The 119,055-nt window shown below is 34.2% G+C and overlaps 1 protein-coding gene across 2 annotated transcripts; it reads left to right on the top strand.

Annotated features, from left to right (window-relative positions):
* The first annotated feature begins 7,193 nt into the window (after positions 1–7,193).
* LOC123566437 (growth hormone secretagogue receptor type 1-like) lies at positions 7,194–115,806 on the top strand. 2 transcript variants are annotated; one of them, XM_045360539.2, is made up of 3 exons: positions 7,194–7,386; positions 44,849–45,001; positions 108,067–115,806. In XM_045360539.2, exons 2-3 carry the CDS (start codon positions 44,940–44,942, stop codon positions 109,235–109,237), a joined length of 1,233 nt encoding a protein of 410 aa, XP_045216474.2. In that variant the 5' UTR covers positions 7,194–7,386; positions 44,849–44,939; the 3' UTR covers positions 109,238–115,806. The 2 variants fall into 2 exon arrangements, with proteins under 2 accessions (XP_045216474.2, XP_045216473.2); XM_045360538.2 differs by lacking the exons at positions 7,194–7,386; positions 44,849–45,001 and adding an exon at positions 55,119–55,413 and having other exon boundaries at positions 108,067–115,805.
* The last annotated feature ends 3,249 nt before the right edge of the window (positions 115,807–119,055 follow it).

Raw genomic sequence — 119,055 nt, forward strand, 5'->3', positions numbered from 1 at the left:
TGCTGCTACTGTAACTGCCACTAACACTGCCACTACTACTACTACTACTACTACTACTTTCTATTGTTGCCGCTACCGTACTTTACTGCCACTGCTAAGTATTGCAACTTCTATTAATACTACGTTCTATGCTTGCAGTTTCTTGTGCAGTTTTCTTCTGAAGAATTACATCATACCGAAGTTTGCAAGGATTATTGACATGGTGTGTTTTTGTGAACGTATTGTGAATTGTTATTTACCTGAAAAAAAATGTATACCCCAAGATACGCGTCTAGAAATAGAATTCCTTTCCCGTTGCGGAATGCTCTGATTTCTGTGTCAAGTGATGGTAATCTGAGGCTAATGGTCAACGGACGGACGGACGGACAAGGGCAAATTATATGCCCCTCCCCCGAGTGGGGGCATAAAATGCAGCAATTAGGCCTTAGATACATAAAGTTATCACTAAATTTGACCAAATGACCGGGGTCGTTTTTTTATGGGAGTCAATATTCTTCGTGAGGTTCAGTTTTCTTTCACGGGGGGGAGTCATAGTACTATGATCTGGAGGTCATAATACTATGACCGGGGGGTCACTTTTTCTATAGAATAATGACCGGGGGGTCAATATTCTATGGGGGTCGAAATACTTCATTACACCGGCTCAAGTTATTTTGTTTGTTTGCAGACAGTAGTCCTTAAAGATATTCAATATCCATCTTCCACTAAAATATCTAATCTCTAGATAGTTTCTTCAATTTGTTGAAAATTCTCACCAAATGAATTTATTTTACTAAGTTTACAAGTTAGTTGTTTATAGAGGTACGTACATAATTAAATTCCAAGCACTAACAGTCGGCTATTAAAGATGACTTCCAGTTTTTAGCGGTTGCACACATTTATACATTGTTTACCTGTAAATGTATTGAGTATGTACTGTTTTAAACCTAATGCATAGTGCTGTTAATGCACATAACATGTTAATTTAATGTTTAGTAAAAGTGTATGTAGTAATTGTTCACATTTTCAAATAGGAAAGTTGGCTCTACTATGAACAAAATAGAGTAGCAATTTTGTAATGAGTTTTTTTTAAAAAAAGAACATAGTTACATACATGCATCTTGCACGTGTCAGCGCAACGAAACAACTTTGCCATTTTATGTCTTTATCGGTAGAGAAAGTGAGCTGATGACGACAATGGCACTTACTGACTGATATTAGACTTCACCGGATATAAGCACCTTGCAGTCTTTATCCTTTATTTTGTCGTTTTTGCCATTTTCGTTTTTTTGTTACTGTTTATATGTTGTTGTTGTCAGATGTCCTTAAAGGGCCTTGACTTTATCAATAAACTTGAAACTTGTAGCTCTACTATATGCAAATATTTGCCCACTTTCAGAAAATACAATGCCACTGACTGATTACAAAGATAGATCTATTAGAAGGTAGTGATCGGCAGATATTTCATTTATAAAATAACTATTGATAGTCAAATTTTCAAGTCAAGTCGTATTATTCTGAGCAAAATATCTCTTCAGTGATGAATTTCAGATAGAAAACTTATAGACTGAGCTTCAGTTTTAAATTAGTTTTTTTAGTAACAATGTCAGTTTAAAATTGAAAATTTTGATATGACTTTGAAGTGTGCAGACGAGAAAGTATGATCTACCTCAGAGCATTGTCTGACTACTACTAAATTCTTTCGCTGTATGTCATAGTCAGGTCCTGATTTCCTGGCAACGAAATCAGCAATAAACTCCTTTATTGCTTCTTCGTTGTCTAAACTGCTTGCAATATCTATTTTCTACATAATTATGCTTTTAAAACAGTTTTACATTGATGTGTTTTAAAGTGTATATATTAATTTCGAGTGAGAATTTTTTTAAAAAAAAAAGCATGCTTATCCATAAAACAGTCTACATGTACCGGTAATCTTTCGTTTGACTGTCCGAGTCACCTTACGATGTAAGTTCAGGGTCGCATGTACAAGATCATTTGCATAAACATATATTCCCCTTTGTGGACATCGAATATATTATTGTTTAATTATGGATAAAATATTAAATTTCATGAACTTACTGTTTACTTTTTATTCACAATTCAAATTAAAAATTTTGCCTTACACGATATTCTTTAAAGTTAGATATTTACTAAAATAAATGCAAATTTTATTGAAAATGTTAACCACACTATTTATAAAACATTGCATTATAAATCGTTTGTTTATACAACACCCGTGCACTCCCTCCAATAAACAAAAATAAATAAGAAAAGAAAAAAAAAGAATTATCAAATTTTGTTGATTGTCATGAAATTTAGCGATAATTTTATAACGTTTAGCGGATGACTTTTATTAAACCGTTTGTCGATCCATCCGCCCTTTCAGACACAGCGTAACATAAATGGTACGGTCCGTGAACATGTCCCATATCATGTTCTTAAATTGTCTGTTTTTGTTGTTGCCAAAATAACTTTAAGTACAGTGGACGAATAAGAGATTCTCTTTTATTAAGGTTGTCTTAATTTATTTCACGGATCAGAGATTCTGTTCTCCGAGTGATCCCAAAATCTATTTCACGGATCAATTATTCTGTACCTAATAATGGATCAGAAATTCTGTTCATCTCCAAATACTGTCACATATCAGATGCTGTTCTTTGAGGTTATCCCTTAATATATTTTACCTATCAGAGGGTCTGTTCTCTGGGTGATCCCCAAATCTATTTTGCATATAAGTGACTCTATACCCGAGGTGCTCCCTAAATGTAGTTCACGGACTGTGTGGTTGTATCTAAATATATCTCATAGATCAGAGATTCTGTTGACGACAGCATAAAAATCAATGATGATAAGGTTCAATAAGTTAAGCAGATATTCACATTTGATTTTAGAGCTGTACACGATACTTCAAATTAAAGATAATTCAGACGCTGCATTTATTTTTGGTTTGTCACGTTGAAAAGAATTTTTGATCTTTTTTCTTCCTCTCGGGTTTCTAAATATAGTCTTGTTGCGAAAGAAATGCAGTAAAATATTTACCCTATTTTTCATGCTACACATGAAATTTTAATAATAAGTATGCCTATAATAGAACAAAAACATGACACAAGACAAAATATCATTGTCTAAATTGTTAAAGAAAATAAATCTTAAATCGGTTTCAAGTGTTGTTGAAATAACCTTTATACATAAAAAGAAAACATTATGCTCTAGAATTTTTCTTCAGCGCTAAATCTGTCACACAATGTCACACGGCTCTTATTCATAATATATGTGCAACTTCCCGTCAATAATTAAGTGGTCCCCTATAGTGAAATTAACTAGACTGCTAACAAGTTATTACATTTTATCGGTCATTTTGGCCTACTTGACCTATGGTCAAATTTATCTTACGGCGTTTTGAAAGTATGCCATCTTTGACCTTCATGTAATATTAAGATTTATTAAGGATGATTTTGTCTTCTACATTATAATTAGGAAGCTTTAAGCCGTTTGGTATAATAAACGTTTTGGACTGATTTCAGTGTATTAAGAAGATACAAGATTAATGGAAGATGTAGGATGCATTACTAAATAGGCCTACTTATATTATTCTGTTTAACTTAAAATAAATGAAATAATAATATTTCATATAAAGAGTCATATTCCAATAAAAGGTCAACTTAAACTGACATTGAAAATTACATTAATGTACAGATAATATTGAATACTAGAGAGAGTTATGAATATTAACTGACAGGAATTTTCAAATTGATCAATTTTAATATGTTTGCGTGTGGGGGTGGGGGGAGTCAATGTGGGCTATTTCAAATCACTTACCACTTACGGATTCGATACCCCGCTTGGGACGTACAATTCTTCCGTGTGTGGAAGCCATCCAGATGGCCGCAAGGTTAGTGGCTTTACACAGTTGCCCGATCGTGCTCTCCACCATCAAAAGCATCCGCCATTATGACCTATATTTGTGTCGATTAAACCTAACAAAAGAAACAATACGCGGTATGACAGAACTTTATTTGCTATATTTTTATTTTGACTTCAGAAGCGGATACAAACCACTTATTCAACAATTTTTCAGACCCCCGCAATTCATGGGGGTGGGTGGTAACTTTACGTCTAACTAATTGTCAGTAAAGTGTCATATTGGATATTGTATAAAATACCTGTCAAACTTTACAGAAAAAAACAACAACCGGGAACTGAATATTTCCAAGTTCTGTTAAAGTGAAGTTGTTGGGAAAGAGACTTACTGACTTCTAATCAAAATTGACCTGAACATACCCCAAAACACCCTTTTCCTATCTACTGAAACCATGAGTACGTTTCCGCTCTACTGAAAAACTTCTAGGCGAGAGAACTTAATATATTTTACTTACCATGCCTTTTTCACCATATACAATCTGCATCATTGTCTCGTGCACAGCTCTCAAGAACCAATGTTGACAATTTTGCACTCCTTAAACTTTAACCAGTGCCGACCATCTTACACTCCCAGAACTGTAACCAATGTCGACCGTCTTACATTCCGTGACATGTTACTAATGTCGACCATCTCACTCTCTCCGTACTGTAACCAATGTCGACCATCTTACACTCCCCGAACTGTAACCAGTGTCGACCGTCATACACCCCGCGAACTGTAACAAATGTCGACCGTCTTACACTCCGCGAACTATAACCAATGTCGACCGTCTTACACTCCGCGAACTGTAACCAATGTCCACCGTCTTACTCTCCCCGAACTGTAACCAGTGTCGACCGTCTTACACTCCGCGAACTGTAACCAATGTCGACCGTCTTACTCTCCCCGAACTGTAACCAATGTCGACCATCTTACACTCCCCGAAATGTAACCTAGGTCGACCATCTTACATACTTACATAAGCAATGTCGACCATCTTACACTCCCCGAACTGTAACCAATGTCGACCATCTTACATAAGCAATGTCGACCTTCTTACTCTCCCCGAACTCTAACCACTGTCAACAATCTTACACTCTCCGAACTGTAACTAGTGTCGACAGTTTTGCACTCCGCGAACTGTAACCAATGGCGAGCATCTTACTGTCCCCGAACTGTAACCAGTGTCGACCATCTTATACTCACCGAACTTTAACAGTGTCGACCATTTTACACTCCACGAATTGTAACCAATGTCGACAATCCTACACTCCCCGAACTGTAACCAATGTCGACCGTCTTAAACTCCCAGAACTTTAATCAATGCCGACCATCTTACTCTCCCCGAACCAATGTCTACCATCTTACACTCCCCAAACTGTAACTAATGTCGACCATCTTATACTCCCTGAACTGTAACCAATGTCGACCATCTTACTGTCCCCGAACTGTAATCAATGTCGACCATTTTACACTCTCCGAACTGAAACCAATATCGACCATCTTACACTCCCCGAACTGTAACCAATGTTGACCATCTTACACTCCCCGAACTGTAACCAATGTCGACACTCTTTCAACCGCGAACTGTAACCATTGTTGATCATCTTACACTCACCGAACTGTTACCAATATCGACCATCTTACTGTCCCCGAACTGTAACCAATGTCGACAATGTTAAACTCCCCGAACTGTAACCAATATCGACTATCTTACTGTCCCCGAACTGAAACCAATGTTGACCATCTTACACTCTCCGAAGTGTAACCAATGTCGACCGTTTTACACTCCGTGAACTGTAACCAATGCCGACCGTCTTACACTCCGCGAACTATAGCCAATGTCGACCGTCTTACACTCCGAGAACTGTAAAAAATGTCGACCGTCTTACTCTTCCCGAACTGTAACCAATGTCGACCATCTTACACTCCCCGAACTGTAACCAATGTCGACTATCTTACATAAGCAATGTCGACCGTTTTACTCTCCCCGAACTGTAACTTATGTCGTCCATCTTACACTCCCCGAACTGTAACCAATATCGACCATTTTACTGTCCCCAAACTTTAACCAATGTCGACCATCTTACACTCCCCGAACTGTAACTAATGTCGACCGTCTAACACTCCCGAACTGTAACCAATATCGACCCTCTTAAACTCACCGAATTGTAACCAATATCGACCATCTTTCACTACCAGAACTTTAACCAGTGTCGCGCATCTTACACCCGCCGAACTGTAACCAATGCCGACCATTTTACACTCCAGAACTGTAACCAATGTCGACTATCTTACACTCTCCGAACTGTATCCAATGTCGACAATCTTACACTCCCGGAATTGTAACCAGTGCTGACCGTCTTACTCTACCCGAACGTTTACTAATGTCGACAATCTTATACTCTCGGAACTGTAACCGATGTCGGCAATCTTACACTTCCCGAACTGTAACCAATGTCGACCGTCTAACTCTCCCCAGAGAGAGTTTCTAAAAAAGCTTATAGCTTACTGCTCAGTCCTCTGTGTTTGTATATTTGTAAAACTGTAACAGTTGTAACTATATCAATAAATACTGTTTAAACCAACTGTAACCAATGTCGACCGTCTTACACTCCCCGAACTGTAACCTAGGTCGACAATCTTACACTCCCCGAACTTTAACCGATGTCGGCAATCTTACACTTACCGAACTGTAACCAATGTCGACCGTCTTACTCTCCCCGAACTTTTACCAATGTCGACCAACTTACACTCCCAGAACTTTGACCAGTGTCGCCCATCTTACACTCACCGAACAGTAACCAATGTCGACCATCTTACACTCACCGAACTTTTACCAATGTCGACAATCTTAACTCCCCGAACTGAAACCCCAGTGTGACCATTTACCTCCCGAACTGTAACATGTCGACAACATCCGAATTAACCGCTGTCGACTTCTTAATCCCCGAATTACCGATGCGACAAGCTTACACTCCCGAACTTTAACCAGTGTCGATCTTTACACCCCCCGAACTGAAACCCGTGTCGACCGTCTTACACTCCGCGAACTGAAACCAATGTCGACAATTTTACACTTCCCGAACTGTAACCAGTGTTTTCCAGCTGTCGATGTTCTCTTTGTCAATAGTCGCTCTCCAACGAGTACGAACATTTGATTTAATACTATAACTCTGACATCTTTAATGGGTTATCATTAAGAAATTATATCCGGAGGCATAGAGTAGCTCATTATCAGAAATTAATTTCATTTGTACTCTAATATGGTATTATTTCATTCAAAAGTTACACATTACATTCTCTGTTTAATCAGTCGATGAAAGTCGACATCACAATATTTGCACAGGAGTTTATATTCGTAAAAACATTATAGAACAACAAGACAAGCGGTTTAACACAGTGATTGTGGTTAATTAAAGGACACTTTCATGTTTTTACCGATGATTTTGAAAATAACAACACGGATATTGTACCGGTCGACGCCGAAGATATTTTAAAACAAGGTAATAAAGTTCTCTTCCTTCGTTTTATTTCTTTTGTCCGTGGTTCAGTAACTAAAATATTCGTTTGGTGTCATTTTATGCATCGTTAGAAAGTTAGTGTAATTATTCAAACAGCGAGTGAAAAAAAATGTCAGTCTGAACTTAAGTTTGTGTATGCGACCATGACTTGTTTTTTTTTTTACTTCGTTTATTTGTTCGTTTCATTCTCACTGACCACGTTGCATTGACTATGTATGTCTGTGTATTGGCTTGAAGAAGGCTAATGTATCCGAAACGTTGGTTAAAAATACAGTGAAGAAGGCTAATGTAGCCGAAACGTTGGTTAAAAATAAAGTGACTTGTTTTAAAAAGTTTTTGTAGTTTTGACTACTTTTAATACTTATATGTCTGTGTATAAAAGATTAATTAATGTTAATCATGTATACATCCATACATAATCTCTTATGGGTTTGTGGTTTGAAAAGGCTGGCGTTTTTGGATGAGATTTTTTCTCGTGTTTTTCATGAATCCTTGTATGGTAATTTTGCTACTTGGCATAATTTAGCTCCTCTGGGACATTCTTATAAAACATAATTCCAGGAGAGACAGTACAAGACGTACATATTGTGCAGTGCATGCATATCATATAGATCACACGAGGCTGTTGCGGGGTTATATCTAAGTTTTGTACCACGTTTCATTTTTCACTGACAAAACAAACTGCTTACTTTCATGAAAAATTATTCACTTTTGATTTAGATTTCAGTCTTTCTTATTATTTATAAATGCACTGAGAATTAATGTGTTACTTTATCTTTGAGATCTGTAGATCTGTAAAATTGGATACCAGGAGCGCTTCCTTTTAATGTGTCTTAAAATTGTATTCCTTCTCCACATAAATGTCACGAAAAGGAGATTATATTCAAACATGTGATCCACTCTCTTCTAAGTGGCAGAATTATTTGCATTAAAACTCTTTCCTCTTTAATATTAATTTATTATTTCTTTAAGAAAATGTGTTTTTTCCCTGTAAATTGGCGACTGACCTTTAAACCTGATTCTGGGTAAGGGGTTTTCGTATGATGAGTTGTTAAGATTGAAGACCTGTAGTAGTACTAAAACATTGTTGACTCGGAAACTGAAGACATCCGTCAAAGAAGATTATTCCCTTTTACCAAGAAGTGTGAGAATAACTTTGTAATTCTTCATGGCAATACCACTTGTTTCTTGGGAGCTTAGTTCTATTAAATTTGAGAAAATACTGTCTATTAGCCAATATTATGACTTGAGAGGTTTTAGTAATGGTGTAATTGACCTATACCATTTGAAAATATTTGAATTAAATATTTTTCTTCAACGCTTAACTTGTTAAAAGATTGTATCATGACAACCTGTGTGTAACTTTCCGTGAATAATCTAGAAGTCCACTATAATGTGATATAAATTGGGGCCGCGCCATGGGAAAACCAACATAGTGCTTTGCGACCAGCATGGATCCAGACCAGCCTGGCATCCGCGCAGTCTGGTCAGGATCCATGCTGTTCGCTAACGTTTCTCAAATTTCCCAAAAGGCTTTAAAAGCGAACAGCATGGAGCCTGACCGAGTGCGCGGATGCGCAGGCTGGTCTGGATCCATGCTGGTCGCAAACCGACTATGTTGGTTTTCCCATGGCACGGCTCAATTATATTAATAACAAACTGTTATCTTTTATCGTTCACTGTGACATTCTTGACCCCTGGTTAAATGGTTCATAAATTTACGTGTTTGAAACTATGTCATACTTAATCTACAATAAATATTAGATAAACGGTAACAGGTTTTTCATCTTTGTCTGAAAACCTCGTATCTTTTGTATTATGTATATGGTATAAAAACTTTGATGGTAACTTTGACTGCCGCTTCATTACGGTTTGATTAACAGAAATGTTGGGCTATTTGGCAAATTTCTAAAATCAGCAAGATTTCGTAATCCAGTTACATATAAAAATAAGATCATTGAAAGGCTAATTAAACAAAATGTGGAACAGAGAATGCGTTTTTAAGACTGATCTTCACAACTTCATTTTATTTTCTCGCAAAATGAAAGTATTTGCACACAGTGCAGTCGGTAGCAGGATGTTTTAAAATTGATATTATCAATGGGTCGCAATTTAGTGTAGCATAAGAGGGTTTGCCTTTTACAAAATTCACACAATTTTTACTACATTTTGTTCTTTAAGAAGCCGTGTTTCAATCATTTTTTAAATACAAAAGAACATTCTATTTGACATTATTAAATCGATATTAAATTAAGATAACTGCCACATTGAGATGAATAATTATACAATAATTATTATTCACATAGAATACCAGCGGGTGGTATGAATATTAAGTAGAAGTAATTTAATACAGTCAATTTCACAGTATGCAGTATCACGTTTATCATCTATATTGACTTCTGAGCAGTATGCAGTATCACGTTTATCATCTATATTGACTTCTGAACAGTATGCAGTATCACGTTTATTATCTATATTGACTTCTGAACAGTATGCAGTATCACGTTTATTATCTATATTGACTTCTGAGGCAACTCTATATTTACACACAGCCCGTGGTCTCTAACACAACTGAGAGGGGAAGAGGAAATTCAGTTACATTTAAATACTGTCACCAATAAACCATGGTTACCATGATTTGGACCTTCTATTAGCTTTTGGCTTGGAGATATGGCTCCAAGTTCGATGAGTTTGTCTCCCCGAATATAGTTTAGTATCACAGGAGAAGCCGGGAAACAGAATGCAAAAAAGGAGGAAAATAGGTTGGTTAACGGTACCTGTTTCGGTCCAATGGACGGTTCGCTTTCAACCAGGCATTTTATGAGGACACCTTTGGTGGCTGATTTCTGCCAACTTTGGTTTTGGCGCGTTGTTGCCTTTTTGCTTTGTCGCGGACGCCAAAGCGAAAAGGCGAGATTTAGAACACGACAAGCGAAAAATCACAATTTAAAAATCTCGCTGTTTTGCCTTGTCGCTTTGTCGCCCGGGACAAAGAGTAAAGGCGACAACCCGCCAATACTAGAAATCTCGCCTTTTCGCTGTGTCGCCTTTCTGTAGCGCATTCGTTATATAAAATATACATTTGTTTGGATAATCCTAACTGGAGTATCCGGTTATAAACACCGGGCACATTCCCCGTCCAAGATGGAGCTAAAGGTGACAACGCGCCACAAGTAAAATCTCGCCTTTAAGCTTTGCGGCCTTCCTGAAGCGCACGCGCACACCATTGTTATGAGATGTGACAGTTCCTGGAAGGCTACAGATCGAAAAGGGGAGATTTTTCTTTTCGCATGTTTTTTGCCTTTTCGCTTTTTCTCGGGTAAGATTCTAGTTCACACATGAATTGCATGACCAATCACCGATCTATGTTAAAGACTTGCTAGAACTCTATCAGCCAGCAAGAAATTTGAGATCCAAGAACAACTCAAAACAACAAAAAGCAAAACTGTGGGGTATGGTGACCGTAGTTTTCATCAGCTGCACCAAAGTTATGGAATACTCCTCCGGCTACCATTAGAATGCTAAAAGTTTGGATGCTTTCAAAAGATCATTAAAACACACTTTTTCTTCAAGGTCTATTGAAATTAACTTTGTACTGGAAAACAAACTGTTGTATGACTGTGCAATAGAAGTTATTTACTGTTGTTTATTGTTCTTTAAAATATCTGCTAAGATGAGAACCACGACAAAATCACGGACCTAAGAAAACACTTATGCACTCTATTCTAAACAAACTCAAATAGACAATATAACACTTGCATTTATTTTATATCAACTTTATTTCCATGATATATACAATTGCACATAACTTTCTACTTTATTTAAGAAAAACACCGGATTCTATTTTTAGCAAATGGTCACGTGACTAAAACACCGGATTTTTGTACTTTAGAAATATTTTATATGATATCTGTACCCTGAAGAAGGCTCTGTAGAAGCCGAAACGTCGGTCTTTTAATAAAAATAGTCAAACTTAACCTGCTTTGGTTGTGTGATTACACTACACTTCGGTGTTTTTTATATTTAAAATATCTAGTATAATTGATATGTGGAGTCAAACCTGATTCTATAGCTAGCTACCTTTTAATGTTGAACTATTTTTGAATATATTTTTGTGTTGTATTGTGTGTACATATCATTCTGTGATATGTAGTTTGTACAGCGCTTTTGAACGTTTATTTTATAGACGAAAAGAGCGCTATAAAAATCTGGTAAATAATGATAATAATATACAACATTTTTAAGTATCGAACACTAACAAACCTTAAACAAACGAAATCTTTGTATTTTATTTACTCAACTAGCCAAGCCATTCCTTTTTAGAAGGATGTTTTTAATATATAAACTTCCCCCTGTGCTCGGAACCATGGTGATGAAAAAGTCGAATCCGTGATTATTAAAACACGAGACCACGATAATATTCAATTCAATTTTCACCTTCGTGGTTTCAATTTTTGTAGCGGTAAAGTGGCGAGTAAAGAGTGACGGTCAAAATCGATTTTGAATCGGTAATTGTGGGGGCAAGGGACAGTAAATTTGAAAATTCCACAACTCTGCGCTGATACCAGTGCGAAAAAAATCATTAAAAAAAACCAATTTTTACAAATTCAAGGGAATTTTTAAGAGAATGTCTTGCATATACATAGCACTTCATTATAAGACATTTTCAGTTGCCAATCTTGATTCGTGATAGAAACGAGAAAAACGCAGGTTTCAGGGGCACTAAATTTTGAGGGCAAAAATGGCCAAAAAGCACACCTAGCGCGGCCTGTACCGTATTATCTGCAAATGACTGACCTAAAACGACATATTTTAAAGCATGTGGCCAGACGAAAATAATGGTGGGAAGAAAATGATCTCATAACCGTTTACTTTTTCCGCAAATTTGAGCTGAAGCTGGATGGATGGATGACCGTTTCCAATTCGTCTGACAGTTATCGCCTAACTTCAAGTTGTCGCGCGTCTTATCCCTTACAAGTTAATTCTTCCCGTATTTTAACAACGAGATTGGACTGTTATATTTTCTGGTTCTTTCTCAAATTTCTAACTAATGCACTGAAATGATATGTAAAATCTTTAAAATTTGATATCAACGACGCTTACATTTAAAATGACTTAGATTTTATCCATTTTCTCTGAGCTCATTTAAGGAAAAATAACTCTTATGAGAGGTTACGTTCAAACATTTGATCGCGGCATTTTAAGTGAAAAAAAAACCCCCAAAAACATTCGCTTTGAATCGCTTTGCTCCTCAACAATGATTTTAACTTTCTTTAAGATAGTATTTTCCTGTCTACACTGCCTTGCTCATCTGAATTTGGCGACGGACTGCAGGGCCTGGTGCTAATTGAGTTGTTTTTTTTCTAAATCCAGAGAAGATACAAGGCCCGAAGTGGTTGATAAAGTATTGCTGGCAGGTGAATTTAAGACTCTCATGGCAGACATATCCTCTTTTACGAAAATTGATTGGTATTACAGTAAGTGCTTTATAGCAGTACTACGTCAATGGGATAAATGTATTTCTTGCGACAATTCTGTATTTTTTTTTATTGATGGTTCAAGTGACTTTTATCCAAACGAACACGAGTTTGCAGATAATGAACAATGAATATGAATCATGATTATATTCTATTACCACTCTTGTATTAATCTTTTTGTGTATGCATCCGTTCCCATGTAATTACAATATGTAAACTGTGACTCTGAATAGAAGTATTGACTTGACTTGACTTCAGTAACTAAGAAGATGTTTTTAAACGGTTTTTATTTTTACAAAAAAAATGTATTTAATTGTTATTGAATTCCCAGATGCAATTTATAATTATGGATATCAAAAACGCATGCTGCTTTCAAGCATGCACAATCAGTATGGACCTATCATCAAGCATTCGTTACTTTTATGACAATGCATATTTATAAACTTATAGCGAACATACAAAGAGAATTGACTTTATAACAATCAGTATATTAACGATATTTTGTATTTGATTTGTATGCATTTTGTCAAATTTGTCCTCTAAAAAGTTTTCGTTGGGCCCTTTATGTTTTGTCTTTGTTGATTTGCATTGGCTGTATTTGTATATAGTTCTTATTTTTTTCTTTATGTATATTTTTACAAGAAGCGATTAGAACTGCATCATTGACTGATTTAAGTCATGCATCTTATGATAGTATCATTAAAAATCTAGTGTGATTAACCTCTTACGCTGAAAATTGGACTTTTATTATCACTATATGTGGAAGTTGGGTAATTTATATGTATTTTGAAATGCAAGAATAATAAATTATTACATTTGTAATCATCATAGTTTCCTATTTGATTATTACAGTAATAAAAGAATTCAGAAAAATGGTCAACAATAAATGACATATGAAACAGTATTGGTGCTCAGTTTATAAATATATAGAATACTAGCGGAGATAGAATATTAATTGGAAACAATAAAATCAATTCCGTAAGATATAATCTGTTTTGCATCGGTTTCAAATACCTGAGTAAACGCCACATGCGACACTTTGCTTTAAGCTCTTATCTCTTAGAGTAATGTGTTTGTCAAGAAACCATAATATAAGGTATTTCTAAGTCTTTAAAAGAGCCGTGCCATGAGAAAACCAACATAGTGGCTTTGCGACCAGCATGGATCAAGACCAGCCTGCGCATCCATGCTGTTCGCTTTTAAAGCCTATTGGAATTGGAGAAACTGTTAGCGAACAGCATGGATCCTGACCAGACTGCGCGGATGCGCAGGCTGGTCTGGATCCATGCTGGTCGCAAAGCCACTATGTTGGTTTTCTCATGGCACGGCTCAAAAGATCTCGAGATACCTCGTCATTGTAATATTTTCACCACCAGTCTGGTACTATTTATTTAGATCATTCCACCCTGTTGCCAAACATGAGTCGGCTCCTTACAAAGGTATATATATATATAAATAGCTTTCTATGAATTGTGGGGCCTTACCAAAACAAAAGTATCCTCACGCAAACCATTTTCTCATCAATCGCTGATTCTGCTTTGCCGCAATATGCTGATGCAAGAGCTTATTTGAATAAACTGCATGGTGATCGCCAAACATAATCTGCACCATCCTCTCAGAGATTTCTTCAAATGTTCTACTCTAATGGTCAAAGGGATCCACACAGAGAATAAATAGATTAAACACAAACCACTTTTAACATTACTCTCAAGCCTTTACTGCCTGTATTGTATAATATATTATATATGACCTGAAATATTTGATGATGGACAATGTTTGTGTTTAAAGGCTAGACGGTTTTATTGTCGAACTTTCCGTTCCCGTGATAGACTACCCTAGGTCCTCAAGTTGTAACAAGTTTCCTCCTACTGGTATGGGCCCGGGGTAACTGACAAAGTTGTCAGTGGTCATCTGTCGGTTAAGGGTTTTGATTTAGTGGGGACTAATAACCACATAAGTAATCAACTCAGATAATTGTATTATGAAGTCGTTATATTTAGAGGCTTTAAAAGATGTAATAATGAGAAAAGAAATTGGGCATATAATGTTAAATCATTGTTATACAGACATGGTTACGGAAATTTTGTGGGATAATCCTCAGCAATAGATCAAAAGCTATTCTTGCTATATTTAAACAAAGATTAATTGATATGTTCAGCAAGAGTGGGATGAGAACTACAAAAAAATAGAACATTATCGTATAACAAACACTTGAAGAAAGATTTTATGTATGAAAGTTATTTAAATTCAATGACAGTAAATATTACAGAAGTTTACTAACAAGACTTAGAAAATCGACACATACGCTTAGAATAGAAACTGGCAGATATGGTAGAAACAGGATAGAGAGAAATGAAAGACTATGTTTGATATGTGATAACAGAAGCTCTGACATAGAAGATGAATACCACTTTGTTTTAATATGTACAAAATACAGCGCATTAAGAAAACGTTATATTGCAAAGAGATATAGAAGAAATCCTAGTATGTGGAAATTTATTGAACTATTGAACTCAACAGATAGAAAAAACTTTAAACAACTTAGCAGCCTTTATCAAAAATGTCTTAAATATACGATCTGCCACTATTAATAATATTTTGTGATTATGAGATAGAAATATGTTTTCTATGTTTTATTTTAATATGTATTATATGTTTTGGTACTTCTACAAAACATGTTTTATGAAAATATATTATGCTATGTGCATTGATGTAGCCAACAATATTATTTTGATATTGTTTTTGTTCATCCTCAATACAATACTTTATAACACTATACCTTTAGAACGTTATATGATATTATGTATAAATATGTTTTTTTTTTGGACCTTGTATTAGATTGTAACAGGTTTGTGGACGAGGAACCATAATGGCTCAAGTCCTTAATTAGTGAAATAAACTATTCTTCTTCTTCTTCTTCTTCCTATATTCATAAATAGTCTATCGATTTTTCATTAATGTGAATTTACCAAGAAGTTTTGCTTCAAGGCAGAACGTACCTAATAATAAGAAATTAATTTCAAAATTGTTTTGAAAGTTATTTTACTATAATAGGTACATAGCACATTACTATAAAAAGGTGTCCACTGGAGTTTATATTGTATCCGGGAAGAAGATAGAAATTTATATCATTGCTCCAGATTGTATTAACATTATTCAAAGTGCGGTGCCCACTTTTTTTCATTTAGTTGTGTATATGTTTTGCTTTGTCTATATATTTTTGTGTACATGTTAATCATTTTCATAATCATAATTACATTGCTAGAATTGAGAGGACTGCGTTCTTGTACTAGATATTTATCCATATGCTCTCGTATTTTTGAGAGTAGGGGAGCGTTTAGTATAACTTATTTATAACTAAAATATCTTGCACCGTTAGGGGAAGAAATTATTTCTAAAAGAAATTACTGCTCGTAATTTATAAAGAGTACTTAAATGCTGACATTAGGCTTGATATAGATTCTCGAAATGAAACTTTTTTCTCTCATTCCCCTCATAAATATATTTTGTTCAAGCTCGATTTCAAATTAAAGGTTTTATCGGACAGTCTTGGCATCAAAGTATGAGGAGAAGACAGTGAACTATAGAAATTGCACGAGCTCTTTTCCAGTAGTATTGAAAATATCCAGTGTTTGGTTTGAAATTTTCATGACTGATCATTTTGGATAACTAGTATCTATTGTGTGAGTATTATTTTTATTATTATTATATGTGTGGATGAAGATTTAAGTATATTACATATAATAAGGTGTAATTATATAAATTATGCGAATTTTGGAAGGGTTTAATCTATTGTCTTTGCTTGTTGTCCGACACATTTGCTTTGTAATATTGTGACTATAATATATTGATGTGCATGTTCATAAATACACAGAGTTTATACATGCCAGCTATGATAGTTTATCGGAACAATTAGTGTAGTCTTCCTATTTTATTTATTTAGGTTAGTTGCTTTTATTCTCTTCTTCATTTTTTGTTTTAATCGAGAGCGTTTTACCAATCGAAAATAATTTGCATATTAACTAAACGTATTTCACAATAAATCGACCGATTTCGTCAAAATATAAGACTTATGGCAGTTAATAATATATAACTTGACTGGTTTATGGTCATTTAAATGATCAGCGCAGCTATGGAGTGCCGCTTAAAACTATCCCCTGTAGTGAAATGAACTATATGAATAACGAGTTGCAAATTTTTATCGGTCACTTCTGTCTACTTAGTTTCCAGTTTTTGTATAATTTGAATAATGTAATATTAGATTTATAGCTCCTTGTTTAGTACATTACAATCAAGATTTGTTGTACTTACATGGTTTGTACTTATCAATATACAAACAAGTATCATCCATTGTAGCATATTTCTGCCAACCGCATATCCACTTATTTCATCTCATTTGTTTTCTCAAAAATGTCACTCATTTACGGAAGCCTATTAGGAACATTCTGTCTTAATTTTTATGCATAACCTCTTATGTATGACATATAATGTGTTACGTGTTATCAGTTACCTCTTACATGTTACGTATTACCTCTAAGGTGTAATATCTTGTATGTTACTTATCAAAAGTTAGATTTGCCTAGTTCTCAGTAGGGAAACCAAATTTACCCCTTTTGGTGACCACTAGAGCTAAAACTAGAAAAAAGCTTGAAACGACTTATGATATGAACAGCATGATGGATCTTGATCAAACCTGGTCTGTACCACCATTATAAGGTCATTTCCTAATTTGTTTCAAAACGCGCAATGGTGCCCTTTTAGGGTCCTCTAGAGCTAAACACAGAAATATCTTTAAAAATTTCTTTTTCATGAATGTTTTTGCTGAATTTTCATTAAACTTTGTCTGTAGTTTAAACACAGGGCATTTGATACCTTTCCGAAGCCATTAGAGACAGAAATAGAAGTACCTTTATTTAAACAACTTTTTCTGATGATCACTTGTTTACCATCATAGTATACATATGTAGGCAAGACTACATAACTGGTCTTTAGCTCAGTTATGGCGTTTTCTTTTGGCATAGAAATTAGTTACGTTTCGCATACAATTCCATATTTTGTTTAAAATGTTTGATATATAACTTCGAAACTTTGAACACTTGCTTACTTACCATCATGGCCACACAATGCCATATCGTGCAAGATATATCCAGATCCGCAAATACAGGTAGATTGTTTGTCTTATCTATTTTTTATCTTTTGTTAGAAAATCTCTGTTAATATTTTGAACCCATACTTCCATCAATTCTTCGAATAGTCGAGTGCGCTGTCAACCGACAGCTTTTGTTTCTTGTTGTTTTATGGGAGACCTAAAATTGTTTTTGTCAGTACGTCTGTCCTGATATATATGTCAAGTATATCTCATAAAGTATTTAACCTAGCGTCACCAGACCTAGGATTGTTATTAAACATGTTACGTAGTACTTCTGGTGTTGTGATTTGAGTTTACACAGCCAGACCATGGCCATGACTTAGTTAAAATATACTTAATGTAACAGGAAGCCGGGGTTTGACTGTTCCTAAAAATAGAAAATGGCTTAAACTGGCGCAAATGGGCATATGCTGTATTATGCATTTCATTACTGCCCATAAACAGACTCGATAAAACCCATTTCTTATTTCCTAGTGATTCATTTCAGTTTGCTGTCTTGCAGGATTATATATTTCATTACTGCCCATAAACAGACTAAATAAATTCATTTCTTATTTTCTGTTGTTTTTTTTTTTCTTTATTTTTCTCGGTTTGTTGTCTTGCTGCATTACATATTTCATTACAGATCTTGTGCGTTGTCTTTTGTTAACTGCGCAGTTAGTAATCTCTGAACTGACTTATGTCTAAACACTATATTTATACAAACTATATACTTTATTTATTATAAAGTACGATAGCCACAATAGAGAGTATATAAGTCCTTAGACATAAGATGAAATACCTAATTCCTAATACCTTTGACATAAGATAAAATACCTAATGCCTAATAACTTAGATATAAGATGAAATACCTAATGCAAAATTATGTACATTTTATATATTTAAGAGCTATTAATAATGACTTTAGTAGGAATTCGCATTTCGAGCCGCACTAAGACTGAAGTATTCTTCCAGCGTATTTATAACTTCACCAGTATTAAAAGCTATTTAACACCTTACATCAACGTTTGAAAACAAAACATATATCACTTCGGCAGTTTAGTGTCCCTTTTTCAGCTAAGAATTTCGATGAAAATGTCCTTAAAGTGTACGTGCGAGTTTTGCTACAAATCAATGTTCTGCGTAAACCCAAGTTAAATTTACATAAAACTTCCCTGAGGAAAAGGAATTGGTTCAAACGTCATAGAAGTGTCCCCTAACCAAATCTGTATCATATCCAATAGTACCGTTATTTTCACAGATGCAATGAAAACTGATATGATGAAATGAAAGATATTTTCATTATGTTAATAAGTGATTAAATCAAACTTTAGTTCAACTAGTGTTCATAGCTCTCTATATAGCATCTATAGTACATGTATGGAAATTTGAACACTATAGACAAGAGCAGTCTTACTAGACATTCTGAGTCTTGGCTATATATCTTCCTATGGGAACCACACATTTCACAGCATATATTGACATCTTCATAGCGTACTTTCTTGCCAAAATCATACCGATCACATACTTTGGTAACAAAGTACATTAGATCAGGCTTTCCATGCGGAATGTAGATTCCAGTTAACAGAGCTATTCGGTCGAGCTTTGTGAAAGAAAACTTTATATATCCACATATAAATGATTCAGTTCATGTTTCCCGCTTCACCTCTACCTTACGTGTATAATCTAAGAGGTAATAAATAATACGTAACGCATAATACATCACACATAAGAGGTAATGCATAAAAACTAAGACAAAATGTCCCTAATAGGCTTCCGTACTCATTTCACTTATTATCTGACAAGTAGAGAAGTTTCGTGTTACCAACTTAAATCATTACAGGACATAACTGATTGTTAGTGTCAATACTGTCATCAGAATATTCGGTTAGGTTAACTAGATACCTTATTGTTTTTTTGTGTCATTTAGTCAGATATGAAATTATAACCTAAATCAGCTTGAACGAAATTTATATAGTCCATATGAATTATTTGGTGAGGAGATATACGAGTGAGAAATAGTTATTTATTAAAAATACGTAATGTTTGACTACACAACAGTGTTAGCAAAAATTCCTAAGTCTCCTTTAGTAAGTGTTCACTTAAAGGGACTAATCCACACATTTTAGGGGACTTACTCACACATTTTAGGGGACTAACCCACACATTTAGTCCCACACATTTTAGGGGACTAACCCACACATTTTAGGGGACTAACCCACACATTTTAGGCAAAAGGCAAAAAAATCATTTTTCTCAGAATCCATAAAAAGTGAATACTCTGAAAGTGGCTGGTGGTATAAGCTTACTGACATACGATTTTTGCAAGATATATTTATAAATAAACAGAAATGTTGTGCAAGAGGTAGTAAAGCGTTGCAACGCTTTTGAATTATAGTGCAGAAAATTTACATTCTTCTTACATATTTACCAATATCTAACTTTTATTTTCACCCACGTTATCATTTTTCAGTGTCATATATACATTATATGCCAAACTTGATAGAAATGAACATGTTGAAAATTTTTCCCAAAACTGTGGGCGGGTGGCATAATCATCGTAATAGGTTACCGTCTTGCATGCATCTATTGTCATTAGATAAATTCATAAACAGGCATGACATTGTGTCTAGATGTAACCACGATAATTCGTAATTAAACTGAATGCCTCTCAGAATAAAGCTTTGGCAAATCTACAAACATGATTGGTCTGGGCGAAGCGATTACAATTAAAGGCCATAGATTTTTGCCCAGCAGAATTTATGATTTGTATGAAACATACAGTTTTAAGCACAGTCGAAACAATTTATAACGCAGAAACAGTAATACTGAAATGGCGGTGATAGAATACTAGCGGGAGTTATGAATATTAACTGGAAACAAAACAAATAATAACACATTTTGCGCTGTTACATTTATTATCAGGCTGTGTCTTAGAGAAGTTGTCTGAACCAGGAAAGATCGAATTTTCTAACAAAAAATGATTATCAAAATGGTTAGAATACTGAACTAAAGACCTAACTTTATTTAAATTCTTAACATTATATTGACATCAAGTAGACTCCTGCCGGGTTTACTTCTTTCAAAAGGATAATATGTTTTACAATAGTGTATATCAGATAATTTTTCATGAATTGTCTGGCACGGTGTTATCTAAACAGGCTAGAAACATAACAAAACACTTTTTTTAGCTACTTGCGTATTTCGGCTTTGCTATATTGACAAAGTCTATATGTATGAGCTTAAATAGAATATAGTGTAAACAACTGTTTGCATAAACCGCTCGATGTTTGCTAGACACAATCTTTGTCATGGTCTCATGGACCTATTTGAAGATTGTCCATAGCTCAAATGCACACAAGCAGAGTTAAGACAAACTCAAACCTGAAACCTAATCAGCATCTTCTTATGGATTGCAACACATTTTTTCTTCTCCTCACTTTGTCGCCTCGCAATGCTACATATATTTAATATGACCTGAAATGTTTGCTGTTTCCGTCCTCTTGACAACCTTGAAATGCCCCAATGTGTACATTTATTTCGACAATTATTTACTTCTCAAGTTTTCACCTATTTTCTCCTGCTGTGTGTTAGTGCATGTCTGTGACAGTTGTCGCCGTTGATGGTTTATTTCTATTAATAACTACACAAATATTTGAGATATGGTTTATCGTACCTTTCTGCGACATGAACTTTATCTTAACAACCTCAGAAAACGTAGACCTCTGATTATTTACTTTTAAATCTAGGATTATATTTGGGATAGAAGAGTCCAGTCAATGTATCGGTTTAATTGAATTCCGGTTAAGTCGGGGCGTAAAAGGATTTTACACATTTCAATAACTCCAATAACATGATCAAGCCAAGTCTGGTATTGTTTTTCATTGCTAGGTCAATGCATCCAAAGAATCTTCCCGGAGATTTAAAAGCATTTTATTGAAAAACATAATTGAGTTACCCGATTAAAGGCCCGAGAATTTAAATTCAAGTGATATTCTTTACTGAGTCTTATTTCAGCCTTATACGCAAAATAGTTCGTTTTCTTGAATTTCATACTAACTAATCATCTAGTGCAAGTTGTAGGCATTACCAATATATATGTTTTTCAAGAAATGACGAGAAATTTTAACAAAAAGGCAAACATGGTGACGCTAATTCATAATAAAATCAATGCTTGTTTCGCATATCTTCAACTGGAATGATTGATGTTCCTCAATGAATATGCTGCATTTTGTTCTGTTAAAGATTTACAGCTACTATGAAAGCATGATAAAATATATTGTATATGATTGCCAATTTTCAAATCTTGTAGGCAAGAATCGACTGCCTTACTCCATGTACTTTTACCTACAGTAATCCAGCTGGCTTGCGGAAGGTCTGTGGTTCTACCCAGGTGCTCATCAATGCTTCGTATAAAGCTCGGAGAGGCAATTATTACCTTGCTTAACCATCAAAAGCTGGAAAGTCGCCGCATGACCAATAATTGTATCGGTATGACATTAAACAAACAAAACCAAACAAAAACGCAACAAAAGACGTTTACCTACTGTGACTACATATTTCTCCTTTTATAAGAAAATCTCAGCCTAATTTGTACCACAGCTATATTCATATATTTGTATGGCATCACGTATAAACACATGATGTCTCTACCAGTTTCGCAACGCTTCCGATAAAGAGTAAGCTACTACATTAATTATGAAGTAAGAAAGTTGCCTGCAAAATTTGACGATGTTATTCACCTGATTTACCTTTGAAAATAAGTCGCATCTGATGACGCGCAAGTTATCATAAAAGCACTGTACTGATGTGCGTGTTTATCGTGCAATATCTTCCCAAATGATTTCAGAGGGGTAATCTTCAGATAAGAAGTTCCCTTTGAAGTACTTTCCTTGCTTTTCCCCAATGAGAACTTTGTGACTTTGATGACGTAGATTTTGATCATAACTACTTATTCATAATAAGATTGTGTATTTCTCTCTGAAAGACTAATGGCATATAGAAGTTATCAATGTCAGTCATGAAGTCTCTTAGCTATAATCAATACGATTTTGAATGTCTTTTGCACACTCACCTCTCGCTTTCAGTTTGTTATCTTTATAGTAAGTTTTGTATTTAAGGAAAACAAAACATTTCTATATCAATACAGCAAAATTTCAAAAAGAATTATACATATAATAATATATTATATCAAGTGTCTTGGACTTTAACTTTTAACTTGAAAACTTCATAGACAACGAGAAGTGGTTTATATGTAAAATAAATAGTCACCAACCATGAAAGCATTAGTAATGTAAAAAGTCAGTTTCTCCTAAAATGGATATGTGATTCTATCGATATAATCTTCCTTTGTTTAATAGATTATGTAATTTGTCAACTTAGCTCTTTTTTTCCACAGTTGTAGCGAAAAATGGAATTCATATTGTAATGGAGGATTTGTTAGCCAGTGCGTTTTGTTCCACATTGTTAATAGTACTGTTAAAAATGACAATCAGTGTAGTTTGGCCTCGAACAAAGTAGCAAGAACTTGTTATGATACAGTTCTCTGATTGAACTTTGGTCATGCTGTGCTTGGTCAATACTGATCAGATTCTAGTGATAGTAATTGCAATGTCATTCCCAGTTGACATTACTGCATTCAGATACACGCTATTTGTAAAGACTGCGTCACATTTTGATCAGTACTTAGTTTGTCTTATTTCCTAGATATGAGGATGTAGAACAGAATTTTAATTAGTTTGCAGTCCCGCATGGACCAGACTTTATGTAGCCTTGTGTGCTATAAACGCCTTCTAACTGAAACATATTATAAACCAGTTTATTATACCTCACTTTTGTCTACAATGGTAAAATCCCATTACCCGAAAAGGAGATATTTTGACTATCAGAAACATTTTCAGCCTTTTTGACACGTGACCAAGCGAAAGTGACTGTCAGGTCATGTGACCGCGCTGATATTTTGAATGTCATATAAGGGCAAATAACTGCTTCTGGTTTTTAGCCATATGATTGCCTCCCTTGTACACAATGTCATATTGTAATGACGTCGCTATTCAGTGTGTACACAACTGATTACCGCGCTAAAGATGAAACTGTTGAATTAAATGAATCAAAAACATTTTTAAAACATTTTTATGTGTTTAGTTTCGGTATAATAAAATAAATACCATATGGCAGCGTGTGTGACATTGATATTGTCAACCCTCGGAACAGAATGTCACCACTCGACTATCGCCTCGGGTGACATTCTGTCCACGGGTTGACAATATCAATGTCACACACGCTGCCATATGGAATTTATATAATATAATTCTTGTTTTGATTTTTTTTCAGACATCCCTCTATAGATATTACCAATATTTGTCTATACATTACAGAAAATAATCTTGTGAATGGTTATTATTATGTTTTTGATTAAATCGATGTTTACGCATACTATTACCTCTCATGAGCAAACACAGACATTGTTTTCTTTGGTTGCATATTTTACACTCCTCTGGTGAAACTATATCCCCTGGTTCCGAAGTGTGTGCTTTATATATGCGCAAAAATGGAGGAATATAGTTGTTAAGGGATTATTGAAGTTATGACACAATTACTGCAAAACATTTTTATCTTATTCCTGTCATATTAAACATAGATATACAAGTATTTATTTTTGATTACATTGGGTACCCTAAAAAAAACTTGTTTATTATTTTTTATTGCATATACCCTGTTTTATAGGTTCTTTTTATATATACTATTACTTCCCTTTAGATATACATAATGTAAGAGATACTGTTTTCTAGTAAGCCAAAGATATTAAAATGAACCTTACTGGAAAAATTAATTTCAAAAGATTGCATTATGTTTTTCTTACATTTTCTCTCCATGGTTCTGAATTAACCATACAAGTAGAATGTTTAATTCCATCTAAGAAAAGAATTTTGATAATTCAAAGATTACGCTGACTGCATATAATTATGAAAATGTCACAATGGTCCTGGTGTTTCATCAGTGTCAATCAATCAATGGGTATTTCCTTACTGTTTTAAAGGTAATACATTGAATTATTACTAAGATATAAATCTTGCCATTATAATTTTAAGATTATTAATACAATGTATTAATACATAAAAGATGTAATTTATCCGATAAAAAGTGCTTATATGTGCATTTTTGTTATTGTGACATTGGAAAATACTTAAATGTTTGACGTGATAATTAAATATTGTTGTATAAAACATAGCTTAGATGCTGAAAGCAACTCAAAGTGTCTGTAACTACATAAAAAAACCCTGACGTTGTGGCATGAAAATATGTGTTTCTGCATAATGTTAAAGATAACCTTCGCATTACATCATGCTTATCTCTATAATGTTTGGCGTTTGTGATGTTTAAGCGTGAATAATTTGCAATTATTTTAACACACACCGTCATCTAGAAAACAAAACATGGTGCTTACTGTCATGGAAATTATGTTCAATTTAATTGATAGTTCGGCCTGTCAGAAAAAAAATACAAATACAATCGAGCCGGGGAACATGTCTTAAAAACGGATTTTCATTTGCAGGCACTATGCTATTGCATTTTTCACTTGAAATATTAATGAATGCTAAAACATTTGAAATCAGCGCGCAATGCATGCTGTTTTATGACATGCAAAATTAGAGTTTGCCAAATAGCAAGTTTTTTTTTTTCATATTTGTTTTATATGCATGCAGTCGATGGACAGAGACGAGGTTTGAATATTAGGCTTCGTTCGTTAAAATAAGTTGACGTGAAACTTCGTTAGAATTTCATTATATTTATTTTTGGATATAACTGCATGCATTCCGCTCAATTAAAATTACTGATTCCACTGTCTTTCGATAACTTTTCTTGTCTTGCGAGTTTTTACTAAAGCTGGTAAAAGGCACCCTTACACAAAGCTTTTTTGTGATACACTCGAACTCATATGTAAAGGAACGTTGTAAAAGAGCTGTATGGAATATTTCTTAATTAATAGCTTGTTTTTTTACCAAAATAATCCGTACGCATCATCCTTTCACAGTTGGCTCTCTAGTTTGTTCAAATGTTCATATTCAAGAGGTCAAAGGCACCCATTCAGATCTCTTACCTAGTATGACTTACTCCTCTGCACTTTGTCGGCAAACTCCTCCTCGCAGAGTACTTTGCATTTTATATAACCAAAACAACATTATTTTCATGTAAAAATATTTCGTATAGGAAGATAAATGCAAACAAAAACGTTTAAAATATTAAATGAGATCCTTTGTGTAAAGGAGCCAGATTATTATAGTACTTCGCTTGATTACTATGCAACTTGTACGCACTGGAACCAACTTCTGACGCTTAAAATTCTCCTATTACCGTGCACACAGGTAAACTTATTTCATGTTTTGAAAAAAAAAAAAAAAAACAAAAAAAACAAAAAAAAACAAGGCTGCATTCATAATTAATTCTTTAACTTTTATAACTTTTTGGTGGGTTTACCGTCGAACCATTTTAGTGGGTTTACCGTCGAACCGACAAAATTATAGGTCATACTGCAATTTTCCAGCTTTGATGGTGGAGGAAGACCCCAGGTGTCCCTCCGTGCATTATTTCATCACGAGCGGGTACCTGGATACAACCACCGACCTTCCGTAAGCCAGCTGGATGGCTTCCTCACATAAAGAATTCAACGCTCTGAGTGAGGCTCGTACCCACATCGATGAAAGACAAGTGATTTGATTTGAAGTCAGCGACCTTAACCACTCGGCCTCGGAAGCCCCTATTTGAATTTAAGTAAGTACAAATACCTACACCTAGTTTAACAATTTTACAACTAAAATGTCAACCCAAGAAGACCTAGGAAACAGAATTTATTGTAGGACACTAACGGGGAAGATGAATTTATTCACAAGTTAATGTAGAACACTAACGGGGAAGATGAATATTAATTGGAAACAATACAATCAGTTTCAGAATACCATAATGCAGTATCACAGTTATTATCTATCTGAAACTGGTGAAAACTCCGCATTCGACTCCTTGTCTAAACTAGTAGCGTCTAGGGGAATAAATGATTGTCAGGAAACTGATATATTATACATTGTATTAAATCTTTAGAGATTAAGGTACCTTGGCATTTGTGAAGAAACAGTTCCATATTACCACTTTCTTCAACATACATTATCCGGGCTATAGATGAGATGCAAAATGCAATATTATTAAAACTCATATTTCTGTTATCGTTTATTTCAACTTCATTCTGTCATAGACCTCAGATGCTCCACTTCAGTTGTAAAAGGCACCGAGACAGAGTTAAACTAACATAAACTATTAGAAAACTTTACTTTTTATATAAAAAAGAAACAACACGTACCTTCATTGCATGTACTGCTTTTGCTTCTTCTGTGTGTCATAAACGGTTTTTTCCGAAAGATATTTTCTCCTTTTTTAAATGCTAAATTTATCGTACCTTCCGTCTCCATGACAGCCGCGAAAATCCTTACAGAGGATGTCTATAAGATAAACATACACTACTCAGGTTGTATTCAATTTTCTTTTTCTCAGTATAATAGTGTGTCAGTGACACTTATCAGTGGTCACCGTAAGGTATAAACTTTTGATATAATGGTACATGCACTAATATCTGCCGCATGAACAGTTAATCTATTGTCCTCTGTAATGAGAGTTCATTAAGAAATAGGACTCGAAGGCATATCATAGCTGAATATGAGAAATTAATTTGTAATTGAGCACGTTCCCTCAAGAAATAATACTATTTTATTCAAAAGGTACACAGTACATTATGTCATCAAAAGCTGTCATCAAATGTTTTGCACTGGAGTTTGTATTGTTAAGACATCTGTGAAAGTTGATTAAAGGATATTTTCATGTTTTTCTTTATGCTTTTGAACGTAACAACTCGGATATTGTACTGGTTAACTCCAAAGCTACTTTAAAACAAGGTAATCAAGTTTTTCCGTTTTTTTTATTTCATGACATTTGTTTTGTTTCATTTTAAGTGTTATTGATAAGGTCTAGCATTCTAAAGGAAGAAGCGCGGTAGCCAACCGGTCTATTGCGTAATGGCGGATCTATATATAGGTTGTTGCCCACTATTTTTTCAAGTGGGATGGCTGCAGAATGAGAATGTCTCAATTAAAGCTAGTTATGTTGGGATTATTTTGACATTTTTGTGTAAAAATTGGGAAAAATATTTTATTTGGTGAAATAAAATTTTAATTTTACTATGAGTAGTAATGTCAGGTCAGTGTGATTTTGATGCAATTTTGCATTAAAATATCTTTGTAAACAGGTTCATGGCCCTATTTTTCTCTTCGTTTTATATCAGTTTTAGGATTATGCGTTAAAAAAGTTAGTATATACCTTACTATGAAAAGTAACAAAAATCGTTGGAAACGGTCATTACAGCCGCCGTTGTCGGATCCCTATTGGCACAGTGTGCCCATAATGGCCCCATGTAACCGAAGCGTTCGCGCGTTCCGAGATTGACGTCATGTAGCAATGTCATCACGGGGAATGAAAGGGTGCTGAATTGTTTTTTTTTTTAGATCGATAATCAAATAATGATAAAAAGGTTGATGAATAAAGCAATACAAATGATACTTATAACGCATGGAAAATGAAACTACCAAAATAAATATGAAGACAGGGTATGTAATAAAAAGGTCCATAATGGCACACCTAGTTTCGCAATGGCCCTCGGGCAGACATGACACAGGTGTACCAATGAAACTAGCAAAATAAATATAAAGACAAGGAATATAATACAAAGGTCTTTAAACGGTTGGCAGGTGCCTTCCAGTCTAGTAAGACAGACATGACCCAGGTGTACCATTACGGCAAGGAAGCACAGACAAGCAGTATATAAACCTCTTATTAATAAGGCTTTGTACTTTCAAATGGGTCTAGCTATGTGTGACAACTCTGTGAAATTTGTCCATTTCATACAGAATATAGAGATTAATAATAATAATAATAATAATAATAATAACAAATAATAATAATAATAATAATAATAGTAATATATTTCATTTTTAATAACTATAATCAAAGAGGATGATATAGTCGGATTTATGGTCCTAAAATCAAATTTACAGTACAAAGATTATGAAATTCAACCAGCGATAGGTTGTAAAATGAAAAGCATGTATTTTTGAAAAAATTATTTCTTAGCGGCATGAACATGTTGTTTAAACCGTACGTGTTTTTGATATGCTTTTGTATAATGGACAGTTTGTTGATATATAATTGCCCCGAACACACGAAACTAAATAAATATAACAACAACCTAAAACTAGAATATCAGACCTACCGGTTTTCGTTAAAGAAAACAAATTCAGGTCTATGCTTGAAACTGAGAATCGTCTGTTAAATCGACATTTTCGACATGCTGATATGTCCTGTAATATATATTTTATCATATCACACTTTCAACTAAGGGGTACTTTTACAATGCAACACCATGTCTCTGCTTCTTAAGGCGACCCGCAACTTAGATTTACTATTTTAGTTGCGCTGGATTTCAACAAACAATTAAATATATACATGTATTTAACATTACTCAAATGGTGTTTCGAATACGGTAGGTGCATGCCTTGTCATAAATTAAATAGCATCTTAGCAATTGCCACTAAACTGTACAGTAAGACTGTTAAAATGAGGCTAGACTTTCCTGACAGGAATGTGTTCATTCTTCTTCCAGTGAGGCAAATTACTTCGATCTTAATGAAACTGTCACTGTTTCTCCGGACATATATTAAATGCATTTATTTCATGCAAAGATAAATCGCATTCAACGTTAAAGGTGGTCAATCACGTTTGAGCAACATTTTCTGACATTTTTCAGTTTTCATATATTTTGTTAGAGATTTATTTAAGGGACAAAATACCCATTACATAGAGTTAGATCCCTATTGGAAATGTATGATTTATTACTTTTTATGAAATTTTATAATCATCTCCCTTTAATACAAAAGTGTTTAAAAAGTGGATTATTTCTTTTAATTTCAATATAATTTCTAGTTTTACATTTGCATTTGATATATATTGGAATATTCCAAGTAACTGAAACAAAAAATAAGTTTTGGAACAACTTGTAGCTTCGGAATTAATTTATTTTAAATCTATTTCGGTTGCATAACCAAGATAGACAAGGGAGGTAATAATAATTTTATAAACTTGCATTTCTAATGAATTGTGGCAAAATATGTTCTTGTCAATGCAAATATTTTACAACTCTAATACCGTAGTGTTTATATTCATAACATTCCTTAAGCAAAGTATGTTTATTAAATTTATACTTATGCTAAAATAACGCTATCTTGGTTTGGCAACTAAGATAGGAAAATCAAAGTTTAATACTTCCAGTGAAAATCTGATGTGTATCAATAACATGATGAACACAAATAAGTGTAAATGATCAGCTGGTAAAGTTTTTTTAAAAAATCGGTAAATTTACCGAAATCTGATTAACCATCTTTGAAAGAAATCATAAATGTCCATATAAATGTGAAAGATGTTAAGGCTTTTCAGATATTTTTTTCTTTTTCAATTCGAGAAGATTAATGTTTAAAAACCACTTTAAAATGTGCATTTTCAAATGTTTTGTTTTTATTCCATTTTGAACGACACGCTATAATGTAACGTAAACTTCTAGCTTTAAGTGGGGAAAGGGAATCACGTTTCTAATAGAAGAGTCAATACTAGATATTGTTTTCTAGGCACTTCGTTCACAGTTTCACCTAATACATATCATTTGCATAATATATATCTTGCATTGGCATCGAAGTATAAATGGAATACAGACACGATAAGAAATGCATGGCAACATCATTAATTGTTTAGGCAATAACCGTTTATTTTCTAGAATTTTGTTAAATGTGTTTTTGTTTGATCATTGTGGATACATTTTATATTTTGTGAGTATGATTATAATTATTGTATGCTTTGTGGAAGCCCATTATCATAAGTATTTAAAAACACGCTATAAATTTACACAAAATATGTCACATTACTCATATTTCAATAATTTGCTCAAATTTCATCTTTGATAAAAAAAAATACATTTACGAGTATTTAAACATAAAATAAAAATTTTAGGCTAAAATATCAAACAATAAATATATTATTTGTACTGCCGCTTAAAAACTGGCTTTAAAACAAATACTATTACTACATGGTAATCATACGATGTCAATTGCCTTTTATTTATCACTTAGTAGAAACTTTTCCCATAGTATTCTACTTGTTATCCGCAAAATTTAAGTCTTGCCGTCTGTCAAAGGCAAAAAACTGTTATTGGGCTGTTTAATAAAACCAATAGATACATTTAACCACACATCTGTATTGTACCCAGCATGTAGGGACTTTAACATTATAATACAGTACATCAGTTTATGACTTACTCTAGCCTATAAAGATACTCCAGATTTCAAACTGTAAGATTTATACATACATTTATTTACAGGTATAGTAAAATATGGTGGTGCACGCACCAGGTCAAAACCTTTAGATATGGTTAAAGTAGTGAAATATCGAAGTTTATTTAAGTTCTTGCAGTAACTGCCTACCTCTTATGGCCTCTCTTTGATATCTAGGGACACACTGTATCCAGAATCCTGACTGTACATGTGTGTGCTCTTGTTTACACATTCATGTAGTGTATGTCTATATTTCATTGTCATATGAACTTAAACTGAGACAAAAAACTTCTAGACTTAAACATTTTCTGAGCGAACGCTGTCCAGTCACTTTACACGTGTGTACACTATGGAAGTTAGTAACTCGAAACTTGAAAATTCAAGCTTACTAATTCGACATATAGAAACTACACTTGTACGTATCTTAAAATTCCTACCTAGTAACTCGAAATGTGTACGAAATAACTCGAAATTTCAAGTCAATGTGTCGAACTATTGAGACAATGAATAATATGCACCTGGCAAAAATGCCCTGCCGAACATGCAGTTTTACATACAGTTCGTTTCACTAAATACATAAGATGAGCATCTTCTGCATTGGTGGCGAACTTCGAATGATAAATACATATGGGGAGAAAATCCTACATTGATAGCTTATATCTGATGTACTTTTTTAAATGTATATAAAAGAATCCAATATGCATAAACTTAAAAACAAAGATGTGTTAAATCCTGGATTCTGTTACGTATTATTTGACGAATGAAGTTATTTATGTTCCTATTATATAGGATGGTGGGCAAATTTGAGAAAGTTTTTATTTCCCTTGGTAATAAGTATTGGCTTATCAACCAATGTTGGCAATATGGCCCTGCTGCCACTTTACCTTTAGGCTAAATTACTCGTCTTGCCATCCCATCATAAAATGATTGATTTAATAGCCAGCTTTTCGCTGAAAGATTATTAACATGAATTTTCTGATAGATGTTTCTATAGTTTTCCTTAAATCACATAAGATCTTATAATTTGTCAGCTTAAGCATTTGTTTTAACAGTCGTAAGTAAACACTGAATTACAGTGCCGTGACAATAAAATGTCTCCCCATCATCCCCCACCCCACCCTCTCACTTCGTAAGTATTATATTTTCAGACTGAGTCTCCTATTATTCAGCTTGGTTGAGTGCTGTGCTTCTAAAGGATCTTCTTGTAGAATTTATACATATTGCAGTAATAAACTTGTGATACGTTATAAGTGTATAATTGGTCATAAACGAAGTGTCAAGGGATTGTTTGGTTACAATACTCTGTTTGACCCGTAGTCATGCTCCGTAGTCGTGTTGTGCTCGGTCAATACAGGAGACACAGGCTGATTTAGATTCCGGTGATAGTAATTAACGGCATGTCATTCACAGATGACAATACTGCGTTCAGATACACGCTATTGCTCAGACTGTGTCTTATTTCCTATAATGCGGAACCAGATTAAAATTATTTTGGATTCCCGACTGAGTCAGCCCTTTGTTCGATTTATTAAGGAGTCGCAGTTTACGCCGCTGTTGAAATGTATTTTATCTAAGACGTACATTTATATTTTTGTTTTTGTTTTAGAAGACATTTTTCACATCCTTTTGTAAATATCACACACTTTTGTACATAACAGTCTTCTTATTTGTAAATTATATAAAATTTAATATTGATGATACTATTTGCAAAATGGATACTGGTTATTAATCTCGCAGATCAATGCTTTAGCAAGCACTCTGTAATACTTATTAATTGGTCTATATCATGTTTATCTAATGTACAGATTATTTCTTCTCTTTAACAAAGTCTTAATTATATTATTTATACATAAATATTTCCCTTACCTGTCTTATCCCTATATTTCAACACGATTCGTTTGATAGGGCTTGTGGTCATTGTCAGTCTGGAAGTATGGCAAGGATACTGTTTGGTGTATTTATCATTATTCTGGTTAGGAACTGTACAAGAAAATATAATAGTATCAGAAGTTAACAACTTGTAAAAATTCAGTATTCACTTCATAGTATTGCTGTCATTTTTCAATCTGGTTACTGCATAATTATGTTTATATTTAAACCTCTTTTACTGAGTCGGTGTATTAGAGGTAATAAAATGTTCTACATCTCTAAGCCACCTAGCGTCGGAGTACAAGTGTGCGTGCGTACATGCGTGAACATAGGTATTTACCAAATGGACTTCATTCTAAAAAGATAACCAGAAAATCTCACAACATTGAATCCAAGTACAGGGACATTTACAGACGCCACATGGCAGTTCAGTAATATTCTTGAGGCTTGCTAGGTTGAGCATTAGTACTCTGATCTCAACATTGTCGGTAATCGAAACGAAGATAAGGTTGAAATTATACGTGATGCCTCAAACAACTAGATACTGTTTTAATTTTCAAATGTCTACCACTGTAACATTCTTGGAAAATTTTATCAATAATCCGACGGTTCTTAATTAAGACAATGTCAAAATTAATTGGTAGAACAGGAAGCTGGTGTTTCGCTAGCATCTGTAGGTTCAAAACCAGTTTTTCAATCAAACACTGTGAACATATAATTGTTATAATTACTGTTCTAACAGAAAATTTAGAGCCAAAATGTTTTTAACCATAAGAAATAGACAGATTGTTGGAAAGTTTCTGTAACAATGAACAATATGAGCCGTGCCATGGGAAAACCAACATAGAGACTTTGCGACCAGCATGGATCCAGACCAGCCTGCGCATCCGAGCAGTCTGGTCAGGGTCCATGCTGTTCGCTGACGGTTTCTCTAATTACAACGGGCTTTAAAGCGACATCATGGATACTGACTAGACTGCGCGGATGCGAAGCTGGTCTGGATCCATGCTGGTCGCAAAGCCACTATGTTAGTTTTCTCATGGTGCGGCTCATATATTGTCGGCATTTTGTAACGGATGGGAATTTCAAGATAACATGTGCAGGCTGTCATATTGATCACAAAAGACGTATATATATATGTTATTGCATTTTTCACTTAAAGTATAAATGGATGCTAAAACATTTGAAATCAGCGTGCAATACATGTTGTTTTATGACATGCGTTGCCAAACAGCAAGAATTTCCTCTTTTTATGCCCCCGAAGGGAGGCATATAGTTTTTGAACCGTCTGTCAGTCTGTCCGCAATTTTCGTGTCCGGTCCATATCTTTGTCATCGATGGATGGATTTTCAAATAACTTGGCATGAATGTGTAACACAGTAAGACGACATGTCGCGCACAAGACCCAGGTCCGTAGCTCAAAGGTCAAGGTCACACTTAGACGTTAAAGGTCATTTTTCATGATAGTGCATTCGTGTCCGGTCCATATCTTTGTCATCCATGGATGGATTTTCAAATAACTTGGCATGAATGTGTACCACAGTAAGACGACGTGTCGCGCGCAAGATCCAGGTCCGTAGCTCAAAGGTCAAGGTCACACTTAGACGTTAAAGGTCATTTTTCATGATAGTGCATTCGTGTCCGGTCCATATCTTTGTCATCCATGGATGGATTTTCAAATAACTTGGCATGAATGTGTACCGAGTAAGACGTCGTGTCACGCGCAAGACCCAGGTCCGTAGCTCAAAAGTCAAGGTCACACTTAGACGTTAAAGGTCATATTTCATGATAGTGCAATGATGGGCGTGTCCGGTCCATATCTTTGTCATTCATGCATGGATTTTAAAATTATTGGGCATGAATGTGTACCACAGTAAGACGACGTGTCGCGCGCAAGACCCAGGTCCATAGGTCAAAGGTCCTAAACTCTAACATCGGCCATAACTATTCATTCAAAGTACCATCGGGGCATGTGTCATTCTATGGAGACAGCTCTTGTTTCATATTTGTTTAGATGCATGGAGTCGATGGACAGAAACGAGATTTGAATATTGATAGATAAATATAGTTTAATATTTTCAAATTTGAAAATGGCAAAATTCAGCCACCAGAGTAACAAATTTTACAAAAAAAACTAGGGGACTTGATTGTTTTCATTATTGTTTCATGCATTACGAATCCAGAAACAATTACGATAGGGAGACTACTCGAGAATTTTTATAATCCTCTAAGGTTTCGTCATGTGAACAGAGTACAACGCTATATTGGGTACATGTAGTTAAATAAACTGTATTGCGTTTTATTCAGGTCAGACAAAGCAAGAGCATGTAAGGTTTTAAAACAAAAAGCTAACCTTCGTGAAAAAATGTTACATTGTTTATAGTATATATATATAGTATAGGTGGATATATTTTTTCCCGTCACCTTTTTAAAATTTCCATTTCATTTCATGTGAGTTGCCTTTTCATTACTTCTTTAGTGTGGGTTTTAACCACTTTTGAGTTAAAACTTACGCCTGCAGTAATTGTCTGTCACCTTCCTATGTTTTAATTAAGGAATTAAAATGAAAACAGTTGTTTTAGGCCACATGACCCAAAGTAGGGAAGGCGGAGATTTACTCAGGCTTCGTTCGTTAAAAAAAAGTTGACATGAAACTTCGTTAGAATTTACTTTATATATATTTTTGGATATAACTGCATGCATTACATTTATTAAATAATTAAGTTACTAGTTCCATTGCCTTTCAATAACTTTTCATGCATTGTCTTGCGAGATTTTACTAAAGCTAGTCCGAAGCATCCTTATATCATAAAAAGGTCAATAAACATTAACAGTTGCCTCTAAATTGTGTAGTAAGACTGTTAAAATGAGGCTGAAATTTCCTAACGGGACTTTGTTCATTCTTCTTTTAATGAGGCAAATTACTTTCGAAAAGGTCGAATATACACTGTTATTGTTTACCCAAACATAATTTCATACAGAGATAAATAGCATGTTACATTAAAAGAAATGTCCATAGAAATGTGAAAACTTTAAAGGCTTTTCATTTCACGATTTTGTAATTCGAGAATATTTAAAATATGTGTAAAACCACTTTAAAATTTGCATTTTCAAATGTTTTGTTTTGAGTCCATTTTTAACGTAACGTAAACTTCCAGCTTTAAAAGGGAAAAAGAATCATGTTTCGAATAGAAGAGCCAATACTAGATATTGTTTTTAGGCACTTCTTTCAAAGTTACACCAAATACACATCAGTCGCATAATATATAACGGATTTATCTTGCATTGTCATCGAAGTATAAATGGAATACAGACACGATAAGAATTGCATGGCAACATTATTAATTGTTTAGCAAAAAGCGTTTATTTTCTAGTATTTTGTTAAATGTGTTATATTTTGATAATTGTGGATACAGTTTATGTTTTGTGAGTATAGTTATAACTATTTTTTGCTTTGATAATGCTCCATTTTCATAAGTATTTAAAACACGCTATAAATTTACACATAGTATGTCACATTAATCAAATTTAAATATTTTGCTCAAATTTCATAAACCTTCACGAGTATTTAAACATGAAATAAACATTTTAGGTTAAAATATTAAACAATAAATATATCATTTGTACTGCCTGCAAAACAGGCAATTTTTAATAAATTACTATTAATCAATGGCATGCATACGATTTCAGTTGCCTTTTAGTTATCAGTTCGAAATATCGAGATACGTAAGTCGAAAGTTTGACTCGCGTATCTCGAAATTATGAGTTTTTAACTCTAAATTTTCGTTTGTTTTTCGGCTTTTTATCCACACAATTTGAAAGTCTTACTGTCTATCAAAGACCAAAAAATGTTATTGGGCTGTTTTCATTGATTCTGGAAGTACAAATGTGGATTCATTCAACTACACTTTATACACAGCTTGTAAGGACTTGAACATATACTACAGTACACCAATCTATGATTTACTCTAGCCTTTAAAGATACTTCAGATTTCAAACTGTATCAAGATTTATACTTACATTTATTTACACGTATAGTAAACTTCGGTGGTAAAGTGCTCGCATGAGGTCAAAAACCTTCTAGATATGGTGAAAGTAGTGACACATTGAAGTATATATAAGTTCTGGCAGTAACTGCTCAAATTTTATGGCCTTTCCTTGATATCTAGAGACACAGTGTTTTCATGTACCTGATCCTGATTGTACGTGTGCGCTTGATTACACATCATATTCATGTAGGGTATGTCTATATTTCCTTGCCATATGAACTCAAACTGAGTCGAAAAACTTCTAGACTTAAACGTGATTATTTCTGAGCGAACGTTGTCCGGTCACTTTACACTTGTGTACACTATGGAAGTTAGTAACTCGAAACTTGAAAATTCAAGCTTACTAATTCGAAATATTGAAGTACGTATCTTGAAATTCCTACCTAGTAACTCGAAATGTGTACGAAATAACTCGAAATTTCAAGTCAATGTGTCGAACTATTGAGACAATGAATAATATGCACCTGGCAATAATGCTCTGCCGAACATGCAGCCTCACATACAGTTCGTTTTATATTTAGCCAAACTAAATGAGCATTTTCTGCATTGATGGCGAACTTCGAATGATAAATACATATAAATAGAAAATCCTACACTGATAGCTTATATCTGATGTATATAAAAGAATCAAATATGCATAAACTTAAAAACAAGTATGTGTTAAATTCTGGATTCTGTTACGTATTGTTTGACGAATGAAGTTATTTATGTTCCAATTATATAGGATGGTTGGCAGATTTGAGAAAGTTTTTATTTCCCTTGGTAATAAAGTATTGGCTTATCAACCAATGTTGGCAATATGGCCCTGCTGCCACTTTACCTTTAGGCTAAATTACTCGTCTTGCCATCATAAAATGAGTGATTTAAATAGCCTGCTTTTCGCTGAAAGATTATTAACGTGAATTTTCTGAAAGATGTTACTATAGTATCCCTTAAATTACTTTAGATCTTATAATTTTTCAGCTGAAGCATTTGTTTTAATAGTAGTAAGTTAACATAGGCTTACTGTGTGGTGACCGTAAAAATGCCGTACTTCACTTGAACTCGTATGTATTATATATTCAGACAAAAGTCTGCTATTATTTTGCTTGGTTGAGTGCTGTGCTTCTAACGGATCTTCTTTTAAAATTTATACATATTGCAGTAATAAACTTGTGATTACGTCATAATTGTATTACTGGTCAGGAACAAAGCAGCAAGGGTTTGTTCGGTTACAGTAGTCATGCTGTGCTCGGTCAATACAGGAGACACAGGCTGATTTAGATTCCGGTAATAATAATTTACGGCAAGTCATTCACAGATGACAATACTGCGTTCAAATACACGCTATTGCTCAGACTGTGACACATTGCTTTGCCTCATGTCCTGTCATTTAGATAGCAGACAGCTAACTCAGATTTAAATTATTTTGGATTCCCCACTGGATTAGCGCTGGTGTATCTTTGCTCAATTAAGGTGTCACCATAAATGCTGTTGTTAGTAAGAATGGAAATATCTTTTATCTAAGACATTCATTTATACTTTTTTTGTTTTTTAGAAGACATTTTTTATATCCTTCTTTAAATATCGCACACTTTAACAAGTACATAAGTATTCTTATTTGTAAATAATATAAATATTGATGATACTATTTGCAAAATGGATACTGGTTATTAAACAGACAGAAAACTATGATCTTTGTTACTCCTAACAGCATAAATTTATTCAGTTACTTTTATACTTCGAAATGAAGTATTAAATGGTCATCTTCCTTTTATAATTAGAATATGATCAAACGAGTTTTAACAAGTGTCGTTCCTAATGTAGAGATGCTGTTCATGATACCTCACAGGCAAAATTTGAGATAATACACTGCCTCGTACCTAGGTTTCTTTGTATTAGTCTGGTTAGTTAAATCGAAACATAATTACTTTTATTTGATGAAGCCCGTCTCACAGATCAATACTTTAGCAAACCCTCTATAATACTTATTAATTGGTGTTTCTCATCGACCTTAATCATTGTCTTGGATATTATCATGTTTATCTAATGTACAGAATATTTCTTCTCTTTAACAAAGTCTTCGGTTATGTTACTTATACATAAATAATTCCCTTACCCATCTTATCCTTATATTACCACACAATGCCTTTGTTTTGATAGGGCTTGTGGTCATTGTCAATCTGGAAGTATGGAAGAGCATACTGTTTGGTGTATGCTATTTATTATTATTATGGTAAAGAATTGTACAAGAAAATATAAAAGTATCAGCAGTTTTTCAGGATGAACTTCATAGTATTGCTGTCATTTTTCAAACTGGTTACTGCATATGGTCAGGAAGTTGTGATATAGCTCCATGATATGATTATAATCAAACCTCTTTTACTGAGTGGGTTTATGAGAGGTAATGAAATGTTCTACACCTATCGTCGAAGTGAAAGCGTGCGTGCGTACATGCATGGAAATAAAAATAACCAGACAATCTTACAACACTGAATCCAAGTACCGGGAGATATTTACAGACGACACACACGGCAGTTCAGTAATATTCTGAGACTTGGGGAATGCCAACTTTATTTTAAAAAATGACTGTAACATATATAATTGCTTGTTTGAGCATTAGTACTATGATCTCAACATTGTCGGTAATACGTGATGCCCCAAACAACTGGATACTGTTTTAATTTGCAAATGTCTAGTACTGTAACATTCTTGGATAATTTAATCAATAAACCGACGGTTCTTAATCAAGAATATGTCAAAAATTAATTGGTAGAACAAGAAGCTAGTGTTTCGCTAGTATCTGTAGGTTCAAAACCAGTTTTTCAATCAAACACTGCGAACATATTGCTATAATTACTGTTGTAGTAGTTAATTTAGAGCCAAAATGTCTTTAACCGTAAGAAATAGACGGATTGTTGGAAAGTTTCTGTAACAGTGAACAATATATTGTTGGCATTTTGTAACGGATTGGATTTTGAAGATAAAATATGCAGGCTGCCATAAAACGTATGAAGTTCCTGGGCAGTTTTTATATCACATTTATCATTAAACAAAACATACTGCTTACTGTTATGAAAAGCGTATTCTCTTTGACTTTATAGAATTGCACAGAACACACTTTTTCTCATTTCTTATAAATGCACCGAAAATGAATGCGATGCATTATCGTATCACTTACATTTAAAGATGTACGAGCGCTTTTAATGCAAGATGTACAATGGGGTAAGGGTCGGTAATTTTAAATCTCTATGACAGTAGATCAGGTTTGGTTCTGATATTTTTCTGACTGATATATATAATGATAAGCTACAACTGAAAGTTTTCAACATAGCACTTCATATTTTCAGGAAATATAAATTAAAAAAGAACTAAAAATTTAAAAAAATCATCAGTTTTTAAACACTTTTTTTTTCTAAATAAATCTCTTAGATGCACGGTTACCCCAACGTTTTTTTTTTCATTTCCATTTTGAAGCATTTTTGCTGCAAGATATTTTTAAAATCTTAAAGGGGACTATGCAACATTTGGCAACAGTTCTTATTAGAAAGAACTAGGTGAAACATTAACACTAACGAAGAAAGTATCAAAATCGGACTGAACACAAAACAAAAAAAATGGCCATTGGAATACCATCTATGTACTTAAATGGAAGTCATTTTGGACACAGTGATATCATAATGTTTTCCTTATATGGGCATTGCCATATATGGAAATTAGTGAATAACAACTAAGAGAAACATATTGTGTTGGACATAGTATAATATGAACCTTAGTTTATATGTAAAAGTGTATACATTCACTTTAAGCTCCATGTGTAAAGTGTATACCTTCACTTTAAGCTCCATGTTCAATAGTATTTTACATAATATTGCCATAAATACAATATTTGGTTATGTCATATAAGGAAAGGGCAATAAGGTAACTGTGCCTAAAATGGCTGCCATTTTATTAATTGATAATATTCAAATTGCCATATCTTTTTTGTCTGTAGTCCTATTCTCGTATATATTTTCGCCAGTTTATAGTATTTATTAAAATCTTTCTAAATATTTACATTGTCAAATGTTGAATATTCCCCTTTAACGAACTGTTTTTGTAGATCTAAATACGTTTATTCCATTGAAAATAAAGTGGGTGGAGTAATTATGTCAGCATGTAAAAATAAAAGATATTTGTTAGTGACATTTATGGATATACAGCACTGATATCACATTGTATTCAATGTAACCGGTAAGACCTGAAATCCCTATTATAAGAAATGTTTCTTATCAAATATCACACAATTTTCATTTCTATTTTCAAGAAAGATGTAATACCAAACAAATGCCAAGTTTCATTGTGAAATTTCGAGATTTTAGAGAAATATAGAAATTTAATAGAAGCCACCCCCTACCAATTTACTGGGCTAAATTTTGGCCCTATGGTCCTTTTATTGTATATTTTGGTAAAAGTTTCACTCGTTTGCATTATGTTTCACTTGGATTCTGAAATATCATTCATTCCGTCAGGAATAAGACCCAGAAGGATGCATTTTGTGCATTTTCTGACATTCTGGAGACAAAATATTAGCTTTTTAATCCCAGAAATCGCTGCTGAATAGGCGCATCTACTCAAAATATAGTCAAAATTCAAAAATTTTCAAATTTCACTATTATTTTGCATTGGAAACGCCCTTTTATATCATATACAACCGATCTATGACTATTAAGACTAATTGCGATGTGTTTCCAGAAAGTCTTATTTCAGCTCTTATAGGTTAAAGGTCAGTAATTCAAATCCTTCTTTGTTTCATATAAAAAACGGCAACTTCAGGTCGTCTTTACGTATCTTTAGAGAACATCACTTTTTCCTACACCTATTTTTCATGGAAGTTCTATCACAAATTAACGAAAAAAAATGAAAAGAAAATAGGGGGTTATGCAGTTCATAGTGAAATGCCAGTCAGCTGTGGCCTGCTACCCTAAAAATGGCGCATATTTGCTCTCGTCCGCGCAATAAACACCTACTCCCGGTTTCGATCTGCAAAACTTGACATGTGGGGTGTATGAACATGAAAACCATCTCATTTTATGCAGAATGTATTCTAGTAGTGAAAAATAGTGATTAAAGCACTCGTTCTACACGAATTTGCGCAAAAAAAATGGGAAAATTAGGATCTATTTATTATGGACTTCTTTCGACTACACCACGGAAGCACATTTTCGACCGAATAACTGACCTTATTCCTATAACATTTAGTTGGATATCATAATATATAATATTATGTTTTATACGGTACCAGCATTTTTTTCAATTTTACAAATTTTCAGAAATGCCTAAACAGTAAGTGAAGATAATGCCCTATAAAAGTAAAACGAGTTCTGTAACTTGTGCTTTTTCTTATCTTATTTGTCTTAGAAACTAATGTTCCTCAAGCTCTCAGAGCATGAAAAAATAACGTCAGAAAAACAACCCCGATCCTACATCCTTAAAGAAATTATAACTTCAGTAAAACTTTCAAAGGGAAGGGATATGCATGATTTTAATCAAAATCGTCCTTAAAATTTCAAAAAAAAAAAAAAAAAAAATCAAAGAATATGCCAAAAGTAGTTACAGAACATCAGTTTAAATCGTTAGCTGTTTGAAAGTAGTAAGACATACACCCTAAAAATGTCGACATTAAGAGAAAATTTGGAAGAAATAATACCGTTATAAGAAACGACTTTCTTATAAAACGAAACATTTACTCGTAAAAACGAACTAGTAAGTCATCATAACGAGAAAATCTCCTGGCTACATGATACGGGTAATTGATTTCCATCACATTGCTTTGTTCCGCAAAATAGTCTAGATAGAGTATTCCTTACAATTTCGTCTTGAAATTGGCTCATGAAATATAATCTTTAAGTAATTTGAAAATGCACATTTTTGCCTGATGCCGTTTTCGTTTATTTTGTACATGGCTCGGAAACATTTTTTTCTTTTAGAAATTCAACATAATTTTATGTTTTTTATGCCTGATAACTTTTTAGAATTTTCAACCAATACCACGTAAGTGAGGATTTTGTTCAAACACCCGACTTCCTATTTGATCTACCGAAGCCTTTTTCATCACATCGCTATGTTCCTCAAAACTGTCTGTGTTTAGTCTAGATAGAGAATTCCTTACAAATCCGTCTGGCAATTGGCACGAGAAATCTAAAGATGTTTATCTAATAATATATTCGTGTTCCTCATGCCAGCTTTAGGTTTCAAAAGTTTAAATGTTTCACATACATGGCAAAAAAAATCTGGTAATTTGAAAATGAACATTTCTGTCGTTTTATAACGAACGAGGTATCTCCGTACATGGCTCGGAAACATTTTTCTTGTCTTTTAGAAATTTTATAAATGAATCTTTATGCCTGATAATTTTTTTAGATTTTCATACACAGCGTTTCTACGTACATGGCGTGAAAATATTTGATGACGGGTCCATACGTGGGATACCATTTCAGGTTTTTCGTAGAAAAGTTCTTTACGTAAATGGGCGGGAAAAAATTAATTCAGAAATTTGGCAATGAACACATCTGTGCCAAATTGGAATTTAAGAATTTTCATAGACGGCGTACGTAGTCGGGAAAATCTATTTCTTATGGAAGTTGAAAAAAAATTCTTCTGGAAGTAATGCCGGAAATGGTTATTTAACATTGTTAGAATAATAAAAAAAAACTTTTGACTGTCAAAGGAGGCAATTATTACTTTATGATAATTGACTTCTTAAAGAGGTGTAAGAATAACTGTGTAATTTGTGATGGGAAGATCTTTTTAGACGATAAATATACTAAGAAAAAAATGAACAAGACCACACTGCACTGGAAAATTGTTATTAAAGAGCATTAGTTTTAAAAGCTTTGTAGTTTACAGTCGGCTCCAGTCGGCTTGCAAAAATGTTTAAATTCAGGTTTTTATCTATGTGCTCTGTTTTATTGCATGTTTCATTATGGATAGAGAAAACACTTGCAGAAAACGTGCAAAGCACGCTGTTCTGACGCGTGCAAAATCATCAAAAAGTTGTGCCAAAACGGCATTCTCTATCAGTTTATGTTAATTGCTACGCATATTTCATATATACAGTATAAAAAAACCCACACAACTTTTACGTACGTATGGTTAAATAGTTCATTAGTTGCAAGATTAACCAAACAGGATGAGAATTGAACCAACCAAAGTCCGACAAAACATATTGTCTGTTGATCCTTTTGCATGACTTGCACTATATTGAAAAACAAATCCCACTCATTAGATACAAAGTAGGGCATACTAACATATATAAAGAGAATGTGGAGTTAAGACATAATCAGACTTGCATCGAGCATTGCGAAAAATTTAATTATTGAGTATTCTAGTTGCAGATACACGCATCGCCGAAGTCATCTAAAACGAAATATCTTATGGTCACTGCACTGTTAGTTCGGGTCGTTTTCGGCAAGTAAAGAGCTCTCTTTTACATTTATTTCCGTCTGGAATAAAAAATAAAGCCTATTTTTTGTGTATTTCCAGAGATGATCAGAAGACGAAATAGCGCACAGTTTTTGACGCGGAACAAGTAAGAGTATTCGAAAGGTGAAAGCTGCGTCTTGTGAGCCACGTCATGTCGGACACTAACGATATCGAACAGGATGCCGAGTTGGCAAGACTTCTATTCCTACTCAGGTACTTCAGTTTAAATGATTTTATATTGTGGTTTAATTGTGGATAAGCTTCAAGCAAATAGAAATCAAAATTGGAAAATTCTGGCATCTTTGACTGAAAACTTGATTTGACGGGTATTTTATTGACTTCAATATTGCCTTCTGTACTTAAATGTTTTGACATTGGTAATGAGTCACATATTTCTCAATTTAACAACAACAACAACAACAACAACAACAAAAATAACACCAAACAGCAGCAGCAGAAGCAGCAGCAGCAGCAGCAGCAGCAACAACAACAATACTAATCAAAACTGGCAAAGTTACTAAGCACACATGACTGAAACCTTTGCGTCACAAATCCCCATGGCAGTTTTCTGATCTATGAATTTAGGACATACACGCAAGTTTGTAATTGATTTGTGCCAGTTTTCGTCGTCCTCATAACTTATCCAGGTTCATACAAACTAACTACTCAGAATCATGCTGTTTGTTGAGGTTAAATTTGTTTTCTAATTGCATAATATTGTTCTGTTGAGTATCTAATGATGTCGCCATTTTTCAAAATTTATACTACATTAAGAACTATAAAAGCGTCTAAACTCACATTTTAAATGGTCCTTTTCCCGACCCGCTTTGAGTAGGATTTTTGTTTGAGTACAACGAAAAAGACCGAGAATTTCAATATCTGTTATTAGTTGATTTTCTTGTTTTCTGTGCAAGTTTGGTAAAACATAAATCGAGCACAAGTTAAAACCGTTACTGAACCTATATCACCCTACATCTTTTTGTGAACTTAAATCGAAAGGTCCGTCGTTTATATGACTGAAAAATTGTTGAAAAAGACGTTAAACCCGAACACTCACTAAATCGAAAGGTAAATGTTATTGCGGTTTCCATATGATAGAGTTCCGCCTTTGCTAGTGGACGTGAGTGGTATTGTACGTTGCAATGCCGACAGATTCAATCAAACTGATTCAGCTATTGTTTTGCTTACTTCCCTTCTTTGCTTTCAAAGTATCGTCTTTTATTCTACAACATCAGAAACAGATATGACTTTTGCTTTTACCTGAACAATCATGACAGTACCTTCCTTGACTGCCTCGTGAATCGTGAAGTCTCGTGTCTGGTGAATCAGGATAGTCTCTTTCCTGATGAATCATGACAGTATCTTCTCTGATGAACAGTGAAGTTACTTTGCTCGTGAATCGTGAACTATCTTCTCTGGTGAATCGTGGCAGTCTCTTTTCTGGTGAATCGTATCAGTGTCATCTCTGGTGATTCATGACAATCTTTCCTCTTGTGAATCACGACAGCCTTTTCTCTGATGAATCATATTCTTACACTCACACGATGGCAATAAATTCCGTGTTATATGACCTCTGTAAATGTTAAACGACCAAGATAAACTTTAATGTCTTAACATATGTTAATAAACACAAAGGCGCTGATAGGCCTCGTAAAATTGTTGTAAGTTATTAATCTTACGTTTGTTGTAATGATACTCCATATTTTCAAACCATGTCCAAGTGAAGACTCCTAGAGAACGTTAAAACTCATAGAGAATGAAGGGTTCTCGCTAATGGCATATTTTATCTCTCCATGAATTAGATTCAGACAGTTTGAAGAGATTTTAACATCCTCTTAATAACATTTTCTGTTATAACCTTGCAGCATGTTTCTTTGATTGTGTAAAGCGGACTTTTTATAAAATGAGCCGTGCCATGAAAAACCCAACATAGTGGGTTTGCGACCAGCATGGATCCAGACCAGCCTGCGCAGATCCATGCTGTTCGCTTTCAAAGCCTATTGCAATTACAGAAACTGTTAGCGAACAGCATGGATCCTGACCAGACTGCGCGGATGCGCAGGCTGGTCTGGATCCATGCTGGTCGCAAACCCACTATGTTGATTTTCTCATGGCGCGGCTCAAATGTTGTTTTAGAATATCAGCATGACAGGATGTAGTCATGTAACTTTTAACATTATTCTGGTCCATTTCGACGGGGTCACTTTATGAAATGTAGGATATTGATATGAAACAGAAAACACACGAAAAATCGTGCATGGAAGACTTTGTTTATCTTGATTTTGCAAGCCCAAGAACTGACTAACCAAAGAAGATTTTTTTCCAAATGAAAGTAGATGAAGATGGGGTCAATGGTGTATCGGTATATATGCCATAGTGTATTTCAGTTATTCGTTTCAAAACCAGGCTAATTTTCTCAAAAGTACTTTTCTTTTCGGGTGTTATAGGTTGTGTGTATCTCTCGACCTGTTGAAGTCCGTCACTTATTTAGCAGATTATGATAGTTGTGAAAAACAAAGGATAGGAAAGACACATGTCGAATAACATTATCTAAATCAAAACTTAGATTCAAGTAAGAACTGTGTGTGGCTAATATTTCCAGGAGAGTGTGTGCTCTTAGCCATTAGCCTCGGGGCAAAGGTGACCATTCGCGTAACAAATTTGATCAGTTTGGTCTTTAATTAAATAGAGATATATAAAGTTTTCAAAAGTTTCAAAGTTTTTATTTTCATTAAACCAGAAGGTCATAGACCCATGTGGTACATGGTACGCTATATATACATGGCAACAGTGAACATTTAATTCATAACACAATAAACAAATGATTCGTATAACAATTGGCAACATCTTCAACAATTCATGTATATGTATGCTTCAATCTGACAAGACAAAGAGATTCATCAAAGATTTAAATGTTTCCGTATTAACGTAAACGCCTATTAGGTGTCAAAAGAAGTACACAAAATGATTTTATTTATGGTGAATTAGGTCGGATGCCTCTACAAAATATGAGATATTATAATATTATTAAATTTTGGATTAAAATATTACATACGGATTGTAAAAAATATATAAGAAAAGTGTACACTATGTTATATCAAGATACTTTAAATTATCCTTATAGAAAAAACTGGTGTTCTTTGATAAAAAATTTACTGTGTTTGTTGGGTTTATAAGTAAATCAATTTTGTGAAAGCGAGTTATCTTTTTAAATAAATCTTGTTTTCATACTTTTTGCTCCCAACACATGCTGAAAATGTACATCCTTTTTTTCGGATAATCTCACTTCAATTTCAACATTGCGTGCTGTGTGAGAAGAGCTGTCAAAACCTGCTGTAAAACAATCGGTCAAAGGCAAACAAACTTAATTGAACAATTTTGTACACGTTTATCACATTTTAAGCAAAAGTATTCTTTTTAATTCAGAACTTGTCTTTTACGAATTCAAAATCATTGACTTTCTTAAAGCTAAATTTGATTATAGATGTTTAAAATGGTTAGTTTACATACAATTCTCTAATTAATAGCCTTTGTTTACCCGGTGTAACAAAGTTTGCAATCTGCCAAACGTGAGTTTGTACGAAGTAAATATATTTTATCTCGGCTATTAATTGGAAATCGAGATCTATTTTCAGGACGTAGTTAGTTTTACTTACTAGATTTGCAAGTGTATGCAACTAATTGGGATAAAATAGTTTTCGAATCAGTGTGCTATATCAACGTAGTTATGACGTAATTCTGTTTTATATTCATATTAAGAAGTGAACTAAATAATAAATTATGTCATAAGAAAGCAATAAAAAACGCTTAAAGCAACCACGGATATGCATGAAACAGGACCCAAGGACAAAATGTCGGATTTAGAAAATAATATGTCGGATGCTAAAATTGCAAAGCTTCTTGCAATAATAAGGTTAGTCAAAGAGGAAGTACGTTTTTCTTTAAATGTTTATAAAAATTTTAGTAAGGGTTATATTATATACATGCATAGTCTATTTTACGTGCAGAGCTGTACGTACGATGAATGTCAAAATGAATCATTGTAATAAACAAGACTTGAAACCAGGTAAAATATATTGCGCCATAAAGTGCTTAATTAATCGTATATTCATATTAAGGAAGTTATTTTATGTCCTTAATTTGTGTCATTCAAATTTAAATTAAAGAAACCAGATTACATGTTCAGCGCTTAGTAGATGTTTAAATACGATCGGCCTTCTATTCCTCAATGCTCTTTTAGTACTTTGTATGAGTGCAAAACTATTTGATACTACATATTCTCCAAAGCGGCTATCGAAAAATCCAGGAGGGGAGGTCTGGTCGTGAACAGTAGTCAGTACAACTGAAAATAAACATGTACGCGTATGTGAAACAACATTACAAATCACTTACCGGAAAATGTTCTGACAGTGGTAGACTGGTAGCTAGTATTTTGTAAACAATGTCAAGTTCCATAAATGATGCACACTAACAGAGCTAGAATTCGGACTCTATATGAGTTTTAAAAGTATATGTAAGAGATCCAGTTTGAAATTGAAGTTGATTAGGAATGTGTACTTTACATAATATAATGAAAATATGGTTTTAGAATATCTTTGCTGGAAATAAGGGCAAGAGTATTTATTATCCCTTACGCGGATGAACATAGTTTTCGCATAGTCCACGTGTTCGTCCGTCCGTCAGTCTTTAGCTTGGTAACGCAACTGTAGGTCACGGGTGTGAGTGTTTGTATAAGTCTTAAGTTGACAAGAGTGTTGGTTCTAAATTTTATTAAACACATTAGTTTTGGTGATATCTATATTAAAGAAAATTTACTTAAATAAATGTAAATTGTCTATGTTGAGAGGAGGAGGATTCCTATAAATGTGGATAAATATTTACATTACACCAGAGTCATTGCCCTTTCGTTTTTGTTTTTGTTTGTCCATCCAATGTCATTTCTTTGTAAGTTTTAGTTACACTTAATTACCTGCAGCCTGGAATATTGGAAAGCAACAAGTAGTGTAGCACATGTGTGTTTTCACGTGACTTTTTACCGATATGTGATTTGCTTATCAAATTCATAGAACGTCGTTTTTGCAATATAGCTGGCATAGATAATTTTCAGGCAAACATTTATTAATAATATTAAAAAAAATCAGGTTTGGGTACTGTTTTAGATATTGTTTATAAACACTTGCAAAACATATTTCCTACATTAAAGCGTAATGGTATAATAAAAAAACCAAGCACGCTATTCACCCATACGTTACTTTTGAGGCTGAGTGGTCACACATTCATCAATAACAGTTTCTGGTCTGTATAACTTCTGGCCGCAGGAAATCTTTTGACTTGTAGATAATTGGTATGGGAGTTTTTATATCCTGAAAGGTTTGTCCCTTTGAACGTTGTTAGAGAAATTTAATACGACCAGAGTTATTGTCCGTGATTTTTTTAAATTTCGGAATAACTGAAGAAAAAATTGAAGAAATATTTCCATTACGTTTATTTAATAATGATTAACATTTAATTGATTGATACATAAAAAATTAATTAATGGTTTCCAATCTGTAATAATTTTGGTACATTATATGAGGTTAATAATGATGAGAACCGGAAAACATCTGCCCAAACGACTACCAGAAACCAAATAAAACTATATTTCAATGATTAAAAAGATATTGACTTAGGGATTTTTGATTTTTTTTTCACGACATATGTTGGTATTTTACAACCCTAGCATCACTTGCGAAGAAAGCGGTCATTGACAATTAATTCAAGCGTCACTTTCAAAAACGTATATAAAGGAATTTTGCGGGGATTTTATTATCCAACATACCCGGTATGAGGCAGTAAGCGCGAAGCCGGACCAGTAAGAGTATCATACATCCTCATTAGACATTTACATAGGTACCAAATAGTTTTGTAGGACCAGTTTAGAGGGAATAAAATGGTCTCATGAACAGCTGTTCACTTTAGGAAATATCAGCCATATTGATGATGTCCATCAAATCAAACATTAGTTTTGGGGATAAAATAATAAAGATGGTACCACAATAGAGCTGAGCCTCTGACCTTTTATTCCCAGTGGTATATAACTTAATAAGCTAATTGCATACTTATGGATTTAAATGACAATATTATAAGAACAAAATTTTGTTAAAAATAACATTTTGTAATTTTAAACCAATTTTGATGTACCAAACAATTTGAATCTGGTTTAATGTCACCCAGTATTTTCTAAGTATTTTTATACTAAAATATAAAGAGTGTAATCTACATTGAAAATGTTAAAGTTTATTTGCATAATTAGTAGCAGTTTACTTAAATAAAATTGAAAGAAGTGTGTAATGGAAATCAAATTTATTTTGTTTTGGGTTTCTAAAAAATGTTCAGGAAAACTGTAGATATGGTTGCCTGTTCAACTCTCCTTGTCCCCCGCCCCCTCAGCATATAAAACGCATTTTTTGCGAATGTATCAAACTGATCGAATGTCCAACGGCGTGTATTGTGGAGAAGCCGAGGAATAGTTATGAAATTAGTTTCATAACTTGATAAACTTTACGAAAAGCAGATGTATATAGTCTTATCACTGGAAAAACTTTACGAAATGCATATTTAGTCTACATTATCTAATTTAATACATGAACAGTGAATGTTTAAACGTCTAGTTGTTAGTATAAAGCATAATATTTCCCTGTAAATTGCAATATCGTACATACATACATACATTATTGATTTCACCGCCATAACGAGATGGAATATATTACGAAAAGGAAATAGTAATTGTTAACATTAGTAGGAAAACTATATTTTAAACAGCAATGGATGTAAATTAAACAGATCCGAATGATTTAGAAGGTAAAATGTCGGATGCGAAAATGATTAAACTTCTTGCCATACTACGGTAAGTCAACATGGAAGTTTACTTCCATTTATAATTATAAGATAGTAGCCATGCTAACATGATATTATATATGCAAAGTTGAAAATGCAATGAACTAAGATAATTAACCAACATAGTGCACTTGCGACCAGCATGGACCCAGACCAGCCTGCGTATCCGCGCAGTCTGGTCAGGATCCATGCTGTTCGCTAACGGTTTCTCTAATCGCAAAATACTTTGACAGCAAACAGCATGGGCAGATGCGCAGGCTGGTCTGGATCCATGCTGGTAGCAAATGCACTATGTTGGTTTTCTCATTGTGCGGCTGATGATAACGAACGTAATAATCGTTTTTGTAGCTAACTACGGTTTTACTTCACATCTGTTGCAACCGTCTGTATAATCAGAGAGGAGGATATAAAAATGCTGTCTGCCTGCCCAGAGCATGAAATAAATATCGATAGCTAAAAATGTGAGAAAGTGCAGTAGGCATAAACAATAACTCTGTTTTGAAGAGTGTTCAAATAAACTTTCTTGTATTTTTATAAAGAAATTTTTCATTTACTGAAAGGAGTAATTATCATAGGCTACAATGCGAGGACTTGCAGATCTCAGGAACCATAACTCTGTCTGTAATATCCAGTGTCTGAATTATTTCCAATTTGTTCTAAATTTTCCCACTGTGTTTTTGAACATTTTTTATAAAATATCTCCTTTTCATTTAAGTTGTGTTTGAATTAATTAGTTGCATTTTAACTACTGGCGGAAATAGATACGAAATTACCACGATAAAAGATGGTAAAGAGAAGAAGTGGCTAGTACAAGAACAATAGTGTGTTAACTTTTGCCCTTTTTATATTGAATTTTCATTTTCTGTCTGCAATCAGTTTTCATTTATTAAAACTTCGTATTGAAGGAAGTGCGAAGCGCAAGAACCATTACACCGTCTTGAATAGTCTTTACTTGTTCTCAACGTTAACGCTACTTAAAATTTAATGTGATATTTCTGAATAACATATATCGGAAGTGAAAACCATAAGTTCAGATTCAACAACTATTGATATATTCGCACTTTCATAATAAAAGCGGCGTCGGGGGTTTTGGGATGTGACTGGTCCTCAAATTGCATTGTTGTTAAAATACATGTATCCTGCAACAGCTTTTAGAAAGTTCAAAATATTCTTCTCAAAAGACAGTTACATCATCGCATCAACAAGTGGCAGACTTTTCTAACAATATTCATATTAATGTTTCCTCCAGAGTATCTGCTTTCGTGTCGGTTGATCGGTTAATAAAGTACCCCTGTATCTATGGGCATATAATAAATCCAAAGAATTGGTACTTCTTCTTTTATTCTCGTAATTTGAAACCTCAGCACAAGCACTTTTGACTTGGGTCAAAAATACCCATAACTGTATTTCTAAATGTTGTTGTAATCTTGCGTTTTGATATTAACGTATAAAAACACTTAAGCTAGAAGTACTTTGACAGAACCGATTTATAAAATAAAAGACATTACTGCAAATCTGTACTCTGGTTAGTTATAAACAGTCATTTTTCTTGGCTGTTTGAAGAATGTCTGTCTGAGCAGACTGTTCTATACACTTCTTCGAAAACTATGCCGTCAGTACTCACAGAAGTAACTTAATACCTAACTATTAAAGTTTTTTTATTCATTTTTACACACTAATGTGGTCCTACCCGTTCATATAATGATAACAGTATTAAGTACATGTAGTTCTGACCGACTTTCAACACGTCTGTTGCTGGCAATATATTCACTTGTCGTGGCTATTTCTTAGATACTAAGGTCAGCGAAGGTGTAAGTCATAAATGAATATTTTTTACCATCAGTTCTTATATACTTATATACTTTCAGTATGCCGTCATTAACAAATTATTATGGTCATTGTGGACTATTTTTGACTTACGGATTTGAATTGTAGTAGTGCTCAGTATTTATGGGCTTATTTGTTTCTTATCGTTATGAGGTATAAAACACACAATCTCAGTATTGATCACAGTAAATATTCAAAAGAATAGCTTTGTAATAGCTTACAAAAAGAAATATGACTAAACAGCCTTTCATAAAATAAAGTATTTTCGGTTAATGACAGCACCGTCCGGTATGAACACAATTCCTTTAGCTTATCTTCAATCTATCAGACATTCTGCATGAAATATCACAAATTCAGTAAAATGTCAAAGGAATATGTTGGTTTCTCATCGTAAATCAGTAGCTACAGCGTATTAGTATTGAGTAATCACTACGTTTGTCTTCCCGTCTGTGATCAGTTGAAAGGTATACATTGGGAAGATATAATTGCAATTTTTAATGGCGGTGCAGGACTTTTAAGAGATCATTCATGTAATTTTGATTTAGAATTTAGAGCTTGGGTTACAAAATAAGGTTGATAACAAAACACCTAAATCCTATCACAGGGTGGCTAACCCACTTTACTTTTTAGTATCGTACATACGGGGAACATCGCTTGATTCATATAGTATTTTGTTTGTAATTTCCTTGTTATTTGATGAATTTTAATAATATAAAAAGCGTCGAAGTCAGAAAAAAGAGTGATTTCTTTGGCGCAAAACGTCTGCCAGACTTTGTCAGTAGTGTCCTAAACACTTCACCCAAATTCCAGTGTGTACATTTGTTACACATTTGGTACGTGAGAAAAACATTAGGGTGAATTAAAAAATATCAAGAATGTCTAGCAGACGCTTTGCGGTGAGGGGAGTATCCATTTTCCTTTCTTCGTCCGAATTCAGTGTGTACATTTGCTGCTAATTTTGTCCGTGAGAAAAACATTTGGGCGAATTTTTAGAAAAGTAAATGTATCAAGAATGTTTGGCAGACACTTTGTGATGAGGAAAGTACCCATTTTCCTTTCTTCGACGCTTTTTTTCTCTTCTTATTAACCTTTGTCAAGGAATGGGGAAATTATAAGAAAAATATAACCTGAATCGAGCGTTTCCCCCGTGTGTACGATACCGAAAGGTCACGTTGGCTGGCCGCCCTGTATCATATCTAGAAATTTTTGTAATAGAACATGGTAACGTTAATTAGATATTGCATATCTACTTTCTATATCGACTGTCCAGGTCATAGACAAATTATTAATGTCTTCGATTAGTGCAATATAAGTAGACCTGAGGGTTCTCCCTCTTTCCTCATCTGCCATTCTTGTGGCGTCATTCATAGCCTTAGAATCAGTATTTTCACTAATCTCTTATAGAGGCTATATCATTAATGTCTGTAGATAGGATAAGTCTTGTAAATGGCATTTATAGTATGTTCCTTATTTATACCAAATGAAAAGTATGGTATTGTCTAAACGCTTGTATTATAAACATTAAAGTTAGTGCACCAGCTTATATTCGTTGTTTACCAAGTATAATCATTATTGCAATCAGCTGTACGTGAGTATGTAAAAGTAAATACACTTAATCTAGGTTAAAAGATCTATTTTCACGACGCAGTCAATTTACTTAATAGATTTACGAAACGCTTTTTAGTGTTAGTTACTAATTGTGAGAAACAAGCTGCCGTACCAGTGTGCTCTATCATAGTATTAATTGGTGGCCAGTTGTGACGCAATTCTATTCTAGTGGATGCATTACCTAATAACAAAGCAATAAGGAAAATGCTTAAAGCAACCACGGATATAAATGAAACAGATCCAAGGGACAAAATGTCGGATTTAGAAGATAATATGTCAGATGCGAAAATTGCAAAACTTTTGGCTATTTTACGGTAAGTCGAAGAGAATGTATTTTATATTCAAACATTTATAAGCACTTTGATAAAAGTTATTTCATATACAAGCACAGTCTATTTTATATGTAAAGATAGATATGATTAAATCATTTTAGTCTACAGCGCTTTAAACTAGGTTCATTGATATCAGTTACAGCGTAAGATTTATATGAGGAAGTTTAAATCGCTAACTCTTGTCATTTGCTTTCAATAATTTTCAGCACGTCTATCACAAAAAATATCTGATATGGCAACAAACGCTAAATAGATAATTAGATACGGTCCGTTGCTCTTTGAGTCTTTATTAAAACAATGTCATTGGTGTTTATAAGCTCTCTTATATCATAATGATACCTTCTGCAAAGGAAACATTAAAGTCAGTTTTATATATAAAAACAAATTATACTCGTATACAAATACAATTATACAACTATGCATAAAGCCATATGAAACAACAGACTACATACTTCAACTGCCGGTAAAAATTCTGAAAATGATTAAGAATTAATTACATTGTAGACTAAGGGCGTCAAATGACCCAAATTAACTAAAACAAAAAAGAGCTACTAGTATAGTACTGCAAGCAAAACTCTTGGAAGAAAATGTAAAAATGAAGCTAAATTTTAGTAATATTTTCTTTGAATCTGAAGTTGATATGGAAAGTGTAAATCAAAATCCGGTCAATATTCTGAAAATGACTGAGAACTAATTACATTGTAGACTTCTAATTAAACGTAAGGCCACAAATGGCACACATTATCTGAAAAAGAACGATAATACTGCAAGCAAAACTCCTTGGAAAAAAGTGAAACATCATTGGTTAAAATGAAGCTATATATGTTGTAGTAATATTTTCCTTTATTCTGAAGTTGATATGGAATGTGTAAGTTATGTAAAATAGTAAATCAAATTCCGGTAAATATTTTGAAAATGGTTAAGAATTATTACATTGTAGACTTCTAATTTATCATAAGGGCAACAAATGACCCACACTATCTAAAAAGAACTTATATACTGCAAGCAAATTTCTTGAAAGAAACTGTAAAATATCACTGGTTAAAAATGAAGCTATGTTATAATAATATTTTCTTTGGGTCTGAAGTTGATATGGAATGTGTACGTTATATAAAATAATGGTGCTGGAATTAACGTCGTTCGACGCGACGTTCGAAATTTGGAAACTATTAGTCACATTGAGTTGATATTTGGCGTGAGTGCATCTTGGTGCTCCGTCTTCAGACAGCTGTTGAGTACATTGGTGTAATTATGCCTTAGATTGACCGTAATTTTATGTCTACTTTTAACTAATGTTAGAGCCTTTCTACACGGGAAGTGATTTTATTTACATTGTGTTGTCTAACTTGTTGAAAATAGGGTAAGTGCGAGGTTGGCATGCCCTTAACGCGTTTAAACCCCCAAGTTTCCTTTATATAGGTTACTGGCCGTTCCAAGGCGGTGCTCCTATTTTCAACTTGTTTTCTGTCGGTCTTGTATCTTTTGTTGCGTATGTTGTCTTGTTTATTGTAAGCGTTTCTTTCCTCTTTCTCCTCATTACTCCCATCGACCCTTCTTTCCCCTTGCATTAGCGCTCCGTTGCTTTTGCACCCCCTCTCGTTCTGTTATGAGTAAGTTATCATGCCTACCTTAATTTTGGCTGCTGGCCATCCTTAGGCAGTGCCCGACTGTTGTTTTTTTTCCTGCTTATGAATGTGCGTGTCTTAGGCGGTGCCCAACAGTATTGTTATATCTTACTTGTCTGTTCTGTTTGTTAATCTGTGTATGTTAGTTATGTGTATGTATGTTTGTCTGTTGTACGTATGTACGGAAGCCTGTATGGGGCACCCTTATGATGGGATGATGTCGTCTATGTTGAGTTGCACAACACAACAAGTCGTCAAAAATGTGCCGAAAAACCTCTATACACCACATCATGTTGTCTTAAGATATGTCAACGTGTCGAGTTATTAAATCCCGACAAAATAACATTTTGAATATGTCAACTTGAAGTAACATGCCTGCCGACATTCTTCATGCCGACATACGGTATACAACGAAACAAGTTGTCAAAAAGCATGACAAGCAACCTCTGTAGATATGTCAACTTGTCGTGTTATTTAAGCAACTCTGCAACGTTATTATACCGACAAAATGATATGTTGTATATGTGAACTTGTTGTATGTTGGCAGGAATGTTACTAAAAGTCGACATATACAATATATTATTTTGTCGGCATAATTATGTTGTAAAATTGCATTAATAACACGACAAGTTGACATATCTACATAGGTTTGTTATCATGCTTTCTGACAACCTGTTGCGTTGTATTCTGTATGTCGACATAAAGTATGTCGGCATGCATGTTACTTGAAGTCGACATATATAACATGTTATTTTGTCGGGATTTAATAACTCGATATGTTGACATATTGTAAGACAACATGTCGTGGTGTATAGAGTTTTTTTTGTCATAATTTCGACGGCTTGTTGTGATGTGCTTCTCGAAAGAGACGACATCATCCCATCATCAGGGTGCCCCATACAGGCTTCCGTACGTATGTCTCTGCGCTGCAGTGGTTTACGTTGTAGGGTAACTGTGATTAAGGAACGTAGCATTCCTCCTTGTTCCACTTCCCCCTTCCATCTCTTTTTCTACCCCTGCCCTTCCCCCAAATATTTTTCTGTATTTTACATAACATTAAAAAGTACTTGTTGGATTTCTGAAGCAACTCGTCTATAATATTTTTCCGTTACAGCTTCTTTTTTGTTGTTGGACTGCTTTGCAAATGCGTGGCTCTATAGCTGTGTTTGGGGTGCTCAATGCTTCCGGGAAATCTTCTTCTTGTATCAGTCAAAGCTCATGGTGTCGGTACCTTGTAAATTTTCTGAAGAAAAATCATGTTTGTATGTCTAGAGTTATTGTCCCTAATTTTGTTGAATCGTTTTTTCTTTCTGTTTACTAATAATTTTATTAAAGTAAATTAACTTTAGTTATATCATAATGTTATACAAATACTGTCAAATATTAAAACATATCAGAGTTGTTGCCTTTATCATTTTTTGTGTGATTGTTGGTCAAGCTTATTACATTATTTAGTTTGAGTTATTTTCCAAGTTTCTTTTCCTGCAAAAGTTGCTACAATAAAGTTGGTATGACCAGAGTTATAGACCCTGATTTTGGGTAAAACGCATGATTGTTGATAACATAGTCATAGCGTGTAATCTTATAATTATTTACATGTTTACATTCATAATGATTTTTGTTAAGAAAAAAAAACAACAATATTTATTTTCGTATGAACGACATTCGGTGCAATAGTATCAAAGGCGATAATAAAATAAACATATATTTGCGTTCCATGGGGTTAGATCGCCAAAGTAAACAGTAGCTATCTTGATCCAAAAAAAGTAATTTGCCCTGTAAATTTATTTATAAGTATACTGATTTGTCTAGTGTGACTCGTGTTATATATATTTTCATACTAGTAATCCGTTATTAAACAACAGGAGTCAGGCTATCGAAACTCGAACAAAAAGTATATTACGAAAGATTTCTTACGCGACAGATACACATGCATGGGGTTATTAAATTCAGATTGGAAATGCGCTGCCCCCTTGGCAGTTCGTCTGTGAATTAATGAGAGACATGATACATTTGTCATTTTTATCATTTTGACTGAAGAATCGCGAACTATTTTTATACATTGGATTTCCCCGCGGACCGAACCAGACAGAAGTTTGTCATATATAGGTTACTGATTTAGTAATGCTTATGATTGTTTGTTCAGATTTTATTACGTTCTGTAAAGTGCATTCTTTCTATGGATGTATAATTTCTTCGATTCATTAATATAAAATTGTAAAAATGTTTTTCTGTTGATAGAAAACGGGCAACTCCATTTTGAATATAGAATGTATGCAGCAGTAAACTTTTGGGATTCTTTGTCTATATTGATAGTTAAACTTTACATCGCTAACGGATACATTTGCACACAGATTTCGTTATATTTCTACCAATAATTCCTTATTGTCTTCTGTAAGTTTGTTTACATTACCTTCGTAATGCGTCAGAGCTGTATTTCTTGCAACCATGAACGCCTTTAGGTAGCGGACCAATAAGGTAATGACAGTTGGCAAATTCTTTGCGAAAGCTTATTCCCCGTTTCCGATTTCGTCATTTCCGGCTGGTACAAAAAGTCGTGTGTTTGTTTGCAGAAGAATACAGTTTCCAATTTCGGCATTTTCCGGCTGGTACGAAAAATCATGTTTGTTTGCGCTATATCAACAGCCGAGGAATACCGAATTAGACTTCGAAGATAACGTATTAGCACGGAAATTACCGATCGTCATTACGGGCCTCTCACCTTCACAAGATGCATTGTAAATGAAAAATCTGATTATCTCCATACGAGTCTGCTTGCTGGTTCTCAGTTATCTTGCACAGATTCCATCATCATCAGTTTTATCCTATAAATTTCGCAGACGTGCTTTGTATTAAGTACAGTATGTGAGTGTTCAAACAAAACCTTATGAACCATAAACATTATAAAGCACATTCAGTCACAAGGTATTCAGCTGAAATTCCTCCTGGAATAACCATTTTAAGTAAAAAAAAAATCGTTTACAATTTAAGTAAGTAATCTTGAAAATTTAATATCAAGTACATGTACTAGTATTTTAAATCAGCAGTCATTCATTGCGAGTCTACTTACTGAGCGAAGACAATTCCTTGTAACAATATCCAAGGTGTAATTTTTGACCATGCATTACTTATTCAAATATTAATGAAACCGCATTAAGGATAAACGTTTTTCCTTTTGATATTGAATAAATAATTGCGCCTTATTGTTATAACCTGACAAATATTGGATTTAAATTTGATTCTGACGCTTCAGGTTGTAGGAACAAATGATCTCAGACGGATCTGGAAGTTATTTGTGGAAGCGTCATAATTATCACCTGTTGGAGTTTAACATCATAGTTATTAAATCCGTGAAACTTTTATGAAAATACCAGTTTATTGTTACATAGTAATTGTTTCATATCAGATTGGATTGAATTTCCTTTTTATCTATCTTTGGAAAATACTCAGTAGGCACATTTCGTAAAATATATTTTGTCAAAACTGAACAGGATTTGCATGTTTGCAAAGAGGACAAAATTTACATTTCCTATTTAAAATTATTGTTATCGAAATATTGTGTTTTCATTTTATCCTGTCTATATATATACTTCTTTTATCTTAAAGAATGATCGTAAAATCAGCGGAACGTTACTATGAAAACAAATATATGTATCAAGGTTAATATCTTATATGGGTGAGAAAGCACATTTGCTTTAATGATGTTTTTCAATTACTTTAAAATAAAGAATAAAAATAGAGAAAACACTGTGACACCGTCATATTTGTGTTAATATCTATTACATTGACATACGATCAGTCGTGAAGTCTCCGAAACAGTTATTATATACTATTCAATATTAATAACGAAACATAAATAATACAAAAGATGGATTACATAACCAATGAATAGTGAATGGTAGTAAAATTGAAAATATGTTTAAAACAAACATGGATATAAATGAAATAGATAACAAATATTTGGATTTAGAAGACAATGTGTCAGATGCTAGAATGACAAAGCTACTCGCTATAATACGGTAAGTCAAGCAGAAAATATTTGATATACTAGTGTTTTGTATATTATGTTAAAAGATCTTCTTTATGTGTATATGCCCAATAGTGTTCATTTATAGCATGTATACATTGACTAAAACACAAGCGAAATAGAAGATGTGATATTTATTATCATTTATTGTACCGCTTGCGACTAGTTCTACATTTTAGCATGCTACAAACGGGTAAACGTACCTTCCGTTTCTTAATTGATTCCTAGATTTGTCCGAAACACCTTTCGCAGCTATAAATTAAAAAGGAAAAACAATCAATGGATTCATATGAAAACTACTATAAATGTTCAGAATAATGAGACTGTGTGTCGCGCGCAAGAGTCTGGTCGGTACCTCAAAGGTCAAGAGCCAAGAAAATGGCTCCTTCAACTTTCATTCGCATAAATAGAGTATTTCATGTCTCAGATATAACTTTTAAATTTCCAGAATATTCCAATGAACCTTCACAGAAATGTTAGCCATAAAGAGGTGTGTTGAGCGCCAGACAAAGATCACTAATTTAAGGTCAATATCACAGACAAGGTCATTTACCCAGCAAAAAATGACTAAATACAAATGTTTAATATATTTTTATTTAATTAAAGATTGGCAGAAAATTGTCATGACTGGATTAAGATTACTAGTAAATATATAGCTTAATAAATGTAGTTGAGTAAAAACTTGAATTTAAATTATTCAGTATGAATCGACGTTGTTTCTTACCCCGTCAACGATCGCAAAAGTTTTATGATATCAAAAACGCTGAAACACAATTTTGTCCCGACACCGGCGACAAATGTTTAAAACAGTCTTTTTGTATTTGTGATTTGTTCATCATTAGGATTCAAAGCATCTGGTTGTAAACTCAAATGTTTCAGCTCTCTCCAGTCACGACGACGGGTGATATCCTGCAAATATAAAAGTTTAAAGTATTAATGACTCTGCCTCGTTCAGTGGACTCAGAATCGAAAAGACTGGAATCTGGCGAGACGGGCGTTTATATACCTGACCCAGAATTCCCTGGTCACGTGAAGGTATGGTGTACAAGGGGAGTCATTTCTGTCGGGTAAAGAGTTTAACCTTAATTCGGTTAAACTGAATATTACAATTTTCATACACCTCCATACATAGTGTCGTATCTTACTACTTCTGGTCGTTTGTGATAAAGACCAACCACAACAGAAATGAAGCACAAAACCTCGAAACTTTGCAATTTATTTTGATAGTAGATGTATTGTATTCCGTATTTCCTAGTTGTGTCATTTTAGATGCAATTTTGTTTTTTAAACAACGTTTATTTCACACCTGTTGCACTATTAATAACTGCACTATTATGCATAATTTTTGTCATATAATGAAGCTATATCGCCGTGATAGTTATTACCATTTGCTGTATAGGAACTTGCAACAACAAAAGCAAGGATAAATATCGGACAGAGAAAAGCCCCTTTCCGAGAATGCAGCTTCCCCAAACCGTATTCCCACAGCTTTATATGTATGGATATGTACCTAATTAATATATACTCAAATACAAAAACTGAAGACAAGGACATACAGTAACTAACAAAATAAAGACGACATCGTCTTTAAACTGTCTGTGGCAAACTTCATTGGGGTGTTAAAACTGGCTAATTGTCCACACACCCCACTAAATATTTATCCTGACCATGTTTCAGAGTCACCTGAGTGGAACATTGCTCTATCTCCCATTTTTTAAAATCGATCTTAAGATTTAATATTGGCATATTTCCCTCATTTCTGCCCTAAAACAATGAGAAATATCTACATGTTCCTGGTATTTTAAATATCTATATGCTCCTGTTACATTAAGTACTATATGTTTCTGTTAGTTAGAAGATTCCCACTAAGTACGATCTTTAAAAACATTTTGATTAAATCAGCTCAGTAAATGTACCCTTTTACTTTGGGAAAAAGACAATTTGTTAAAAAAAGAAAAAAGGTAAAGGTTAACAGTTCTATCGGAAGAAATAATGGCAAACCTGCATCTCTTTCAATGAATCAGACTTAGTTCTCCAGTCAAACTTTATGGATAAAAAGCAGTCCCGGACATACGAATATTTAACAGAAGCGTAATCACTGTCTACCATATCGACACAAGTGTTAATACTTTAAATTTCTTGTCTATTTATGCTACAAAGTATGTTGCTTCAGCTACTTAATAGCGAGCTCGAAGAGCAGGCCCGAAGGGCCTGCTCGAGAATCGAGCTTTACGGTAACGCAAGTATACTTCCACACTTGGTGATGGATTTGAAAAGTTTCGTCGGAAGTTCTTACAAAGCGCACCCTAACGGATAGGTGCTCACAGGAAGTGCTTCTTTCCGGAGTGAATACAGAACTTCATTCAGTTGCTAAAAAATATTCATCACTCAACAATAATGAAAGAATGCTTTCCAGTTGTTTGAAAAAAAAAATATTTTCATTTAAAAGACCAAGCATCGGCCAGAAAATGGAAAAAATGTCATTAATAAGCAGAAAGAAACGGGAACGCGGTAATGACGTCACCGTGACACCGGCTTCCCATAATTTTTGCAACATATGATATTCACTGTTACAGTATGATGACACTAAATGTAGACTTTTTCAAGTGAATAGGTTCTCCTGAATTCTTGTGAGTAGGGAATAGTTTTTTTGTGACAAATAAACGATGCATAATATTTTTAGCTAAATCCGATTTCTTTGAGCTCGCTTTGAGGCTTTGCCTTATTTCATATTAGATACGATTTTCAACTTGATTTGGTGTAAATCTTTAAACTATGGACATATAATCAAATTTACCGACGAATTCGGTCACTTGCAAACTGCCTTATACGGGGCTTGGAGCGCTTTTAGATAACATGTATGACGTATGTGAAATATATGAAACAATAATGAAAACAAATGAGAAAAATATTTCCAATACCATGTAAATTGAATTTCGTCTCCAGCTGTCATGGGGGCCGCCATTTTGAAAGTCTTGATTATTTAGGCGTTTATTGGTCAAAGTTAGACGCAATCGCTCAATGAGTAAGACCGGAAATGTTGACTTTTGGAAAATTTAATCACGACAATATTTACGACAAACTAAATATGTGTATATTTATCTTTCTGGGCAACTTCATCAATCTGTCACCGGTCTGATTTTATATGGTGAAATTCTACTTGAAAAATGAGGAAATTACGACGTGAACGCTACAAAAAAATGCAGCTAGATGACGTCATAGGCGTCAGTGAAAACATTTCTGCGGTCCACTATTTATACGACATTAGACTTGAAGGGTAGTGAATTATTTTGAGTGTTGAACAGTCCTACATTCACCTGCTTACTTATCTGCACTCTTTTCACTGACAAACAGTTGGGAAATGCAGATCATACAAATGTCTAAGCAGTACCAAAATGCTATGATATGCTATTATATGTCATAAGAGAATGGCAGTGGTATAGGGCAATGTTATCTTTTTTAGACCTTTAATATCAACAATAAAGAATTCAATGTCTACATATCTTGTTTGTATCAGGAAAGGAGCCTTATTTTATTCCATTGATTTTCTGATAGCTGATTTTTGTTTAAATTCACGAAAGTGATACAAATATAATAATCACTTATTCTGAAAAAAATACTTTGTGAGTTAACCCTATTGTATTTCAAGTATTTTGCAAAATTACATATGCATGAAAGTTATTTTAATTGGAAATTTACTGAATCACAGATTGCACGTTCGGATTTTCTATTTGCACGCAGTTGGTGAAAAAGCATTTGTATGAGGGCTCTTAAAGTTTACTAGTTAAAAAGTGAAAAATAAAACGCAAGCGGTAAGAGCAAATCAGACCTGTAAATCACACAGACATAATTTATCATATCTAAAAGAAAAGTATTTAAGGAACAAATACTTTACTTTTTATAACATTACATCTGTGTGACTTACAAGTTTGAGTTAGTGTTCTTACAGCTTGCACTTTATTTTTCATCTTTAATTAATAGGAACCTGTACGCCCTAACTGGAAGCTTTTATCAAATTCTTGTTTTTCTCGAGACTGCTGAATTACAATACAGCGTTTTTTTCTCTATATCGACGGGTCCCGTAAAAGGTCACATTCCCTATCGCCAAATATGGCATTTAATCCAAATTTCAGCAGTTAAATTTCCCAATTAAAATTCCCGCTGTCATTTAATTTATGTACCGCTGTCATTTAATTTATCTTTTCAATATGGCTAACTTTTGCTTATCTTTCTTTTTAGCCGCTTTATTTTTTTTGTTACTTTCTGTTTTCTTTGTTTGTCGGGAAATAGCTCATGAGCTCATGTTTTTTGTTATAATTTATCCAACGTAAAATAAAGATTCTTGTAGCTTGTATCTTGTATTTTGAGAAAAAAAAAAAACATAAATTTTAAGTCAATCCTTGAGTCACAGTTACATGTATAAAATACTTTTCCAATGAGAAAACGGAAGCTGACAAAATGTGTATTTACAATATGGTACATTTTCCACAAATTTTGAGAATTTGTGAGTCATTTATTCCCAATTTCCAGAATGTCTATCCTATTTGAATTTATTTTCCCCCATTTGAACGGTACCGGACCCATTCCCGAAATAGTGGGAAAAAAATCTCCGAAATAATAAACTTAATATTTTCTTTAGTATTTAAGAGATGGCATGTGCACATGAATTGTTGAACTTGAGTAAATAAATAACGATGACTACCAGAAATTTTATTTCAAGAGTGAGAGCTAATAAGATATTTAAAAAAAACCCATAATGACGGCATCTTTATGACAACTAATCATATCTTTTTACCAGCGTTTATCTTGTACACTGGTAATACAGTTCATAGCATATATATATATTTTTTGTGTTGGATTTAACGTCGCACCGACACATGATAGGTCATATGGCGACTTTCCAGCTTTAATGGTGGAGGAAGACCACAGGTGCCCCTCTGTGCATTATTTCATCACGAGCGGGCACCTGAGTAGAACCACCAACCTTCCGTAAACCAGCTGGATAGCTTCATCACATGAAGAATACATTTGATGAGGCTTTTATGCATTTGAAGTTAATAGGCCTAGATAAAACATTTTCAAGTGAAAGATGGCCACTTGATATCTTTAAGTATATATTTCGATTTCCTTGAAAGCTTGAAGTGAATAGCCTCCTGGAAAAAACACACTGGTAGCATGAGGGGTGTCTGCACGGTCACATTTCATTACCTTCCATGAACGACTATATCAAACTGAGTCTGCTGTCACTGTGGTTGCACCTCATAGTCCAGACTCATTCAAATTATTTTACTATTTTATCCACCAAATAGGACTATATAACACGGTTTTTCATGAATTGCATCTTTACTGTAAAGACTTTATTTTTTAAAAGCTTAATTTAACTTGTGACGGGCTTTCCGCGTCATAGGTAGCACCTAATTTCATATTAGGCGTATGCTAGATAAAATTTTTACGAGGCAGAAATCGCATGACGCACCGATTACGACACAGTTTCCGGTAAAGTTTATTTTCAACGCTTGGTCAAAACCAGCCGAAATGATAGGATGTACGTTTCAGGACGGCATGATAACTTTTGTCTATCACTGTCCCGTTACGTCGATGCTTATTCTGAGTATTTCTGTAAGGAAATCTGCAAAGAAAACGTACGCAAGATAAAATTTTCACGAGGCAGAAATCGCACGGATCACCGTTTCCGGTAAAGTTGCATGGTTTTGGATATTCGGACAATCGCTGTGTTTATCTCTAATGCTTGATCAAAACAAAACCAAATAATAGGATGTAAGTTTCGGGACAGCGTAATAACGTTTGACTGTCACAGTCCCGTCACGTCCGAGCTTATTGTGCGTATTTATGCAAGGACACCTCCGATGAAGTTTGTTGGGAACGTTTTCTGGTACATGTACATATGAATGTATTTGTAAAGATAACAGGTCTGATAATGAACTTATGTTGACATTAAAGCATACAATTGTCTCGCTGATATTTTTGAACGTATGTTTTGTGTTTTTGTTTCTGTCATTTTAGTGTCATCGGCTGAAACCGGTGTCGCGGTAGATATCTCCTCGCACTTTTTTTCACATATTTTCAAAGATTTTAGTCTCTTATTAAAAAATATGTGTTACATTTGACCCATTTTACGTTTCTTTATGAATATTTTTTTGTAATCAATTGGAGTATGACCAGTATTTATGACTATTTTGGATTTATAATCGTTTTTATTTTTTGGCATGAAGTTCACAAACTAGTATCATAAAGGTGCAATAATTCAAAATGAAAATGTGAAAAATCTAATTCGGTGATCACCCTTTTTCTTTTTATATTTCAAAAGTAAACATTATATTCTGCTATTCTTGCAAGTTTAATCAAATTCCTTTATGTAGATTTGGAAATATTAACTGCTGAAGGAAATATACAATATTTCATAATTATGATGCTTTTTTTTACTTAGAAAACAACAACAACACACAAGTATCATGCAACTATTTCTTGAATTTCATTAAAATTTCTTTTTGTTTTGAAGGGAAATAATCATGTCTTATGAGATTTGACTAGCAGTTATACTTCATGAATCATTTATTTGATTCCTTGATCATGCAGGCAGTATCTTTTATTGCAAATATGCAGTTGTCATCGTAATACATGTCATTTTGAAATTCAGCTTTTTACTTTCCTGGTGCATGAACACGCTTAACCGTCGTTTTTACATTGGAGTGATATTATTTCATAACCATCACCATTTGAACTTTTTGACAGAATGTTTAACGTACTAATCAGATAGAGTTTTGTTTCTGCAACGAACCACAGTTCTTGTTAATATTAACATTGTAGGATGTCATTAATTCAATGAATTCTAGTAGTTTTGGTTCATTGCAGAAGCAAATAAACTCTAAAAAAATACTCTATCTGATTAGTACGTTTAACATTTTGTATGTCCTTGAAATAGACCAGAAAGCACATTTATACTCCTTTGTCTAAATAGTCAAATTGTTATGGTTATGAAAGTTCAGTGTAAGGAATTGGGACAGGTTTATGTCACCTGCCTGTTTCAATTTCAAGCTTATGTGATGAGACTTTAAGTATACAAAGTGCAGTTCTAAACTTACTTATATTTACTAAGACGTATAACAATTGTTTGTTTCCGGTATCCCGACCTACTCTAAATTTTTGGTCCGACCCTAAATGTTATTATGGCCTTGGAGAATTTTTTTTTCAACTTTTTATCAAAACTGCACTTTTTATGCTTTAAACATGGTCAGTGATGTTAGAAATCAACTTACTGATGCTTAAAATGCATAACCCCCTTTTTTGTATTCATTTTTGACACAAAAATAATTTCCGAAAAGTCTCAATTAATAAAAAAGAATCCAAAAAAAAAAAAAAAATAAATAATAATAAATAAAACAACTAATTTTTAACGTGTTACCGCAAACAAAGATTTTTTAGGCCTTTGAAAACGTTTTGCTCTAATAAGACATCCAGTTTTGTATAGATATATCAGTTAATCTAGTTTTTAGTACAGATATAAATAAATCATTAATTTCAATTAGTAACCACACATCATAAAAATCAAGGGATTGTCATTAGATATTAATTTTGCCCAAGAAATACTATTTGGCCTTACTTCTAATTGTCTTACATATCAAATAATAATTAGCTTTTACATATTTTTTCATCCTCCATTTGTATAATTTTTAACCAATACTTTTTAACAGATATATAAGAAAATAATTTGGAGGAATAGAACACAACCACGCAAAATAATAGACGCTGTTCACCTTACAACGATAAGCAGTGTAATGCAATAAGCGAGACCTTTTTAAATTCGACGAATTCTGCAGATATAAACATCACTGAATACGAGTTTGAAGCACAGAGGTTTCAAGGTCTTTAGTATAAGGAATATCTATGGAATAGAGTTTGATATTACAAATATATTTCCTGCATTTGGGTCTCTCCTACACATTTCTTTTTCCGTGTGAATTTGATTGAAAAAAAGGTCAGCGATAACAATGTTTGCGTCATTTGGTGTTTTACGGGCATCAAAACTCTCTACGTAAGCTTTCGTAGTCAAGGCAGTGTTACAACTGGAGCACTGCGACCTCGCTAACACAGAATGTCTAGACAAGCAAGTATAACTAAAAGCTAAAATATGTCAGTGGAACTGATTTGATTTTAAATGGTAACTTTACTTTGACCTCGCTGTTTTAGAAATATAAATAGGCCTCATTTACAATTTTATCAATTGACAATTAGCATTTAATTATCATAAGATGAAATATCTTTAACAATGACCTAACGACATTCTTCTTATTTATTATGCGACGAAGTCTTGAATGCCATAGCGAACTTAAAATCAATGCTATAGATATCGATTATAGATTTGCCAAAAGGAATATTGCAGTGTTATGATACTTATGATACTGTATTATAACTTTGTTTGTTTTTTTTTTCAAATAAGTTTTGTCTGTACCCAATAAATTGTAAGCACAAAATCAACTGACAACGACGATATCTTGAAGTAAATCAAATGTCAATAATATTTAGTGTTATATCGAGAAAAATATGTTAATCGTCCATTATTTTATTGGAAAGCAGTTTGATAGCATCGCTCTTTTATTGATATAATTATACTGTATCATCATAATCGTTTTATGTCAATCAGTATGTTGTTATTAAGATAATGTAAGAAGAAACTAAGGATATTTTTAAACTTATACGACATTAAAATACAAATGATAACCAAATAAGGCAGTGTAAAGTCAAGGAAAAAGGCCGAACGGCAACAGCCACCGCAAAGAGTACGACCATTTTAGAACGAAACCCTACAAGAAGGTACCTGTGTGGTGAACTTGTTTTTCTGTTGGACTGAGCATATTTATTTATTGTCCTTGCCTTACAAAATTTGGTTTATTTTTCTTTCAGAACAATTATTTTACATTTATATTTATAATAATGATAAAAGAAATTTATACACTATAGACGTTTTACTGTTAAATATGTTTCAATCAATTTTATAGTTTATTTTCACGATGCCAATATCAAACAATAAATAAATAATGATATAATCAGCATATTCGTTTTTTTTTATTTGCAAATCCATCTAACTCCAAATAAAAAACGTCTCTTCACAACTAATTCATCGTAATATTCATCACTAATTCTACCATTTAAAGTTTTTATAGTTCATGTGATTAAGCACGTTATCTTCGTGAATTCAAAATTATATACTACAACATGAAATGCACATGACTACTCCTCATAGACCTTACATAATACAATATTCACAACAATATAGGAGGAAAAAAATATCAGCTACTTAGAACACACATGGACACATGTATGACCTACATTTATGAGGAGTTACTTTAAATTGTATCAAAACTTAATGCTTTGCTTGCACGAGATGCATGTACATACGTTTTACAGTTTATAAATACTATTAGTTATACTTTTGATTACAGAAGTCTGTCATGGGTTCGCAAGCAATCGAAAGTGTTTTGAGCATAAAGGAAAACGTTTTGAGAAAGAGTTACTATTACGCTGCATGTGTTTGACGGTAATGGCGTTACGCCGTGTGCCGGTCGCCTTTAACTTGTATAATTATAATTCTGAAATGAATTTTATTGTAATTTAAGTGTATTCCAAAATGCCGCGTTAAGTGCTTGTGAAAAAGCTGTGAATTGACTTTATTTTTTTTTCTTGTTACCAATGCCTTCGTTATTATAATGGTACAGCAATGTGAACGCTATACTCCACTAAACTTTGGGGATTCTTGCAGTTCGGGCACATACACGATTCCATTCCCTGTGAAACAATTGGAATAAAATGCTAATCCAATTAATTCACAATTTAAGGCCTCTATATACAGGAAAAATACATTGTGAATTGTGCCATATCTTTGTGATCTCCTCAGAATGGCAGGCAAATCACTCACATAACACTATTGTCGATTTAAAGTGACGTCCCTGTAATTGCCAATTAGGACCTAACGTGCACGAAGGTCATTCCATTACATTTTTTGTGTAGTTTTAAATGTCACAGAGCTTTCTTCATTTGTGTTTATGACGAGATACAAGTCGTATTTGTATATTGTCTGACTGTTTAAACTCACATGATTAGGCGATATGGGTTAAAGACGCGCCACAGAATTACTGTATTCTTTTGTATGTCCATGATGATGATTATACTTGATTTGCATGAAATACTGAGACCTAAAAGTATTTATTTACAAATTGACAGTGACATATATTAGGAAAAGACAATGTGTTTAATGTCTTAACATTTTATTGAATTAATGTAGCAATATGCACAGTGATAAGTGTATGTAGTGAGTAGTCAAATTTCGATCACACTGTTTGATAGTTATTCACCTTTGTTTTTAAAATTATGCTGAAAAGAGATTGAATAAGTTTGCACATTTATTCAGGAAGGGCTTAAATGGTCCGCTTGACAACTTTTAGTATAGCTGTATATTACCATGTTTTTCCTGAAGTTGCTTTGGGAGACACAAACAGGTTGTGGTGGGTCTTTAAATATCTTTTCTCAACCTTTGTTTTGTAATAGTTTTCTTTTCTTCATATGCTTTCCGAGTAGGATTGAAGCACAAGGTTTTTGTATCGCATTTTATCAATGTAAGTTTAGGAGTAATATTGAGACATTGATTACAATTTGTTAGTCAATAAACAACTTTTGTTTGGTTCATAGTTACTTCACAAGCCATCAGTGGGTGTTAAACATGTTTTGTTTCCAAAATGGGATTTATGGTTAGAAAACTATCGCCAGTCGGACTATAAGTATATTATGCAGGGAAAGACTCGGGCCCTTTTTTAAGATTCCATACAAGAAGTAGTCAGTATACCTGGTGCTCAAACTTTTCACTGAGTGTGCTAAATAAAGCGATTCTGATTCTCAAATTATAACGTTCAATGTGCACCTGCGTAATATTAATTACTTGTTTGTTTGTTAGTCACCAGGGGAATATGTTGGCCCAGGGTCAGTATGATAAAAAAGGGACAAGGCGCTAGCCGAGTATTGATCATACTGACCCCGGAGGGTCACAAACAAAGCCAGTAAATGATTTAGTTTTGCCTGACATGAAAATCTACAGAAATATGAGGAGTCCCCACGTGGCCACCTTTTAACAAGTGGAAATACTAGACTCTGATGGGAGATAAACCAGACCGTTTTGAGCAATGAAGTACCTTTTGAATGTACTAAAAATCACTGAAAATGTATTTAAATATTTGCACCAAACAAGTAAACGTTCTGTCTAAGTATTTGTAACATTTTTCAGTCTGTAACAGACTCAAAATGAGTAGCTTGCCGATTATACTTGCTTTTTAAAAAGTCCCAAAAATAGTAATACAGATGACATATTTATCTGTTAGTATGCATTGTTCTGTGACATTTGACATACAGTATCAAAGTATGTTTAAAATAGCCTTATTTACTTATTTAATTTCCTTATTATATTGTTGAAACCCGAGTTTGCTTTGTGTAAGAAACATTGTGGGTTGGAGAAAACTGGAATAGTATAGTTTATGTATGTTTTGTTATGTAACAGAACCTAATTTCTAATAATATTAATAGAATTCAGTGATACTATGTATCATATAAGTTTGGCATTAAGTTAGTCTTACCTTAGCTTTTGATATTCCTAATCCAGCCGACATATGTGTTTCTATGTCATTGATGGCTTGCATTCTTCAGTTTGCCGTTCGCAATTCGAATTGCAAACCGCAGATTCTTTTGCATTTGCGAGTCGAATTGTAAACTGAACTTTTATTTTACGTTACAAGACGACATGACATATCTTACCCTGATTTTGGCTTTTCAGAAAAATATTCAGGGCATTGCAGCCATTGAAATTGAACATTCAGTCGTTTTTGCGTTAACGAACTGAACGAATATTTTGCAATTCGAAATTCAAAATAAAAAATATTTTGGTATTTGCAATTTAAAAAAGTAGAACATACAAGTTCTCCAAAAACTAACAGCCAACTTCCCAACTTTTAAGGCCTAAAAATTACCATCCTTCTGAGAACCCGAATCGCGGCTCGACATATCTTTTGAAAAATAAAAGTTCAATCCCAAATGCAAAAATCCAAAAGTACAATACAAATTGCTGTTTTTAAATGCCCTATAAACAACACCATCTTGCTGAGAAACCGAAACACGGTTTGATGTATCATATCTAGATTTGCAGTTGCAAAATTCAAATCCGTTTGCCAAAAATTTGAATTGCAAAAACTTCAGTTGGCAATTGTTTTTTTATTATTTTTTTCAAGTTTAAGTATGCCCATTTTAAGGGAAATAACATTTGATTTTAATATTATAAGCAAACTATTGCCAGATGTAAAAATTTAAAGGAAGCTAAATAAAGTGCAGAACAGCACTGAGTTATAAATGAATTGTCCACCACATTCGTTATAAATATTATGCTACCGCCCCATTGTAGATCTGTTATCAGCGTACATATCACATCTATTACAGTATGAATGACTTTGCTCCTCAGTAAGTTGTCAACAGAAAATTAACAATCAAATGATATGAATCTTGATGTAGCTACATCTATAACGTATTTTCCCTTGAGAACTTGTGACCTATATATGAAACTGTCTGGTAATACTGGCAAAATCAGTCCGGACTTAAAGTGCTTGCATAAGTATTGATGCTGTGCTGTCTCGCATACCCGAGAGGTTTACCATTGTTCCCTAGTTCGTCTTGGGATTTTGACGAACCTCTGATGGATGAGAATGCACGTTACAACGATGAGCTAAAGAACATCTTTATCATAGACAAATGAGCCGTGCCATGAGAAAACCAACATAGTGGGTATGCGACCAGCAAGGATCCAGACCAGCCTGCGCATCCGCGCAGTCTGGTAAGGATCCATGCTGTTCGCTTTCAAAGCCTATTACAATTAGAGAAACCGTTAGCGAACAGCATGGATCCTGACCAGACTGCGCGGATGCGCAGGCTGGTCTGGATCCTTGCTGGTCGCATACCCACTATGTTGGTTTTCTCATGGCACGGCTCAAATGACTTCTTTAAGAAGACTAATGCTTAGTATATCCGTGTACTGCTAGCTGTAGATGGAAATTTAAATCACGTATACCTTACACTTCCCTGTACTATGTATTTTGGTATCCAATAACGAGTTATCTCAATCTCAAGTCTTCACTTTGTTCCACGCTCATATAATGTCTGTATCAACAAGCACGTCTGAACTCTATTGAGAGAAGTCTTCTTATAGATTTATTGCACATATTAGTTACGTAACAAGTAAAGCACTGTGCTAAGAATTGTACAATCATTTACATTTTAGATGAGTTATACAATATGACATCATGTAAATGTCTCAATATCATACATATGGAGGAGGTGTTAAACTATGTGAGCTTGCCATGGGAAAACCAACATAGTGGGTTTGCGACCAGCATGGATCCAGACCAGCCTGCGCATCCGCGCAGTCTGGTCAGGCTCCATGCTGTTCGCTTTTAAAGCCTATTGGAATTGGAGAAACTGTTAGCGAACAGCATGGATCCTGACCAGACTGCGCGGATGCGCAGGCTGGTCTGGATCCATGCTGGTCGCAAACCCACTATGTTGATTTTCTCATGGCACGGCTCATGTTATTTTGATCACTGTTCAAACAAAATCTTACATTTAGATTTTCACAATTTGCAACATTTTTTAAAAAGGTATTTCAAAACGAGCGCATCAGGTTTTTGTAAGGAATCGACCGACTGAAACGTTCACAGCAGTTAACAGAAGTGAAGCTGTATCAACTTGCAGGGACCGTCAATATTCTGATTAATGACACTCAGTGACGTCAATGAATCTTATGTGATTCAGATATACATTTATGTATTAAGAATACACATGTTTCATATAAACAATGACGATGTCAAAGGCATATCTATAATTTGATGGTGATTTACATAGTGTTCTCATAAAACTTTCAGTACTAGGTCATATGATATTTAATCTAATTTAGATACCGTCATTGTCACTGAAAAATCTTATTTGATATTACGTTTTGCTGGCATTTGATTGATAATAGATTAAAATAAGTCATTAGATATAGAGCTTTATTGTTTAAACAGTGTGAATCCATATCAAACAAAAACCAACAAGTATTACCTAATTGTATGAATGCTAAAATTTTATTAAAAAAACAATCATACATTGAACTCACACATTTTATTGTGGAAGAAATACCTGCAAACACCTACAACTGAGATAGCTTGAATTATACCCATACATATCATTATCGTAGAAATTTCATCAAATATGCACGGCTGTTAGCATTTGAAATATTATGACCACAAGGGGATAGCATCGCATTATCATAAATATACCATTATTCCTACAGTACTGATGACCTTTAAAATATACCGATAAGCCAAAGGAAAACTTTAATACATCATATCATCATAGATATACCATTAATGATATATAACTGGTGCCGTTTTATATATACTGGTAATCAAAGGGAAGATTTAAATTGTCTCAGATATAACTTTTATCTTAGAACTCTGCTTATTATCGGAGATATATCATTTTAAATTTCACGAAACAAATACAAACATTTGTCAAAATTAACACATTGGATACCGAAGAGAACTGAGCAAAGTCATTACAGACAACCATTTAAATTGAAAATCCGTAAAACCACAAACAACAATATTAAACAGGCAAAACTGCAGATATATGCACCTTCCATGCAAGTTCTGAAATAACGCATACAATGTAAAACATGAGAAACTGATAGATAATCAATTTGGTTTCCAGCGAGGCAAGTCTACAGTAGACTGTATCTTTATTAGTCCCCTACTGGTTGAAAACCAGTTTCGGGGACTATAGGAATGCGCTTTTCCGTCATTCCGTCATTCTGTCATTCCGTCATTCTGTCATTCCGTCCGTCCGCAATTTCGTGTCCGGTCCATAACTCTTTTATCCATGAAGGGATTTTAATATTACTTGGCACAAATGTTCCCCATGATGAGACGACGTGTCATGCGCAAAACCCGGACCCCTAGCTTAAAGGTCAAGGTCACAATTGGAGGTCAAAGGTCAACAGAGCTTTTTTCCTGTCCGGTCCATAACTCTCCCATCCATGAAGGGATTTTAATATCACATGGCACAATTGTACCTCATAATAAGATGATGTGTCATGTACAACTTTCAGACCCCTAGCTCAAAGGTCAAGGTCACACTTAGCAGTCAAATGTTAACATGGCATGAACAGGGTCTGTTTCGTGTCCGGTCCATAACTCTTTCATCCATGAAGGGAATTTAATATTACTTGGCAAAAATGTTCCCCATGATGAGGCAATGTGTCGTGCGGAAAACCCGCACCACTAGCTCAAAGGTCAAGGTCACAATTTGAGGTCAAAGGTCAACAGGGCTTTTTTCCTGTCCGGTCCATAACTCTCCCATCTATGAAGGGATTTTAATATCAGTTGGCATAATTGTACCTCATAATAAGACGATGTGTCGTGCACAACTTTCAGACCCCTAGCTCAGAGGTCAAGGTCACACTTAGCAGTCAAATGTTAACATGGCATGAACAGGGTCTGTTTCCTGTCCGGTCTATAACTCTGTCATCCATGAAGGGATTTTGATATTACTTGGCACAAATGTTCCCCATTATGAGGCAACATGTCATGCGCAAAACCCTGACCCCTAGCTCAAAGGTCAAGGTAACAATTGGAGGCCAAAGGTCAATAGGGTTTTTTTCCTGTCCGGTCCAGAACTTTGTCATCCATCAAAGGATTACAATATTACTTGGCATAAATGTTCCCCATGATGAGACGATGTGTCATGCGCAACACCCAGAACCCTGGCTTAAAGGTCAAGGTCACACTTTGAGATCAAAGGTCAATAAGGTTTTTTTCCTGTCCGGTCTATAACTTTGTCATGCAAAACAGGATTTAAATATCAGTTGGCACAAACATTTCCCTGGATGAGACAACATGTTGTGCGCAAAGCCCCGGCTCTAGGTCTAAGGTCAAGGTCATACTTAGAGGTCAAAGGTCAAATTCAAGAATGACTTTGTCTGGAGCATTTCTTCTTTATGCATTGAGGGATTGTAATGTAACTTGGCACAAATGTTCACCACCATGAGACGAATTGTCACACGCCAGAACCAGGTCCCTAGGACTAAGGTCAAGGTCATACTTAGAGGTTAAAGGTCAAATTCAAGAATGAGTTTGTCCGGAGCATTTCTTCTTCATGCATGGAGGGATTTTGATGTAACTTGGTAGAAATGTTCACCACTATGAGGCACACATTTTTTTAGAATTTTGTCCCTTTGTTGTTACTATAAATAGATTATATTGTAACTTTTTTATTACTGGCCGTAGGGAAAAATTGAGACCACTTTTCTGTGGTACAACATGCACGGTACATCCAAATTTTAGGTGCATTTTGATCTATCTCTACCTGGTAAAGAGTTTCTTGTGGACTTAAATTTTATAGATTTTTTTTTTAGCTCACCTGAGCAATGCTCAGGTGAGTTTTTCTGATCGCTCGATGTCCGGCGTCTGTCGTCTGTCTGTCGTCTGTCGTCTGTCTGTCGTCTGTCTGTCGTCTGTCTGTCAATATTTAGCTTGTGTATGCGATAGAGGCTGTATTTTTCAACTGATCTTCATGAAACTTGGTCAGAATGATTACCTTGATGAAATCTAGGCCGAGTTTGAAAATGAGTCATCTGGGGTCAAAAACTAGGTCACTAGGTCAAATCAAAGAAAAACCTTGTGTATGCGATAGAGGCTGTATTTTTCAATTGATCTTCATGAATTTTGGTCAGAATAATAACCTTGATGAAATCTAGGCCGAGTTCGAAAATGGGTCATCTTGGGTCAAAAACTAGGTCACTAGGTCAAATCAAAGAAAAACCTTGTGTATGCGATAGAGGCTGTATTTTTCAACTGATCTTCATGAATATTGGTCAGAATGATTGCCTTGATGAAATCTAGGCCGAGTTTGAAAATGGGTCATCTCGGGTCAAAAACTAGGTCACTAGGTCAAATCAAAGAAAAACCTTGTGTATGCGATAGAGGCTGTATTTTTCAATTATTCTTCATGAATATTGGTCAGAATGATAATCTTGATGAAATCTAGGCCGAGTTTGAAAATGAGTCATCTCGGTTTAAAAACTAGGTCACTAGGTCAAATCAAAGAAAAACCTTGTGTATGCGATAGAGGCTGTACTTTTCAATTGATCTTCATGAATATTGGTCAGAATGATTGCCTTGATGAAATCTAGGCCGAGTTTGAAAATGGGTCATCTCGGGTCAAAAACTAGGTCACTAGGTCAAATCAAAGAAAAACCTTGTGTATGCGATAGAGGCGGTATTTTTCAATTGATCTTCATGAATTTTGGTCAGAATGATTACCTTGATGAAATCTAGGCCGAGTTCGAAAATGGGTCATCTCAGGTCAAAAACTAGGTCACTAGGTCAAATCAAAGAAAAACCTTGTGTATGCGATAGAGGCTGTATTTTTCAACTGATCTTCATGAAATTTAGCCAGAATGATAACCTTGATAAAATCTAGGCCGAGTTCGAAAATGGGTCATCTTGGGTCAAAAACTAGGTCACTAGGTCAAATCGAAGAAAAACATTGTGTATGCAATAGAGGATGTAGTTTTCAATTGATCTTCATGAAATTTGGTCAGAGTGATTGCCTTGATGAAATCTAGGTCGAATTTGAATATGGGTTATCTGGGGTCAAAAACTAGGTCACTAGGTCAAATTAAAGAAAAATCTTGTGTATGCGATAGAGACTGTTTTTTTTTTCAATTGATTTTTATGAAATTTGGTCAGGATGATTGCCTTGATAAAATCTAGGTCGAGTTTGAACATGGGTCATCTAGGGTCAAAAACTAGGTCAATTCTAAGAAAATGCTTGTTTTTTATCGCAAGAGACCAATTTTTTGGTCCAATCTTAATGAAAATTGGTCAGAATATTTGTTTCCATGAAATCACTAGGTCAAACATGTTTTACACTGTTATGGTGTGTTTCTTAGGTGAGCGACCTAGGGCCATCTTGGCCCTCTTGTTATTTTTATTTAGGGTTTATTTCACTTTGTTGTTACTATAAATAACTTTTATGGTAATTTTTTGTATAATCGACCAAAAAAAAAATCCAAATGAAAACAACTGTATGTTTTTATATATGCAAATTTTAATCCAAGTGCTTTGTTATATTATATTGTATATATAGTACAATATTGTTTATACATCATTGACAGATATCAGTTCATTATGTTATACTGCAGTAGAGAAAATTAGGTGCCTTCCAGTAGGGCACTTTGTATTGCATGGCAATACTTCATTCACTTGTTTTACATGCTTTAATTTCTCAAACATTAGCGTCTAAAAGAAAACTGTATGCTGCATTTTTAGATTGGGAAAAAATGTTCGACAAAATAAATAGGCTGTATCTTTGGCATAAATTAATGCAGGAAAATATTAGTTCAAAATTTATCAAGGCTATAAAATCTATGTATAATGTTGTGAAATCGTATGTGCGATACAAGGCAGATAAATCTTCATATATACACTCTAATATTGGCGTAAAACAGGGTGATTCGTCAAGTAGCTTGTTGTGTTTATTTTTCTAAAATATCATAAACAACATAAATAGCAATATAGATGGTTTGTTGCAAATAGATGATCTTAAAATCTTTCTTCTATTATTTGCCGATGACGCGATTATGTTTGTAAACAAAACAAAAGTTATGATTTTCGAAAACGGGCGTCATACCTCCCATGATTTTTATCTTTATGATTCACGTATAGAGGTTGTTACAACGTTTAAATATCTAGGCGTTCATCTATTTAAAAACGGAAATTGGAATCGCACGCAAAAATTAGTTGCGCAACATGCTTCGTTTTCCATGCATAACTTGTTTATTGTGAATAATCAGTTAGAACTGCCAGTGTCACAGAAATTAGGCTTATTTGACACACTTGTAGCTCCTATATTAAATTATGCCGCAGAAATTTGGGGCTATCATAAGAGCCCGGATGTTGAATCTGTGCACTCTAAATTCTGTCGAAAACTACTGTGTGTGTGAAATTCCACCAATCTGGATGCTGTTTACGGGGAATTAGGAAGAATCCCGATGTATATTTATAGGAAACTAATAATTATAAAATACTGGCTTAAAGTTTTACAACAGAAAGATACTTCTTTATTGTTTAAAACGTATTGTATGTTAAAGACTGATGTTGATAATGGCGTTACCTATAACCAAACCAATTGGGCGTATCAAGTAAAATGTATATTAGATCAAGCAGGGTTAGCGTATTTGTGGCAAAATCAATTTACTATGTTGTTAAATTATAATATCATTAGACAAAGAATTATAGACATATATCATCAAACCTGATATGCGGCAATCAATAATTTACCTCGTTTAGAAACATATTGTTTATTCAAACATTCATTTGCTTTTGAGTCGTACTTAGACAAAATACAAGAGAAAAAATACAGAATAGCCTTAACTAAATTTCGAACTTCTTCCCATGATCTTTTCATAGAAACAGGTAGACATGTTAATGTTCCAAGAAATAATAGAATATGTGTTCAATGTAGATCAAATATGGTTGAAAATGAATTTCATCATCTTTTAATATGTACTAAATACAAAGATCTCAGACAAAAATACCTAAAGAAATATTATTTTACAATAAAATCTAGAAATGTGTTAATAAATTTGTCTTATACCATGCAAGTAAAATCAGAAACTAAGTACATGTAAGATCTTCCGAAAAGCTATGTTCGTGTTGGAGTTGTCAGTTTGCTATAGACATTGTAAAATGTTTAATGCAATAAATTTATTGTTGTTGTTGTTGTTGTATAACAGGCGTTCTGCAATTTCTGGACACAAGGAGATAACTTTCTTATTGACTTAATCCTTTCTCAGACACACTTATCGCGCTCAATATTGGTAAATACGTTCCAAGAGGCAGATATTGTCTAACTTTTCAGTTACGGTATCTTTTTATTTGGAGAACATACGCTACTCCGTCATCACTTGCCATGAGATTAACTGGGATATTGCTACTTAAAGCTTTTCCTACATATCAGGAGGGAAAACAATGAATCCCTCCTTTTTTACATAGAGTTTGCTAATAAAGTTTAGCTAACATCAAGAACAAAGAAATTAAACAATAATCGAAAACGGTAAAATACAGTTTTGTTAAGGGACACATAAACATTCTCAGCATCTTTCATACTCTGAAAGTTGTAAATTTAAATGGTCTTTGGGGGATCTTCAAGAACAACATTGAATTCTATTATATTCATTGCTTTTTAATTCTATATCTGTTTCTGAATATGTAAATGTTTAAATTTTGAATTGCTTAAATTGATTAAATACCACAGCTTGTCAGTGTTTGAAAATATCTTAATCATTTTACATGATGAAGCAAAAAAAATTTTTTTATGAATTTGGTGAAAGGATCGCTTTGCCTGCAGTTAGTTTACAACATAACTTAGGTGTTGGGTGATATTTATCAGTTTTGTTTTTGTTCAGTCTGAGATAACCACACAAAAAAATAATGAAAGAATTAAAATAAACGTCAGGACATACCTTTCTTTGGCGTTGTGACGGCAAAGAAGGTGACAACGAAAGTGGCAGAAATCAGCCACCATGATAGTAAGCAGAAGAATTTTACCTCTTCAGCATTCCTCGTAATAATAATTATCCGGAAATATAAATGATATTTAAACAGATCATTTTTGAAACGTTTTTGACATTTATTGAAATTATGCTCATTTTCTGAATAGTTTCCAATCTATTTTAAATGATAATGATAGTGCACATCATTGAAATCGGAATTTATGGGTCTGAGTTTAATATCATTAGTGGATACTGTCTGCAGTATTGCAGGTGAAATTGCTCCTGATTTAAGTACTAATATATAACAAAAAAGAGAACAAATAAAGAATGGTTTGCAAACATTTGAAACTGATTTTAATTGCATTCAGTGTACTTTATAATGATGGTATTCGCTGGTTTTCTATTTGCCGTAAAATCATGTTGAAGATTAACATTAAAACAGTGCAGTCAATATATGTATATGTAAAAGTTTGACATTGTCCGTTCTAAAATATTTTTTATCATAGCTATCATCCTTATTAGTTTATTTCCTCAAAGTTATTAAAAAAACTATGTTCAATATTCCATGTAAGCTTACCAAAAGCACCACAATTAATGGATACCGTAACGTTTAAAAGTATATTAACGTCGACATTTCTGACTCCTACTCAGGCAAAAGAGCAAAACGTATACAATTTTAGACGATTAAATGAGCCGTGCCATGGGAAAACCAACATAATGGGTTTGCGACCAGCATGGATCCAGACCAGCCTGCGCATCCGCGCAGTCTGGTCAGGATCCATGCTGTTCGCTAACAGTTTCTCCAATTCCAGTAGGCTTTAAAAGCGAACAGCATGGAGCTGCAGGCTGGTCTGGATCCATGCTGGTCGCAGACCCACTATGTTGGTTTTCTCATGGCACGGCTCAAATGTATATGCAACAGAAACATTATTTACATTGCATGTAGAAATACGCATGAATTTTTTTTCGCGGATTAATATTGCGACCCCTAAGTTGGCCTTAAGGTTCTGTAAACTATTCCCCTGGTACGTATTTCACTGACCACAAGATGTGCAGGATTGTAGTAAAATTCACTATGAATACTTATTTGTGTGATATTACTTTTTATTATGTTTTAACTGATTGCTCGAATAAAAATATCTTATGTATGATATATGTCTACGACCTGGTCGTATTTTGGCTTTGTGGAGCCCTTATTCATTGGTTGTGAGTGAGTTGTATTTTGAAAGTATATCTTCTTTTCAATTTTTAATATTTTTATATTAATTTCTGTTGCATATTTTCACATTATCAAAACAAATCAGAATTGAACGCAGTAGGCCGTCAATTCCATTACTTATGCACGTACATATCTTAATTAATTGCAATGTCTGCAAAGTGTACAGTAGCACGGATATAACACTGTCTCAGAAGTTTTCAAATCTAAAGAAATGGGGCTGATTTTTTTTTGTGTCTTGTACGCCTAATACTTCTAACAATTAACAATGTTCCGGGTATCATTTAATTATAGTTGACTTCTATAAATATATTTGTTTATCGGACAAAACAATATACGATAAAGAAAGAAACCAATTCTTTTATGACTTTCGAAGCGTGTGAAACATTTATTTTTGTTGGCTTTAACGTCACATCGACACAGTTATAAGTCTTATTCCGATTTCCCAGCTTTTGTTAGAGATAGACCCCCAAATAGACTGGCATCAGTCTTAAGAGTCCTTTGAAATAAATATTTCTGCCATAAAATCCTCTAGTAGCACTGTCTGAAAAAAAATCAGTACAATTCTCTTATGTCTGACTCTAGCTCTGTTTACATTAACCGAGAGAGAAAAAGGTTTTCTTAGAAAATATCACTGTCACCATGAACATTATTAAAGATTCCTTGAGTTCAACAGACTTTGTAAGTCTAACCCCTAAGCGACAATTCTGTTTTTCCTGGAAACAATTTCGAACGAGATTTCTGGTATTGTTTGTATGTTTCTTGTAGCTTTCTACTGGACCACAAAATTTAGAACACATCTGTGGTAAATGATGCTTTTGAAACACAGCATGTTTAAAAACCAACGGAGCCTCCCGCAGAAAGAATTATAATTACATTTTCCGATTAAAACCTGATTTACGGAACTGTGACCTGGGATGTTCAGATGGCGTTCATCACGCGTTAGTGTTAGAGAAAGACGATTTGTCTAAATCATTTCCAAATTCAGCGGTAACGTTGGATCATACATCAACAAAAATACCCCAAAAAGTCATTTGTTTAGAATCTTCAAGTATAGTTATCGATTCTTTGTCTGCGTTTGACCCGAACGTTTCCGTCCGCTGAAGATAAAAACATTAACAAACAATGCATTGAGAGTGCTTGACAAAATACACGGAAAATACGCGTTGGGCATTAATATTTTGATAAAGACCAGTGGTGGATTTTAAAGGCAAGTTGTTTTTATTTGTAATTTTATTTTATTTGCTATATCGTCAATGATTTGTGACTTGAGAAAACAAGTGAAATATTTATACCTGGGGCTTTTAAAGTGATTTAGAAACATAAATAAATTTGCCTTCCCAAATAGTAATCGAAAATTGACCTGGAATTTCGAAAGTTTTTATGTATTTTGATCCTTATGACCATTAATTTTTCTCGGCGATATATCAGTGTCTCGGATACATGTTAGCCCTATCTCTTCCTAATTGACCGACTTAGAATGATTTTCAGTGTTAAAATTCATAATGATTTTACGCCTTGTCCAATATCGTTTTCATTATATTCAAAGTTTTCTTGCCGTACGTAGGACAGCAGGATAGAAGATATCTCATTTAATAAAATCCTAGTCAAACTAATAAGATAATGTCTAAGACATACAGAATTTTACATTGTGTAAAGAGTACGTTCAAATTATACTGAGAAAAAGTGTGCAATTTTAACTGAATGGTGCTGTTCCGTTTATTTAGTACAGGCATTGCTTATACCCAGTCACACATACGGCGCGGATAGCTACGTCTAGCCACGGATAGTAACGTAGCAATCCGTATCGAGTCGTACCTGAGTCGTACGAATTGATACGGATTACTACTTTAAGGTAAGGCTCAGGTACGGATCGATACGGATTACTACGTTTCTATCGGTGTGACTAGGTATTAGACATTATATAGTATTAAACATGGTGTTATGAATGCTCAAGCGTGTAATACTTTTCATTTCGGTTTTTATACAATGGATATTTCTGTTAGAAATACTAGCTTTTGACACACTTTGGTGCATTGTGTACTTTTGATATCAAGTTGAAACAGTTTCATCCCATGGGACATTACGGCGTCTGAATGACGACAAAATTGCCATCAAATGATAAACTCTTATATCCATTTCTTATCCTCTGATTTTTAAAATTAACATAAGACAGTCTATATCATCAGTGCATCTTCATCTTCTATTGAAACTTGTTAATTTGAGGGGTGTCGCACTTTTTGTCTTCTTATTTGTTTTATTAATTTTCACAAACGCGACCTAATTATGGGAGGTTGTCTAGTGGTTGGGGTGTCGGCCGCTCATCCAGAAGGTCGTGGGTCACGACCACACCTCATATTGCACCAGTACTGGTTTTGCCAGGAAGTGGACGCGAGGGTAATTCAAATAAGCTTCAAGTTGTTAAATTAAGCTTGTATAAACTAAAAGGGGCATTTAGGTGCTCTGTGTCATTGGCTTTAAAAATATCCCTATACTTTGACCCAATACTGATGTATTTCTTGGTCCTTTGGGATTATGGAATCAATATAGAGTTCCGACTAAGCCCGTGCCAGGGACATGAAAGTTACACATTTTTAAACAGTCAATGCGGCCTGCTATTGTTTTTGCCTTTGTGCGTTCCAAAGGGTTTTCTTGTTGATTTTATCTCTTCTTAATTTCTGTGACTTTAGTAGCAATATCAGATTTAATTTAGGAAAGAAGTCCTGATACCTTTGCTATTTTTGTTCAGAATTAAATAGCTAGAATTAAATTACATTTCCACGGGATTAGATTTGTCATGATTACATATTACAGCTGATAACTGAAAAAATATGATTAATTACATCTAATCGTAACTGCATGTAACGAGTACCACATCCAGCTCTGCAGGCAATGAGGCAACTTTAATGACTTTCCGAGATTGCGCGGGGACACCTGTCAAACAATCTCAATATTAAAGAGCTCTATGCACTTATGTATTTACTTAGTAGACTTTTGGTTCGGATGCAAACGGTGATGCGAAACTATTTTGTTGCATCTACATATTATGCATTTAGATTAAATTTTGTTCACAGCATTCTTTAACAACCTGTAGTTTATTTGTTTATATTGTTTTGCAGTTAACGTATTTTTTTACAAATATTTCAGTAAATTAGTTAGAAAATTACGTAAGATTTCTTCAAACATGCAATACACAAATGTGGGGACCTTTGTCCTTAGTTGACGGAATCAGAATGTGAAATCCATTGAATTATAAGAGCGTGATGCGTATCCTGTGGAGAAAAATCGCAGTTCAACTTTTTCGTACGAACTTTTCTCTACCCCACGCATTTTTCTTATGTCTAATTTTGTTCGGTACATGTATGCTTTACTTTTAATATCCTTTGGTTTTATTTATGCTGATTAGCTGATGCATAAATTGACATATACTTATTAATAAAGATGATTATATCATGTAATTGAATAATATCTATAAATCTCAATGAATCTCAATGAATCTCAATTGCTGTCCAGACGATAAAAATGTTCGAATTGTATGCTTTGGTACCAGTTGCATCCACGGGATGCAAGATATATATGGATTATTTTTGTAGAAGAACTGGACTTTAATAAACTTGTACGTCCCGCAAAGCTTCGCACGCATTTTTCTCAAATGTCTAGAAACTGCGAGAGCATATTTTGGTTTGGCCAAAAAAGAGACATTTTTACCTGAAACAATGTCATGCTAGATTTCAAAGCAAATGTTCTCCATTTCTTATAATGTTCGACCGGAAATTGCTTAAGTTAGAGCACATTGTTAAAATCCGTGGTAACTTGGTCTGTCAAAGTATCCCAGTTATAATTTTCGAGAAAAGCATGATTTACAGTCTCGTGACAGAGTTGCGATCTGGGGTTAGTGAAAGATAATTTGTCTAGATTACTCCGAATTCGGTGTTAACGTTGGGTCATGTTTCAACAAAAAAGAACCAAAATATCTTTTGTATGGAATCTTCATGTAAAGTTATCGATTCTTTTGTGAAATTTCCACGAACGTTTCCGTCTATTGGAGATAAAATCGTTAGATATAACCAAAGTACACGAAAAATACATGCCATGCATTAACATTTTCATTACATGCTGTTATTGAAGTCAAGTTGTTTTTGTTATTTAAATACTGACTCGTGGAAAAGGATGTCCTTTATATCATTGCATCAACGCTGCTTGAACGAATATTTTTCTGTACAAAAAGCATAGTGAATGTCAATTTAATATGCCAGCGCACTGCCAATTAATTCTTTTTTAATATATGCAAAACGAAATAAAATAGACATAAAATGTAAATTGTCCGTAATTTTGTTAACTATATTATATATCATGTTGTAATGACTGTGGGGCATGTTACGATATTACACACACTGGAGATCTATAGCAGGTTAATCGAAAGCGACCTGAACATCAGTATAAAAGTGCATAACCTGTGGACTAGATTTTAAAATTTTCTGGCTGTTAACGATTGATGTCTTGCTCATTTGCGAAATATTTTGCACTTGGGAACTATTCAAATATGAAATAAAGCAAGTCATGAAAGTCGAAATATTTCGATCTGGTTTTAATATTTCTTCTGAAAATTGCCTCAACGATTAAAGGGTGAATTATTTATAACTGTAAATACTTAGTTACTTATTTTATAACTAACAAATAGAAGCTTATGTAAATAAAAGTTGACGGCAGACATGTTGTTGATTATTAAAGTAATTTTGACTGACTGATGCACTCCAAACTGTACGTTGTTTATTGAAATAATTTATGTTCTTTTTCAAAGGTAAAAATGCATGCATTCAATGACGTTTGTGCTATTTTATTGCTTCGAACTATTCTGAATTAAGTGTTAATGTTAACAGTGATCATATTGAAAAAGCTTTTGAAATCGAAAGGCAAAACTGTGGCACATAGTTGTGATGAATACAATCAAATACCATACGAGTGATCTTTCTGGGGTCAGTACACAAACTATTTTAAGATAAACGTGACATTTACCCTGAGACTAAAAACAGTTTCTGATCAATCTTTATCGACAGCATTTGTTTCCAGCCTTCTTTCTCCATAGGCTGATTTCCTGTTGCCATGGGACGAACCTTAGAATGAAAGAGTTCAGTAAGTCAATGTCAGTTGTCCTTTAGGTCAAACACAACCAGTTCTACTTCCATTCTGGTAGGTTCTTAGTTTTATTTATCGAAAGTGTGAATAACTAATCTACCTGTCTTTAGTCCCAGGTACAACGGGATACTAGTAGTACATTTTAACAAAATTAGCTAAGCTATACACATCGTGTCGTCAGTTTGGCCAATGGGTTATGTTATTCATGCGAAAATTACAAAGTATACATATGCATTTTGGGCCATTTTTATATGAAACTAAGACAGCTCTTATAGAAATTGGGAGTAAACACAGTGATTTCAATTTGCGAAGTCTATGGAACAATAAAAATTAAAGACTGACTTTGAGGTTGAAAATGGTTTCCGATCAATAACTTGAGAAAGACACATGTCAAGTTTTTTTGACTTGTTAGTAAATATCTTATCCTAATGCTAAAATTTTAAGATTTCGAAGATCTTGAGATGGAAAACTGTTTCGGTCAATAACCAGAGAATGTTTTGGTCAGTAACCTTTAATATTTATATGATTATTGCATATTGTCTGTCGATGATGGTAAAGGGTCAAATGTTAATATAATTTATGAATCGTAGTGATATTTTCTTTTAAAAAATAGAGAGCACTTGCACATACAACAGTCATACTAAATGGGGGACTGCTCGTTTCTCTTCTTTCCCGACTTAGTTTGGTCAAAGGCCAAGGTTATTGGGTATTTTAGAATAGAACGACATATCCAGATACTTCTGACAGACCAGCATAGGGACATACGTCGTAACGGTAAATGTTGCATCAAAAGTGTTTTGAAATTATCCCGACAATATTTGTTGTTAATTTTGAGTCAATATGTCGTCCAAGTAGAAGAAAACTTTAAACCAGACTGGTCATATTGGAAGTAATCTTGTATATCGGTATATTTGCTGAGCGGTGTAATTTCTACATGTGCGTTCATTGCTCAATCCTTTGGAAATGGATGAGGCTTTAAGTGGAAAAATCTGTTTATTGCTTTGTGAAGAACATTTATATGACATATCTTTGACATTCATTTGAATTGTACTCATTGTTAAAATATTATGCTGATTAAGGTAAAACAGGTGGTAGTACTGTAACGTATCTGTCTGACAATGTTTGCTAAACCTGTTCTGCAAAGTGTACAGTGGCACGGATATAAAACTGTCCAAAACGTTTTCAAATGAAAAATGAAAGAAAGAAAGAAATGGCGGTGATCGTTTTTTTTTTTTTGTGTCTTGTACGCCAAATACTTCTAACAATTATTAACAATGTTCCGGGTATCGTTTAATTATAGTTGATTTCTATAAATATATTTGTTTATCGGACAAAACAATATACGATAAAGAAAGAAACCAATTATTTTATGGATTTCGGAGAGAACTTGTGAAACATTGATTTTTGTTGTGTTTAACGTCACACCGACACAATTATAGGTTCCAGCTTTTGATGTTAGACATAGACCCCTAAAAGACTGGGGTCCGGTCCTTTAAAATGAATATCTCTGCCATAAAATCCGCTCAGGTAGCACTATTTGAAACAAATAACAATTTTTATTATCTCCTACTCTAACTCTGTTGAGACGAATCTAGAGAGAAAAGGGTTTTCTTAGAAAATATTACTGTCATCATGCAGAAAGAACTAAATGCAGATTCCTTGAATTCAAAGATTTGTTAGTCTAACCCCCAAATGACAATTCTGTTTTCCCTGGAAATTTCCAACGAGATTGCATAGTATTGTTTGTATGTTTTTTTAGTAGCTTTCCACCATACCATAAAATATAGAAAACACATGGTAAATGATGCTTTGGAAACACAGCATGCTCAAAAACCAACAGTACATCCCGCAGCAATAATTATAGTTAATTTTCCTATTAAAACCTGATTTACGGTCTCGTGACAGAACTGTGACCTGGAATGTTAAGATGGTGTTAGTCACGCGTTAGTGGTAGAGAAAGACGATTTGTCTAAATTATTCCAAGTCCAGCGGTAACGTTGATCATACATCAACAAAAAAATCCCCAAAAAGTCATTTGTTTAGAATCTTCAAGTAAAGTTATCGATTCTTTATGTGCGCTTGCCCCGAACGTTTCCGTCTTCTGAAGATAAAAGCATTAACAAGCAATACCCTGAGAATGCTTGACAAAATACACGGAAACACGCGTTGGGCATTAATGTTTGATTAAGATCCGTGGAGGATTTTATAGGCAAGTTTTTTTCCTTTTAATTGTATTTTTATTAATTTGATATATCGTCATTGATTTGTGACTTGAGAAAACTTTTGAAATATTTAAATATTACATGTTTAAAGTGATTTAGAATCATTAGAAAACAATCTGCTTTCTCACATAGCAGTCAAAAATTGACATGGAATTTCGAAAGTTTTTATGTATTTTGATACTAATGACCATTTATATTTCACGGCGATATATCAGTATCTCAGATATATGTTAGACAAGAAAACATAGTCCTATCTCTTCTTAATTGACCGATTTATGATAATGATTTTCAGTGTTAAAACTCACACAGATTTTACGGCTTGTTCAACATCGTTTTTGTCGAGCCCGCTTACAGTGAGCTCGATATAGTCGCCACTTTTGGCAGTTCGGTTTATGAGCGTGCGTCCGTCCGATTTTGTCCGGACCATAACTTTGACATGAATGAACCAATCTTGTTTATATTTGGCATGAATGTTTACCTCAACGAGAAGACGTGTCTTGCGCAAACCCCATGTCCCTATCTCAAAGGTCAAGGTCACAGTTAGAGGTCAGATGTCAAATTGAAGTTTGTCCGGAGCATTTCTTCTTCATGCATGGTGAGATTTTGATGTTACTTGGCATGAATGTTCACCATTAGAAGATGAAGTGTCATGCGCAAGAACCAGTCCCTAGATCCAAGGTCAAGGTCACACTTGACAGCTGGCGGGCTCGACATTCTACCCTTGGGCATACTTGTCTTTATATTCAAAAGTTATCTTCAAGTTTTCCTAAGTTGGACTGCAGTATAAATCATATCTCATATATGATACCTAAAATCTGTGTCAAACTAATTAGATAATGTCTAAGGCATACACAATTTTACGTTGTGTAAAGAATATCATAATTTCTTTCGTCCAAATTATGCTCGGAAAAGTGTGCAACTTTAACAGAATGGTGCTATCTCACTCTTCGAATAACTCGTCAAAACTGAATTAATATATATACTGTTTTTGATTACTTAAAATAGTGTGTCATATTTCTTTCTAATTCTAAACGGTATCAACTTACGTTACAATTCGCGTTGGAAAATGCAAAAGGAGGCGGACATTATTCGTTTGCATTCATTTCTACTACTTCTATCCTTATGACGAAACATTTGAGTGAAAAGTACCCGGATACATCCGGAAGTAAAAATTTAATCTGTAGGTTTATTTTTTGTACCTACAGGTACCAAATTATACGTCCACGTATAAATTTTATACATGCAGAAAACAATAAGAATACACCTACGAGAACTGATGCTACTTAGTTATTGCTTCCGGTATATTGCTACTTAAAGTCTAAATGTGACGCTACTTGTACACAATCGTGAAAACATAATGTCTCCGTTTATTTAATATAGGCATTATAGGTCTAACTCATTTCATTTTGGTTTTTGTACAATGGATATTTCTTTAGAAATACTGGCTTTTGAAACACTTTGGTGCATTGTGTTTTCAAATCTACTTGAAACAGTTTCATCCCATGGGACTTGACAGCGTCTAAATGACGACAAAAGTGTTATCAAATAATAAACTCTTATATCAGGTTCTCATCCTCTGCTTAGAATCGTTTGATTCTTGTCAATTTCTTGAATTCAACATAAGACAGGCTATATCATCAGTGCATTTCATCATTTATTGAAACTTGTTACTGTGAGGGGTGTTGCACTTTTTGTCTTCTTATTCATTTTATTAATTTTCACAAACACGGCTTAATTGGGGCGGTTATGTAGTGGTTCGTGTGTCGGTCGCTCATCCCGAAGGTCGTGGTTCACGACCACACTTCATATGGCACCAGTACTGGTTTTTCCAGTAAGTGGTTTCAAGAGGGATTCAAATAAGCATAAGTTTGTACAACCTAAAAGGGGCATTTAGGTGCACTGTGCCAGTGGCTTTAAAAATATCCCTATACTTTATTCCAATACTTGTGTACTTTTTGGTCCTTTGGGATTATGGAGTGAATTCAATTTTTGCAAAATAAAGTTCCGGCTAAGCCCGTGCCAGGGACATGAAAGTTACACATTTTGTGTAAACAGTCAAATCGGGCTGCTATTTTGCCTTTGTGCGTTCCAGTGGATTTTCTTGTTGATTTTATCTCTTCCTAATTGTTATGGCTTTAGTAGCAATATCAGATTTAATTTTTAAGTTATCGGAAAGTCCTGATACCTTTGCCTATTTCTGTACAGTATTTGATGAAACTAAATTACATTTCCATGGGATCAATTTTGTCATGATTACATATTACAGCTGATAACTAAAAAAATGTAATTAATTACATCTAATCATAACTGCATGTAACGATTACCACATCCATCTCTGCAGGCAATGAGGCAACTTTAATGACTTCTGGAGATTGCATTGGGACACCTGTCAAACACTGGTATTATCTCGACATTAATATTAAAAAGCTCTATGCACTTCATGTAGTTCCCGAGTAGATTTTTGGTTGATGCAAACGCTGTTGCTGAACTGTTTTGTTACGTCTAAAATAACAAAATGAGTTTACTCATAAATTATCCATTTTAATTCGATAACTTGCCAAATCGGCCAAGACACTTCGGAATTATGGCCCTTGAACATAATTACCAACAACCACCGGGGCAGCATTGTAGACGGTTACTCCACTCAGCTACCGTCGAATAGCATTGTACACCGACACAGCATTGTAGACCGGTTACTCCAACATGTGAATACCAATAGGCCACAAACAGTATACAAAGACAGACTTACTATTCAGATGATTAGGCAGTGTTCGGAGACATGCGCTTTTCTCAAAAGCACCTCTAGTTTATTTTGATGAGCTGATGTGTATGTGGACATTGACGATTAGTGATGCAATTGAAAATATGTATTATTTACAATGAATCCTGATTGCTCTCGAGGTCACATTTCTCTTTAAATGGCAGAGGCCATGGCGATTTTTGAAGTGTATAGTACTGTGTTAAATGCTTTAGACGTTACGCTCATTGTTGGCGTACATTAACGTAACTGACGTTATCGTCGTTTTTAACCGCTTTGATGTTACAGGGATTACTTGGGTGTTTGGGCTACAGTTTTCCTAAATCATATCGTTCCGATATTTAAAAGAAATATTTTGATATAGATGTCGAATGATGCTTATTCAATCAAATTATTTATCAGACAGTGAATTATATTGCAAAGTTCGGATACAATTATAATGCGTATACGTTATTTAGTTTTCAAACATAACGTCGACGTTACATTAATTTCACGGTTGTGACATTTCGGCTAGATTTTGCAATTTTCATGTGATAAATTTAATTTATATTCAACGTTAGACATATGCATATCAATTTGCAGACAATTGTATGTACTTTCAGACTGTAGTCGCAGATTTGTAAACAAATACATATTTCTGTACATATTTCGGCACGTAACAACTTCGTAATTTTATTTTTTGCATTTTTGGACACGTGTGACATCGCGGCTAGATTAAAGTATACATATATAAAACGCCATTATCCAAGTTAAAATAGGACATCAACTTACTAATTCAAAAGTAGAATTTATGTACTTTTTGTCAAAATAAATATTATAGAAAGCATACGATAGTTAAAGAAACTACAGAAGTTTTAATAAATCCGGTCGAGGAAAGACATAAAATCTTACGTTTTCAGTTGTGTCTGTCTTTCGCTTCCTATTTGTTACAGAAAGTATTGAAAAGCAAATGATTGAAATATAGTTAACGTCACATCACCGAGTCTTCATATTTGACGGAAAAAAATAATTTTATGAATTAACTAAGCCGTTATGTAATGCGCATTGGTAAATTTTGTTACATCTTACATGACGTTTTTGTGTTCTTTTCTATTATACTATGTCGAATTAAATTTGTACTATTTATTTAACGCAGATGCGATCACATTTACTAACAGGGCGATTGTTTTGCCTTTCTTGTGATATAAGCATATAAACAATCGTATTCCTAAAACGAATTTCATGTAACATTGAAGTATAAGAAACTTACAAATACCCGATGTTCGCCAACAACGTACGCAACGTCTTGAGATAAATCAATGATTTTTTGTAGAAATACAGGAATTTAATAAACATCTACGTCCTACAAAGCTCCGGTTTTCAAATGTCCAGAAACTGCGAGATGGCCAGAAATGACTTTTTTCCCTGAAATAATTGTCTTTTTTTTATTTCAAAGTACGTTTTGCTCATTTCTAATAATTTCCGACAGGAAATTGCCTAAGTTAGGGCACATTGTCTAAGTCGCTGGTAAACGACGCTTCGAAAATCGGTCTATTACACGAAAAAGAGCAAAGCATCCCAGTTATATTTTTCGAGAAAAGCATGATTTACAGTCTCGTGACAGAGTTGCAACCTGGGAGTACATCAGATAGTATTAATCACGCGCTACAGTTAGCGAAAGACATTTTGTCTAAATTACTCCGAATTCAGTGTTAACGTTGGGTCATATTTCAGTAAAAAAGAACCAAAATGTCTTTTGTATGGAATCTTCGTGTAAAGTTATCGATTGTTTTGTGCACTTTCCACGAACGTTTCCGTCTATTGGAGATAAAATCATTAGATATAACCAAATCTTTGAGAGTGCTCGACAAAATACACAAAAAATAACGTGCCGTGCATTAACATTTTCACTTAGTGATGTTGTTGAACGCAAATTGTTTTTGTAATCTAAATACTGACTGCCCTTTATATTATTGCATCGACGCTGTTTAAACGGGTATTTTTCCATATATAGTGAATGTAAATTTAATATATCAGCTCACTGACAATAAGTTTAAGATGCGAATTTCTTTAAATATGTGCAAAACAATATAAGATAGAGACAAAAAATGACAGTAAATTTTGTATTATTATTATTAGGGAATCGATTCTACCCTTCGCGACGAAAATCGGGTTCAGTCACTCTACGGTAACATGCGATATACCGAATGAGGTAATATTACTATCGAATTTAAAAATGTGTACTTCCGGCACGTGCACAGTGCGTCTGACTTCGGATTTTTTGGAAGAATACGCTTTTTCCCTGTGCCTCATAAGCGTTCACTATTTACTATTGACTTGAAAAATGTGTCTTCGGTCCGTGCCGTCATTAGACAGTTCTTTTCAAATGTTACGGGATGAGTTGAAGTCGGATCGATTTCCGATTGAGGCAGTGCCTTATTTCATATTATTATTATTATTATTATACCAGGTTTATATAGCGCCTTTTTCATGATAAACACGTTTAAAGGTGCTTTACATATAGCAAACGCAGGGTGCGAAATTCATCCCCTACTAGTACAGACACAGAGGGACATAGTGAGATAACCCCCACCCCGTCCCCTCCACGGAACAGATAGAGAGAAAAGGCTTGTAAACTTATAATTATTAGTTCTGATGATGTGATATTACACATACTGGAGATCTATGTCGATTAAATAAGTTAAATATTTTACATAATCGAAAAAGACCTAAACATCAGTATAAAAGTGCATAACCTGTGGTTTCCTGGTTATTAACGATTGAAGTCCTGCTCATTTGCAAAATATTTTGCACTTGGGAACTGTTCAAATATGTAATAAAGCAAGCTATGAAAGTCGGAATATATCGATCTGGTTTTAATATTTATCTTGAAAATTGCCTCAACGATTAAAGAGTGAATTATTTATAATTTTAAATACTTAGTTACTATTTCGAATCGTTAACAAATAGAAACTTAGGTAAATAAATGATGACGGCAAACATGTTGTAGATTATTAAAGTAATTTCGACTGACTGATGCACTCCAAACTGTACGTTGTTTATTGAAATAAGTTATGTTCTTGCTCAAATGTAAAATGCATACATTCAAAGACTTTTGTGCTATGTTATTGCTTTTAACTGTTCTGAATTTACAGTGATCACATTGAAAAAGCTTCTGAAATCGAAATACTCTGTTGTGATGAACAGCAGGGTCTACTGCAATCAATTCTCTTATGCTGTGATCTTTCTAGGGTCAGTACACAGACTATTTTAACATAAAGGTGACATTTACCTTGAGACTAAAAACGGTTTCCGATCAATTTTTATCGACAACGTTTGTTTCCAACCTTCTTTCTCAATAGACTGGTTTCCTGTTGCCGAAGGCGAACCCTAGAACTACAGGGTTCCGTAAGATAATGTCAGCTGTCCTTTTGGTCCTCTTGGTCAGACACCAGTTCTACTTCCATTATGATAGGATCTTAGTCTTATGTATCGTTGGTGTGAATAAATAATCCAAAATTTTACCTTTCTTTAATCCCATGTACAACGGGATAGTACATTACGACAAAATTAGCTAAGCTTTACTGTTACACATCGTGTCGTCAGCTTGAACAAATGTATCATGTTATTCTTGCGAAAATTACAATCTCTTCACATGCGTTTTGGGCCATTTTTTACAGAAATTGGGAGTAAACACATGGATTTCGATTTGGGAAGTCAGAGTATTTCCGAAATTTACGGAACAACAAAATTAAGAACTGACTTTGAGGCTGAAAATGGTTTCCAATCAAAAACTGGAGAACGACACAAGTCTTTTTTGTCAAATGTTTAGATTTCGAATACCTTGAATTGCAAAACGATTTTCAGTCAATAACCGGAGAAAGTTTTGGTCAGTAACCCTTACTTTTTATATGATTATTGCATATTGTCTGTCGAAGATGGTAAAAGTGTCATTAGTAAAATGTTAAGAATCGCAGTGGTATTTGCCTGAAAATAATTTTCTTTTAAAAACTGAAGAACACTGGACATACAACAGTCATACTAAATAGGGGATAGCTCACTTCTCTTATTTTCCGAGTTAGTTTGGTCACTTGGTATTTTTTAGAATAAAATGACATATCCAGATACTTCTGACAGACCTGCATACGGGCATAAGTCAAAACCGGTAAAAGTTGTATCAATTTTTTGAAATTATCCCGGAGGTACATGCATTTAATTTTGTGTCAAAACTTTTAACTAGACTTGCGATGTATATCGGTATATTTGTTGAGCAGTGTAATTGTTATGTATTCGTTCATTACTTGAGTTCTTTGGAACTTCACGAAAATTCAAGTGGAGAAATATGTTTATTGATTTGTATATATTATCAATATTTCATATCTTTGACATTCATTGGAATTGCACTCATTTGTTATAATATTATGCTGATTCAGGTAAAACAGGTGGTAGTATTGAAATGTATCTGTCTGACTTAAATAAAAGCTCTGTCTGAAAGGTTGATGACGAAGTTATCAGAAGTTCTAAAATGCTAAATAAACAATGCGGACGTTTAGCCTAAAATTTCTGACTGATGACTTTTAAAGAAAATGATTTTTACTTTAATTAAAGAAAAAACAACAAAATTATAAAAAAAAAACAAGGAAAGGAAGAAGGAGAATAAGGACAAAACATGTTACTATAAAGCTAGTTTAAACTATAAACATAATACTGTTAAAAAATCTGCATCCTTAAGTAATAAACTCGTTAATGATTGTCAGTAATTTCCGTACAATTACGTTTTCTCCGTATGCGATTTCGGCATTCTCCGGTTGTTCTGAAAAAACATTCTCAGTTATGGCCGAAGATTGTCGAAGATTGCCGAAATCGCATACGGAGGATACGAAATTGCACGGAAATCACCATCCATTACCCCATTTCAAACATAGTTATATAATACTAAATTACTTACATATACTGTGGTAATTGAAAAGATAAATGTAAATTAAACTTGGAAATATTATCCTCATTAGATCTACCATATTGTTTATATTTAGTATCCCTTAATAGTCAGTAATCTTATAAAATAGAAATATTGCACCGTTTTTTTTTTTGTATTAAGGAGACATAAAACTGTTTTTGGTCTTTACAGAAAATACTTGGCAAAGATACAAGTATAGTAAGAGTCGTTGTCTTTCTTCTGACGTTATTTCCTGATACATTATTGTAATATTCGAGAGGAAATTGCTTAATTTAGAATGAAAACTCCTAATACGTGTCAACTGACGCATTGCAAACAAATCAGATGTCCTTATAAACATATATGGCCTTTATACAAGACAATATTATGATCTTTTATTTCGTGACCCGATGCTGTTAAGCACTCGCTTTTGGGCAATTGTCTTGGATCGTTTAATGGGGAAAAACAGAAAATGTCTCCAAAAGGGTTCTCTGACATTTAAAGTAATATATATTTTCCATGGAATCGTATAATACAAACAGTTGTTATTACGATCTTGTCTTTGGACTTCGCCGGCATATTAACTCTCAGTCAACTCATTCTTTGAAGTGCTTGGCATCATGCATTGAAAATAGAGCAGAGATAGTTAAAATTCAGATTGTGGTTTGTAAAGACAAGCTGGTTTTACATAGATTTTCTATCTGTAACACCAAGAAGGTAAAAACATGAACCAGTTGTTATGGTTAGCTGTTGGTATAATCAAATGATCCAATCAAATTTAGTGTATGCAGCGGAGCTTACATTGTCATATACATTTTTTTTTTTGGTAAACTTTCGAAAATTGCTTCTAACTATGCTCCTGTTTAGCAGACCCTACCAGATTTGTTCAAGTTGGGTTTCTGAAGCCATTTTTCGGCCAGATCAACGGTACTCCTTAAAAGACTTGACTGATCGTCAAGGAAATTATATTTTGTTTTCCTCGTTTGAGTATAGATTGAAAAAAATACTGGCATATTTGTGTCCATAATATTAAACTTAACTTGTCTTATGATTGCATTAATCGCTCTTTAAAATCGTAAAATGAACATGTAAGACGATTCGTTGGAAGCATTGAATGCAATAGTTGACATGCTGCATCAAATTTTTGTTGAACTTATCAGTACTTGCAGTCACTTCTAGGATCAAGAACCGGACAAAGACCTTCAGTTAAAAAGTTAAATCTAGGCTGTCTGTGTTTCACGGTACATTTCTTTAACTTACATTCATTAAAGTAGTTCTGTTTTCGCAATGTTATGCTGATTCCGTTAAAGCATGTGGTAGTGCAAATCATTTATTTTTGGATTGCATCTCTGTGAGTTCAATAAACCTAATTGAAACTGTCTGAATTATTCATTATGAAAATGTTGCTTAATGGACAGAGCTAATACAGCATTTATTTTTAATGAATTTTCAACTTAATAATGTGACAGTAATGATGATGATGTAATAATAATAATAATAATTTTTTTTTCAAGGAGATAACCTATTGGATTTAAGCCAGGCTATACACTAGGGTTATAAAAACTGACTTCGTTAATGTAGCCGTTAATTCAAAAAATGTTTTTGCATCAAATTGATTGGAAAATGGAATGGTTTTAATTGTGTGAAAATAGATACTATCCGATCATTAAATCGCAAAATAAATGTAATAGAAAACATTGCTTTCATATAGTATACTGCTGCACTACTGTATAAATTTACTGTAAAAACTGGAGAGATTACTGTTAAAGAATTAGAAAATTTACCGTTGTAACATAATAAACATTTGCCTTTATTTAGATGGAGATTGGGAAAACCCTTAAAATAGTCTACTGAGTTAGATCATTTTTGCATTATTTCGGTTTTATGAGACACGAATATGTTTTTGATCCAAACAGAAAATATTTGGCAAACATACAATTAGTGTATTTTTGCGAGATTATTGTCTTTTTCCTCTGACATTTCATAATGTTTTTGTAATTTTCGACAGGAAAATGCTAAATATAGAGAAAAAGTCTTTATATACGTTAACTGGTAAGCAATGACGGCATTGTTACAGTCCTAAGACAGTATTGCAGTATTATGAGATGCCGTGATCAGATGTTGTTAAGCGCGCGCTTGGCTAACTGAACGGTGGATAATAGGAAAAAAATGTATGAATATATTTCTCGGCAAAATATATTTGAAATAATAGATATTTTTCATGGAATCTTTGTATCAGTCAACCAGTTATCATCGTGATCTTGTCCCATTTGCTTCCTCGGAATATATAGGCCGGGATCAGCTCATGCTTTCAGAGTGATTAACAAAGTACATATAGGATATTCGTCGTTGTTTGTACAGTTATGGAGCTTTCAAGGCAAGTTCATTCATGCTTTTTTCTGTTGTTCAAAATGGTAAATATTTATTTTAAAACAAAAGATGTGTACGTAGACTCTCGTTTACTCAACAGACAGGTTGTAAAAACATTCATAACATTAAGAAAATCAGCATTAAGATAGAGTTATTGTATACATTTGTATTAAGCATCTTTTTCCATCAGTTCTTTGTGATTTATTTCAATAGGTGAATGGTCCTTTTGGCCAAAATTTGCCTCACGAGGGATCAGTGTTCATGAGGCTACTTTAGAAAATTTCACCCACAAAAGGTCATGGCTTAATTTGAAGTAGACTATTGGCTACAGATCCCTAATTAAACTATATGCCGGGTTCTTATGACAATATGATCTCCAAAGTGTAAAAATTAGAGGTATGTAATTTATATATGCAGTTTATATCATCGATGAGATAGTGCAAGGTCAAGGTCACATGGCTATTTTTTATAATTTACTTGTCTCATAATTCAAGATGAATTTTTCATAAGACTATGTGCTAGGACTTGAGTTTAATTAAGGTCAAAATATCAAGGTCAAGTGAACGCCTTAGTGTGATAATGGTCAGTTCTCGCACGATATGTCGCACGCCAGCCTGCAGTTTGATCTACATATGTCCCCTACCTGTTTGAGTGTTTGCTAGTTCACTTAAATTTATAGTGAGTATGGTAAAGATATGTGAAACATTGGATCATATCTAGTCTTTAAAAGATATGTTTTAGTTGCCGGCCGGAGCCTTTGCCTATATTCGATAAACTCTAGCAATTTGCTTATAGTAGAATAATCTATAAACAAGGAGAAAGTATAATTTCGGATGTTGACAAACAAGTTAATGTATTATGCTTCAAATTATAGTCATGATGAACCAAAAAAAAGTTTTAGAATCTAAAACTGTGAAATAGTTATTCTTTGCAAAATATACGAAACTTCAAGATTAATGGTTTTAAATGTTGCATAAACATAAAATTGGACATTGAAACATTTGTTGATGCTTCGAACAGAATGACCACAAACCTTATACCGTGATTACAAAAGTACCTTGTCAGTTTTCCTTCTTGAATTATACTAAGTACTTGTATTTGAAATAATTGGTTGTTATTTTACAATTTTCAAAAATTGATATTTTATGCAAACATTTGGCATATCGTTTGAACTGATTTGTAATTTGTGAAAATCGAATAACAGTTATGTAAGTAAGGAGCATTTTAGGATAGGATAGTTCACTTTGAAAATACACGCGCATAAAAACTGCTTTTTTGCTGCTCATTATGTAAAAAAAAATCTATTTTCTGCGGTGGAATAAGTCTAGACAGAAAAATGCTAAGTAGTTGTACAATATTTTAAAGTGTTTTCTTCTTGAAAGCATAATTTACATTTTCAGCATTTATGATGCAATAAATTTGATTTATAGATTGAAATTATTATAATTAAGCTTATGCTTTATTCATATATCATATTGCAAACGTGCATCAGTGCGCGCTGAAAAAGAAAAATAAACTTTCTGCCCTACAGTCACACTTTAAAAGAAACTTAAGTAATTGCTTAGCTGAGTCTGTTATTTCAAATGCTTGCTTATTGCCCTTTATGCGTCTTCAATGTTAACTTTGTCATCTATATCAGAGCGGTATATATGACTATTTCATATATCATAAAACAACAATCTCAATTTTACAGAAAACAAAGTATAGAAATAATAAATATACTTAAGCAAATACTTAAGTTCGTTACATCGTGCTTATTGCGTGATTGAAATAAGTACAGCAGACAAATACTACTAACCATAGTATAATTTAGCAAAAAATATATTGTTACAGAAAAAAACACCATTGAATAACAATAACTTAAGCAATAGCACGAATTTTAAGATAACATACTTAACTAAGTAATTACTTAAGTTTATTTTCGTGAAATTGGGGCCTGGTATTTCTATTCTGAGAAATTCGTTCAAACTACGCTGGAAAATTAAGTGAACATCTAGCGGAAATGTAAAGACAAGATTTAATGTCATGATTAAATGTAGCTTTAGAAACTAACAGGAGTTTTCGTGTAAGATACTTTTGGTCGTGACATGTTCAGAAAAGGGCAGTTTTAACATCGGACAACCTGTGTTTGTTAACATACGAATATAGCTTTTAACAACAACGCAGACATATAAATTAAAACGAACGTGTTTAGCGTTTTGTTTTATTAGTGCGACGCAAATAACGTTAAGATGTTAGCGTATTTGTACAAGTGTAACGCAATGAACGGATTTTAAGTAAAAGTGTAAAAAGGGAATTATAGAAGGTATGAAGTATAAATGTCTAATTTCTGTCTGTTAATAAATGAACAACAAATAAACTATTATTTTCTTGATTTGTTTATAATTTGTTGGTGTTTTGGATAACTTTGTCGGCCCTTTTCTTGACTTGTAATAGATATGGTGTTAATATACATAATAATATATAGTCATATTTAAAACTGTTTATTTTTCTTGCAAATTTTAATTTTGTTTTAGAGACAAATGTAATACAAATAAATAATACACATTTGGATCATTTTATTTAAAAGAAAAATGTATTAAGCACTTTCCCATATTTTGTGTTATTTCTATGCCAGAAACATTGATGAAATAAGCATTATTGTTATATACCCACAGACTGCAATTCTCTATATGAATAGTGTATGGGTTTCTTGAAAGGTCAACTTAGGGTCTTTTTTAGAAAGGATCATAAGTCTAAAGGTGTAAAATCTATGGCAAAACCTACATGCCATAAAAAGTTTTTCTATTGATTTCTTACATAAACTATGCAACCAGTTAACTTCAGAAATCCCTAACCCTAACCTTCTTTCAAAAGTAAATGACTCGAGTAGGTTGGATAACAATTTCGACACGGAGTAATTTTCAGTCCTAACTTTGTTATTCAAGTTTTTCACCTAGGATTCTCTATGAACAGCTCCCAGGATTTTACAAGCCGCAGTACTACCCCAGTCCGTCTTTCTGATCTTGACAGGTTATTTCCGTTGTATGTGTACATCATACGGATGAAAACATTTAAATATATATAGTATATAGTGTCTAAAGCTTACAACAAGTAAATGTGTTCGTTTCCAGGTGCCCATTGTTCTGTAGAAATTCCGTCGCAGATATTTCACTGAAATGCGTATGTTTGAAATACCGCCAAATTATTTTTATCTTATTGTTTACCATATGTAAAATAGTGAGTCACTGCTTCGGTTCAGCCAAAGATTAGTTTAAACACACCAAAACAAAAACAAAAATCACGTATACGTTTGTGCTTGGTATGCTCAAGGTTGATACGTATATGTTTCTTACCATTTATCCTCAATGGGTCAAAGATCTTTACTAATAAACCCTCAAAGCATAATGATATGATGGCAGCTATTTATATCGCTAAGACTAATTGTGGATGTCCAGAAATGTCCTTCGGTCAGTATGAGTTATAACATGGCGAGTTTGCATTTCCTGCAGCGACTTAGATTAAACAGCTGCACTGCCAGTAATTGACCATATTTCATAAGGGACCACTTTAAATTGCGCTTTTCACTGGACAAACTGTGTGTATAAAACAAATATTATGAGAAATTTGGCAACCATCTTGAGCCAGATGTTGAGATGATTATCAATTATTATTGTTATTATGATTTCTCTTATTCCAATCACGATTATTCTTATTGTTGTAATGACTCACCTTACTGTTATTATGATTAATTTTAATGTTATAATGTTTTATCATACTGTTATTATGATTAATTTCATTGTTATCATGATTTGTTATACTGTTATTATTATTAATCTTAATGTTATCATGATCTGTTATACTGTTATTATTATTAATCTTAATGTTATCATGATTTGTCATACTGCTTTTATGATAAATCTTATTGTTATTATGATTTCTTTAGAAAGACCTATTTTCTTTTTTTTTTCACTTGGGCTAATGATTTAATGTCGCTTTATTATAACTACATGTAGTTTATATCGGTTTAATAGAAAAACAAAATGTCTTCACGTCCATAAAACATGTGTACAATGTTTTATAGCTCCATAAACCATATCAATATTATTGTCATGATAATATAGAAAAGATAAACTTAAACTATATATTTTAGTATTAAGAGATTGGAAATTTATTAATGACCTTACGGCAACCCGGCAAAAATTGGCCTGTTGGCGAAAGCACGCAAACAGGACGACAGTTGACAAGATCGTACACGCATTGCGTTTTGAAACGCCGAGTTTTACTGAGATATATTTCTTCAATAATAGAATTAATTGGGTGCATATCTCGTGTTATAGCTCTGTCTTGCACGTGGAACTACAAAACCAAAATGAAATGAAGTCTGAATTTCTAGACGTTTTCAGTTTATTAGATCTCCGTTCAAGTTAAGGTTAACAACTATTTATTATTTATGATTTTACGAATTGATTTCAATTACGAAATGGCGTCATGCTGGGCTGTTTGCTTCTTTTAAAAATTAGTGTTTACGTTTTATTTGTAGATGCGCTTCTTCAAAATACGTAGAACTGATTTGAACGGTATCTGCGATGGGTGGGATAATGAGGATAATGTAATTTATGTTGCTTTTCGTTAAAGTACACTGTTTTACCGATGCGTTAGGTCTTTAACCCTGACCCTGCTAAAGTTCTATAATGAACTTGTCAAGCTTTCAATTTGGACAGTACCATTAACTGTTAAAAGTGATGCTTACTAAAAAGATACTGACTGAATGGCGAACAGTGCAGACCATGATCAGACTGCACGGATGTGCAGGCTGATCTTGGTCTGCACTGGTCGCAAAGGCAGAATCACTTGCCGCCAGCAACCAAAGACAATAATTAAATTGTAAAAAAGATCATAAGGAAATCTTTAAAAAAATTAAAAGTCTTCCCTCAAATCCCCAGGTGAATGAAGTATATTTTCACATAGATATGTATTTTCAACACTGTATAAAATAACAGAGAAGCGTTTTGTCTAAAAATAACTTGTTTCGAGATTGATATTTATAGTTTTAATGTTAGAAATCTAAAAATCCGAAGAAAACAAACTGACAAAGAGAGATTCAGTCAAAAATTAATTGAAAAAAGTGTGTTACAAGATTTCATCAGGTTCATAAATTATTTATAGTATATTTATCGTTTTTGAGACTTGTGATATTTTGACGTTAATCTGGAGACAAGGCCATGACGTTTTAACCTAGTCCGCACCACTCATCTGATATATGGATTGTAGGAGAAAGCAAAATTGACCTTCACAATAGTAACGTAGTAACGTAGTAACGTAAGGAATTCAGTAAAATTGCATGTCAGACTGACATTCAAACATCTATTGATATTTTTTTTGAAAGCTTATAAGATAGATGACATTTACAGTAGACCGTACAGTAAAACCCCTGTCACATATTGGCGTATCAGGCTTGCGTATGTATGGCGTATCAGGATACGCGGCAGTGAGAAAGGAACGTCATAGCAACGCCAGATTACGTAGCTAATACTTCTGTATGCGTGATGCAATCACCTTGTACGCAAGGCTGCGGCGATTTTTTGAAGCTGCTTTCAAAAATTCGTAGCACATACGTAGCATGTTTGATACGTCATATATACGCCATACGTACGCAGTAAAAGCGAAAAGGACGCAACAAGTACGCAGCGGAATCGTAGATTTTATTCCTAAACGTAACTGTGGCGTAGATATAACGTACTAGGCGTTGTCATTGCGTACCCATGGCCTTCTTTTCTTAACGAAAGCGTATCAAGTGCGTATGAATCGCGTATCGTGGCGTATTTACAACGCACAATACGCTAATCATTCGTAGCCGCGTCGTTGCCGCTGCGCATGCGCTACGATATATAATTAAGTGCGGCGTTGCAAAAGTTTCTGTCTGCGGTTGCCATGGCAAAATAGTACTTAGAATTTTGAAATAAAGAAAAGTTTTATGTGTAGAAAAATAGTTAGGCTATCAGTTTTCAACATTAATTTTACATTTTCATAAAAAGTCATTTTTATGATTGGTTCAAGTAACTGTTATTCAGTAATGTAACCGATGCCCGAGTGCCCCATTTCTCTTGTCCCAGGCCAATTATAAAGGAATTGAAACTGGCAAATAGAAAAAGTACTTACAAAGAATAAGAATCGAAAGTGTAAAATGATATTTTTAAGTCATTTTAGTTTCTGTGGCAGTTTCTTCTGAGGCGACGAGGTACAATTATGAATGTATATGTACTTACACTAACTATTGGTCTCCTCATGACTTCATGGATATGGGGTATCAGAAACTGCATCTTATCCATGATGAGATGCTTTTCACGGTCCGAGCAGCCTTCAAATCAAACTGCGGACTGCCAGACTTCTTCTTTAGCAGTCGCCCAACTCTGGATCTCACCGACTTGTACCAGATATCTTTCAATTGCTTAATGGACTTTCCCATCGCTGCAGCTTTGTCAGCCCATAGTTTGTTTCTCGTCTGTACATCTTTGTATCCAGCCTTGCGCCTAGAGTACAGAACTGGATTTAATTTAAGCCATTCGAACATGTCATCCTCCTGCTCCTCGGTAAGATTGGCATGTTCTTTGACCTTCCGTTTTTTTTTCTGGGGAGTCCCTGGATTTCCTTCTCTCGCTACCCGAGTCTGAAGACGGGGAGGATGATAATAAAGAGTTTCCTTCTGTAGATGGAGCTGGTGTTGTGGCGACCTCTTCAGTTGTTGCAGGGTCTGGTGCAGACTGGACTTCTAAAGGTAGGGCGGGCATTGTTCAGCCCCTTCCTCTAGCACTTTTTGTTCTCATTTTTGTCGGCATACTATGATAGAATATGCTTTGATTTCTCTAGAACTAATGACAGCAGTAAAAACGTGCACAGTCGCTTTATACCCACTTGTAAACGCCGCGTGTACGTACTCTGACGTCACACGTTAGAACGTAACGCCATACAAACGAAACGGTTAGGCAGCTGCAACGTACTATACGCCACACATACGCCATACTACGCCGAAGCTGTACGTCCCACGAACCCAGTGGTACACCGGGTACTCCACAGGTACGCCATAGAAACGCCACACATACGTCGTGCTCGCCATAAGCAGGTAATTTGCATAAAATGCGCCTCGTTTTCTCGGCGTTCCACGCGTATAAGGTTTTTTTCTTCAATACGCCGCTTACGTTGCAAGATACGCAATAGTGTGACAGTAGCATAAGGACAGTTTTACTGGAATACTAATGGACCTATCCTAACGGAACAAAATATTCCATTACCACGGAAACATATTTTCAATGATTTACCTCAGTTGTCAATTATCGTATCATAATCACAGTTATATCACGGAAAGTTTCAAAACGCTTGCTTTTATGGTAACGTATCGGGAAATAGTGCAGACATTACTGTATTAGTTTGCACATATTTTCTTTCCAATGACGTGTGAAGTTTGCGTCGAATTCTCTAAAATATCACATAAATAGCAGACGACGTCAATTATAAGTCTGTAGTTACAGACAGAACAAATCCTGGTAACGCCTGGAGTTTAAAATATCAATCTCTCTTTTCAAAGAAGGTTGATTTAATCTAAACAGATTGATAAATATACATTTCCTAGTGTCAGTAACGAAATGTTTCATGTCCGTTTTCAGAATTTTAACATAATGAGATAGCACACAATCTTCAGAAATGAAATAAATAATCATCACTAAAATTTACATTTGTATTTTACAGGAAGCTGTCGATGGAGAACATATCAGGAATTCTCAACACATCTCTGCCAACACCGAGCAGTGTGCAGCATGTTTCCACGGCGGAGGCGTTCAGAATAGCGGCGCCGACGGCGATGATGATCGACAGGATTGTCACCCCAGTCTGGTATGCCATTGGCGTCATCGGAAACCCTATCACAATGAAAATCTGGCTATCTAAGCGAATGCGGGAGTCGAATTCGTCGGCAATATACATAGGATCCATCGCTATCGTTCATTTCATTTTCATTTGGCTTCACCTATTGCTGGAACTACATATAGCATGGGGTATATCCACTTACAACAAACCAACATTGTGTGAAATTTTTAACTTTTTGTACATCATACCGCAATATTTAGCACCACTTCTGATTCTAGGATTTACTACAGAAAGATATATAGCTGTATGTTTGCCCTTCAAAAAAGAACAATTCTGCACCGTTCGCAGAGCATGTATAGTGGTGTTTCTTCTGACAATATTTTCTTTCCTTCTTGGATCTGTGCAAATGTACATCTGGACATTCAACCAGGAACGACAGTCGTGTTATTACCGAAAAGGAGCAAAAAACTTTTATATCGTATGGACTTGGGTGTCGGAAATGCTAATTTTTGCCGTTGTCCCGTTAGCAGTGTTAGTGTTCAATATTCTTGTAATTCGCGAAATAAAGCTTTTAACGCGGAGAGCGTCTTTTAGGATGCACCGCGATAGTAACAGTCGCGGAAACGCGAATCAGACATCAACAGTGACTCTGCTCTCTGTCTCATTTTATTTAATATGCACTTTATTACCAGCCACGATTGTTTATGCAATGCAGTCATTGATTAAAACAGGGGAACATACAATCCCTTACGATAAATGGTCAGAAGATCCGCAATGGCAGAGGTATCTGATATATTTCACCATAAGAAAAATAGTGGAAGAGATAACGTTTTCGAACTATGCCTGCTATGTGTTCATCTATTACATCACTGGATCATATTTCCGGACTGAGGTACATAAAATTCTATGTTTTAGACTCTGCCGAGATAAGCGTAAAAGACCTGTACAAAGGACTTCAACGAAAACAAGTACCCATCCTGAACAGTATACTCTGATAACAACAAACGGAAAACAAGACAATGGACAAGCTGAGGCTTCGTCCGCTGCCGTATAATGTGTCTGTTATATTGTTCTTGATATTTCGAATTAGTTTATGTCGAAGTATGCGCACCACATTTTGTGCTAAATATTAGGGTTATGTCAAGACTTGATTAGCATGATATTGAATATTTTGATTTTGACATTTGTTATTGCTTAGTATTATGAATCTGTTTAGCACGTCAAAGTTGCGGTCTTTTTCCCTTTTTTATGTCTTAATTTTATGTACTGATCTCAAGTTTCTGATATTTCGAAGTATCTGTTATAATTGATGTTTCTAGTTGAAGATGTGTGCGAGAGTGTGTATGTGTGTATTATTAAAAGGAAAACTAAATTAAGATTTAAAGCTTTGGATGGTAGCGCCGTCTTTAACTTTACACATTCGAAATTGTAACGAAAAGTATAACCTTTACAAAGTTCTTCATTATAAGCTTTTCATTATATGCTTGTGTTGATATGCTGCATAGTATTTTTATACGCCCTTATTGGAAAAACGCTTTCCAAAACGGACGTATAATGTGATGACATTTCCGTCTGCCAGTTTGTCCGTCTGCCCTTCAATCCTTTATAGCATAACTCAGTAGCCATTCAAGTTATTGACTTTATTTGAGGCATATAAGTAGTTTGCGATGAGAAAATGTGCTGATCACATGAACCATTTTGCTAGGTCAAAGGTCAAGGTCACAAATGGAGCTCAAATGTAAAATTTGACCCATATATTTCTTGTCCGCAGATAACTTAATAACTGATGTGTTCAAGATATTGAATTAAACTTTGCATATATGTAGGTGGCGATGAGGCAGTGTGTAGAACGCATAAACCAAGTTGCTAGGTCAAGGAGTCAAGGTCGTCACAAATGGAGATCAAAGGTCAAATTGGTCCTTCGTATTTCGTGTCCGGAATTCAAGGTATTGACTTCAATCTTTGCATATAAGTAGGTGTGAACTAGGTATGTAGGTCAAAGGTCAGGGTCACGTTTATCCGTCATATTTTGTGTTCAGAACATAACTTGATAACTGTTCAAGGTATTGATTTCAAATTTGGAATATAGGTGGGTGGTGATTTGAGGAATGCAACAAGCCACATTACTCACTCACCTCCCCTCCCCTTAAAAATTATTTATATATTTTTGTGCCTTAGTATTCTAGTGCATGAATCAGGTTGGTAGGTCAAAGGTCTAGGTTACAGCAAGGTCAACTTTGTCTGTCATATTTTGTGTCCAAAGCATAATTATGAATAAATATTCAAGGCATTGGATTCGAACTTGGCATGTAGATAGGTGGCAATGACACGATGTTCAGAGCATGTGAACTTTGTCGTTAGGTCAAAAGTCAAGGTCACAAATTGAGTTCAAATCTCTCCTTTATATTGTGTCCAGAGCACAACTTAAAAACTATTCAAGGCATTGATTTTTATAGATTTGATTAGAATAAAGGTGGGCAGTAATGAAGTGCTTTGAGGAGTGCAGCAGTCCACATTACTCACCACCCCACAACACACACACATACACACCCTCCAACAATACCCCACGCCACCGACAGAAAGAAAATTTCAGTTTCTTTTGCTTTAGTGTTCCATCATTACTGCCGCACCTCTCCCCAACACACACCAAAAAAATCTCTTTAGATTTTACTTCATCCTCCTCTGATGTAGAACTTCGAGCGTATATTGCCCCGCTTTGTTGAACTCTTGTTCTATTATCAGTGGACTTCATAGTGCGTGTGGTTGTGATATACCGGAACATGCATTGCGTTTCAAAATGATTTGGGTTTTTTTTTCGCTCAAATGAGCACAGCGTGCTCAATGTGAGTTATTTGTAATCACTCACCGTCTGTCGTCAGTCCGTTGTCCGTCCGTCCGTCCTTCGTATGTCAAGACATCGAGTGTTTCTTCGGTCTTCTTTTTTTAAACGTTATTCAAACGACTTTCCCTGGTTCCACATAGGAGCCGACTGAGCTAAAAATAGAAAAATCTTCAAACAACATCACATTCCAAAAACCTCTGGTTCACTTTTAATATAATTTCAAAGAGAAATATCTTTTGCGACCTTGTTCATAGATGGCTGCCAGGAGACATGGTTATTTTTTTTCTTGTACTTTGTTGAAACCTTAAGATATCTTTCGATTTTAAAATAATAATCCTTCGACCACCCTCTACTTAGATTTTTCAAAGATTTCGGATTTTTCTAAAACATAGCCGCCATAGGGCGTGGTCAATATTTTTTGTATGTAAATGAAGTGGACTTAAAAAGTACCATGCTGGCATAATTCTGGAGTAATTCACATGAAGAATCGTTTGATGACTGGCTACAGAAATTGTTCAAATCATTCTGATTCGTCAAAAACATGGCCGTCAGACAGCGTTGTCACTTCCTTCTATATTTATAAAGATGCCTTGAAAACCATGGCGGCCAGAACTAAAAATGGAAGCATCTTCCAGGGACACGTCCTCCCAAACTGCTGATCAGGTTTTATACAAGCTCGTAAAAATGTTTCTTAGGTAACTTTTTACCAAAATTGTTAATTTTTTTTTTCAAAACAACATGGCCACCAGGTAATGTGATCCCTTTTCCCTAGATGTATAAAGTTGAAACTTTGAAAATTTTCTTGACAGACGTTTGCCCCATTTTGAAATAGTTTCACAAAACCTTATCATCGGATGACCCTCTATCAAGATTGTTCAAAATATTCTGATTTATGAAAGCGGTGTGGTCACTTTTCTCTATATGTATATAATGGAAACGTCAAACGGTTAGGCCGATTTTATAATAACTGCACATAAATATTCCTTAGATGACACTTTGCTAAGAGTGTTCAAATTATTCAGATTCCTTGAAAAACATGGCCGCCTGATGTAGTGATACAAAAAATACAACACACTTCAGAATGCATATCCCCTTAAAACGTTGGTCTAAGGTTAAGATAAATTCACAAAAATATTCATTGCATGACTCTGTTCCAAGATTGATCAGTCAAAAATGACGGCAGCCAGCCCCGATATGCCTATAGTGATAAATTAAAAACGTCTTCTTGTCAGAAACTGGTTGTCCAATTTTGTAATAAGTTCACAAGAATGTTTTGGGGGTAAATTAGCTGTTTGGGTCGCAAATGTTAAAAAAGTATTTTATTTTATATTTCTTTTGATGTTTGATTTTTATAAAACTCGGCATGTTCTAAAAACGTAACATTTTATACATAATTTTAGGAGCCCTTTTGGCTTGGCCCTTATAAAATTACTCTGCCTGTCTGTCTGTCGTGTCCGGATACCTTGTCGGAGCCATAACTTTTTAAAGTCTCTTTAGTCCCCTACCGGTGCCGTTCAATAGATCAAAATCAATGGTTTCAAAAACGGACATCTGTTTTGTTTTAGCTAAGCTGAAACATGTGTTACAATATGTCGTTATGTAACCTATGTAACCTTTGTTAACCTCCTCCAATATTAATGGTCAGAGTCTTAAATATATTGCACGTATGTCCTTTGCCATGCCTTTATTGCAAAACATTCTTAGTTTATTTACGGTTTGCAAGATTATTAGTCCCCTACCTGTTGAAAACCAGTTTCGGGGACTATAGGAATGCGCTTTTCCGACATTCCGTCCGTCTGCAATTTCGTGTCCGGTCCATAACTCTGTCATCCATGAAGGGATTTTAATATTCCTTGGCACAAATGTTCCCTATGATGAGACGACGTGTCGTGCGCAAGACCCCTAGCTTAAAGGTCAAGGTCACAACTGGAGGTCAAAGGTCAACAGTGTTTTTTTTTCTGTCCGGTCCATAACTTTCCCATCCATGAAGGGATTTTAATATTACTTGGTACAAATGTACCTCATAATAAGACGATGTGTCATGCACAACTTTCAGACCCCTAGCTCAAAGGTCAAGGTCACACTTAGGGGTCAAATATTAACATGGCATGAACAGGGTCTGTTTCGTGTCTGGTCCATAACTCCGTCATTCATACAGGGATTTTAATATCACTTGGCACAAATGTTCCCCATGATAAGATGGCGTGTTATGCGCAAAACCCAGACCCCTGGCTCAAAGATCAAGGTCGCAATTAGGGGTCAAATGTCAACAGTGCTTTTTTCCTCACAGGTCCATAACTCTGCCATCCATGAAGGTATTTTAATATTACTTGGCACAAATGTTCCCCATGATAAGACAACGTGTCATGCACAAAACTTGGACCCCTAGCTTAAAGGTCAAGGTCACAATTGGAGGTCAAACGTCAATAAGGCTTTTTTCCTGTCCGGTCCAGAACTCTGTCATCCATCAAGGGATTACAATATTACTTGGCATAAATGTTCCCCATGATGAGACGACATGTCATGAGCAACACCCAGAACCCTAACTTAAAGGTCAAGGTCATACTTTGAGATCAAACGTCAATAGGATTTTTTTTCCTGTCCGGTCTATAACTTTGTCATGCAAGACAGGATTTAAATATCAGTTGGCACAAATATTCCTGTGAATGACATGCCATGCACAAAACCCGAGCCCTAGGTCTAAGGTCAGATACAAAAATGACTTTTTCTGGAACATTTCTTCTTCATGCATGGAGGGATTTTAATGTATCTGGGCATAAATGTTCACCACCATGAGACGAATTGTCCTGCGCAAAAACCAGGTCCCTAGATCTTAGGTCAAGGTCATACTCAGAGGTCAAAGGTTAAATTTTAAGAATGACTTTGTCCGGAGCATTTCTTTTTTATGCATGAAGGGATTTTGATGTAACTTGGCACAAAGTTTCACCACCATGAGGCACCCTTGTTTATAGAATTACGTCCTTTTGTTTTTACTAAAAATAGATTATATTGTTACTTTTTTATTACTTGCCGTAGAGAAAAATCGAGACCACTTTTCTGTGGTATAACATGTATGTTACATCGAATTTTTAGGTGTATTTTGACCTATCTCTATCTGGTAAAGAGTTTTGTGTGGACTTGTAATAGACTTTTTTTAAGGATTAATTTCCCTTTGGTGTTACTATAAATATCTTATATGATAAGTTTTTTTCAGATTTTTATATATGCACATTTTAATCCAAGTGTTTTGTTATAACATATTGTATATATAGTACAATTAAGAAATAATAAGTTCCCAAACGTGGTTATCGTAGAATAACCCGAGTTGAGTTCTAATGCGTAAGAATATATCATGAAGGCCGTAGGCTTGAGTGATATATAGTTTCGCATAAGAACGAAAAACTTGGGTTATTCTTCGATAAATCACACTTGGGAACTTATTATTTCGATTCTAACACGACATACTAGTATCAACAATGTTAGAAAAAATGGTAACTACTTTTTACGACCGTGCTACGCACCTGGATCGGATGACGTCATTGCACGCGAGTGGTTTATTGCAGAATAACCCGAGATAGATTTTGCTCTATATGTATGTAGGTTATTCGCTGGTCGTGTTAGAATATTGTTTATTCATCATTGTCAGATATCAGTTCATTATGTTATACTGCAGTAGAAAAAAGTTAGGTGCCTTCCAGTAGTTGACTTTGTATTGCATGGCAATACTTCATTCACTTGTTTATTACAGCATCGCGCGTCGCAGTGCTTATTAAATGTTTTCGCATGCTTAAGGGCATGGTCAGGATGGTGCAAAAAGTATTTGTGCAGTTTTTGCCCGGATCATTATTCGTTTTCTTTCCAATTTTATTAACATCAAGCAATAGCATCTAAGGCAACATTGAAGTATATATATATATATATAATCCATCCTCTAATTTTCAATGTAATGAATGAAAGACGCTGTTGTCCGAACCATACCTGGCTATGGTATTCCTGCATTTACGTTTTTCATACTATCAACTGCAATGGGCACTAAGATAACAATTTAACATTGAAAAAAAATGGTTTGATATAGTGAGATCTTCTCAGTACGATGCTAAAAGCTGTTTAGTTTTTTTTTATTGTTTTCTTCGAAAGCCGCATTCAGTGCTTGCTTTCAGTGTCCATATATTCTTTGATTTTTTATTCTTTCCACAAATGAATACACAGCAGTTTTTGTGAAAACTGGATAAAAAATTTGTTGGCCGATAATCTTGAAAACGTTTGTCAATTCATGTAGACTCGCCGTTCTGTTATGTCCGTTGGCATTGGACAGCAGGTTGGTGCTAGTCTACCGGAATTCAAAAGTTTATATTTGCATTGTTACGTGGTACCACAACAGTTACTGTAGTACAAGCAAATGCTGCCGTAAGAAACATATGAAAATACAATGTGACACTGAAAGGAGGTCAGGCACCAAAGAAATAAAGAAATTACAAATTCTTCCCTTACCCTGTTTCTATCGGTTAAATTGAGACATGGCCATAAAAAGTCGCTTGTGTTACGTTTAAAACGCTACTGAATATTTCAAGTGCGGAATATTACTTTGCGCCTTGCCATGAGAAAACCAACATAGTGCATTTGCGACCAGCAAACGCACTATGTTGGTTTTCTCATGGCAAGGCTCATATAACAGTATATTGTCTTGATTAAACAGAAGTTAAAAGTGCAGCTTCTTCGTTTCATATTTTTTATTGTGTAAATCATTTATTGTTATTTATTGTTTCATGCTTTATAGAAATAAAATGATTATAATTTATGTACGAGACGTCTTGTCTGTTTGCCTTACAAATTCGACATATTATGAGTTTGACATTTTTATGTTTTGTGTTTTAAGAGAAGATATTTAAGGCACGTGTGTTTAATAAAATTAAAGACATAGGACGCAAAAGTTCATAAGTTTCAGCTAAAATTTTCTACCAGTTACAGAATTTTTCAACGCATTTTATCAGTTTTATCGTCTAAAATAGTTTGGACCTCGTCATGACTTCAGACTATTTATTACAATATTTTCCCTTTTGAATGACCTTTGGTGATCTCGTAGATTAAGCACTGGTCAATAATAATAATTGTGTCTTCTCTCCTCAATAATTATTATAGATTATTATAAATATTTGCCAGTTTTATATCAGTTTATTTCTCTCGTGTACAATGAATACAGATATAAACAGAGAACGATAACGAAAACATTATCGGAAAAGTCGATTATGTCTTTATTGGTAATTCAGGTTTACTTCATGGTAAATCAGGGTTTTATAGTCAATACGATTCAAGAAGTACAACTATTTTGTCATGGATAACGGTTTCACTACCCAATTCCCCTTTTCTAAATAGTAACAATTAACATGTTATTGTTACAAATACCGTGCGAGAGTAGTAGCATAATTTAACACAATATCATTAGGAAATTGTTGCCCGGGGCCAATGAGTCACATTGGTCTTGAGAAGATATGTCCAGAGTTTGAGAATGAAAATGATTTTCAGACAACTGGTCTCCATAAAATAATTATGAAGAAAAGCAAACGCCAAGATCAGTGTGATTTTAATGCTAAAAATAGTTTCTTGCCAGTGATTTTGTGGATTACAGGTCGCCCCTTTATGTACATACCTTCTGTTTAGTTGATATACTCTGTTGTTCTTGGCAAGTGAAAAATACGTTTGAGATTGAAGTCACTTCCCGAAAAGAACAACTATCCCATCTCAATCTGAAATGGAAACAACAATTTGGAAATACATTCAAAATACAAAATTCATATACAACAATTTGCTTGGAAATTCATAGAATCTCTCGGGTATATCCCATTGCCATATGTTTGAAACATGAAACTCAAATCGAAGGAAAATTGCAACATAGACAGGATCAAGACGCTACATCTATAATACTGATTTTGTAACAAAATCGCCGCCATCCTTTCTATTTGTTGTCCAGCAAGGATTATGTGCGCGTTTTCCAATTGGTCTGAACAAATTCTTGTTCAATATTGTCAAGACTATTAGCAAGAGTTCCTGAAACAGTCTATGCTTCTTCAACACCAGTTTGATAGGGCTTTGCACAAAACTGTTCAAATCGAACTGCGAAACATCTTTTAAATAATTTGTTTTGAATAACTACGATTTAAAAAAGATGGATGATTTTAATAGTTACAGCGCTTTTCGATGCAGTGAAAGAGTATGGGTTCTTTGAATCCTTAACTAGATATTGCAGAATAGAATCTGCTAAAATCCAATCATGGCTACAGTATACCTGCAGATCATGTTCACAGTCATACTAAACTTCGGGAAATGGCACAAATCCAGCTACACAAATGTGTATGCATAAAAATCTCATTCATGAATCAGTGTAATTAAATATCACCAATGCTTCTTTTTAAAAAATAGGAGTTTATAAAAATCTAACTTTGGTAATGTTACAGCTCATATATTAGGGAAGACTTGCGGAAATGGTTGTAACAGACTTCTTATGTTGCGTGACTTAATGTTACTCGTTTACAGTTGGGGGTGACCATATTTAAGATATTTGACTTTGTACTGAAAAAAAGCAATACAATAAAAGTATCCATTAATCAATGCTTTGAACATGCGCCATACGGATACTTTGGTAAATATGAGATACAATAATAGTTTTAAAGATAAAATGGAGCGGGAGCGGAGGTCTGATGGTCAAAGTGGCGGCCGTTCAACCAGAAGGCCGTTGGTTCAAATCCCACTGGCATCACGACCATCTTTCCACAAGCTTGGTATGCTGTCACCTTACTTGCTAACTGTCAAATGTTGCGAACACGTTGACATACAATGCAATATTTTAAAGTCCATCAATACTATCAAGGAACGGGTATTATATAAATATCATATGGCAGCGTGTGTGACATTGATATTGTCAACCCGAGGGCAGAATGTCACCCGAGGGTTACAAAATCAATGTCTCACACGCTGTCATATGATATTTATTTTATTATACCGAACAAAATTAAGCACATAAAAAAGATAAAAAAAAAAAATATTTTTAATTCATTTAATTCAACAGTTTCATCTTTTCAACAACCTCATGAACAAGTTCAACAAGGTGTACAAAATACTATATAATACTATTTGTGTACAAGGGGGGGGCAATTATTTTATGATTTAGCTAAATATTTAAGCAGTTATTTGCCCTTATATGACATTCAAAATGTCAGCGCGGTCACATGACCTGACAGTCACTTTCGCTTGGTCACGTGTCAGAAAGGTTGAAAATGTTTTTGATAGTCAAAATATCTCATTCTCGGGTAATGGGATTTTATCATCGTAGACAAAAGTGAGGTATAATAACATAAACTACTAAAGACTTCAGCCTCAAAGAAATAATCAAAGCCTTGAAATGTCTGATGGTTGCGGGTTTTTGGTAGATTTATTTTCTGTTTAAATGCCAGTCTATGAATATTCATGAAATAGGAAACAAATACAAATTTAATGTGCCTCATATCTAAGAATCTAAGATGAACTCTGCCTGACCTAGCTTGTGATGTAACCATGGGCTGGAATACCTTATCATTGATAGATCTTATATAATCTAAACAGTCAGTGTGAGTGGATACAGGTTGAATAAGAACTGCTTGTTCATTGATAATTCATCCGCATTGTTCATGAATGGAACTATTTTGTGTAGCACATGAACATCCTTTGGATGTGATTCGGAATAAAATAAAGATGCTATATGATTGTCAGAAATACACTTGTAACTTTGGTAGCGGGATAAACCCGCAACGAAAAACGATATCAGGCGGTCATTTTGTACTTTCTATGATGTTAAAATTCATTTATTGAAACCAGATGATCTCCCTTTCCGCCATTTCTGATATAAAGTATTTTTCTTACATGTTGAATTAGAAACCAAATCGCTAACATTTTTGGAATCTGTCTGTTCTTCCACGTTGAAGGCTTCCATTTCTGAAATTTTACGTGAGTCTATTGAAATGGTTTTCGACTCATATTCTTTTCAAATCAAGGCACAC

The sequence above is a fragment of the Mercenaria mercenaria genome, chromosome 8, assembly GCF_021730395.1.
Source record: "Mercenaria mercenaria strain notata chromosome 8, MADL_Memer_1, whole genome shotgun sequence".
Lineage (NCBI taxonomy): Eukaryota > Metazoa > Mollusca > Bivalvia > Venerida > Veneridae > Mercenaria > Mercenaria mercenaria.

Excerpts from the sequence above, each read along its gene's own strand:
- LOC123566437 (XM_045360538.2), top strand. The coding sequence starts at position 55,304 with ATGCTTAAAGCAACCACGGATATAAATGAAACAGATCCAAGGGACAAA. Across the intron at positions 55,414-108,066 it reads AAACTTTTGGCTATTTTACG|GAAGCTGTCGATGGAGAACA; the intron begins GTAAGTCGAAGA and ends TGTATTTTACAG.